We start from the raw sequence: 121,896 nt of genomic DNA, 5'->3' as shown, positions 1-121,896 counted from the left end.
GGTTCTCTCTCTATGGCCATGTAGTTATTTGGATTGCTGTAAATCATTGCTTGTATTCTTTCAAAAGGTTTAGTTCTGACAAAAATAACTCTTAGGCAATGAAGTTTCCAGAATCTGTACAATGAATTTACATACAACAGAAGCAGCACATTCACTGAATAGGCTGAACAGCCAAGTGACCTCCAAGGACTGTGCCGAGGAGCACTAGTAGAGAAACACTGCCTAAAGATGTTACACCTAGCTTTGCTTACATATCCAATCAGGAAGTGAAGGCAGAATTTCATTTTACAGTGATATCTGGGTAGCGTTACCAGACGTCTGGATTTCCTCGGACATGTCCTCACCTTTGAGGACATGTCTGGAGGTCTGGACAGCTTTTCAAAATCCGGCACTTTGTCTGGGTTTTGAAAAGCCTCCTCTCACTTGGGTTGGGCAGTAGGCAATCCACGCATGCACGGATTGCCTCCTGCCCAACCAAAGCAGGGAGCGGGTCTAGGGTGTCCGGATTTTACAATCGTAAAATCTGACAACCCTATATTTGGGGCTCGGGAAAAAAAAGTACACACTATGGTAGAAACCACTAAGGAACTCAGAATAAGAGATTCTACTGAAGTACAGTTTGGTTTCACAGTAATTTAATATGAACAGAAATCAGACATTATACAGATAAGCAGAAGACTGAAAACATTTTGCTGACCTTAAAGTAGTCCCAGTGCTGCCTTCAATTTCTTAGTACTTGGGCAAGATGGTAGAAAAGCAAACAAGAAGAGTTCAAAAGGCAGCACAATACTTGTACTCTTGCCAAACCTTCTGCAGCACCATGCTTTTCATAACTGTGACAAACAAGCTCACAATTTAAGTACTCTGTAACATGGAGGTAACTGGTATCAAGAATCACAAGGACTCTTTAGATCCTTTCATGTAACCTTTGAAAATAGCCTTACACATCTCACACGCTTCTCCACCAAAAATGGAAAAGCTTGGAGCTCACAAAAGTTCTGTTTCTTCCCACAACCCTCCCTGGGGAACAGGCATAGAGATTCTGACATAATGATATCCAGATAAGGCTCGTCTCCAAACATGTATACTGTATATGGACAGTAAGCTTAGCTCACTCATGCTAACACCCTCTTTCCTCCCCCTACAGCATAAAATAATGAACATAATCCTGCTCAGCACCTGTTTTTGGAGTAATTTGGAATAAAATTTTAGCCTGATCCCTCTTCCTTCTGCAGCGGTTTAGGCACACATCTGCTCCAGAAAACACAGTAAGGAACCTTACAATTGTAATGCAGAACATAAGCTAGAAATGGCCTCTCCTGCTGTAGCTATGATTCGTTTTCAGTGGGAACATGTGTTTCCCATCTATACTGCTTGTGAGAACCTGCTGGAAAAAGGCCAAAATGATAACAGCTTCTTCCTCATTCTGTAGCATGCTGGTGCGTTGTGTGTCACGAGCACCAAGAATCAGGGGTTGCTCAAGGGAGAGGAGAATGTGCCATATAGAGCTCAGATTAGAGAGAGCAGCCTGTTCTCTCCAGAGTGCTTCAATTCTATAACAATTTTCTCTGTGCACACATGGTAGTTTCAGTTTCACCATAAACAAATTGCCTTAAGGAAGATGAGAACACCAGTGACTCGCTTCTGTAGCCGCTCCTCCAACCCCCCCCCAGATTTTCCCTTGTCCAATACAGAACATAATTCATTTTAATGCTGATGCTTTCTATAATTCCAAACTCACTGAACTTCCATTGAGTGGAAATGACCAACAAGTCACACAACCCCCACCCCCCCAAAAAAATACAGATACAGACTGCAAAGTTGGAAAAACAAAAGTTGAGTGCTAGTGAAGATTTAGTGTAAAAATAAATGTTATTTATGAAGAAGGGAAGGCAGGCAGGCAGATGGAAGAATTTTCTACTGGCGCACTTTTCCAGGTACATAATTCCTATCGATCATTTCTTCTTGTAAGAACATGTGAAGACAACGTTCATTCTGTGCCAGCGGATGCCCAGCTATCCTACAAGAAAATAGCAGATCATTAGTACCTTAAAAAGCACCTGTCCTGGCATGCTGAAAGAAAAAACCCTGGTGATTGTCTGGGCATTAACAGCAGTTAACGACTAAGCTCTTCTTAAAATGCTCCATGCAGATGTTGTGTCCTAGTAAAAACTGGATACAATTCCCTGTTGCCTTCAAATAGTCATTCACGGTAGAGAATGACACGGTGACAAAATTCATCACTGTTCCCGTACCCGCGGATAACCGCGGGAAACCATCTTCATGTCATTCTTTAAGGAGAGAGGGAAGAATCAGAGTATGAATGGCCACAACCACTGACCCACAAGCTTTGCTTTGAAGAATGCTGGTGTAGAATGACTGAGGTTGAAATAGACACTAGAAAATGACATGGGATTATTTCCCTTGGTTATCCGCGGGGACGGGAACGGTGATGAATTTTGTCACCGTGTCATTCTCTAATTCACAGGACCTGCTCTGACAGGGAGACAATGGTCCTCAAGGGACTGGATCTTTTGGAGGAAACATTACATAAGCTTTTAACATTTATAGTCACAAATTTAGAAATCTCTTCCTTAGCAGAGGTCGTCAGATAGTAAAAAATTCAACACATTTAAGGAGAAATAAACATGCTATATCAATTCACATAAAACCAATCCTATTCTTTATTGATACTATACAAGTAAAACAGTACAATATGCTCAGGAAGAATGTCTATCCACAGTAAATGCCTAGCATAAAAAAAAGAACCCAAACAAGTTTGGTTTCTTATGAAAATACCAACCAAATATCATCCCATTTTCCCCCTCCTAACACCCCAGGATACATGGCCCAATCCCATTCTACCATGACCATCCCTTCCATCTGGGGACAACGATCACCCCTTCTTTTCCCCCATTCATACAATACTCACGACACTTATCGCCAACTCATTCAAATCCCTAACTCCAACTTTCAAAATTTACCCCCAAAACTCGATACAAACATCATCACCTTTGGTTTATTAAATTTGAGATCTATAAGAAATAAACACCATCTAATTGACATAATACGACAACACAACCTCTCCTTCCTCTGTCTCACAGAAACATGTCTTTCTGATGGTGCCGAAGAATATCTTACTCAGTCTTGCCCGCCAGGCTATCTTTTCCTCTCCATTAATCATCAAGACAAGAAAGGTGGGAGGTCTTGCCCTAATCTATAAATCCTCCTTAAATATTCAACTACCGGTAATTCACTCAACAATCAACCAATCCTGCGAAAACCTCCAATTCAATCTTAAAGCAGACCCCTCACTAAACTTTCTTCTAATGTATCTACCCCCTCCAATTACTAGAAATTCTGGAATCTGACATCTTTGAATACTGTACCTCCAATTTAAACCCTATCATCCTAGGGGATTTCAATATCCACTTCAACTATACTACTCATCCCTTTAAGAATGATATCTTTACCTTGATCAACCACCTCAACTTAACTCCTCTGATTCAAGAACCAACTCATTCGGCGGGTTACACTTTAGACATGATTTTCATCCCTAACCTTAATAACAAAGTTCTCACTTTAGACACAAACATCTTCCTTCCTTGGACAGATCATTTGTTAATAATCTCTTCAATTGCACAAAATAAAACACAAAAGACCCCAAAAAAACAAGAGACCTCAATTAAAAAAACAAAAAAAACCTAACAACTTTCACCTTAAACTTAGGAAAATTTAGCTCCTTTAACTTAAATGAACAAATCACACTCTGGAATGCAACTACTACTACTCTGTTAGACGTCTTAGCCCCATTACAACAACTTACAATCCCTGACAATGCAAAAAGAACCTCATGGTATAATACAGAACTAAAACTATACAAAAAATAACTTCAAACTGCAGAAAGACGATGGAGACACAAGAAATCTGCCCGGACATTAAGTATATATAAAGAAAGAGCAAACTACTACAAAAAAGCAATTAACCAAGTAAAAAAGAAATACATTCCAGACTCTTGTTTTCAATTCTCAAATCTCTTAGAACCACCAATAAACGAGAAAATTCCACTATCGAATCCCCATCTGCACAAGATCTAGGCCTTTACTTTACTAAAATATTACAAATTTACGGCAACAACTCTCAAATGGAACGACGAATAACACGAACAATCAAAATACTGAAATGGCAAGCCTTCCCATAAGTAAACTATCAATCATTACGACCCCTACACTACCCAAAATAAAACACATACAGAACATGAACATCAAAGGCAATAACCTTGAAACCATTCCTCCCTTTTTTCTAAAACATCATTTCAACACCTTTGGACAATACATACACAGTATGATTCAAAAAAGCTTAGAGACCGGAACACTACCCAATTATTGGAAAACTGCAATAATATACTCCAAAATTAAAGATCGTAAAGCCTCAACATTAGACTGCTCCAACTATCACCCAATATCGAATCTCCCTTTCATAGCCAAACTCACCGAAAGAATAGTATTCAACCAGTTAAATGACTTCACAGAAAAAACAAAATGTCCTTCATCCAAACCAAACTGGATTCAGGAAACAATTCTCCACTGAACATACACTGATAGGGCTTACTACCTCTATCTCAACCTTCTCAATCAGAGAAAAACCATACTACTTATCTTGAGCTCTCTGCTGCTTTTGACACTATCGACCACCAACTCCTAATCAATCGACTGACATCCATTGGATTAGCAGATACTTCACTGGACTGGTTTATCTCATTCTTCTCTAACCGTTCCTCCAAAGTTCATATTACTCAAACAACCTCAGAACAGCTAAAGTCGGATTTTGGTATACCTCAAGGATCTATTCTTTCTCCTCTTCTCTTCAAACATCTTCACCTCCCCGCTTCTTACCATTGCACAATCAATCGGTTTCACAGTTTTCAGTTACGTGGACGATATTCAACTACTACACTACATAGACCCAAACAACTCTCACGACATTCAGAGTATAAACAATAAATTAGAAATGATCACACAATGGCTAACTTCGAATATGCTGTTCCTAAATCCTGAAAAATCTAATAATGGATTGGTCTTATCGGCCACCAAAAATAAAACTCTTGTCTCCCCATCCTTTTCAAATCTATCCCTCTTAGAATAACAAGTACAAAGATTCTTGGAGTAATCATCAACGACAAGCTTTCCTTCCATCAACAGATAAGTTCAGTCATCAGGAAATGATTTTATAAACTAAGAATGATAAGATCAGTTATGAGCTTACTCGAACCCGCCTCTCTCAATATACTATTACACAACTTGACTATTGCAATTCCCTATACCACAGAATCACTCAAAAAGAAATAAGAAGATTACAAATTATACAAAACACGGCAGTGAAACTAATTCATAATGCAAAAAGGTTCGACCATGTTACCCCTTCCTCATAAAATCCCATTGGTTACCAATCACACATTGAATCGCATACAAGATTTTACTACTGTACTTTCTTTCAAAACAAACCTTACACATACACCCAGGTTTATCGATAGACTATTAATTCCTCATTGTCCAACTAGAACCCTTCAATCAGGCAATCAGCATCTTTTAGTGACCCCTTTCCCCGCGATATATATTCTATGACACCACTAGGAAAAAAATCTTTTCAGTTACAGCACCTACAGCCTGGAATTCCCTGCCCTCACATCTCCGGAAAGATATGCCTTTAGATAAATTTAAATTCAACTTTAAAACTTTCCTTTTTAAAGATGACTATGAGCAGTAACCATTAGACTGTAAGATGAAGAAGAGCCTACCCCTCATGTGCTGACCCTTTTATGGTCTCCTCTCCTTTAATAAATTGTATTTCTCCCCTAATCCTTCTGTCTCCTTCATGTCAATTTAGTCTAATTGTTTAATGTCTTCCCCTTGATTTTAATGACTATGATTCTGTGAACCGCTTAGATGTTGATAATGCTGCTTTGTTTAGCACGTTATTCACTTCTTGTGCTGTAACCACCACCTTTTTACGCTGCCCCTAAATTGTGATCAAGAGGCTAAAAGAAAACAGCCAGCAATACCTGATATTTGTTCGGCATAGGGCCACCAATATCTCTTTAAATTCCTGGCATCTTTTTAAGAGCAGAAAGGTCCTGAAAGATATCTACTTTGTGATTAACATAGAAACATAGAAGATGATGGCAGATAAGGGCCATAGCCCATCAGGTCTGCCCACTCTACTGACCCACCCCCAAGTCTACTATTTTAGGGATCCCACTCCTGGTGACAGGTTCCCTTGGCTTAACCCTCTAAGGGATCCCACATGGGCATCCCATTTGCTCTTAAATTCTTGCACGCTGTTTGCCTCGATCACCTGCACCGGGAGCTCGTTCCAAGGATCAACCACTCTCTCGGTGAAGAAATATTTCCTGGTGTCGCCATGAAATTTCCCACCCATGAGTTTGAGCAGATGCCCTCTTGTGGCTGAGGGTCCTTTGAGAAAGAGAATCTCTTCTTCCATCTCGATACGGCGGTAATATACTTAAACGTCTCGATCATGTCTCCACTCTCCCTACGTTCCTCGAGTGAGTACAGCTGCACATTTTTCAGCCTTTCCTCATACGATAGATCCTTGAGCCCCGAGACCCGAGACCATACTGGTGGCCATCCGCTGCACCGACTCTACTCTCAGCACATCTTTTCAGTAGTGTGGTCTCCAGAATTGCACACAGTATTCCAAATAAGGTCTCACAATGGTTCTGTATAATAGCATTATGACTTCAGGCTTCCAGCTGACGAAACTCCTGCGGATGCAACCTAACAACTGTCTTACCTTAGATGAAGCCTTCTCCACATGATCAGCAGTTTTCATGTCTGCGCTGATGATCACTCCCAAGTCTCGTTCTGTTGAAGTTCTCACCATTCAAGGTGTAAGTTCTGCACGGATTTCTGCTGCCGAGGTGCATGATCTTGCATTTCTTAGCGTTGAAGCCCAGCTGCCAGGTCGAGGACCAAAGCTCCAACCAGTACTCCTTGTTCTTTGGCTTTTCTCCACATTGCTTCCTTGTCTTTGTAGCAGTGCAACAAGCCATAGCGTCTCTCGGGAGATCTTTATTTTTTGGTCCCAGTGCTCTGCGAGTCTTATCCACTTTAATTGGAGTAATTTTCCCTCCATCTGTCATCTCCCCAGGTTCCATCACTCTGTATAAATCTGTTGCACAACCCACTCAACATTTTGGTACAGTTATGTACCAGAGATCTCTCTGATCCTTATATTTTGCTGCTGGGACCTATTTTCTAAGTCTTCCATATACCATTTTGTACATCATTATGGACTGTTTGGGATATGTGCAGTACAGTGTTCTCCCCAGAAATTTTTTCCAGCCGGGTGGCATGAAAAAGTAGCCGGGCAGGGCGGGATGGGGAAATTTGGTGGTGGGGAAAATGAAAAGGTACTTTTACTAAGGCTTGCTAGCCATTTTAACACACGCTAAACGCTAACTTGTCCATTATAGTTTATGGATGCGTTAGCGTTTAGTGTGCGCTAAAATAGCTAGCACGCCTTAGTAAAAAGAACACTAAATGTGCACTATTTTTATTAGTTAATTGTTATTAATTATTTTCCAATGCTCAATATGACTTTCTTTTTTAAGGTTTGACACTTAGGCAGTGTTCCAGTAGCATTTAAGCCACCCTTGAAAAAAAGTAATGCAGATCCTCTTATTCCGAATAACTAATGACCAGTATCAAACCTTCCATTTCTTTCAAAACTACCGTACTTCAAACTCAAGTTGAATCAGTTAATGCTTTGCATCCCCGGCAATCTGTGTTTTAAGACACAGCACAGACACAGTAGTTCCTGCCTTAGGACTCTTTCTACAAAGCTGCGATAGCAATTCTGCCACAGCAAATGCACTGAAGCCCATAGGAATTGAATGGTCTTTGGTACATTTGCCATGGGAGAATTGCTACTGTGGCTTTGTAAAAGGGACCCTTACTTAGTGAACTCCATACTAATCACCTAGAGATCAATGTTTCTCAACTTCTTCAAGCCAAGTACCCCCTAAGTCTAACAAATACCAACTGAGTACCTCAGTCCAAGCTCCTTCCCTGACCCCACTGTACAACCATTAAAATACTCCTCCCCAATGTCAAAATTATAAAAAGCCTATTAATACAAAAATAATAATAATGCAAAATACATTTATAAGTCCAACTTTAAAAGCAAGGATAAGCCTCCCCCAATACACCCCCAAACAATAAGATGTATAATCTAGAAAAGTGTTTCTCTACAGCACTGCAACTGCATCAATAAACCCAGGACTACCATACATTCTTCAAGCATCCAGTCCCTACTCTATTAAATAACACCAGTTACGACCCTCCCACTGCAAAATCATTTTTTTTTTTGGGGGGGGGAGCAAGATCGCAACGGTTCTTAGTCATTCGTGCGCGGGACTTGAGCGCACCGACATTTCAGCACAGACAAATCAGCACAAGACTCCAGCAGGCCGCCTAAAAGTTACTTTTAAAGAGCTCCGACGTGGGGTGTGAGTGGGGAGTGGGGAACCCCCCCCCCCCCAGTTTACTTCATACTGTTCGAGCAAAAAATATGAAGTGGGAAGATTCCCCCCCCCCCACACCCCCATCAGAGCTCTTTAAAAGTAACTTTTTAGGCAGCGCGCTGGGGTCTTGCGCCGATTTGTCTGTGCTGAAATGTGGGCGCGCCGAAGTCTCGCGCGCTTTTGTCCTATCACCGGTCGGAAGTAGCTTTCACTATGTTTTATGTTCCCAAATACCTGTAAACATAAATAAATAAATGTGCTTAGACTTAGAGACTTGTGTGTTTAAAGTCAAGGATTGAATGGAAAGAGTTAATCCTAAATACCAGAATGTCACAGGCAAATAATGAATTAGTTTAGTCACAGTGGCACTCGGTGTCTCACCTCCTGGGGCTCCGGCTGTAAACGGCCTTGGGCTAGTTGTGTCTGGTTAGCGGTTCAGGGCTTGTGGGCGCTGCCAGACCCAAGCTGCAGTGGGCAACAGGAGCCGGGCAGCCAGAGCCATGGCCGTCGTGATTCCAGCCCTGGTGCCGGGCATCTTACACCTCCTCTTCCCCCGGTAGCCACTTGACTTGACTTGACATTGACAAACCAATGCTGAGCAGGAGCTGCCGAAAGCCTTGCACCGTCAGCGAGCTGTTGTCGCCGTAGCGTGTGAAAAGCACGTGCAACTGCCGCCGCTGAGCCAGCAACGCCCGCTCCCGGTCCACGGCCAACTCTAGCTCTACACTGTTTCCGCCACCGGCCGCGCAACGAGAACAAGGGCAGAGAGATGAGCATCGACAAAATCAGCCCTGCCCAGCCGCCCCTTCCCTCCCAACTCACACATCCGTCGGCAAAGTCGCTAGGCAAATCGTAAGCTTCCCTCCATAGGTCAGCGACAGAGGGAAACTTGCAATTTGCTTCGGGCCTTCCTCGTTGCCGGGTCCTGCCTTCGCGGAAACAGAAAGTAGGCATGACCCGGCAGCGAGTTGTAAGCTTCCATCCGTCGTTGACCGATCTCCTGCCTTAGCCCGCAGCGAACTCATGCTTCGGGGCTCTAAGGTGTGTGTGCTGGCTTCCCTTCTCTTCTCCCCCCCCCCCCCGGATGTAACTTCCGGTTTCGAAGGGAAGAGAAGGGAAGCCGGCACACATACCTTAGAGCTCCGAAGCATGAGTTCGCATCTCCAAGCCGGTGAGAGGTGGTTTTTTGGGGGGGGATTTTTTTTTACATTGAGCAGCGGCAGCTGCAGGATTCCCGATAGATGACAGCTGGGCGGTCATCTAAATTAGGCGGGCGGAGCGCCCGGCTAAAAGGCCCTGGGGAGAACACTGCAGTACATAAATATACATTTGTATGGAGCATTTGATTGATAAATTAGAGGTGTTTCCAGCGGCAATTCTTTGGGCTATTTTTGGGCTACTCCGACTACAATTGGGCTACTTTTTGCTATGAGTTTGGTTGGAAAATTTTTTGCCATCCAGCAACCCTGTTTAGGTATCTAATTTTTCATTATTTTAAAAGGCAATACTAATTGAGAAATGGTTTACAAACAGGATAACCGGATGGTTCTAAGTCAGCAAAAAAAAAGAGACAACACAGCCTATGATTTCTCTTCCTGGATTGCAGGAGTAGCTTAACAATAGTGGGCTGAGAACCAGGGGAGGCAGGTTCAAATTCCACTGCAGTTCCTTATAACCTTAGGGAAGCCACTTAAACATATCGCCTCAGACAAACTTAGATGCAAGCCTCTCTGGATAAATGAAAATACCTTTGTTGAAAAAGGTACGAGTCTATTCAGCCCTCTCCCCAAAGTGTGCTTAGTTGACCCTAATGAAAAACACAGCTGTAAATCTCTAATCAAACCCAGGACCAGCTCAGCTGCTATCTGAGATGCTAGAGCCATCTGGTCACGTGCTCCAAATTCATGTGACAGATGCGGCAGGACAACAGGGGCGCAGAAGCCAACGTCACCCCTTGCCAAGAAAGAAAAAAAAAAACTGCAAAAGACTTAGCCAGAACTCACTTCTTTATAAAACATCCGAAATGCAACATACCAGCACAGCCGAAGAGAACCAGCACCACCAGCGTCCAACAGCAACCCGAGCATTGCCAACCCTGAATCTATCCAACCGCCATTAAAATAAAGGAAGAGAGAGCGTAGGGGCTGACGGGAGCTTGTGGGGTGCGGACAAAGACAGCTCAGCTCAGAGCACGCTCCAACTAGAACAAAACAAGGGGGCTGTGGAGGCAATGCGTTCCGTTACTGTAACCTAGCAGTTCATCCTTTCAGTCCCAGCGATACACGGGGAGCACCTCGCCCAGTCTGGAAAGGTAACACTGCCTGGTCTGTTACCGAAGTTGCTAATGTTTGAGGTTCAGACGGAACATAAAGAACAAACCTTGATAGGCAGATCTGCAGCTGTCATCTCGCAATGTCATGCGAAATGACAGCCGGGCACTCACCTAAATTAGCCGGGCAGAGCACTGCAAACAATGAATATAATGTACTTTATTTATCAAGATTTGATTATTTACAACTTTGTGTATGTCATAAATTTGAGACAATCTAAAAAAAACAAACCACTCCTTTTTCATGCAAAAAGTAATGGCCACTCATTATGAAATACAATCCTCTTGTGCAATTTAAAACAGATCTACTACTACGTTTTCTACCACCATCCACTCGCGTTATCTGCAAGAAAAAAAACAAACAAACCCCAACTGTACCGGGCTGTATGGTGAATATACGGTAAATGTTAATTTTTTGGACCCCCTGAAACCCATCCATGGACCCCAGGTTAAGAACCCCTGATCTAGACTGGTTAACAAAGAAAAGATATTCATACCAGACCAAGGAAGGCAAGAACTCTAACCCCTCTGCCACGCTCCCCAGGTTATCAGGCAACCAACTTTCTGCCAATCCCCTGTGCTTACACCAATATAAGATCAATAAAGCCAACCTAATCAAGGACTGGCTCACAGAGGAACAACTTGGCTGTTTATTCCTAACAGAATCATGGCTACCATCAGCAAAAGACCTGATCTTTAAAGACCTCTACCCGCCAGGTTATAAAATCATACCACTATGCAAGAAAAATAAAACAAGGAAGCAGCTTAGCAATCATACTGAAACAATTCATTGAATTCACAATGCCGTATATACTCTAATATAAGTCGATCCGAGTATAACACGAGGTACCCTCCCCCCCAAAAAAAAGGAGGAAAAAAGGTTGACTCAAATATAAGTCAGTGAGGGGGTAATATTCATGTACCCTGCCAGGATCTCACGAGTCCCGCGAGAACTTGGGGCAGCCATTCAGCAAGCGGTTCAACGCCAGGCAGGAGCGAGGAGAGCTTGCTCATGCCAGGTACACCGCTGGGCCGGGCGAACTTGAGGCAGCCATTCAGGGAGGGGCTCAGCATGGGGCAGGAGTGTGGAAAGCTCACGCCTGCCCGATACACTGCTAGGCCACCAGAGATTCAAAAAGGTACATGGGGGGAGGCAAAAAAAAAAAAAAAAATTGGCAGAGTCAGCTAGGACAGGAGGGATCCTTCCTGTCTCAGCCAACCCCAGCAGAGGCCTGCAACAAGTCCAGGAGGGGGTGGTGGGCAATGACCCGAATATAAGCCGAGACTCATTTTTGGGCCATTTTTTGCTCCCAAAATCTCAGTTTATATTATAGCACAGGGGTGCCCACACTTTTTGGGCTTGCGAGCTACTTTTTAAATGACCAAGTCAAAATGATCTACCAACAATAAAATTTAAAAAAAACACAAAGCACACTGTATGCATAGAAAATGTTAATCATCATTCCTATTCCAGGGTTTTTCAAAGAGGTCAAAGCAGATGACTCTATGCACTATCACCTCAGTAACAACCATACAAAAATAGACAAATATACCCCCTCCCTTTTTACTAAACCACGATAGCAGTTTTTAGCGCAGGGAGCTGCGCTGAATGTCCAGCGCTGCTCTCGACGCTCATAGGCTCCCTGCGCTAAAAACCTCTATTGCGGTTTAGTAAAAGGGGACCTTAGTGTAAAAAGCACAGTTACTTACCGTAACAGGTGTTATCCAGGGACAGCAGGCATATATTCTCACATGTGGGTGACGTCATCTACGGAGCCCCGATGCGGAAGCATTTTCAAGCAAACTTGATTGAAGATTTAAGTTTGCTCTGCTGCTCCACGCATGCGTGCCTTCCTGCTCCACTAGGGGGTGCATCCCCTCGTGGTCTCCAGTTCACTTAACTAGCCAAGAAGCCAACCTCGGGGAGGTGGGTGGGTTGTGAGAATATCTGCCTGCTGTCCCTGGATAACACCTGTTACGGTAAGTAACTGTGCTTTATCCCAGGACAAGCAGGCATGATATTCTCACATGTGGGTGACCTCCAAGCTTACTGCAGAGGGATGGAGGGAAGTTGGCAATTTAAGCAAATAGATTTCGCAACACCGATTGGCCGAATCGGCCATCGCTTCTGGACAGGGAGTCCAGGCAGTAGTGGGAGGTGAAGGTATGAACCGAAGACCATGTGGCAGCCTTGCAGATTTCCTCAATAGGTGTTGACCTGAGGAAGGCTACGGAGGCTGCCATCGCTCGGACTTTGTGTCCCGTTACTCGACCATTCAGCGCGAGACCAGCCTGAGCGTAGCAAAAGGAGATGCAATCGGCCAACCAGTTGGACAAGGTGCGTTTGGAAACTGGGTGACCTAACCGGTTTGGGTCGAAGGACAAAAACAGTTGTGGGACTTTCCGGTGTGGCTGAGTGCGTTGGAGGTAAAAGGCCAACGCTCTTTTGCAGTCAAGAGTGTGGAGCGCCACTTCTCCGGGGTGAGAGTGGGGCTTGGGGAAAAACACAGGTAAGACAATGGACTGATTTAGATGGAAATCAGACACTACTTTAGGTAGGAACTTTGGATGGGTGCAGAGTACCACCTTGTCGTGATGGAATACCGTGAAGGGTGGGTCCGCTACCAGGGCTTGTAGCTCACTAACCCGCCGTGCGGACGTGAGTGCAAGTAGGAAAATTACCTTCCAAGTGAGGAATTTTGGATGGCATTTGTCTAGGGGCTCAAATGGAGGTTTCATTAGTTGAGCCAGAACCACGTTAAGGTCCCAAACCACCGGGGGAGGTTTGAGAGGGGGGTGGACGTTCAGCAGGCCCTTCATGAAGCGAGTGACTAAGGGATGGAGCGAGAGGGCTTTCCCTTCCAGGGGCTGATGAAAGGCCGCAATCGCACTGAGGTGTACTCGAATGGAGTTGGTCTTTAGGCCGGAATGAGATAGTTGAAGTAGATAGTCAAGGACCAGGGGGACGGGGACCGACACCGGGTCCTGGCTGTGGGAGGAGCACCAGGTTGAGAATCTGGTCCACTTTTGGGAGTAGCAGGTTCTCGTCGAGGTTTTTCTAGAGGCCTCCAATATCTCCTTGACTGATTGAGACACGGGGAGAGCAGTCAGGGGGAGAGAAACCAAGCATTCAGATGAAGAGATTGAAGATTGGGATGTAACAGTGAACCCTGACCCTGTGACAGTAGAGAGGGAAACAGAGGCAGAGGCAGTGGATCTCTGACACTGAGTCGAAGTAGAAGGGAAAACCACGGCTGGCGTGGCCAGCGAGGGGCAATCAGGATCAGGGTGGCTTGTACCGTTTTCAGGTGGATAAGCGTCCGCAGTATCAGAGGGAACGGCGGGAACGCGTACAGGAACCTTCCCTCCCAATCGAGGAGGAAGGCGTCGGCCTCGAGCCGGTCCGGGGAGTATATCCGGGAGCAGAAGAGAGGCAGCTTGTGGTTGTGAGGGGACGCGAACAGGTCTATTTGAGGCGTCCCCCACCGTTCGAACACTCCTCGTAGGGCCTGAGAGTGTAGTGACCACTCGTGTGGCTGGAGGAGGCGGCTGAGTCTGTCCGCCAGGCAGTTTTGTTCTCCTTGTATGTACACCGCCCGAAGGAAGGTGTTGTTGGAGATTGCCCATTTCCAGAGGCGCAGAGCTTCCCGGCAAAGGGGCCAAGATCCTGTGCCCCCTTGTTTGTTTACGTAGTACATCGCTACTTGATTGTCGGTTCGGATGAGAACCACTCGGTCGCGGAGCAGATGTTGGAAGGCTACTGCTGCGAGGTAGATGGCCCGAAGTTCTAGCACGTTGATGTGGCAGCGTCGGTCTTGTGCTGACCACATTCCTTGGGTGCGCAGGCCGTCCAGATGGGCTCCCCAAGCGTACTCCGACGAGTCCGTGGTGAGTACCTTGCTGTGGGGTGGGGTGAGGAAGAGCAAACCTTTGGAAAGATTTGAAGAGTCGGCCCACCAGCGGAGCGATCGTTGCAATGAAGTAGTCACTGTCACTGAGTGGTCGATCGGGTCCCGGTCTTGACGCCATTGAGACGCCAGGGTCCATTGAGGGATTCTCAGATGGAGGCGGGCGAAGGGTGTGACATGGACGGTGGAGGCCATGTGGCCCAGGAGGATCATCATCTGTCGGGCTGATACTGAGGTCAGCCGAGAGATCCTTCGGCTCAGACTTACTAACGCCTCCAGGCGCGGAGGGGGGAGGAAGGAACGGAGGCGAACCGTGTCCAGCGTGGCCCCGATGAACTGTAGGGATTGTGAGGGGCGTAGTTGAGATTTTGGGAAGTTTATTTCGAACCCCAGACTTTGTAGATAGGTAATAGTCTGTTGGGTCGCTGAGATAGCCCCTTCTTTGGACGGGGCTTTGATTAGCCAGTCGTCCAGGTACGGGAATACCTGGAGGCCCTGGGAGCGTAAGGTTGCTGCTACCACCACGAGGCACTTGGTGAAGACCCGAGGTGATGATGCTAGTCCGAAGGGGAGGACTCGGTATTGTAGGTGCCAGTCCCCTACTTGGAAACGCAAAAACTTGCGGTGAGCGGGGTGCACTGGGACATGTGTGTACGCCTCCTTGAGATCGAGGGAGCAGAGCCAGTCGCCCTCGTCGATCAGGGGGTAGAGTGTTGGTAGTGAGAGCATCCGAAACTTTTCCCGTACCAGGAATTTGTTGAGGCGTCTCAAGTCTAGTATTGGGCGTAGGTCTCCCGTTTTTTTCGGTACCAGAAAGTAACGGGAGTAGAAGCCCTTCCCCCGTTGGTCGGGGGGGACCTTCTCCACTGCTCTCAGGCGAAGCAGAGCTCGAGCTTCGGAGAGGAGTAGAGGTAGCTGAGTCCTGTTGGGAGGGCAATTCCTTGGGGGGTTGTCCGGGGGAATGGCCCGAAAGTTGAGAGAGTACCCTGATGAGATCACGCCAAGGACCCATGCGTCCGTCGTGAGTTGTTCCCAGCGAGGGTAAAAGGCTTTGAGTCGACCTCCGATGGGAAGGTGGTCTGGGACTATGGCGGAGGGGGCCCGCCCCCTTCCGCGTGTCCCGTCAAAAGGACGGGGATGGTTTGGTGGTCGCGGGCGGTTGGGACTTGGGCATGGCCCTGTGATGGGCTTGCGGACGTCTGGGTGGGGGCCGCGAGAAAGCAGGGGTGGACTTTTGTGGGTAGCGGCGCGGAGGGGCCCTGTATGGCCTGGGCGCTGGCGGTTTGGGCTTTTGCCGGACAAGGGAGGCAAATGAGCGTTCATGTTCGGAGAGGCGTTTTGTCGCCGCCTCGATAGTGTCATCGAACAATTCCTTTCCCACGCAGGGGAGGTTTGCTAACCGGTCCTGTAAGTTGGGGTCCATGTCGACCAGGCGCAGCCAAGCTAGTCGGCGCATGGCGATAGCGAAGGCAGCTTCTCTGGAGGAGAGTTCGAAGCCATCGTAGGCCGCGTGGAATAGATGAAGGCGCAGGTTGGAGAGGGACTCTAAAAGCAGGCCGAACGTTTCCTGTCGGGAGGCCGGTAGGTCAGTCTCAAAGGCTCTCAATAGTCCAATGAGGTGTTTGAGGTATGATGTGAAGGTGAAAGTGTAGCTTTGCACCCTAGAGGCCATCATTGCGTTTTGGTATAGTCTCCTGCCGAACTTGTCCAGGGTTCGGCCTTCCCGGCCTGGGGGTACCGCTGCTGAGACACGGGACGGGTGAGCCTTTTTCAAGGAGGATTCCACCAGCAGCGATTGGTGGGAGAGCTGTGGTTGCTCGAATCCCGGATAAGGTACTGTGCGGTACTTGGCCTCCATTTTGGAGGGTACGGCTGTGACCATGTAGGGGGTCTCCAGGTTCCTGAAGAAGGCCTGTTGGAGTACCGGGTTAGGTGGTAAGCGGAGGGACTCTCTGGGCAGTGATGGCATATCCAGCTCCGCCAGGTACTCTTTAGAGTATCTGGAGTCGGACTGGAGATCTAAGTCCAATGCTTGGCCCATGTCTTGGACAAAGCGAGTGAAGGATGGGCGAGATGTCCCCGGAGCCCCGTGCGGGGTCAGGGAACGAGACCTTCGCCGGGTGGAGAAGGATAAGGAGGCTTCCCTCGAGTATCGAGGTTCATGCTCTGATCCATGCTCCGAGGTTGGGGAAGCACTGTGAGAGTGTTCCGGGGTTGTCGATCTTCGGCGTCTCGAGGAGCCCCTCGGAGACGATGCCGGGGTTAGGGGTACCGATCGATGTCGGGTTGGTGACCTCGATCCGGACTCCCTCGGAGAATGCGTCCGAGGGGGAGTTCGGAGGATACGCGGGTTGGAGAGTGATAACTCAGCCACCCTTAGTGGTCCTGTACGAGGTGTGGGGGGAACGGCCTCGTAGGGTTGGTGAACCTCGGGCCTTCTTGGAGGTACGGCGGTTCGAGGTTTCTGTCGTTCTAGCCCGACGTTTTGCCCCTCGGCGGTCCGCAGAGGGGGAATGTCTCGGGCGTCTCGGCGAGGAGTCCGAGGAGGATGGGATGCGGCGAGGATTGCGCACCTTTCCTCGAGGTTGTTCGGTGCGAGGCTCAGGTTGGTCTGGCGCATTCGAGGTCGAGGCCGATTGAAACTGGGCTATTGCAGCGGACAGCTCCGACGTGATCATCGCTCGGAGTAGGTCCTGGAAGACGGGCACGGACAGCATCGAAGGCATGTCCCCTGCCTCTGTGCGCTCCACCGGGGGCGACCTCGTATCAGAGTATTCCCGTGTGGTGGAGGCACGGCCCGAAGGCTTGGAGGGCTTAGACGGGGCTGTAAGCATGGGGCTTCCGCCATGCGTCGCCGTTGTCCCCGAGGCTGGCTTCTTCGCTGTTACAGAACCTGAAGAGGGAAGAGGGGACTTACCCGGAGCCGAGGCTTTCTGTTGTCCCGAGGACTTCGGGGTCGAGTCTCGAGGCGATGCCGAGGTTTCCGGGGCCGAGGTCAAGGCCGGGGCCGAGGCCAGGGCCGACCTCGAGGCCGAAGTGGGGGGTTGGTCCGGGGTGAAGAGATCCGCCATGCGGGCTTTTCTTCGGCGGAGGGCCCGGTTTTGGAAAATAGCGCACTGGGGGCAGGAGTCGGTTGGATGAGTCTCCCCCAGACAAAGGATGCACCGGCGATGCGGGTCTGTGAGAGAAAGAAGCCGCTCGCACCGGGTGCACTTTTTAAAGCCGGTCAAAGGCCGGGACATTAAATCGAAAGTAGCCGCGGCTCGATTAGCCACGCGGCCACGGGGACCCGGAAGCCTCCGGGTCGTTGAAAACGAAGCAGGAATCAAGTAAAAAGGTAAGGAATTCGCGCACAGCGACTTAATCGTGAAAAAACAAGAAAAAATCGCGGTGCTAGAAGGCAGTTGGGGCAGAGCCTGAAAAACACGTCTTCTAGGCTCGCGGAAAATTTTGAACTGGAGACCACGAGGGGATGCACCCCCTAGTGGAGCAGGAAGGCACGCATGCGTGGAGCAGCAGAGCAAACTTAAATCTTCAATCAAGTTTGCTTGAAAATGCTTCCGCATCGGGGCTCCGTAGATGACGTCACCCACATGTGAGAATATCATGCCTGCTTGTCCTGGGATAATATAGACAGCAGATATAAATTCAGACACATTTTGATCACTAAATTTAAAATAAAATCATTTTTCCTACCTTGTCTGGTGATTTCATGAGTCTCTGGTTGCACTTTCTTCTTCTGACTGTGCATACAATCTTTCTTCCCTTCTTTTAGCCTGTATGCTTCCTCTCCTCCAGACCTCATTCCTTCCCCCAACTTTTCCTTCCTCTTCCCTGCCCTCTTTTTCTCTCTGCCTCCCTTTCTTTTTTTTCTGTTTCTCTTCTTTCCTTCTGTCTCCCTGCCTGCCCTTTTTCTTTCTTTCTCCCTGCCCTCCCCCAAGCCACTGCCACTGCCATTGCCATCGGGGACCAGGACCCAAATGTCACCAATAACAGGCCCCAAGCTCTCCCTGCTTTGGCCAACCAGCATTCCTCTCCTCGACATCAATTCTGCCATCGGGAAGAGGAAGGCTGATCAGCCCAAGATCGTGATCAACCTATTGGGGGAAATGCTGCCGGGTCCTGCCTTCGCGGAAACAGAAAGTAGGCAGGACCCCGCAGGAAGAAGAACAAATGCTTCACTAACCTGTCTCCCGCATTAGCCTTTAGTGAACGCTTGCTTCAGGGCTCTCAACATGTGCGTGCCGGCTTCCCTTTCCCCCCCCCCCCCCGGACATAACTTCCGGTTTCGGAGGGAAGAGAAGAGAAGCCGGCATGCACAAGTTAGAGCCCGGAGCATAAGTTCGCTACGGGCTGAAATCTCCAAGCTGTTTTTTTTAGGGTTTTTTTTAATGTTCAGCAGCGGCAGATGACAGCTGGGCGGACCGCCCAGCTAAAAGGCCCTAGGGAGAACACTGGAGAGGAAGGCTGATCGGCCCGTAGATCAGGACGGCAACACGAGTCTATCACGGAGCCCGGGATGGGCTCCGCGATCGACTCACGTTGCCTTCCTGAGCTACTGGTCGATCGCGATCGACGTATTGGGCACCCCTGTTATAGCATATATGGTACTAGAATTTGAACAAAATGAGAACTTCGAAATACTGGCATGCCAGCTGTTAAACTCATCTTTAAAAGACCCCCTCACTTGCATCCTTTTCTATGTATCGCAAAAATACTGGACCAATGTAAGGGACACATTCTATGACTTTGTATTTAAAAACTCTTTCCACAGCCAACTGTTTACTGCTAGGGGACTTAAATCTCCACCTAGGAAAAAAAAAAAAAAGGAGACATCAAATTGGTCACACAGCTACCATCCTCCTATGTGAACTAGACTATACATGATCCCCATTCACTGCCACGAATGTAAAAGGTAACCACTTAAGACATAGTAGCCACTTCAATTAAAGATCTAGTGTTCCCGCCAGTCTCCTTATCAAATGGAAAGTTTGCCACAGAGGACTTCTACCCCGTCTGGGAATCTTTCAGCCAAATCACAATAAATCGTCTTGCACTAAAACAATTAAAAGCCAAACACCAGAGAAAAATCTGACAAATGGTTCAATATGGAACTACAAACACTGAAGCAACAAGTAAGATGCCTAGAACGTGCATGGAACAAGAATAAAGGGGAGGAAACTAGACAGAGATGTTGAGTAGAGAATGACACGGTGGCGGTTTACCTGCGGCCACCGTGTTTAGCCGCGGGTAACCCGCCAAAATGGGGAACGAAAACTAGCAGTCGCTGCGGGGACGGGGACAAGGCCATTCACCGCCCCGTGGAGTGGTGAATGGTCTTGTCCCCGCAGTGAGGCATGAAGGATCGCGCGGTTCCCGCAGCCCACACCCACCTGGCCACACCCGCCTGCCCAATCGATCCTAGTGTTTAGCCAGCTCTCTCCCTTCTCCTCACCTTAGTTTGTAGGTTTTCTTTTTTGGCGACCCGCACGCTATCAAAGAGCCGCGCACCCGCTGCTGCTCAGTTTCGATCTTCTGCTCTGACGCAACCGGAAACAGGAAGTTGCAGCAGAGCAGAAAATTGAACACTGAGCAGCCGCGCGTGCGCGGCTCTTTGGGGAAGCGTGCAGGTCGCCGAAAAAGAAAGCCTGCAAACTAAGGTGAGGAGAAGGGAGAGAGCTGGCTAAACACTAGGATCGATTGGGCAGGCGGGTGGGGGCTGCGGGGACCGTGCGATCGCTCGTGTTCCCGGCTCAAACTGGAAGGAGGAAGTGAAAGGGAAAAGGATTCTGGGCCAGGGGGATGAAGACGGAAAGAAAAACCCACAGCAGGAAAGAAAGGGAAGGACAGGCAGGTGAGCCAGATGCTAGAAGCAGGGGGGGGGAAGAAAGAGGGAAAAAAGCTAGATGGGGTTGAAAAGAAGAGACACACTGGTATGGAAGAGGAAGATAGGGGAAATCTGGACACAGGAAGGTAACAGAAAGAGGGGAAATTATGTGCATGGGACATAGGGACAGAGACATAAAGGGGACATGCCATGGGGATGGTATATGGACACAGGGGGGGGGGGGGGTAATGGCAGATACATAGGGGAGATATTAGAAATGGGGAAAATAGGAGCACAGAAGCGAGATGGTTTGTGGGGATGGGACAGGGACCAAGCTCGCAGGCTCCAGTGGCTTGCACAAATTACATTGTAACGTGCCACAAAATAAGAGGGAGGAAGGTAGATAGATAGAAAGGCCACGCGAGAGGAGCTGTAGGGTGGTAGAAAGGAACAGATGGTAAAGGAGGGAGGGAAGGGTGGTGGTGGAAAGGAATAGGACAGACATTGAAGGAGGGTGGAGAGGAACAGACCCTGAAGGGAAATGTGGAAGACAGAATGGGAAGAAGACAGATGCCAGACTATGGGGGAGCGGAGGAAAGAAGATGGGTGCTAGACCAATTGGGGGTGGTGGTGAAGGGAGAGGTGCAGTAACAGCAAATGGAAGACACAGAGAGAAGACACACAGTGGATGGAAGGAATTGAATGAGAAGATGTGGAAAGCAGAAACCAGACAACAAAGGTAGAAAAAAAAATTATATTTATTTATTTATTTTTTGCTTTAGGATAAAATAGTATATTAGTTGTGTTGATAAAAATTTATAAACAAAGCCCTGCCAGCTGAACATATCTTTCTCTAGTTCAGCAGCAGGAACTTTGATTTATAAGAAAGGAATAAGCTAAATATTACAGTACTAAGGCTTATATGGATGCAGCGGGGACGGTGACGGGGCGGTGAATGGGATGGCAGTGGCGGCGATGGGGCGGTGAAAGGGATGACGGTGACGGGGCGGTGCAGGGAACGGCGGTGACGGGGCGGTGCAGAGGATGGTGGGCCGGGGACAGATTTTTTTCCCCGTGTCATTCTCTAATGTTGAGAGAAAGCACGTAAATATAAACTCAAACTGAAAGAGAAATGTAAGGACTACTACTCCAATCTGATAAGCCAGAACGGACTTGACACCAAAGAGTTATTTAGACTAGTCACTAACCTGACAGATATTGCTCTTCTTACATACTCTACCCATCAGTTTGCTCACGCCCATTACTTTCAGCAAAAAAATCATGGTTACATCAAGCCAGAAAATATAACGGAAAACACAGTGTGCCAACATGACATGGAGTTCATTCAATGAACCAAATTGGACACAATTTCTACAACTACACCTAATCATCCATTGACACCAGCCCCCCCCCCCCTGTACTGATGTCTAAGGCCTCATCCAAGTTTCTAGCTTATCTCTACACAAGGCTAGTAGAGACACTAAATAAAGGGGAGTTTCCCCAAAGAAATAGGCCACATCATCAGACCTATCCTGAAAGACATGAAGAAACCATCCATTCACATTGATAACTACAGACCCATTGCCCTAACTCCCCTCTTCATAAAACTAATGGAAGGACTAGTTCAATCCCAACTAATGAACCACTAGAACAGTTTCACCTACTCCATGACTTCCAATCAGGCTTTAGACCATCATTCAGCACAGAAATTGTAATCGCCTCCCTCTTGAATGACATGTATGACATACTGAGTAAAGGTCTAAATAGACCTCAGCAGTACATTGAGGAGCAAGTTAGGGAGCTCGAGAGATTCATCGAGGAGGCCTGCAGGATGGTGGAGGTACAGGAATCGGCAGATAGGGGACAGAATCCACCAGACACTGGGGGAGAAGGACCTTACAACAGATCCGAGCAAACAGACCAGAATCCTGAGGGAGAAGTCCGGAACCCTGAGGGAGAAGTATCAAACCACACCAAGAATACAGTCTTGGGACCAAAGAGGAAGCTAAAAAAGGGGAAAGCCGTGCAAACAGAGGAGGCAAAGACACACCAGAACCTTGAGGACAAAGGATCGAACCACACCAAAGATACAGACTTGAGGCCGGAGAGGAGGCTTAAAAAGAAGAAAGCCGAGCGAACAGTGGAGGCAAAGACTCACCGGAACCCTGAGGGAGAAGTATCAAACCACAACAAAGATACAGATTGAGACCGAAGATGAAGCTGAAATAGAGGAAATCTGCAATCGTGGTAGGAGACTCAATCATGAGAGAAGTGGACAGTCACATAGCAGGAGGGAGAGAGGACCGGCTAGTGACATGTCTCCCAGGGGCAAGAACGAAGGACATCGCCGACAGAATCGAGAGGTTCCTGGAAGGAGCTGAGACAGCAGAGACAGCAGTGATAATCCACATTGGAACAAACGATGTCAACAGGTGAAATTACAGTAGACCTACACTAACTAAGCATTTCAAGATCCTGGGAAGAAAACTGAAGCTGAGGACGCGGAAGATAGCTTTCTCAGAGATCTTGCCAGTACCGAGGGCAGATGTAAAGAGGCAGACCGAGCTACAAGCAATAAACACATGGCTGAGGAGATGGTGCGAAGAAGAAGGTTTCCACTTTGTGAGGAACTGGACTACTTTTTGGGGAAAAAACAAGCTCTACAGGAGGGACGGACTGCACCTGGGCACGGCAGGAACGAGACTGCTGGCAAATAACATCAAGAAAGAAATAGACAATGCTTTAAACTAAGAAGAAGGGGAAAGCCGACAGTCGACCTGGCGACGACGCATCAGAAAAGAGTATCAAATGAAGATACTCAGTGGGAAAAATGCGGGAAAAAATTAAAAAACGAACTACAGGAGTCCAAGAAACAAGTGAAACTAGAGAACAATAAGAGAAAACAGCAGGAGCTAGAGGGACATGTGGAAATGAGGAAGCAGGCTGAGGATGAAGAAGACGCACCTCAGGAAGAGAAAAGACAGAACGGAACTCAGGGGCTGGCAGCCAGTGAAGGGAAAGGCAAGAGAAACAAACCACAAAGAAAAAACAGCAGGGAAAGGGAAAAAAACCAGGGACTTAAATTGCTTATACGCCAACGCAAGGAGGACCAAAATGGGAGAACTGGAAGTCATGGCCAAAAAAAGAGGACCTAGACACAATTGGAATCACGGAAACATGGTGGACTGAGGACAATAAATGGGACGTAGTACTACCAGGGTACAAAGTATATAGGAGAGACAGGATTTACAAGAAGGATGGAGGAATAGCACTATATATAAAGGACTCCATTCACTCGGCCAGGATGGATATGGCAGCAAGGGCGGAAGGATTAGAATCACTATGGGTTAAATTGCCAGGAAGAAATGGAGCTGACATAAAATTGGGACTGTACTACCGCCCACCTGGACAACCAGAAGCAAACGACCACGACCTGGAAGCAGAATTGAGGCGGGAATGCAAAAGCGGGAGTGTGATGGTGATGGGGGACTTCAACTACCCTGGGATAGACTGGAGTATTGGAAACTCCAACTGCACAAGGGAAACAGAATTTCTAGAGACTGTGAGGGACTGCTTCATGGAACAGCTGGTCAAGGAACCAACACGAGGAGATACCACTCTCGACCTAATCCTCAACGGACTAGGGGACCCGCAAAGAAAGTGGAAGTAGTAGGGCCACTAGGAAATAGCGATCACAACATGATCCAGTACAAATTAGAGGTAGGAACATCAAAAGTGAAGAGAACCTCAGCAACAACGCTCAACTTTAGAAAAGGAACTACGGTGCTATAAGAAAAATGGTGAGAAAGAAACTCAGAAACAGCTCAAGGAAGATGGAGACCGTAGAGAAAGCCTGGTCCCTACTTATGGACACGATGCAAAAAGCACAAAACCTGTACATCACCAGGTTTAGGAAAGGATGCAAAAAAAAAAAAAAAACCCGGTGTGGATGACCAATGAAGTGAAGAAAGCGATAGGTGTCAAGAAAATATCATTCCGAAAATGGAAAAAGGACCAAACTGAGGATAACCGGAAGGAACACAAAAAACACCAAAAAGAATGTCACATAGTGGTTAGGAAAGCAAAAAGAGAATACGAAGAGAGGCTGGCTGGGGAAGCGAGAAACTTCAAAACATTCTTCAGATACGTGAAAGGGAAGCAACCGGCGAGGGAGAAGTGGGACCGTTGGATGATGGAGACAGAAAGGGAGTGATAAAGGAGGAAAAAGAGGTAGCTGATAGGTTAAACACGTTCTTCTCGTCGGTCTTCACGAGCGAAGACACATCCAATATATCAGAACCCGAGGAGATCATAAGTGGGGATCAAGATGAAAAACTAGAACAAATAGAGGTATGCCGTGAGGATGTCCTCAGACAGATAGATAGATTGAAAAGCGACAAATCACCGGGCCCGGATGGAATCCACCCAAGGGTACTAAAAGAACTAAGAAACGAAATAGCGGAAACACTCCGACAAATTTATAATTTATCCTTGAAAACTGGGGAGATCCCAGAGGACTGAAAAATAGCAAATGTCACACCTATCTTTAAGAAGGGATCGAGGGGTGACCCGGGGAACTACAGGCCGGTAAGCTTAACCTCGGTTCCGGATAAGATAATGGAAGCACTGATAAAGGACAGCATCTGTGAACACATAGAAAAGAATGAACAACTGAAAGCGAGCCAGCATGGCTTCTGCAAGGGAAGGTCGTGCCTAACTAACTTACTGCACTTCTTTGAAAGGATAAACAGCCAGATGGACAAAGGGGAACCTATAGACATCATTTACCTCGACTTCCAAAAAACCTTCGACAAGGTACCCCATGAGCGGCTACTTAGGAAGCTGTGGAACCACGGGGTGAGAGGGGATGTATACCGATGGATTAAACAATGGTTGGCAGAAAGAAAGCAAAGGGTTGGCGTAAAAGGCCAATACTCGGACTAGCAGTGGGTCACAAGTGGTGTTCCGCAGGGGTTGGTGCTGTGACCGTTGCTGTTCAATATATTTATAAACGACCTGGAAACGAGGACGAACTGTGAAGTTATCAAATTTGCAGATGACACCAAACTCTGCATCAGGGTTAGAACCACGGAAGAATGTGAAGACCTGCAAAGGGACCTAAAGAAACTGGAAGAGTGGGCAAAAAAGTGGCAAATGCGCTTCAATATAGAGAAATGCAAGGTCATGCATATAGGGAAAAAGAACCCGATGTTCAGCTACACAATGGGGGGATCATTGCTAGGGGAAAGCAACCTTGAGAAAGACTTGGGTGTGCTGGTGGATACAACAATGAAATCAACACAGTGTGCGGCAGCCTCAAAGAAAGCAAACAAAATGTTGGGTATCATTAAGAAGGGTATCACGACCAGGACAAAGGAAGTCATCATGCCACTGTATCGTGCAATGGTGCAACCGCATCTGGAGTACTGTGTCCAGTATTGGTCGCCGTACCTCAAGAAGGACATGGCGATGCTTGAGAGGGTCCAGAGAAGAGCGGCGAAAATGGTAAGAGGCATGGAAAACTTTTCATACGCTGACAGGTTAGAAAAGCTAGGGCTTTTCTCCCTGGAAAAGCGGAGACTTAGAGGAGACATGATAGAAACTTTCAAAATTATGAAAGGCATAGAGAAGGTAGACAGGGACTGATTCTTCAGACTGTGGGGAACCACAAGTACAAGGGGGCATTCGGAGAAACTGAAAGGGGACAAGTTTAGAACCAATGCCAGGAAGTTCTTCACTGAGAGGGTGGTGTACACATGGAACACGCTCCCGGAGGTTGTGATGGGGCAGAGTATGCTACAGGGATTCAAAGAAGGATTGGATAAATTCTTAAAGGATAGGGGAATTGAGGGGTACAGATACAAGTAGAAATAGGTTAGGAAGAGTACAGATAGAAGAAAAAGGGGATTATAGGGCTAAGTCAAGGAACAGGTCATAGACCTGAAGGGCCGCCGCGGGTGCGGGCTGCTGGACGCGATGGACCTCTGGTCTGACCCAGTGGAGGCAACTTCTTATGTTCTTAACTTACTGCTGCTTTGCTTAGACTCTTTGCATTATCAGGAAATGTCCCCCGTTTGTTCCAATGCTTCTTAAAATGTTGCAGCTACCAAGTACAGTCTAGAGAGACCCTATCTGACAAATGGACCAGCAAATGTGGTGTTCCTCAAGGCTCCCATCTAACACCCCTTTTCTTCAATGTCTGTCTAACTATATATCCTGGGAGCTCATCTAAAAAGCTTAAATGTTACCCACTATAGCTATGCTGACAACATTACAGTACTATTGTCCTTCCTGCAGATGCTTATCACTCGCAGAGATTCAAAGAATAGACTCGGTCATATCCACCAAAGAAGGGTGGATGTCATGCTTCAAGTTAAAACTAAGCACAAAGAATTCTTTCAAGCACTTCTATCAACTGCACCTTGGACGCCCTGAGAGGAAGTACTTTTCCTATCACCCCTGGGAGTTCACCTTGACAGCTCAAGTGGAGGAGAGTAAACAGTGGAGTGCTGCAGGGACCAGTGCTTTTTAACTTATTTATAAATGATCTGGAACTTGGAACGATAAGTGAGGTGATTAAATTTGCAGATGACACTAAACTGTTCAAAGTTGTTAAAACACTTGCCGATTGTGAAAAATTGCAGGCAGACCTTAGGAAATTGGAAGACTGGGCGTCCAAGTGGCAGATGAAATTTAATGTGGACAAATGCAAAATGATGCATATTGGGAAGAATAACCTGAATCACAGTTACCGGATGCTAGGGTCCACCTTGGGGGTTAGTGCCCAAGAAAAGGATCTGGATATCATTGTAGACAATACAATGAAACTTTCCGCCCAACGTGCAGCAGAGGCCAAAAAAGCAAACAGAATGCTGGGAATTATTATAAAAGGGATGGTCAGCAAGACTAAGAATGTCATAATGCTCCACGGTGCAACCTCATATGGAGTATTGTCTCCTTATCTCAGGAAAGATATAGTGGCACTAGAAAAGGTTCAAAGAAGAACACCAAGATGATAAATGGGATGGAACTCCTCTCGTATAAGGAAAGACTAAAATGGTTAGGGCTCTTAAGCTTGGAAAAGAAACAGCTGAGGGGAGATAGGATTGAAGTCTACAAAATCCTGAGTGGAGTAGAACGGGTATAAGTGGATCGATTTTTCACTCCGTCAAAAATTACAAAGACTAGGGGGACACATGATGAAGTTACATGGAAATACTTTTAAAACCAATAGGAGGAAATTTATTTTCACTCAGATAATAGTTAAGCCATGGAACACATTGCCAGAGGATGTGGTAAGAGTGGATAGCGTCGCTGGTTTTAAGAAAGATTTGGACAAGTTCCTGGAGGAAAAGTTCATAGTCTGTTATTGAGAAAGACATGGGGGAAGCCACTGCTTGCCCTGGATCGGTACACCTGGATTGGCCACTGTGAGAACGGGCTACTGGGCTTGATGGACCATTGGTCTGACCCAGTAAGGCTAGTCTTATGTTCTTAAGTCGTACACAAAGGCTTCAGCATGCTTTGGAAACTAAGATCCATAAGAAAATTCTTTGAACTTATACCTTTCCAATTACTAGTGTTAATCTTCATACATTTTTAGCTCATCTTCTATTATCATTATTTTTTTGATTTTGCATTTTCTGCAGTTGACGTATGATGTCGTCACGTATTTTCTTTATACACTGGTAGTTCCCATGGCGTCTTTTCAATTCTGCAGTCTGTGTTTCTCTGAGCAGTATTTTTGGCAGGAGAATTTTTATTGCCTTTGTTTCACGGTAAGCATTCTTTCCTTTTAACTTCTAATTTTTAATTCTCTGGATTTTTCTGCTGTTGATCTGGTATATTTTACTATGGTCAAATTGCGCTATTTTAGATTTCTACCAGTGTTTTTTTGTTAATTTTCACAGCAAGTTGTTTAACTGTTCAACATTATAGATTAGACCATCAAGTTTCCCTCCACTAATCCAAAGGGCATTTTAATGTTTTAAAGCCCTAGCCTCCCTTCCCTCATCGGGTAGCCAAGCAGCTTCTAAGTTTTATGTTTACCCGCTTGTATTTTAATGTGTTAGTTATTCCTTTTCGCCCTGCTGGGTATGCAGCGGCTTCTGAATTTTCTACTTTCCATTTTTGATCATCAACATTTTTATATTCATCAGTTTTTATGAGCACTTTTTACGTTAACCCGATGGCCGGTATAATGTTTTGTTTTTTGTCTTTACCCCGCCGAGCAGGCAAGCAGCTTCCGAACTTCTACTTCTCCATGCACACTGTTTCTTCATTTTTTAGTACTTTGATTCTTTTTATTGTATAATTTGGCCCTCTTTTACTAAGGTGCACTAACCGATTAGCGCGTGCTAATAGTCTATGGACTTGTTAGCGTGCGCTAATTCGATTAGTGCACCTTAGTAAAAGAGGGGGTTTGTGTCCTCATACCCAATCTTGTTTAAAGTTCTTTTGCTCTTTTTGTCTCATTTTGCACTTTAACCTTTGCAGCGCCGAATGGCTCGGGTAATGCCGAGAGAGTGGGGAGAAGACGCTGAAGGGAAATGGGGAAGAGAGCGTGGGGAGAAGATGCTGATTTATAAAATGACAATTGTACAGAATATTGCTTCTTTTTATACTTTAATATAAAGTTCAGTATAAAACTATTTGAGGCTTGTGTGGATGGGATCAGATGGTTTGCAGGGACGGGGACCAAGCTCGCGGGGACGGGGCAGAGACAGAGACAAATTTTTTCCCTGTGTCATTCTCTATCATGGATTTCCTTTGCAGTTTTCTTCTGCAGGAATAGGAACTTCATGACGGCTTGGAGTTCCACACTTGAAAATTTCACACTTTTCATTGACATAGTTCAATCAATGATCTGAAACAATGTCAAAACAAAGTACTACAATTCTGCAAACTGGCTCTTTGCAAAATAAAATAACATTCTTTAGCTATAGTGGCAAAATAACGCTCAGAACTTAGGAAGTTGGTTGGGCTGAAAACTTTAGAATTTGCTTGTAAGCTGAAAACAAACTTTCAAAGAGAATGACTCAAGATCACAGTAAGGGATCACTACTCACTGTGCATGTCTTAAATACTGCATCATTTGTGGATAGCAAGCCTCTCCTAAAACAGTCAAAGCTAAAAAAAATAGAACCATAAGAGTAATAGTACAACATACTTGTTAATAAATTGCTCTAGGCCCTGCCGTCGTTCTTCTATGAATGTATCCTCAAATATCCCCTCATCCCCTCGGAATGGGAGCTGTCGCTTCAGGGCCTTTCCAGGCAGGGGTGGCACTACAATCTGCAGAGAGCACAATACAGATCATCTCCAAGAAGCACCAGCCTGTCCTTGAGAAGGGTCACTAAGAGATACAGGCAGGATTCCTCTCCAGGCAGAGTATCTACTAGTGCTGTCCGATTTAGGAAAAAATATTTAGATTTGATTCAGCCTATTGAATCGATTTTCCTGCCCAACTGGGTGGGGTTTTTTTCCTTCCAAACATCCTGGTGGGTTTATTTTATAGCCTCTTCACCCACTCCACCCCATTTGCTCACTTCTACCCACACTGATGCTGTGGTGTAAAAAAGAAAAAAAAAAGACTTCCTCTCTCTGTTAAATCCTAGCTCACATTCGCGGTCTAATACCAGCTCTGGCAGGATACACATTTCAAATCTGACACATTGTAATAACAAAACAGAAAATAAAATTATTTTTTCTACCTTTTGTCGTCTGGTCATTATTCAAATCATGTTTGTCCCAGGCTCTGCGACAAAAGTCTTCTGATAACTCGCTTGCCAGGGTCTCTTGCCCATTTTGTCATTTTCTTCTTTCTCCTTGGTAACCTTCCATCTTCCTTCCCTGTCCTCCCCTTCCATTTCCCTTCCCTCCCCGGAGGTCTGGCATCTTTCCTTTTATTCGTCTCTATTCCTGTAGCTGCTGCGATGGACCCCACCATCCCCAGATCCACCATCTCGCCTTTTCTCAACTACCCTTTCATCCAGCATCTCTCCCTCCTTCCCCACCACCCCAGGGTCCACCAGTTCTCCCTCTTTTCAACTTTCCTCCTATTCAGTATCTCTATCCCCCCTCTCTACACCATCCCTTGGGTCCAACTTCTCTCCCTTTCTGTTCCTTCCCTCCCTAAATCCCATTGTTCACCATCTCTCTCCCTCTCCTCTGTTTTTAGATCCATTATTTCTTCCATCCATCCCCCATCTTCCCTCTCCCTCCATGATCTCCCCAAGTCAATCTCTCCCCCTCCACCATGATCTCCCCCAAGTTCATCTCTCCTCTTCGTGATCTCACCCAAGTCCATATCTTCCCCCTCCACCATGATCTCCCCCAAGTCCATCTCTTCCCCCTCCACCATCCATCTTCTCCCCTCCAGTCCACCAACTCCCCCACGTCCATCTTCCCCCTCCACCAAGTTCATCTCTCCCATCCATCTTCTCCCTATCTCTCCTTCTCCAGTCTACCAACTCCTCCATCTACCTTTATTTTGATGTTACAACATGTTGCCGGGGGCAGTAGTAATTTAGCGATCCACAGAATTCTCCTGCAGCCATTCCTTGTGTCTTCTCTCCATTGCGGCTAGCCCTCATTGAAAACTTCCTGTTTATGCTTGGGCAGCTGAATGAAGACGCCTGGAGTAGCGGCAGAGTAGTGAATCGCAATAGCTACCACTGCTTTGGCCCGGGAGAGGAGAAATACTTCCAGCTGGGAAGGAGCCAGCCAACCAATTAAAAACACCTTTCTGCCACCGATCTGCATGCAGAGGTCCGCTTGGTGTTCCCTTTGCCAAAGTACTTGCTTCTGATTTAACTCCGGATTCCAGCTGCAGAGGGAAAGCCCGAACGGGTCTCTAGCAAGTGGGGCAACGAAACGGTGAGTTCGGTTTAAAAATAAGTTGATTCAAATCGATTCACCCAAAGTGAATCTGTGAATCGATTTGAATCGCAAATCGGGCAGCACTAGTATCTACCCACCCATCCTGCAAACTCTTTTTCCATGCAAGTGTTCTACCAAGATAAAGCATGCACCCTGGCTCCAAGCAAGAAACATTTGTCCCATGAAGGGAAAAACGAGTCCATGGGCTGAAAAGAGTTCTGCTATAGAAAAGGCATCCGCAGACTCAACACTGAGCACAGAGATCCTCACATTCTCATAGCACCAAGACAGAAGGAGAAAGCCAGGAGGTATAAAGCACTTACTCACCTTACTATCTCGCTCCAGTTCATTCTTCAACCACTCAAAATCACTATATCGCCTCCGTACACACGAGTCTTTCAACTTGAAAATGGGAAGGTTTGTCTGCAGAAAAGACAATTGTGTTTATTAGTACAGTACTTTGTCCTGCTATAGTTGAACTACATCACTCTCCCCACTCACCAACTGAGGTTTTCAGACTTTATTATTCCCAACCACATCCGTCTCTTCTGATGGCCAACATGCAAATCCATCTCATACATATTAATTCTGGATATCCTGAAAACCTGACCTGCCTGTGGCTCTCGAGGACCGGAATTGACTACCCCTGCTTTAACCTGTAAAATATTAAAATAAAAAATGAATTAAACTTATGTTCATATGACTTGTTCTAATTAGAAGATTATGGTCAGAGACATGGAGGAAAAAGGGGAATGAGTTCCCCCAAAAACCTCACCACCCAATCATTGCTTTACCTTCAGGTGAACATTAAATTACTATTGTGCAAAGCATAAAAAAAATAGACATGAACTTATCTTGTTAAATAATGTTTTTTGGCCTCAAACATTATTTAACAAAGAACATTATTTAACAAGATAATTTCATGTCTATTTTTTTTTATACTTTACACAATAGTAATTTAATGTTCACCTGAAGGTAAAGCAATGATTGGGTGGTGAGGTTTTTGGGGGAACTCATTCCCCTTTTTCCTCCATGTCTGAGCAAAACCTTCTAATTAGAACATGTCTACCTTCTCACATGTTGATAACGACCCCAGACTACAGAACATTTAGAAAAGAAATAAAAACCATACTATTTCAAAAAACCCCGATACCCAACAATTGAAACCAACCTAATGCCATCTCTACTCTCTAAAACAACCTAACGCCACAAGAGCCACCTCATCTCTTCGAACCAACCTATCTATTCTATAATTCCTCTGGAAATGGCCAGAAAGATCCTTTATGTAATCCGCCTTGAACCACAAGGTAACGGCGGAATAGAAATTACTAATGTAATGTAATATTAAATGTGGCTCTTTTCCATTCTTCACAAAATCTCCTATAGCACGTTCATTAATAGAAACATAGAAACATGATGGCAGTAAAGGTCAAATGGCCCATCCAGTCTGCTCATCCACAGTAACCATTATCTCTTCCTCTCTAAGAGATCCCACATGCCTGTCCCAGGTTTTCTTGAATTCAGACACAGTCTCTGTCTCTACCACCTCTACCGGGAGACTGTTCCACATATCTACCACCCTTTCTGTAAAAAAACGGGAGACTGTTCCACATATCTACCACCCTTTCTGTAAAAAAGTATTTCCTTAGATTACTCCGGAGCCTATCACCCCTTAACTTAATCCTATGCTCTCTCATTCCAGAGTTTTCCTTCATTTGAAAAAGACTCGCTTCCTGTACATTAACGCCATGGAGATATTTAGACATCATATCCCCACTCTCCCATCTTTCCTCCAGAGTATACATATTAAGGTCTCTAAGTCTGTCACTATATGATTTATGACAAAGGCCACTAACCAATTTTGTAGCAGACCCATGGACTGACTCCATCCTCTTTATATCTTTTTGAAAGTGTGGCCTCAAGAATTATACACAATATTCTAAATGAGGTCTCGCCAGAGTCTTACACCTCCTTTATCCTTCTGGCCATACCTGTCCCTATGCACTCTAGCATCCTTCTAGCTTTTGCCGTCACCTTCTCAACCTGTTTGGACACCTTAGGATCATCACATACAATCACACCCAAGTCCCGTTCTTGCATTTCAGCTGCCAAATTTTAGACTATTTTTCAAGCTTCGACAGGTCATTAGAATATAAGAATAGCCTTACTGGGTCAGACCAATAGTTCATCAAGCCCAGTAGCCTGTTCTCATTGTGGCCAATCCAGGTCTTTAGTACCTGGCCAAAACTGAAGGAGTAGCAATATTCCACGCTACCGATACAGGGCAAGCAATTGCTTACCCCATGTCTTTCTCTAAAACAGACTATGGACTTTTTCTCCAGGAACTTGTCCAAACCAGCTATGCTATCTGCTCTTACCACAACCTCTGGCAATGCGTTCCAGAGCTTAACTATTCTCAGAATGAAAAAATTTCCTCCAATTGGTTTTAAAAGTATTTCCCTGTAACTTCATTGAGTGTCCCCTAGTCTTTGTAATTTTTGACGGAGTGAAAAATCAATCCACTTGTACCCATTCTACTTCAATCATATCTCCCCTCAGCCATCTCTTTTCCAAGCTGAAGAGCTCTAACCATTTTAGTCTTTCCTCATATGAGAGGAGTTCCATCCCGGTCACTCTTCTTTGAACCTTTTCTAGTGCCACTATGTCTTTCTTCAGATAAGGAGACCAGGATTGAACGCAATACTCTACTTTATTGCAGATTTTGGCATCAGCAGTATTGATTATAAAAATGGTAAAAAGATTAGATCCAAGAGCAGAACCTTCAGGTACACCACAGAGTGATCTCCATTGAGCACTACCCTCTTGTCGCCTTCCACTCAACTAGTTCTTGACCCAGCCTTGTCTTTCCTGCACCTGCTTACAGTTCTCAGTCTGTTTAAATTGCTCCAAGCTGATTCTTGGATGCATGTCAGCCCTTGAGGGCTTCTTGCTCTCGCGAATCTTTGGCTTTTCACAAAAATGTAATGCTCTCCTCCCCCCTATACTCAACCACCAATCCCAATGTGTTATCCCTTCCTTTATTAAGCTCTTGTAAACCGTGCCGAGCTCTATAATCATGGAGAGGATGCGGTATATAAACTTAAGGTTTAGTTTCGTTTTTATTTTATTTGTTTAGTTCTTTTTAGGAAAAAGAAAATAAACAAACCCTCCCTCCAAAAACCCCCCCACATATTTGTTATTGTCCCCCTTTCATGGATTCGGCCCGGCAGGGCCTGTTCGACCACCTTGGCCTCGGATTTTGATTTAGGCATATAGCCTGTTCCAAAAAAGAGCGCACACTAGGACAAGTCCAAAAAAACATGGATCAAAGAAGCAGTCTTCAGACAGCATTTTAGACACAAAGCAATGGGCAAGAAATCCATATGGTGAAGTTGAGACACTCTATAAAGTCATGTACACTCTATAAAGAAATCAATACTTACAACCCAATGTTCTAAGGAGATACCCAAATCCTGTTCCCAGCTATGTTTCATCAAAGAAAAATCTCTTGGCAGCCTTCGGGAAACCAAAGCCTTTTGAAGTCCTGCGATCGATAAATGATCAGGGGATAAAGCGTCAAGTGAAAGGCTATGGCAGCTGAATCCAAAGAGGAACAATAATGCTCAAGTTGGTGAAAGGCAAAACATTATATGAGACTTAAAGAACATTATTACCTCTTTTCCTCTTATGCTACCCAAGCATCCATTTTGGCCTCCTTAAGATCAGATATCATTCAAGTCCTACTGTTCTTTCAAGTACAAGTATTTCATCCTATATACTGTACACGACAATTCACAACCAAAAGGACATACTCAAATTACAGTAGACTCTCGGGTAGTCGCCCTCCCCCACGGGCAGAAAAGGGCCATCGGCCCAACAAGTCTGCCCACTCGAATACCGTATTTTCACGCATATAACGCGCACCCGTGTAAAACGCGCACACGGGTATAGCGCACGGGAAAATGAAATTTATGTAAATAATTTAACATATAATGCGCACACACGTATACCACGCATGCTGCTCATTGAATTAAAACCTCCTCCTGCCTTGCCGTCTCGACTCTCCTCTTGCCGCTCTGCCCCGAATCGCCGCCCTGCTCCTGCCTTGCCGTCCCGATTCTCCTCTTGCCGCTCTGCCCCAAATCGCCGCCCTGCTCCTGCCTTGCCGTCCCGACTCTCCTCTCGCCGCTCTGCCCCGAATCGCTGCCCTGCTCCCAGCTCTGTAAGCATGCGCAGACCATCTACAGACAAAGATGGTCTGAGCATGCTTGCGCTCAGTTTTCTGCGCCGGGTTGTCAGCGCGCCTTTGTTGCGGCACGCTTTTGATCACCGTGGCCCCCCTCATCTCATTCTATTGTCTAGCTGGCCTTGTAATTTGCCCAGTGACCCATTGAATAGTATTTTGCCTATACAACAGCATCTCAGCCATTGGGTAAGCCTATAAAAGATCATTAATGCTGCATGTAGAGCCCACATTTTAATTTGATCTCTTCAGATTGGTATTCTGCATTTATCTAGTAGAGTTTATCAATTAAATTTACCGCCATAATGCCAGGAATGAGACAAAAGTCATATACAGCAGACTTTAAGCTTAAAGTCGTTGCGAAAGCTGATGAAATAGGTAATCGGGCCGCAGCGAGAGAGTTCGATGTTGGAGAAACATCGGTGCGTGAATGGAGAAAAGATAAGAAGGAACTGGAGAAATGCAATCCGCGAAAACGGGCACATCGTGGGGCCAAACCAAAATGGCCTCAGCTGGAGGATGACTTGAAGCAGTAGATTCTAGGGAGAAGGGAGCAAAATCAATCAGTCTCTACCGTTGCAATTCAGATGAAGGCAAAACTACTTGCCAATGGAAGAGGAATATCCGACTTCAAAGCTGGCTTCACATGGATCTCGAAATTTATGAAAAGGAACGGACTATCGGTTCGAATGAGAACAACTGTTGGCCAGCGACTTCCGGATGACTGGCAGCAAAAATTGATCGATTTCCGTGACTTTGTCGCCAAAGAAATATCTAAACTTGTCATCACTGCAAAGGACGTCATCAACATGGATGAAATTCCAATGGCATTCGACATTCCAGCGACAAGAACCGTAGCCCCCACAGGTACTAAATCTGTTGCCATCACCATAAATGGGCATGAAAGAACGTGTTTTACAGTAGTTCTTGGTTGATCAGCTAGCGGGGTTAAGTTAAAGCCCATGCTCATTTTCAAAAGGGTCACTATGCCCCGTGAAAAACTGCCCACCAGTGTGGTTGTGCACTGCAACAAGAAGGGATGGATGGACTGCAAGGTAATGAGATTGTGGGTAGATAAATGCTTTAGGGCAAGACAGGGTGGATTTTTTTCAAAAAAATCCTTGTTAATTTTTGATGCCATGGCTGCCCACAAAGAAAAAAATGTTCAGGCCTATATTAATTCTACTGGTGCCCACATCGCTGTGATACCTGGAAGCCTGACGTGTAAGGCTGCAGCCACTTGACATTGCAGTGAATCATCCATTCAAGACTTTTGTTAGAGAGGAGTGGGAGGAGTGGATGCAGAGCGGCACGCACGAGTACACACCCACGGGGTGGCTGAAGCGGGCAACTTTCACAGAAGTCTGCAAGTGGGTGGCTTCAGCATGGGATAAAATAACACCAGATACTATTCGAAACGGATTTAGAAAAGCGGGCATTGTTTATGAAACCAATGACACTACTACCGGTAACCATGCAGCGGAAGGAGGCAACAACACGGATATCAGTGATGATGATGATGACGATATCACTTCGGAAATAAACGAGGATCATCTTCAGGCCGTGCTAACTTTATTTAATGACAATTCGGATTTTGATGGATTCAACGATTCAGATGACTGTGGTGATGATGATGACTGAATAAACCAGTAAACTTTGTTTATTTACAACTTTACCGTAATTATGGTAACTGTATTTAGATTATTTTGTCCTCGATACTTCGTTTGATCTAGATTACCGGTAAATGTTATAGTTTATAAGAATGAACATGTGATTTCTGTTCTTGTTGCTGAATTCATACTCACTAACTCTAGATTAAAAGTTATACGGTAGTTTATAAGAATGAACAGTTTTTTTCTTTTGACGTTTTTGGTTGGAGGGTGTGTGAATGGTGTGTGAGTTCTCCTATGTCTGGTTGAGGTGGATTGAATTATTTAGCTGAAGAAATTACGGTAGTTACCCCCCCCCCCCCCATATTATGGTAATTCTCTTCCATTTTTGTTCCCATTATAAAAAACACTGATAAGTTCCCAGAAAAAAATACATTAAAATAAGAAGTGAAAACAAAGGCCCCTACAGATGAAAACATAAGAATAGCCTAACTGGGTCAGTCCAATGGTCCATCATGCCCAGTAGCCCATTCTCATGGTAGTCTATCCAGGTCACTAGTACCTGGTCAAAACCCAAAGAATAGCAACATTCCATGCTACCCATCCAGGGCAAGCAGACGCTTCCCCCATGTCTTAATAACAGACTATGGACTTTTCCTCCAGGAATTTGTCCAAACCTTTTTAAAACCAGCAACGCTATCTGCTTTTACCATAACTTAGATCTTTCCTTCCAAACAGAGACCTTGCTAGATGTCAAATACAGAAAGAACACGGTAACTTCACAAGGACTTAGCTGTGCAGGAAATGTGAATCTCCTCATACACCCACCATATAGTGCAAAAATGTGCAAAGGTCTGGTTTTTTCTTTCGATCACTACGTAGCCTAATGCCACACAAGCAGCGCTGTTACAAACATATTTTGAAGGTCAATGATAAGGTTAACAAAGTTTGCTTCCTTGGACAATAAGGAGATACTGACAAACCACTAGAAGAGATCCCAAAACAACTACCCAGGCACAACACTCAAAGACCCACTCAGTGTGTGAACCAGTTGAGTGGAGTGGACTAACTGGGGGGTGGGAATGGGCCCGGAGTTTGCTCAGCAGAATTTCCCAGACCACCTCTTCCTCTCAACACATTGACACGCTGGTGGGTTTATTTTATAGCTTTTTCACCCCCTTTGGCTTCTCCTAACCACACTGGCCCCCCCCACTCCCTGAAGTCCTGTCCCCCCTTAAAGGTCTGCCTGTCCCCCCCCTGAAGTCCTGTCCCCCCTTAAAGGTCTGCATGTCCCCTCTTGAAGTCCTGTCCCCCCTTAAAGGTCTGCCTGTCCCCCCTTGAAGTCCTGTCCCCCCTTAAAGATCTGCCTGTCCCCCCCCTGAAGTCCTGTCCCCCCCTTAAAGGTCTGCCTGTCCCCCCTTGAAGGCCCGCCCCACCCTGAAGGACCGGTGGCCCCCCCCACCCTGAAGGATCGCTCGCACCCCCACCCCGATGTCTGATTCATCCCCCAGCCCCCCCGCACCGTTTGCGGTGGAGAAGCAGCGCAGCGGGACCGCGGCAGAGGAAGCAGTGCAGGGCTCAGAGAAGGGGCGGGACCGCGGCAGAGGAAGCAGCGCAGGGCTCACTGGCATCACGAACCCACGGTAGGCTGCTTCTCCACCGCAAACGGTGCGGAGGGGGGCTGGGGGATGAATCGGACGTCTGGTGGGGGGGGTGCGAGCGGTCCTTCAGGGTGGGGCATCAGGCTTTCAGGGCTGGGGGATGAATCGGACGTCGGGGGGGGGGAACCAGCAATGTAAAAAACAAATTGTAAAACGCGCTCACTCATATAACGCGCATGGTTATGCTCGGTTTGTAAAATCGTGTATAGCGCGCGCGTTATATGCGGGAAAATACAGTAAGCCTCCCCCTAAACACTCCCTCAAACTGACCCCACATGTTTGTCCCATTTTTTCTTAAAATCGAGCACGTTGTTGACCTCAACTACCTGAAGTGGTAGATCACTCCAATGATCAACCACCCTTTCGGTGAAGAAATACTTCCTGATGTCACCATGAAATCTCCCACCCTTGATTTTTAATGGATGCCCTCTTGTAGTCGTAGGTCCTGTGAGGAAAAAGATGTCTTCTTCTACCTCAATACGGCCAGTAACATATTTGAACGTCTCTATCATGTCACCCCTCTCTCTGCGTTCCTCGAGAGTGTATAGCTGCAACTTACCTAGGCGTTCTTCATATGGGAGATCCTCAAGTCCTGAAATAGTGTTGAATTAATCTACATCATTTTGGCAGTCTTTCACAGCAATGCACAGGAAACAGTATAACCAGGAAAAAAGAGACAATGTTCCTGTCCAGGTCTGAGACGCATATAACTGCTGAACAGACTTGGAAACAGCCAAGGTTATTTAATAATCTTTATTCCCTAGCTTCCCTATTGTTTACCCTTTATGTTTTCTTTACTTTAAAATTGTAGTTCTCCACACTTTCCTATCGTTTCACGTTTGTGATGTATTGTTTAGTCCAGGGCTGCCCAAGTCCGGTCCTCGAGATCTACTGGCAGGCCAGGTTTTCAGGATATCCACAATGAATATGCATGAGAGATTTGCCTGCAATGCCTTCTTGGTATGCAAAACTCTCTCTCATGCATATTCATTGTGGATATCCTGAAAACCTGGCCTGCCAGTAGATTTCGAGGACCGGACTTGGGCAGCCCTGGTTTAGTCTGTACTTATTTGTTCATTGTTTTCTCCTTTTTTAAATAGAAATTGTAAAACGCTTAGAAATCTTGATTTACATTTTATCAAAATTTTAATAAACTTTAATCTTGGTTAAGTTTTGTCCAAAGAAAAGCAAGTAATTGGTAAGGGGTCAGCTCCAAAATCTGTATGAGAGGAAACCTAGTTTAGTCTCTTTATATTTGATATACCATCTTCATTGATACAGATCACAGTGGTTTATATCTACAGGATTTGTAGAAGCTGTAAGGGACTGCTTCATGGAGCAACTGGTCAGGGAACCGACGCGAGGGAGGGCTACTCTTGACTTCATCCTGAACGGATTAGGGGGGCCTGCAAGAGGGGTAGAAGTGGGAGGACCACTAGGCAACAGTGACCACAACACGATCAGATTCACATTAGAAAGGGGGACACCCATAGTAAGGAGGACCGCAACAACTGCGCTCAACTTCAAGAAAGGGAACTATGTTGCTATGAGGGAAATGGTGGGGAGGAAGCTCAGAAACATCTTTAGGATGGAGACTGTGGAAAGCACCTGGACCCTATTCAGGGACACCCTGCAGGAAGCACAAAGAATGTACGTCCCCAGTTTCAGGAAAGGCTGCAAGAATAAGCGGTCAAAGGACCCGGTTTGGATCTCAACAGAAGTAAAGAGGGCAATAAATGATAAAAAAGTATCCTTCCGGAGATGGAAAAAGGACCCAACGGAGGAAAATCACCAGGCGCACAGGAAATGCCAAAAAGAATGCCACCGAGAGGTTAGAAAAGCAAAAGGGAAATACGAAGAGGGGCTGGCCAGGGAGGCGAAAAACTTCAAGGCATTCTTCAGTTACGTAAAGGGGAAACGACCAGCGAGAGAGGAGGTGGGGCCGTTGGACGATGGGGATAGGAAGGGAGTGATTAAGGAGGATAAAGAGGTAGCTGAGAGGTTGAACACATTCTTCTCGTCGGTTTTCACGAGAGAAGACACATCTAATATACCGGACTCAGAGGAGCTCATGAGTGGGGAACAGGCTGAAAAATTGGAGCACATAGAGGTAAGTAAGGAGGATGTCCTCAAACAGATAGACGGGTTAAAATGCGGCAAATCACCAGGTCCGGACGGGATCCACCCAAGGGTTCTAAAGGAGCTAAGACAAGAAATAGCGGGCACAATCCAGCATGTTTGTAACCTATCCTTGAAAACTGGAGAGGTACCAGAGGACTGGAAATTGGCGAATGTCACACCTATCTTCAAGAAGGGATCGAGGGGTGACCCCGGGAACTACAGGCCGGTGAGCCTGACTTCAATTATAGGGAAGATGGTAGAAGCTATGATAAAGGACGGCATTTGCGAGCACATTGAGAGAAATGGCCTACTGAGAACAAGCCAGCACGGATTCTGTAAGGGAAGGTCGTGCTTAACGAACCTTCTGTACTTCTTTGAGGGAATAAGCAGTCGGGTGGACAATGGGGAACCCATAGACATCATTTACCTCGATTTTCAAAAGGCTTTCGACAAGGTGCCACATGAAAGGCTGCTTAGGAAACTGTGGAACCACGGGGTGGGAGGGGATGTGCACAGATGGATCGAGCACTGGTTGTCGGGTAGACTGCAGAGGGTCGGAGTAAAGGGCCAATATTCTGACTGGCGGGGAGTCACGAGCGGTGTGCCACAGGGATCGGTGCTGGGGCCGTTACTCTTCAACATATTTATCAATGACCTGGAAAAGGAAGCAAAGTGCGAGGTTATAAAATTTGCAGACGATACCAAACTGTGCGGCAGAGTTAGCTCCAGGGAGGAGTGTGAGGACCTGCAAAGGGACCTAGACAAGCTGGAAGACTGGGCAAACAAATGGCAAATGCGCTTTAACGTGGAAAAATGCAAGGTCATGCATATAGGGAAAAAGAACCCGTTGTTCAACTACAAATTGGGAGGGGCATTGTTGGGAGAAAGCAATCTTGAGAGAGACTTGGGTGTGCTGGTGGATCCATCACTGAAGCCATCTGCACAGTGCGCAGCGGCCTCAAAAAAAGCCAACAGGATGCTGGGCATCATAAAGAGGGGCATAACAACTAGGACGCGGGAAGTCATCATGCCACTGTATCGAGCGTCCGCATCTGGAATACTGCGTTCAATATTGGTCGCCGTACCTCAAGAAAGACATGGCGGTACTTGAGAGAGTCCAAAGGAGAGCAACGAAACTGGTAAGAGGGCTGGAACACTGCCGATATGCTGAGAGGTTGGATAGGCTGGGGCTCTTCTCTCTGGAAAAAAGGAGGCTCAGGGGTGATATGATAGAGACCTTCAAGATCATGAGGGGCATAGAGAGGGTGGATAGGGACAGATTCTTCAGGCTGAAGGGGACAACAGGTACGAGGGGGCATTCGGAGAAACTGAAGGGAGATAGGTTCAAAACGAATGCAAGAAAGTTTTTTTTCACCCAGAGGGTCGTGGACACTTGGAATGCGCTACCGGAGGAAGTGATTAGGCAGAGTACGGTACAGGGATTCAAACAGAGACTGGACGGATTCCTGAAGGATAAAAGGATCGTGGGATACTGAGAAAGCTAACCAGAAAATAAATATAGAATCCCAACCAGGTCGTGCATGTGCAAGACCGGAGGGCTAGGACTTTGATGGGAAGATAGGACTCAATAGGAAACCAAGGTGGCATGGGGGCCCCTTCTGGTGATTTAGACAGGTCATGACCTGTTTGGGCCGCCGCGGGAGCGGACTGCTGGGCAGGATGGACCTGTGGTCTGACCCGGCGGAGGCACTGCTTATGTTCTTATGTTCTTATATAAAATATGGACTAAGAGGTAAAATAAAAAAGGACTACATTATTACTGATAGCAAAATTAACATCCATTCAGAAGAGAGAATGTGGGAAAGGGAAAAAAGGGAGATGGAAAGCAGGTAATCAACTTGCTCTACACCCCCTATTCAAACCTTCAAAGGCCAAAGAGAACAGGTAAGTCCTGAGGGATACCTTAAAGTGCAGAACAGAACTGTCCTCAGTGATCTATAAGGGACTAGTATTCCAAAGGAACAGTGCCAAAAATACAAACAGATTGTTTCATGGATTCAATTGGACAATAACTGGCAGAGGAAGAAAGTAGCGATTGCCAAGAAATCTTAGGAGATGAGGAGGAACATAAGGAATAATCAGAGAAACCAGGAAGCTTGGCACACCTTTGTGAAAACTTCCGGATGCCAACAGTAAAACCTTAAACAACATCCTGAAGGAAACCAGTGTAAATGGATTAACAATAGGCAAACAAGATCAAATTGCAGGTATTTTGCAATGTTTAAAGATGTTTCAGCTGTGACAGCAAAGAATACTACCAGAAGATAAACTATGAGTGATGATCTGACAGGCTAAAGGAAGTACATAAGAAAAGCCTTAATGAGTCAGACCAATGATCGCCGTACCTCAAAAAGGACATGGCGATACTTGAGGGAGTCCAGATAAGAGCAACTAAATTAGTAAGAGGTATGGAAAACTTTTCGTACGCTGACAGGTTGGAAAAGCTGGGTCTATTCTCCCTGGAAAAGCGGAGACTTAGAGGAGACATGATAGAAACTTTCAAAATCCTGAAAGGCATAGAGAAGGTAGACAGGGACAGATTCTTTAGACTGTGGGGAACCACAAGTACAAGGGGGCATTCGGAGAAATTGAAAGGGGACAGGTTTAGAACAAATGCTAGGAAGTTCTTCTTTACTCAGAGGGTGGTGGACACATGGAATGCGCTCCCGGAGGTTGTGATAGGGTAGAGCACGCTACCGGGGTTCAAGGAAGATTTAGATAAATTCCTGAAGGATAAGGGGATTGAGGGGTACAGATAGAAGTAGAGATAGGTTATAGTAAAAGTCAGGGACCACCTAACAGGTCATGGACCTGATGGGCCGCCGCGGGTGTGAACTGCTGCGCATGATGGACCTCTGGTCTGACCCAGCGGAGGCAACTTCTTATGTTCTTATCAAGCTCAGTAGCCCATTCTCACGGTGGCCAATCCAGGTCACTAGTACCTGGCCAAAACCCAAGGTGTAGCAATATTCTATACTACCGATACAGGGCAACCAGTGGCTTCCCCTGTGTCTTTCTCAATAACAGACTATGGACTTTTCCTCCAGGAACTTGTCCAAACCTTTCTTAAAACCATAAGAACATAAGAATTGCCGCTGCTGGATCAGATCAGTGGTCCATCGTGCCCAGCAGTCTGCTTACATGGCGGCCCTTAGGTCAAAGACCAGTACCTTGAGTCTAGCCTTACCTGCATACGTTCTGGTTAAGCAGGAACTTGTCCAACTTTGTCTTGAATCCCTGGAGGGTGTTTTCCCCTTTAACCACCTCTGGAAGAGCGTTCCAGTTTTCCACCACTCTCTGGGTGAACTTCCTTACATTTGTAGGGTATCTATCCCCTTTTAACTTTAGAGAATACCCTCTCGTTTCCCCTACCTTGGAGAGGGTGAACAACCTGTCTTTATCTACTAAGTCTATTTCCTTCATTATCGAACGTTTCGATCATATCCCCTCTCAGTCTCCTCTTTTCAAGGGAGAAGAGGCCCAATTTCTCTAATTTCTCACTATACGGCAACTCCTCCAGACCCTTAACCATTTTAGTCGCTCTTCTCTGGACCTTTTTGAGTAGTACTGTGTCCTTCTTCATGTACAGCGACCAGTGCTAGACGCAGTATTCCAGGTGAGGGCGTACCATGGCCCAGTACAGCTGCATGATAATCTTCTCCAATCTGTTTGTGATCCCCTTCCTAATCATTCCTAGCATTCTGTTCGCCCAGCTACACTATCCACTCTTACCACATCCTCTAGCAACGCGTTCCAGAGCTTAACTATTCTCCGAGTGAAAAAAAATGTATTCCAATTGGTTTTAAAAGTATTTCCCTGTAACTTTATCGCATGTCCCCTAGTCTTTGTAATTTTTGACAGAGTGAAAAATCGATCCACTTGTACCCGTTCTACTCCACTCAGGATTTTGTAGACTTCAATCATATCTCCCCTCTGCCGTCTCTTTTCCAAACTGAAGAGCCCATAACCATTTTAGTCTTTCCTCATACAAGGAGTTCCTTTTCCTTTACCATCTTGGTCGCTCTATTTTGAACCTTTTCTAGTGCCACTATATCTTTCTTGAGATAAGGAGACCAGAACTGAACGCAATACTCCAGATGAGGTTGCAAGATACAGGGCATTATAATATTTTTAGTCTTGTTAACCATCACTTTTTTAATAATTCCTAGCTCCCTATTTGCTTTTTTGGCCGCCGCCACACATTAGACGGACGATTTCATCGTATTGTCTATGATGACACCCAGATCCTTTTCTTGGGCACTAACCCCCAAGGTGGACCCTAGCATCCGGTAATTGTGATTCAGGTTATTCTTCCCAATGTGCATCACTTTGCATTTGTCCACATTAAATTCCATCTGCCATTTGGACGCCCAGTCTTCCAATTTCCTAAGGTCCACCTGCAATTTTTCACAATCCGCATGCGTTTTAACAACTTTGAACAGTTTAGTGTCATCTGCAAATTTAATCACCTCACTCGTCCTTCCAATTTCCAGATCCTTTATAAATAAGTTAAATAGCACCGATACCAGTACAGACCCCTGCGGCACTCCACTGTTTACTCTCCTCCATTGAGAAAAATGACCATTTAACCCTACCCTCCATTTTCTATCCGATAACCAATTCCTAATCCAGAATTGAACTTTGCCCCCTATTCCCTGAGTCTTTAATTTTCTCAGGAGCCTCTCATGAGGAGCTTTATCAAAAGCTTTCTGAAAATCTAGATATACTATGCCAACCAGCTCACCTTTATCCACAAGTTTATTCACACGTTCAAAGAAGTCAAGCAAATTTGTGAGGCAAGATCTCCCTTGGCTGAACCCATTTCATTAAATCATGTTTGTCTATGAGTTCACAATTTTATTTTTTATAATCGTTTCTACCATTTTGCCCGGCCCTGAAGTGAGGCTTACAGGTCTGTCATTTCCTGGATCTTCCCTAGAGCCCTTTTTAAAAATCAGCATAACATCGGCCACCCTCCAGGATTACACAAGATCCAATGTGTATGTTTATTTCGAGTTTTACTGTGTTGCCACTTTAAATAGTTAAGATTCATGATGGCAAAGATTTTAGAAAGAGATTCCAGAGAGGATAAGCTAAAAAATTACCACAACCATTTCACACCAGTGGTCAAGACGAATCTTGAACAGTTACTCCTTTCAGAGATCATAAAGAAAAACTGAAGACAATCACTGAAAACTACTACTTATAAAATCCCATCTCTCCAGGAAAGACCTATATATGTAAATCTTTTGGGGGAGGGGAAGAGTGGAAAATAGAGACTGGCTCCTTCTCTACAGCTCCAAGTAAAAAGGGCTTAATGAACTAAATTGTCCCAGGCCCATATATTCAAGTTAAGATCTTGAATCAAACCAACTTTTCTTACTTCTTTTTTTTTTTTATATCAACTGGATATAACATGTCCTTTTTGTTTGTTTGTTTGTTTTTTGTTAAATTGACTTATCTTTCATTCTGGATTTGATGCAATGGCCATATCTCCCGATATGAATTCATGTTTTCAACATCTTCATCAGGGTCGAGGTACCACTTTTTCAATAATATATGTGGAAAAAACCCCAAAAACATACACACACTCCTGTGAGGACACCACTTAACATACATTCTAAAGCTCATTACACACAGGCATCATACTTGAGAAAAACCAACCATGTCATACTTCAGTGGCCCTTCAGTTTTCATAGCAACTAAGATGGCTGTGGCATTCTCAGAAACACATATAAATATATACAGACACTATAATTGCATCAACGTCTTACTCAACCAATAGGTCATCTTCCAAAATCAGCATACCTATGGGTTAGGTATGCCCAATGGGAAGAATTATTACAATATAGTCAAAAGAGGATGACTCCTGTATATTTGTCCAGAGATAGTCTCTTCTCCATACGAAGTTGAATCTCATTATTTTACAAAACTGTCATGTGATACAATTGATTCAATTTTTTCATTAAAGACCCATTTTTGCTTTTCAACAGGCTGCCAACATAGGAGAATTGGTCAATTCTATGGTTCATCTGCCACAGAAGGGGCAAACCATGGGTAGCCATGAGATCTGTGAATACTGCCAATGATGTGAGCTTGGACACATCCTACTACTGGACTTTTCTCAGGCTTACACAACATGCAATATCACATGTAATATACTTAATACATTGACCTTGTAACAATATATATGTGGGACAGACAATTCATTCCATCAAAACACGCCTGACCGAACATAAATCTTGAGTAAGTACTAAGATGGATACTGCTCCTTCAGTCATTCTTTAAAGGATACTGGATAGTGCATCATAGATACTGTGCAGACTGGGTGGGTGGGAGGAAATACAGAACAACTATTAAACTGCAAAGAACAATGCTGGATATTTCAATCAAATGCCTTGGCTCCAGAGGGTCTAAGTGAAGAGTTGGACTGGTTATTTTCCAAAGTTCTTTACATCAATGATAATGTTAACGTCTTACTCATCCAATATATCATCACGTCAGCATATTTACATGGGCGGCTGAGAACACCACAGCCATCTTAATTGCTAGGAAAACTGAAGGACCACTAAAGTATGAAATGGTTGGTTTTTCTCAAGTATGAGGCCTGTGCCTAATAATAAGCTTTAGAATGTATGTTAAGTGGGGTTTTTTTTGCAGATATTATTGAAAATGGTGCCTCAGCCCTGATGAAGGTAAGTTGAAAATGTGAATTCATGTTGGGAGAGGTAACACCGCAACAAATCCAGAATGAAAGATAAAGTTAACTAAAAAGGGACAATGTTATATGCAGTTGATAAAAAAGAAATTAAGAAAAGCTGGATAGAGTTGTTAGCTTGAATATGGGCCTATGAAAATTTAGCTCATTAAGCCATCGGTACACACACACACAAAAATCTACTTAGGGCTCCTTTTACAAAGGTGCGCTAGGGTTTTTAGCGCACGCACAAAATTACTTTAGTGGTTAGCGTGCTCAGAATTGTTAAGGCCCTAGCACAACTTTGTAAAAGGAGCCCTTAGTGACTAGTTTTAATGTATGTGATATTAAAGTAATTAGCAGCATTTGCATCACTTGATGAATTTGTGAGTGCCAAGGGAGAAGGGAACACATGCTGCAACCATTTACTCCTTTTGAGAGGTCATCTGCCATTGCCAAGGCTCTCCTGACGTAGCTGGTGATCTCTTGTGCTCACAGATAAAGGGTTTGTCTGAAGCATCTGAAATCTATCAGTGATGCACACAAATTGAAACGTTGTTTTCCAATGGAAAGAACTATTATCAGAGTTCCAAGGAAATTAACTCAGAAAAAATTCCTTCAGGTAAAGGGTGCTAGATCTCTTGAATACCCTTCTAGAATGAGCTTTGAAAGCTAAAAATTGTATCACTTTCAAAAAGTTAGGATAAATGGAAAAGATCCTTTTTTGTGAAAAGTGACCAACAAAAGAAACATGAAGGAGCGGCACCATGGGTTGTATAGATAGCTCCAGGAGTAAGCTGCAAGAGAGGCAGTTTACTTCTAAGAACATAACAGCCATACTGTGGGTCAGACCAATGGTCCATCTAGCCCAGTCTCCAACAATGGCCAATCTAGGTCAAAAGTACCAGGCAGAAACCCAAATAGTAGCAACATTCCATACTTCCGATCCCAGGACAAGCACTGGCTTCCTCCATGACTGTCTCAATAGCAGACAATGGATTTTTTCCTCAAGGAACTTGTCAAACCCTTTTTTTTAAACCTCGCTACGCTGCTTTAACCACCTCCTCTGGCAATGAGTTCCAGAGCAAAAATGTGTTTTAAAAGTATTCCCATGTAATTTCAAGTGTCCCTTGATATTTGTACTTTTTGAAAGTTTCAAGAGGTAAAATTGCCAGCATTCCAGACCACAGATTCTGAGAAAGATGGATGTGAGGAGAGTCATCTTACGTTACCTGGAAATCGCCAATGAGTTCTGTCAGCCCATCTGTGCTCATCTGCAGAACACAGAATGATAGCTTCCAACACCTAAGTTTTTTATCGGAAGGGGAACAAACAATGGCTCAAGTGGACAAGGTCTTGCAGAGCCTAGGCTGGATAGTGAATTTTTGAAAGAGCCATCTGGTTCCATCCCAATCTGTGGAATACCTGAGAGTACTACTCAACAAGACAAAAGGCTGAATCTATCTTCCAGAGGCTTTGCATTCAGATAACGGACATGATGGCCAACTCAGTTCCACCAATGTGGCCTAGCAAGACGAGGAGGCCGATTTTCGGGGTGCCCAGATGAGGGTAAGAAGCGGTGGGAGGGTGCCCAATCGCGTCGGGGGGGTGCCGGATCGTGGCGGAGTAGCCCAATCGTGGTGGGGGGTGCCAGATCGTGGCGGGGGGGTGCCGGATTGTGGAGGGGGGGTGCCAGATCGTGTCGGGGGGGTGCCAGATCGCAGGGGGGGGCCTTCGAGGGGAGCAATGCTGGTTCTCGGGGGGCAGGGGAGAAACGCATCAAAGCGAGTTTCCATTATTTCCTATGGGGAAACTCGCTTTGATAAACAAGCATTTTGGATTACGAGCATGCTCCTGCCACGGATTATGCTCGTAATCCAAAGTACCACTGTATGTGGATTCAGCCTTTACGTCCCACTTTAGTAGTTAGTTAAATATGTTTATTATAGTTTTCTGTGGCATTTGGTTGGATTTGTGAGAATGGGTCAATTTCTTTTACATATTTGTATTTTTGTTTTAGTTGTTACTTCTCCTGAAGAAGCCTTTGTGGCGAAACTCAGGTCTGGGTAGAGAAGAGTTGATGAAATTGTGGATCTTCAATGGTTGAAGCACAGTAATTTTCACTAGAGGATAAATGATGGGAGACATCCTGCTGAGCCACGTTTGAATTCTGATTTGGATGTTAGTCCAGGTCTCATCTGGTCTTCCAACAACAGATAAGTGCCACTTTTCTACATATTCATGGTTCAGTTGCTTTTCAAAAGTTGTGGCCATATTCTAGGTGGCTGGTTAGGAACAGCAAAAGTGCAGCGATGGTCTCTGGCTGAACTCTGTGCAGCTCTTATGCAGGACATGTGGGTAAAACATAAAAACATAGAATATGACGGCAGAAAAGGACCACGGCCCAACAAGTCTGCCCACTCTAATGACCCTCCCCCCTAAGTTCTTCCTTGAAGTGATCCCATTTTTCTTAAAATTAAGTACGCTGCTGGCCTCAATTACCTGCAGTGGAAGATCATTCCAACGATCAACCACCCTTTCGGTGAAGAAATACTTCCTAGTGTCGCTATGAAATCTCCCACCCCTGATTTTCAATGGATGCCCTCTTGTTGCCATAGGTCCTTTAAAGAAAAAAATATCTTCTTCTACCTCAATATGGCCCGTAACATATGGCACTTTTTACACAAACATTAAAAATATATAATTCATAGTTGTTGTTTTTTGTTAAATTATTTCCTATATATTACTGGTGATTAGTTTAATCTTTGTGGAATAATACAGGAATGTCATTATTATATACTCTTTACTTTATTTGGTTCAGTTAAAATGTTTAACTTGTTTGTTATATTTTCAGAACAGATTTGTATTTCGGGGAGTTTCTCCATACCCTCCTTATTATGACTTTCTATATGGGAACATCGCCTGCCTTGGTACAAATTGAAGGAGGCAACAGGGCCCTCTGGAGAAGGAGGCGGCATTGAAAACCTGGAATGGATTTCTTCTGCACAGCTCACAAGCATAGGGAGAATACCTATCTACTAAAAAAGATATTAGCAAGGTAAAAAACTAATCTTTTTTCCCCTTCTCCAAATTTGTATTTTCTCCTCTTTAAATATTTACAGGGTATTTTTTTTTTAATTTGAAGATAAAGAGTATTCCATCCTACATTCATTAACACAAAAACAAACAAACAGATGTTACATCCTTTGTGAGAGGGAGTGTGGTGCAGTGGTTAGAGCACCCTGAGGTTCAGGATTCAAACCCCCATATAGCTCCTTGTGACCCAGGGCAAGTCACTTAATCCCCCCCCCTGCTGCCCCAGGTACATTAGATAGATTGTGAGCCTACTGGGAGATGGGGAAAATGCTTGAAATATCTGTATGTAAACTGCTTTGAATGTGGTTGTGCAACGACAAAAAAAAAAGGCAGTATCCAAGTCCCTATACCTCATCCTTAATTTAACCATTTATTTCCCCCTCCACCCTCAAATCCTTCCACTGGCTAAAGCCACAAGGTTGCTGTGTTAGTTCACTTCAAAGTACAGATAAAGGTCCTTTCTGTTTTGTTTAATTGAGTGTGGACTGTGTTAATTTCTGTCTTATTGAACCCCATACTATATGTTTTACTTTAAAAATTACTCGCAACCATCCAACAATTCAGAAGAAGTTACAGTTCAACATACAGTAAAACCTTGGATTGCGAGTAACTTGGTGTGCGAGTGTTTTGCAAGACGAGCAAAATGTTTTCTAAAATTTTAACTTGATCAACGAGTGATGTCTTGCAATACGAGCATGTCATTGCGCGCCAAGCACACACATACACGCATTGCATCGCTCAGATGAGCGCAATATAAGCGTGACAAATGCACGCATACACGCGTCGCATCGCTCAGCGCAACAAGCACTGCAACTGAGCGAAATAAAAGCAAGATACAAGCACGTACATACACGCATCGCTCAGATGAGTGCAACACAAGCACCGCAACTGAGCGCAATATAAGTGCGACACAAGCACGCACATACACGCGTCGCATCGCTCAGCTGAGCGCAACACAAGCACCGCAATTGAGCGAAATAAAAGCACGATACCAGCACGCACATACACGTGTCGCATCGCTCAGCGCAACAGAAGCACCGCAACTGAGCACAATAAAAGCACGACACAAGCACGCACATACACGCGTCGCTCAGCTGAGCGGAACACAAGCACCGCAACTGAGCAATATAAGCGCGACACATGCACGCAAATACACGCGTCGCTCAGCTGAGCGCAACACAAGCATCGCAACTGAGCAATATAAGCGCGACACATGCACGCACATACACGCATCGCTCAGCTGAGCGCAACACAAGCATCGTAACTGAGCGCAATATAAGCGCGACACAAGCACGCACATACACGTGTCGCATCGCTCAGCGCAACAGAAGCACCGCAACTGAGCACAATAAAAGCACGACACAAGCACGCACATACACGCGTCGCTCAGCTGAGCAGAACACAAGCACCGCAACTGAGCGCAATATAAGCACGACACGCACGCAAATACACGCGTCGCTCAGCTGAGCGCAACACAGGCATCGCAACTGAGCAATATAAGCGCGACACATGCACGCACATACACGCATCGCTCAGCTGAGCGCAACACAAGCATTGCAACTGAGCGCAATATAAGCGCGACACAAGCACGCACATACACGCGTCGCATCGTTCAGCTGAGCGCAACACAAGCACCGCAACTGAGTGCAATAAAAGCGCGACACAAGCACGCAGATACACACGTCACATAGCTCAGCTGAGAGCAACACAAGCACCGCAACTGAGCGCAATATAAACGCAACACAAGCACGCCTATACACGCTTCGCATCGCTCAGCTGAGCGCAACACAAGCACCGCAACTGAGCGCAATATAAGCGCGACAGAAGCACGCACATACACAGGTCGCATCGCTCAGCGCAACAGAAGCACCGCAACTGAGCGCAATAAAAGCATGACACAAGCACGCACATACACGCGTCGCTCAGCTGAGCGCAACACAAGCACTGCAACTGAGCGCAATATAAGCACGACACATGCACGCACATACACGCATCACTCAGCTGAGCGCAACACAAGCATCGTAACTGAGCGCAATATAAGCGCGACACAAGCACGTACATACATTCAGCTGCCAATCAAGCTGAGAAGGCTTCATCCAAAGCAAGACAAATGCTGGGTTGAATCCGCAGAAGTTTCGTCAGCCGGAAGCCCGAGGTCATAATGCCATTGTACAGAACCATGGTGAGACCACATCTGGAATACTGCGTGCAATTCTGGAGGCCACATTACTGTAAAGATGTGCTAAGAGCAGAGTCGGTTCAGCAGATGGCCACCAAGATGGTCTCAGGGCTCAAGGATCTCTCGTACGAAGAAAGACTGAACAAATTGCGGCTCTACTCTCTTGAAGAACGTAGGGAGAGGGGAGACATGATTGAGACGTTCAAGTATATCACCAGACGTATCGAGGTGGAAGAAGATATTTTCCTTCTCCAAGAACCCTCAGCCACAAGAGGGCATCCGCTTAAACTCAGGGGAGGGAAATTTCATGGCGACACCAGAAAGTATTTTTTCACCGAAAGAGTGGTTGAGCATTGGAACAAGCTTCCGATACAGGTGATCGAGGCCAACAGCGTGCCAGATTTTAAGGGTAGATGGGATGCCCATGTGGGACCCCTGAGAGGGTGGAGTTAAGAATGTGTCATTTGGAGTAGGGTCTCTAGAGCAGACTTAGGGGGTGGGTCTGTGGAATGGGCAGACTTGATGGGCTATGGCCCTTATCTGCCGTCATTTTTCTATGTTTCTAATTAAAACAATGTCACAAACTACAAAAAGACAAAATCAAATCATTTCATAAACTATAACAAATAATATTCTTCATAACTCAGTCATTTACCAAAACAAACATACACAACACAATAAAAAAGATGCACTTAAATGATTCCTACTCAATCGTTTACCAAAACATCTCTGGAAAAGAAAAGTTTGAACCAATTTCCTGAACTGAAGTAAACTGGTAGCATCGCACATTACACCCTGCACAGTTAATAACACATGCCGAATGCCAACCCACTTTATCTGTTTAATAGATACAACCTCAAGACTGATCTTATCTTCAGATCGTAAAGCGCAACAAAGATGATATATCTGCAGAAGAGAGCTAAGTATAGCTGGACATTTGTCCTTCAACAGCTTCAATATTTGCAATAAGCAATGGGCAGCCAATGAAGATCACACAAGATAGGTGGAATGTGATCAAATTTAGATGCTCCCACACTCACTGCCACATTTTGAGCCAACTGTAATGCTTGAATCATGTACTTTGGAAGGCCCAAATAAAGAAAGTTACAACCATCATGTTGTAAGTCTTGGAACAAACAAGACAAAACTGCAGATCTGTACAAGACGCAGGCAAAATTTATTTGTGACAAAAAAATATATATAAAAAAAAATTTTTTAAACCCTTTACCAATCAGGGGACCCGACACGGTCCGTGTTTCGGACAAACCTTCGTCAGGGGTCCATGGATAAATTACAGTGGCTAATTACAGTGACAGATCTTGACGCCGTCCATACTTTGCTATCACTATACAGTTTGTTTTGTGACTTTTTGTTTTTCCCTCTATTTTATCCATGGACCCCTGATGAAGGTTTGTCCGAAACACAGACCGTGTTGGGTCCCCTGATTGGTAAAGGGTTTTAAAAAAAATTTTTTTTTTTTTTTTATATATATTTTTTTGTCACAAATAAATTTTGCCTGCGTCTTGTACAGATCTGCAGTTTTGTCTTGTTTGCTCTTGGTTGTTTCTTCACTGCAGTTTAGGTTGGAACTCTTCTTTTTGTAAATCTTGGAACTAAATTCAATTCACTATACTTTTTTTGTGGATAGCACTGTCATCCTCCTCGTCACCTTAGTTAGTAAGCTTGGAGTCATCTGACATTTCAATCTGCACATATCCAACATACTACTAAAACCAGATTCTCTCGCTAGAAAACTTTGTCCCTTTTTTTCTGAACACAATATCAAAACTTACCCACACAATAGAAAAAAAACATAAAAATCTGAACTCGGGCCCATCTAGCCCAGTATCCTGTTTCCAACAGTGGGGAGTCCAGGTCACGAGTATCTTGACACTGTCCCAAAACTCTACTAAGGATAAGTAGTGGCTTTTCCTCCATCAATTTGTCCAAACCTTTTCATGCCCAGCTAAATTAGCTGCTTTTACCACTTAAGATTGTGAGCTCGCTAGAGACAGTGAAAGTATCTGCATGTAAATATGTAAACCGTCCTGGTTGCACCATAGAAAAGTGGTACATCAAATCCAATGCTCAACCTTAACCCTTTCAGGACCAAGGGACATATTTGTCCCATAACTTTAAAATCCTATAAATTTTGATTGGGATAGTCTACAGTTCTAAATTTGATATGTATGGATTCCATATGATACTGCCTTTATGTAAACAAACTGGTTCCGACATTCATTCATTAGCGTCGTTGCTAGATTGACGAGAAGATTCACTTGCCACACTGTCCATAAGCCAGAAGTGTGATTTTTTAAAATAAAAATAATGATATTTCACAAAAAAAATCAATTTTTTGGCATCTGCAAGCCCTTTTTACCATAAAAATGTCGTCAAAACCACAAAAATTGGCCTACGATCCTTATGGTCCTGAAAGGGTTAACAGCATGCAAATTATCTGCACCCTGTTAGTACTGAACAGTAGTCAGTGAAGGGATTAGAATGTTCTAGAGCAGTGGTCTCAAACGCAAACCCTTTGCAGGGCCACATTTTGGATTGGTAGGTACCTGGAGGGCCTCAGAAAAAAATAATTAATGTCTTATTAAAGAAATGACAATTTTGCTTGAGGTAAAACTCTATAGTTTATAAATCTTTCCTTTTGGCTAAGTCTTAAGAATAATATTGTAATTTATAGCTAGACACACATATGATCAAGAAACTGTTTTATTTTACTTTTGTTTTTATGATAAACATACCGAGGGCCTCAAAATAGTACCTGGCGGGCTGCATGTGGCCCCTGGGCCGCGAGTTTGAGACCACTGTTCTAGAGTAAGCAAAGCTCTAGTGCAATGTCCAGATGAAACACGCCTTCCCTCCATCCCGGTGGTCCATTTAGCACATCAAACTGAACCCCGAACACCTTCCACATACTCTACGAAATAAGAAAGAGAAATGCCTACTCTCTCCTGTCTCTGGGCCCGCCACTGTCCAGTACATCCTGGCAGCAGGGAGTAGGACTGGATCATGCATTTGATATACCACCTTTCTGTGGTACAACCAAAGCAGTTTCCAAATTATATACCTGTACTTTCTCTGTCCCTAGTGGGCTCACAATCTAATATTCCTCCTGTCTGCTTCAGAAGGTAAATGGAGGAGTTGGGGGGGAGGGGACTGGGCCAGGCTGGGCCCGGCCTGGCCCCCAAGGCTCAGGTCCATAAGCCCACTGGACCATCAGGCAATTTAGTTTGGCAGGGTTGTGGAGAAGGCTGAGGCTCAGGAAGGGTTCCGAGGCCTGCTTCCATTCCTGTCAGTGTCTGAGCCAGTTAGCAGTAAAGTATGGGATCTGAAAACCTGTCAGTTGTTCTGGGCATTGAATGGAATCTGCTAGTGAGCTTGTTTTAATATTACTGAGCTCATTAGCTTGGGACTTTGATCACTTCTTCTGTGAATGATAAAGCAGGTGCCAAAATCCTCTGTGCATTGACTGCAAAATAACTTCTCATTTAGACTGGCTAAAACCAGCCTAAATGAAACATTGCAAGAACAGTAAGTGTTGTGCATCTCCCCTAAAGAGAGGAGAAGGGAGGAAAATGTAGGGTGAAGAAAAGGACACAGAGAGAGGGGGGAGGAGAAATTAAGCCTGGGATACTACTTATTTCCACAATATTACTAGATACACAAAGCGCTGTACATTAAAAACACGTTAAGAGAGACAGTCCCTGCTCAACAGAGCTTACAAACTTTTCAAGACACAAAAACATGACAAATAATAATAACTTTATTTTTGTATTCTGCAATACCACAAGCAGTTCAGAGCGGTTTACAGAGGAAGATACTGTATACAGACTGCAATGTTACAGAAAAAGACTTTCAAATTACATTAGCAAGTCAAGATTAGTCAAGATTTATCCGGAAGCATTTCAAAGATACAACAAGACAGGAAAGGAGTCAGAGGAATAAGAGATTTGGGAATAACATTGTAGGAATGATTAAAAAACAAGACATTGGTAATAAACAAGTGAATAAGTCATTAGGAGTTAAAAGCAGCTTCAAAAAGGTGATGTTTTAGCCTATAGCTGAATAGGCCAGAGATTGAGCTTGACATACTAACTTAGGAAGACTATTCCAGGCATATGGTGCAGCAAGATAAAAGGAATGGAGTCTGGAGTTGGCAGTGAAGAAGAAAAACAAAACAGCAGCCTTAATGGTCGAAATAGCCTAGTATTCCATCTTCATGGTGGCCAATCCTGGCCAAAACCCAAAGAGTAGCAACATTCCATGCTACCGATCCAAGGTGGTTCTCCCAGGAATATCTTAATAGCAGACTATGGACTTTTCCTCCAGAAAATTGTCCAAACCTTTTAAAACCAGCTACGTTAACCGCTCTTACCACAATCTCCAGTAATATGTTCCAGAGCTTAATTATTAGAGTGAAAAATTATTTGTCCTAACGGTTTTCAAAGTATTTCCCTATAACTTCATCAAGTGGCCCCTTGTCTTCGTAATTTTTGATGTACTGTGTTTCCCCGAAAATAAGACCTAGCATGATTTTCGGGGTACGTCTTAATATAAGCCCTACCCCAAAAGTAAGCCCTAGTTGAAGCGCTGGATTCGCCAGTAGCAGCACTCCTCCCCCTCACACTGACCCTTCCATTTCTCCCTCCCATCCGCTGAGCGTGGCGTGGCTCAACATTCAATTCGTTTTATTTATTTATTAAATTATAATATGTCATGATGGAAAAACAGATTCCTACTTTATGTAAGCGCGTTGGTTTTAATTATTTTCTAAGTTCTTGTAGCTGAGAAAAGTCAGGCTTGAAATGCATTTTTGTCCCTTACAGTAGGATAACAGAAGTAGAGAGAGAGTAGACAATTGGTAGGGACTGTGGGCTGGCTGGTGCACAGAAAAGTCGTAACAAGGTGCTCTGTTCCTGCGACGTGGTTGTGGCGCAGGCAGGCACTATCGGTAGCTGCGTTTTTCTAGTGGTGTTTATGCTCCGCTATGCTCGATTGCTCCACTATCTTCAGTAAGGGTGGAATGGTGCTATGGTACTTCCAAGGAGTGCCTAGCTCTTTCACTGGTCCGTCAACACGCTTATTCGTTCGGTTCATAGACAACTCCGCAAAAGACAAAGGCGCGCGCCGACAACTGAGCGCAAGACGGAGGCGCGTGCCAAAGAAAATTACAGTTTTTAGGGGCTCCGACGGGGGGGTTTTGTTGAGGAGCCCCCCAGTTTACTTAATAGAGATCGTGCCGGCGTTGTGGGGGGTTTGGGGGTTGTAACCCTGCACATTTTACTGTAAACTTAACTTTTTCCCTAAAAACAGGGAAAAAATGAAGTTTCAGTAAAATGTGGGGGGTTACAAACCCCCACACCTCCCACAACGCAGCGTGATCTCTCTTAAGTAAAGTGGGGGGGTTTCCCCCCCCCCCGTCGTAGCCGTAAAAACTGTAATTTTCTGCAGCGCGCACCTCCACACTGTGCTCAATTATCTGCGCGCGCCTTTGTCCCGGCGCGCTTTTGACCTGACACCATTCGTTCAGTCACATTGCAGGTAAGTAGGGGGAGCCCTTTTTAGGGAGAGGGCCTTAAGGCATGCTGGAGTCGGGGAAGACATGTGGAGTAATTTGTAGCTAGACGGTATAGTCAAGGTTAGTAACATAACTTGGGTTTAAAGAAATTTGGAACTTGGGTCCATTAGCAGCTATTACTGTGTTTCCCTGAAAATAAGACCTAGTGCGTTTTTTGGACCCAAAATTAATATAACAGTGTCTTATTTTCAGGGAAAAATCAATCCACTTGTACCCGTTCTACACCACTGAGGATTTTGTAGACTTCAACCATAGCTCTATTAAGCTGTCTCTTTTCCAAGCTGAAGAGCCCTAACCTTTTTAGTCTTTCCTCATATGAGGAGATCCTTCCCCTTTATCATCTTGGTTGCTCTTCTTTGAACCTTTTCTAGTTTCACTATATCTTTCTTGATATAAGGTGACCAGAAATAAATGCACTACTCAGAGAGGTCGTTCCATGGAGCGATACAGACGCATTAAAACATTCTTACTAGGGGATGCACGAAATTTACTGAGCATCTAACAATAATTACTAAACCAGTTTGACTGGTTTTGTGATCAATCAGATGAACTGAGCCGATGCACAAAACTGCTGCCTGTATGTTTCTCTGAGTGATCACTCATTCTCCGATCCAGCCATGCAAATTACTCCATTAATATTAAAATCTTATGCAAACTAAACCACCGATCGATGTCCTAAAATCTCACACTAAACCACTATCTCTCCTACCGATCCGAAATAGCTGACTTGTGCAGACCTATCAGTAGACAGGTCTATCTCGTTCTTTTTTTTAATGGTATAGATTGTGCATGTGTAACACACGTACAATCTGCCCCATTAAACAAAAAAGCGTCCTCCACAACGAGGGCCATTAGTGTGAAGTGCTGCAGGGGTCTGTTCTGGGACTGGTGCTATTTAACTTATTTGTAAATGATCTGGAAATTGGAACAATAAGTGAGGTGATTAAATTTGCAGATGTCACTAAACTGTTCAAAGCTGTTAAAAAGCATGCGGACTGTGAAAAACTGCACATAGACCTTAGGAAATTGGAAGGCTGGGCATCCAAATGGCAGATGAAATTTAATGTGGACAAATGCAAAGTGATGCACATTGGGAAGAATAACCCAAATCACAGTTACTGATGTTAGGTCCACCTTGGCAGTTAGCACCCAAGAAAAGGATCTGGGTGTCATTGTAGACAATATGATGAAACCGTCTGACTAATGTGCAGTGGCGGCGAAAAAAGCAAACAGGATGCTAGGCATTAGTAAAAAAAAGGGATGGTTAACAAGACTAAGAATGTCATAATGCCCCTGTATCGCTCCATGGTGCGTCCTCATCTGGAGTATTGCGTTCAATTCTGGTCTCCTTATGTAAAGGAAGATATAGTGGCGCTAGAAAAGGTTCAAAGAAGAGCGACCAAGATGAAAAAAGCGGATGGAACTCCTCTCCTATGAGGAAAGACTATAAAGGTTAGGGCTTTTCAGCTTGGAAAAGAGACGGTTGAGGGAGATAGGATTGAAGTCTACAAAATCCTGAGTGGAGTAGAACAGGTACAAGTGGCTCGATTTTTCACTCCGTCAAAAATGACAAAGACTAGGGGACACTCGATGAAGTTACAGGGAAATACTTTTAAAACCAATAGGAGGAAAAAAAATTTCACTCAGAGAATAGTTAAGCTCTTGGTTTTAAGAAAGGTTTGGACAAGTTCCTGGAGGAAAAGTCCATAGTCTGTTATTGAGAAAGACACGGGGGAAGCCACTGCTTGGCCTGGATCAATAGCATGGAATGTTGCTCCTCCTTGGGTTTGGGCCCGGTACTAGGGACCTGGATTGGCCACCGTGAGAACGGGCTACTGGCCCGGAAGGCTATTCTGACGTTCAGATGGGATGGGGGGAGGGCGGGACCCGTCACTCACCCTCATGCGAACCTCGTAGGTGGTGAAGCGGTTGCGGCCGACGCCCACTGTCTGCGGGTTAAAGATGTCGATCTCCAGGAAGTTGCTAGGCGGCCCGTAGGCGTCTGTCAGGTCCTGCGGCTTCGAGTTCAACCTCCGCGTATCGGCCACCGCCGCGTCCGCCATCCTTCTGCCCGGAGCGCAGACCCAAGAGCGCATGCGCGCTTCCCCCTGTCGAGCTATACGTGCGGCCTTCACAGAGCGCGCCCAACTGGCAACACTCATTGGCTGCTGAGATTGCCTGTCACGGAACGTCAGAGCTTCCCAAGTCTTCTCTGCCTTAGGACTACAACACCCATCGTTCCTGGCGGTTATCACGCTTTCAGGCTCTGTCCCACAGTTACTTCCTTATTTATTAGGATTTCTTTACCATCTATATCCATTTAAGAAGATAAAATAGAACATATATCAGTGTTTTGCGAATGTAATAAGGATATTTTGGGTTAAACAAACTCAATTCATTGGATAAATCTTTCCAAAAGGTTAAGATCTTTTTTTTTTTTCAGTGAGATTTAGAAATAGTAACAAGCAAAGTGAAACAATCCGTATGAAACATTCAAGAAGATGTCAAAGTAAAAATATCTTGAACAATCAGGATAAAATTGGGATTCTTCCAGCTTACCTAATCTCCCATGTACTGACTAAATGTATCTTTATTGTAAACCGCTTCGAACTTCACGGTATAGCGGTATATAAGAAATAAATTATTATTATTATTATATATAATACAGCAAAAAATAAAATGATATATAATGATGATCGCTTTCTAACTATTGCTCAAACTCAATGGTCCCCCATATACAGCCCTTTGTATTGAAAGAAAGGGGATATAATTTTTCCATAGCATGTAGTTCATATCTCTTATATAAACATATTGAATTCCACCATTTTTAAATGAATGTAACAATTGGCATTGCTGATAAGTTAGGATCTTGGGAAACATATAGATTGCATGATAATATATCTGCATGTTCTGTGTCAAATTCAGTATTGAGCAAATAGTATTCCATTTTTCTTTCCAGTATGACCTGAATGCTTTGGAATTGCACCTTTTTACAAGCGAAGTTTATTTAGTTCTTTCACCTATGCAGGATTTTGTGTTTGAGTATTTATTTTTGCTAGAAGGGGTTCGCTTCCAGAACGGAACTCCTTCACTAAGAGACTGTATTTTCCATGATATTGGAGTGTATGAATAACAGATTTGTTGTATCACACGACGTGGGGGGTTACCAATGAAACAAGAATTGAGGCTCTTCCCCACTTTTTCACCTGTTGTGTGTGTATAATTAAGGTCTGGTGTGTAGGTAGGGGTTGTGTGAGTAGGGGGGGGGCTCCTCTGTTTTCGCTTATTGTGGTATGAGGAGTTTAGGTGGTGAGTGAATGTACTCTCTTCCTTTTTGTATCGTAATTGAAATCACCCATTATTATACTGTTACCCAATTCTCCAGCTCTCCTAATCTCTGAAATCATTTCTTTATCTGTCTGCTCATTTTGTCCTGGGGGAAGGTAGTATAACCCTACATTTATAGTCCTTCCCTTCACACAAGGAATTTCTATCCATATGAACATAAGAATTGCCACTGCTGAGTCAGACCAGTGGTCCATCATGCCCAGCAGTCCGCTCACGGGGCGGCCTTCTGGTCTAAGACCAGCACCCTAACTGAGACAAGCCCTACCATCGCACATTCTTGTTCAGCAGAAACTTGTCTAACTTTGTCTTGAATCCTTGGAGGGTGTTTTCCCCTATAACAGCCTCTGGAAGAGCGTTCCAACTTTCTACCACTCTCTGGGTGAAGAAGAACTTCATTACGTTTGTACGGAATCTATCCCCTTTCAACTTTAGAGAGTGCCCTCTTGTTCTCCCTACCTTGGAAAGGGTGAACAACCTGTCCTTATCTACTATCCCCTTCAGTACCTTGAATGTTTCGATCATGTCCCCTCTCAATCTCCTCTGTTCGAGAGAGAAGAGGCCCAGTTTCTCTAATCTTTCGCTGTACAGCAGCTCCTCCAGCCCCTTAACCATCTTAGTCGCTCTTCTCTGGATCCTTTCGAGTAGTACCGTGTCCTTCTTCATGTACGGCGACCAGTGCTGGACATAGTACTCCAGGTGAGGGCGTACCATGGCCAGTTACAGCGACATGATAACCTTCTCTGATCTGTTCGTGATCCTCTTCTTTATCATTCCTAGTTCGCTACGGGCTGAAATCTCCAAGCCGTTTTTTTTTTTTGTTTTTTTTTAAATGTTTAGCAGCGGCAGATGACAGCTGGACGAACCGCCCAGCTAAAAGGCCCTAGGGAGAACACTGGAGAGGAAGGCTGATCGGCCCGTAGATCAGGACGGCAACACGAGTCTATCACGGAGCCCGGGATGGGCTCCGCGATCGACTCACGTTGCCTTCCTGAGCTACTGGTCGATCGCGATCGACGTATTGGGCACCCCTGACGTAAACTATCTGGCTCAACTCTCTTTAAATTACTCACTGCCTGTAACAAATCCACTGCACGCAGGATCAAACACTAGTTCCTTCGAGCTTGACAAAATTATATGTCTAAAATCACAGTCCTTATTCTCGTTCATCAGTGCGAAACTCACATTCTTAATTCTGGCTAGATCCACATGCATTTTACCCTGTTTAGCAACTTACACTATCCTGTCTGCAACTTTCGGCAACAATCATGCTGGCTTGCTTTACCAACCTTTCCCAGGTTTCCAACCTAAATGCTTTTTCCATCTCCCCGGGAAATTTCTCAACATCACCAATTTCTCGTTCTCTGTATCTTGTCTGGTGTCCCCAGATATTTTTTCTTTTATCAGTTTGGCAAAAAGTTGATTAAATTCCAAATACTAAGCCTCTGACAACAATAAAACTAAGGGTGAAGAAAACAATAAAGAATTACAAAATGACAAAAAACCTCTACAAACCCAGAATTAAACATAGTAAAAGCCACACACCCACAGCTGTATAAACGAGTTATAATGTCTCCTAAAGCCATAAGATATCCTAAAACTAGTAAGTCAGAAATAGTTTATGTAGATCAGAAAACTAGTTCTGGGCTAGTTTTGTATGCAAACTCAGTTAACATTGATTCTCCATAATTACCCAAATAAAGATTGCATTGTATTGTATCATCTTCTGCAAGCCTGCCATAACTGGCTGGGTTGAGATGTTACATCTCATGATTAAAAGCAGGACTATGTACGCTATGTATTCCCCCCTCTTGTAAGAAGAAAAAAAGGGACAGCCAAAAAAAATAATAATAATAAAAGAAAAGAAAGGAAGAAAGAAATGCTGGCCATAGGGGAAACAGAAATAATCTGTAATTTGTTTGAAAAACACTTTCCTTATTATCTCTAGACCCATTCAGTTTAAAATAATGTATACCACTATTTTCAATTCTTTTTCCAACGTAATTCAACAATTGTCCCCTGTGAGGGGTTAGCTTGTTTGTTTTTCCCCTCTTACTGAAAGCAAGATAAAGGCACCGATTTACAGTGTAACTAAATCCATAAAAAACAGAATTTAAAATACTATGTCATTTATAGACGTGGGATATTCTATCGTAGTTATAGTTACCTACTTAAAACTATCCAGTGCAATCCCTCTGCCTCTACAATGTGCTTGGCACCTCGGTTCAAGCATAAATTAAATACTAGGGCATAAGTAAACTTTTTCCTCTTTTCCCCACTCTTGCTCGCAGGCTCTAGCGGAAAGCGGGAAGCAAGAGAAGATTCCTATGGATTTATGACATTTCACATATGGTCAGACATACAAAAACATTTAGCCCTGTTGCACTCAGTAAAGCATCGTATTACAAAGATCTCCATGTCCTTAGTTCAAATGGGCTATTTCCACAGTAACACATCTGGAATTGTGGCGCAGATAAACTCTCTAAAACCCATAAATCAAGTTTCAAGTTAAGTAAAAGACTTTTTAAACCGCTTAATCAGGTTTCTAAGCAGTGTACAATATAAGGGTAACGGGCAGCTTAACAATTTTTCCCTAACTCCTATTGCTCCACAATTTTCCAAGGTATACAAACTACGTTTGCTTTTCGGTACAGGAAGCCTCTAATGATCTGTGAAGTCAACCGGCACACAGGGAGTGAGCCTTCTAAGCTCTAAACCGGGAAAAGTAATCCGTCTCTTTGCTAAAATCTAATCTTTGTTTGTTTGTTTTTTTAATTATATATTAACATACATATACACAACAGAACGTTACCTAATGCTGTAGCGTCATAACGCTGGCTAACCAAATATAGAGATATACAGGCAGCAAACAAAAACAGATCAGAGAATGTACATTTGCTGCATAAAATGTACCTTCACTGTACGGGACAATCTTTACTGTACAAGACACTCCTGAGCTACAATTTTAGCCTCCATGCTGCCTCCCATCTCTGTTTAAGACATCATCTTCAATTATTTTTTTTCCTAACTTAAATACTTTAAGGGGTCTCATGGGCAGCACCTCTTTGCAATGCCCTTTGTTTTTCAACAGGAAAACATTTCTAGCTTCCGGAGTTCTGCATGCAATTCTCCCACTAATTGCAAAATTTGACATAGCCAATTGTTTTTGTTTTCTTCCACACTAAACTTTTCTCTTAGTACTGAACACACTGTCATTATCACTGCAGGATCTTCTGTAAGGGCTTTTCCAGAGGAGAGCTGTCTAGGGAGGTCTCTCACTTCTGCTTTACCCATTATTCTATCCCTTTGAGCCACCCGCATTCAACAGAAATTTTTTGCTTTGTCCGTCTCTGGCCATGCCCTTCACAGGACAATGGAAACGCAAATAAGGACTCTCGCTCACTTCGTGCCCCTGGCATGTCTCATACACACACAATTGCAGGGTGCACAGAAAAAAACTCAATCCAGATCTTGACTCAACCCTATCCTTTCCCCTAATATATATATATATATATATATATATACACAGTATATATACAAATGTACAATGTCAACTGTCTTTCCCTATCACTAGCCTGACGTCTAATATATAAAAATTAAAATAAAAGGTTGTATTTACAGTTTGTACAGTATTAATTCCGTACAGTCTCTGGGTGACTAGAAATATATTTTGTGGAGTTTTGGAGTCCAAATACGGCACAAAAGGTAGAACACGATGTGGCCCCCAGTCCCTGCCATAACTGCCCCCCCCAAAAAAAAAAAAAAACTCCGTCTCACCCAGGAGCACCATCCGTCCAGGGCCAAACGGCCCCTGAAAGTGTTTCTCTGTGGAGTTCACTTGAACACCTTAAAAAATAAAATCCGTTAATCACGCAAGCGCATGAAACCCAAGCATGATCACGTCGGGGTCACCACTGAAGTAAATGCTGCTTTGTTTACCTCATTGGAATAACTACAAGATGGCATTGTATCTTCCAAAACAGACAATATTCGTTTATTGTTAGTATAAAAACTTACAGTATTACAGCAGCAGAGACATATCAGAAAAATGTATTGTCAGTTCAGAATATGCAATGGAGAGAAGAACTTGCACCCATATGCTTAGCAGGGGGCTAGCAGATCTCCGTAGCATAAGTAAGTGAATCTCTCTGGCTTTACCTAAAATGCACGTGTTTTTTATACAGAGCAATTCTTCCTTTGTTCCAAAAAGTCCATCCCCGAATTCTGGTTATGTAATTCCCTATTAGTACATAAAATAATGTATACCTAACTCCTCCTCTCAGTCCACGCCTCTCTCACTCCCTCCCATGAGAGGGGCCCGGGCAGTCCAGAAACAGAGGGCACTTCATGAACTTCTTCCTTATCTTGCTGAGGCTGATTTGTGGTTCAGGATGCTGAAAGTAGAAACAAAGATGCAAGGGTGACCTTCCAGCAGCCCAGCTGCACCTGGTTCCTATAGGCAAATGTCCAGCATGTTCTTTTAAAAGTTCTGTCTTGGTATCAGTCGCCTACATCTACTGCAGAGGATGTTGCTCATTATAAATGGTTTATGGCTTTCCAGGGTGCCTTGCATCTGTGAAGTCATACAGCACTGATAACAGCTCAGCAGAGCCTTAGAGAAGTATCCTCTCAGCAGGGAATGGAGACAAAAACTTTGTAGCAGAGGTCAGCTGGGTTAGCATTTTAAAGTATACATATGTTCACAGATAGCAGAGTACAGGCTGTTCCATCTGATTAGCTTGTAAGAAAGGCTGTTTTAGACTGTGAGAAAAGATGAGTTAAAATGTCTGTAGTTTCCAGCATACACAAGGTAGTCGTCCACAAGGTAAATGGCTGTAGTGTCCAGGTTACACATCTCACAAAGTAAGGAAAGCATATTTGGAGTCAGTGTATATGTTGCAAGACTGAGAGGCAGAGTGGCACAGGGCAGAAGGGAGGGCATACAGCTCAGCTTCTTGGGCAAAAATCCAGAGGGCAGGGGGCCCATGAGTAAAGGGGAAGTGGCAGAAACCACTGCGTAGCCAACGATACGGGCATCAGAAGGGGTGACAGACGAACTGCCATCTGTAAAAAGAGTGAGATCAGGGTCCCGGAGTAGGATGTCAGTGAGACCAGGACAGGAAGAATAAACTAAGTCAACGGTGTCAAGGCAGTTGTGCACGACCGGCTGGGAGGAGACGGGAAGGAGAGTGGAGTGGTCAAGGAGGGAAGAGACAACAAGAGAGACCTGAGGGTTTTTGCAAAGAAGGGCTTGGTATTTAAGAAGGCATTCGTTCGTGAGCCATAGGGAGCCTTTATGTTCTAGAAGAGAGGTCACACAGTGCGGGACAAAGAGGTCAATAAGCTGGCCGAAAGTGAGTTGGTTAGTGTGCTGTAAGAGATCTGAGATGGTGGCAATGGCCCGAAGGCAGGGAGGTCACCCGGCAGCAACAGGATCCAGTTGTCGAGAGAAATAGGCAATGGACCTACGCCAGGAGCCAAGGAACTGGGCAAAGACCCCGTATGCGATACCGGACCCTTCATGAAAAATAGAGCTGGAAAGGTTTGGAGGGGTCAGGAAGGCCAAAGGCAGGAGGAGCCTGAGTCAGAAGTTTTGCAGGCAGGGGATAGCCAGATCGTGGAGTTGGGCCCCTAGTGGAATTGCATAGGGGACAAGCGATGGCAGAGAAATCAGGAATCCAGATAGTAGTAGATGACGGCAGATAAAGACCCGAATTGTCCATCCAGTCTGCCCAACCTGATTCAATTTAAATTTTTTAATTTTTTCTTCTTAGCTTTACCCAGTACTGTGCTTGGGTTCCAACTGCCAAAATCTCTGTTAAGACTTACTCCAGCCCATCTACACCCTCCCAGCCATTGAAGCCCTCCCCAGCCCATCCTCCACCAAACGGCCATATACAGACACAGACCGTGCAAGTCTGCCCAGTATTGGCCTTAGTTCAATATTTAATCTTATTTTCTGATTCTAAATCCTCTGTGTTCATCCCACGCTTCTTTGAACTCAGTCACAGTTTTACTCTCCACCACCTCTCTCGGGAGCGCATTCCAGGCATCCACCACCCTCTCCGTAAAGTAGAATTTCCTAACATTGTCCCTGAATCTACCACCCCTCAAATTATGTCCTCTGGTTTTACCATTTTCTTTCTCTGGAAAAGATTTTGTTCTACGTTAATACCCTTTAAGTATTTGAACGTCTGAATCATATCTCCCCTGTCTCTCCTTTCCTCTAGGGTATACATATTCAGGGTTTCCAGTCTCTCCTCATACGTCTTCTGGCGCAAGCCTCCTATCATTTTCGTCGCCCTCCTCTGGACCGCCTCAAGTCTTCTTACGTCTTTCGCCAGATACGGTCTCCAAAACTGAACACAATACTCCAAGTGGGGCCTCACCAATGACCTGTACAGGGGCATCAACACCTTCTTCCTTCTACTGACTACGCCTCTCTTTATACAGCCCAGCATCCATCTGGCAGCAGCCACTGCCTTGTCATACTGTTTTCTCACCTTTAGATCTTCGGACACTATCACCCCAAGGTCCCTCTCCCCGTCCGTGCATATCAGCTTCTCTCCTCCCAGCATATACGGTTCTTTCCGATTATTAATCCCCAAATGCATTACTCTGCATTTCTTTGCATTGAATTTTAGTTGCCAGGCATTAGACTATTCCTCTAACTTTTGCAGATCCTTTTTCATATTTTCCACTCCCTCTTCAGTGTCTACTCTGTTACAAATCTTGGTATCATCTGCAAAAAGGCACACTTTTCCTTCTAACCCTTCAGCAATGTCACTCACAAACATATTGAACAGGATTGGCCCCAGCACTGATCCCTGATCACTACTCACATTTCCTTCCTTCGAGCGACTTCCATTAACCACCACCCTCTGGCGTTTGTCCGACAGCCAGTTTCTGACCCAGTTCACCACTTTGGGTCCTAACTTCAGCCCTTCAAGTTTGTTCAATAGCTTCCTATGAGGAACTGTATCAAAGGCTTTGCTGAAATCCAAGTAAATTACATCTAGCAATTTACTTGGATTGACAGTATCATGCAATACTGAGGAAGGTGCGCAGAGCCTTGCGGTTAGCAGGGACAGGGAGACTACAGACGGCCTGGACCTGGGTGTGAGGAAGGGACCGAGTACCCTGGGAGATTTGAAAGCCAAGGTAGGTGACATGAGGAAGGCATACTTGGAATCAGTGTAAATATGGCCACAGGAAAATTTAAAAGGCAGACCCACTATCTAAAAGACTCAAGTAAACTGTCTACTAGCAAATAAGAATTGTTCTCAATCCCTATTCTGTATCAGGTTCCTATCCCATAGAGATGACTTGTACATTAGATAGATTGTGAGCCCACCGGGACAGAGAGGGAAGATGCTTGAGTACCTGATTGTAAAAACCGCTTAGATAACCTTGATAGGCGGTATATAAAATCCTAATAAACTTGAAACTTGACTTGTAAAAATTAAGTAAAATTCAGCTCTGGGTCTACCCACTAAGCAGGGTAGTCTGACACAAGCGCTCTCTAAAGCGGCAGTCCCTTCACTATCATCTGACTGGCAAAAATATTTACTTCCATATAAGGCTTGCTTCTATTCCTTCATATGGGCGTGTCACAAAAGCATTCCTAAAAATTACATTCTTATACCTAAAAGTTACATTGTTATACTAAGCTTACATGATTTATAAAAAGAAATACAAAACAAAGATTGGAATATACAGTAAAACTTTGGATTGCAAATAACTTGGTTTGCAAGTGTTCTGCAAGACAAGCAAAACATTTTATTAAATTTTAACTTGATATACCAGCAACATCTTACAATACAAGTAAATACAGTATACAAGCATCACATTATCACAACTGAGCCAATGGTTCCTCTCTATGACGCTGCAGGAGTGCAGTGACTGTTCCAAACGAGCGAGGTCTTGCAATATAAGTATGTATATTTTTGTATTAAAGTTTTGAGTTGTGGAACAAATCGTCTGAGTTTCCATTATTTCCTATGGGGAAACTCACCTTGATACACGAGTGCCCTGGACTACAAGCATGCTTCTGGAACAAATTATGCTCGCAAACCAAGGTTTTACTGTACTCACAAAAGAAAATCCATACACACAACTTTAAACCTTTTTTGTTACAATCAACATGCGTCTCAGTGCTATTAAATTCGTATCCCTGTGGTAAAAGTGAAGCAGGAGAGACCTACTCCCCCTCCCTTCAGAATTTCACAGAGGAGAGAGAGTTGCTTAAAGATCAAAGAGATCAAATTACAGATGTAGTACTTTTCAGAATTTCCTTATGTTTAAAAGATACATTCACACACATTGTCACTCATGGGATCCCATCACACCACTTACATAAAGCACTAACAAAATCAGCTATTACCCTGAACCAGGTCTGCAAACCCTGATTTACCATGTATTTCAATGTACAGAAAAGATGGACATTTAACCTCCACCTTTGTTAGGTCAAGTGTAATTAAAAGTGGATTAATCACCTAATCAGACATTCAGGGCATTACACAATTCTAAATATACTTTATAAAACAAACATGGAGAACAAAAATTCATACTGGACAGACAGAACTCATAAGGAACCCGGGATAGAAATACAAAGGAAGGGGATTTTGAATGTCATGCACACAAAAAAAACACACATACATGCAGATAAACGGTTCGTGCAAAAAGCAATCTCTGTACTTTTGTACAATTTTAGTCTCATATATCTTTCTTATAAGCATGATATCTCGGTTGGAATAAAATTTTTCCTACACAAAAGATTTGTTCTTCCCTATTGGGCTGCTCAACTGCATTGCCCCTTATAATCCTACCTACATCTGCTCACTAATCTCAGCTACATGAGCCCTTTTAGTCAGGTCAGAATTCATGCACATACTTTCTCTAAAATATTTTCAACAAATACGTACATTCTTGATTCCACTGTCTGCTCTGAGCAGCTAGAAACACATAAACCGTCCAGCTGTTCAGACGTCCTTTAACTCATTCACTTCCACCTCATTTCAAACTCTGGTTCCTTACATACTTAAAGCACCACTCTCGTCTCCTTCTTAAAGCACTTCCTGTCTTTCTCTTCAAATTACATCGCTCTTTATCTTTCCTGAAACCTAGCAGCGCCAGTCATTAACGAACCTAGAAGGCAAAAATCCAACAGATATTTATTACCCCTCCTCCATCTTCCTTTACAAATACAGCACAATAGAAATATACTAAACTAAACTAAACTAAACTAAGCCTTAAGTTTATATACCGCATCATCTCAATGGAAGTGGAGCTCGGCACGGTTTACAAAGCTTAAAAATATAAGAAGAGAGAGGAGACCCAGTTCTAACCAATTCCCTGACTCCTGAAATGTTCAACCTACACCATTTTGTTTGTTTGTTTTTTTAAGGATGCATCCGAATCATGCTGAGCCCTGTAAATACAAACAGCTTAAGTCTATTGTCTGATCTACAGATTAGTTCAGTTTCGTTTCCCAAACAGACAGACAAGTTCCTAGAATCCCTCCCCGCTGTTTCAATGATGGATCAAGTCATTTACTAAAGCAACGGAAAAGAAACAGGAGAGGAATGATCAATTTCTCCACTTACCAGTTTGGTGGCCAACCCCAGACAGATACCTGCACTTTAACCCAGGACTCGATTAATCAGTTGAGCCGGCCAGAGCCATGAGGCCTACAAATTCCAAGAGGAATCCAGCTGGCTTAGCAGACAGATCGGTTCTCAGACCAGGCACAAGTGACCAATCGAGTAGCCGGTGGTCAAAAGACCTTCAAGTCCCTGTTCGGAAGTGCCAAATGAAAGGTCACTTGGGCAGCCACAAAACTTAGAGACTTGAAGAAAGCACAGATGTTTATTCAGCATATGCGGACCCCTGAGCCCAAGCTGGCTTCAGAAGTCCCGAAACCAGGAAGTTACAGAAATATTTATACATTCTTCTGGCTATACAACTGAATTCTAGAAAAAATCTTTTCACGTGTTACTTTTCTTAACAATCATTGGTCCTAAGCTCACACTAGCAGGTCACTTATCTAAGCCCTGCAGTCTTTCTGTTACATGTCCAGGAGGGCGGAATACAATATCGTGTATGCTGAGATAGCTAGAATGCCCAAGCTAAAACCCCCAGTGCAGGCAGGCTAGAACATGAGATAAGTTAGATCTGCAGCTAAACATAATTCAGCATTTGATTAAAGAGAAAACTTAGTTCAACACTTAGGAAAACCAGTCCCAGACTCTTTCAATACCTTATGTGCCAGTGGTTCCAAAGAATAAGTAAGATTTGTGGGTTTTCAGGATTTCCCCAATGAATATGCCTGAGATCTATTTGCATGCACTGCTTTCATTGTATGCTAATAGATCTCATGCATATTCATTGGGGAAATCCTAAAAACCCAATTCAAGGAGGGACTTTGACACCCCTGCGGCCTAGGTGTGAGAACAAGGCTAAGATGCAGCCATCGGTTTATAACTTGGTGCCCTGCTTTCTAGAACAGTTTGGAGGAGATCGAGCACTGCGTCGGGTCAATCTCTTGATAGCGTGGATTTGGGAGCAAAGCCATAGAGCGGCCGTGACGTCAGCGCGCCCATCTCCCCGGCGCAGGCGTCACTGCCTTACGGGAAACGTAGTCCTTCGGGAGAAAGGGTTCGGCTTGCACGTGATGAAGCCGTCCCCCCCGAGAACTGCATTTCCCGTGGAGCGAAGCGGCCGCCCTGGCGCCTGCGCAGGAGCAAGTCCGCGCGTCTGGTAAACAGAGACGTCAGCGAGTAGTCGGTGTGAGGGAAAAGCAAAGAGACGGCGTGCAGATGGCGGAGGCGGCGGACGTCGACCCCGACTTCGAGCCGCAGAGCCGGCCCCGCTCGTGCACTTGGCCTTTGCCCGAGGAGCGCGAGGCGGAGGGCACAGCCCCGCTCAGCGCCGCCGCCGCCGCCGCCCCCAAGAAAGGCGGCTCTCGGCGCAACGCTTGGGGCAACCAGTCGTACGCGGAGCTCATCAGCCAGGCCATCGAGAGCTCCCCGGAGAAGCGGCTCACCCTGGCCCAGATCTACGACTGGATGGTCAAGTCGGTGGCCTACTTCAAGGACAAAGGCGACAGCAACAGCTCGGCCGGCTGGAAGGTAGAGTCGGAGACAGGTTGACATTCAAGTCCATCTGTAGGGCCGAGTCGGTCCGATTCCGAAGATAATAATTGCATTCATAAATGTTGATAGAATGTAATGGATTGGATGACGTTTATATTAGTGAGAATGACACAGCAACAAAGTTTGGCCCCGTGATTTGATATTGAAATAATTTGATGAAAAGAATAACAAGCTCCCCTCCCCTATCCCTTGCAAATGCTTTCTCCACTAGCCAAATGACTACAAAAATAGCAGAATAACTTAGTCATAGAGAAAGAAAACAAATGCCAAATCCATATTAGCTGATCAAAAATGATCGACATAAACCAAAATCCCAAGAAGCCACACCTGTATAGACACACTGTATATAAATAAAGGAGTTTTATGTACTGACTAGTCTTTAAGCCCGTTACATTAACGGGTGCTAGAATAGATGTGTCTGTCTTTCTGTCTCTCTCTCCTCAGCTGTCCACCACCACCTCTTGTCTTCTCCCTCTGTCCAGCAGTAGCGTTTTCTTTCTGTCTCTCTCCTTGGCCTCTGTGTCTGTCTTTTTTTCTCTCTCTCTTCTTGGCCACTGTCTCTGTCTTTCGTTCTTTCTTTCTCTCTCTCTCCTTGGTCGCTGTCTGTCTGTCTTTCTCTTTTTCTCTCTCTCCTTGGCCGCTGTCTCTGTCTGTCTCCCACCCCTCCCCCTCCACTTCCCTGTGCAGCAGCATTTTCCTGCTCCTTCACTTCCCTGTATTTACATTCTGTAATTCTACCAGCGTGGGAGGACTCATTAATTCAACGAAACACCTCTTCTGACAGCCTGATGCCTTGCAGCACCCGCACCCTGTCCGTCTCATCCAGGCCAAAGGACACCCTTCTGCTGTTGCTCTTGCCGCCACCTATCACCGCCACCACACCGCAGAAGACAAACTGCTGCGTTAAGCGCTGCATGTGCCGCAAATTGAACACGGCTATGGAGGCAGGGATCACACCATTGTAAGTGCGCATGCGCACTTAAGGTTTTATTATAGAGGATGCACAGCCCTGGATCAAGTATGCATACGTTAAACTCCTCCCACAAATTCAGTAGGAAATGACACAAATCATTTTAATTGATGAATTTTTGACTGTTTTAATGTACTCTCTATATATATTGATTGTATGTGTTTTTTACTTTGTTGTGAACCGTTTTGAATTTTTGGTATAGTGGTATACAAAAAAATAAATTATCATTATTATTCATTCCTCTTTCTCCTCTTCAAAAATCCAACAGACCACCAACTCCTGTTGTTCCTTCTCTACAATATTGTTAAAATCCAACCTTTCTGAGCACACTGCTAAGACCCACATCCATACCCTTATCACCTCTTACCTAGACTACTGAAATTTGCTAATGATACTGCCAGGTACCCCTTCAAATGTATCAAAAGCGACTTTGTGGTTCTGGGAGAGGTAAAACAGACAGGTGTGAAGGTGATATTCTTGTTCATCCTCCCTGTCAAGGGTAAAGGCCAGGGCAGAGAAGCTCTCTGCAGATGAATGCGTGGCTATGTGGATGGTGTTGTCAAGAGTGTTTTGTCTTCCTGGACCATGGGATGATTTTCCAAGAGCTGCTGAGCAGGGATACTATCTATCAAAGAAGGGAAAATGTGTCTTTGGTGGCAGGCTGGCTAATCTAGAGAAGATGGTTTTAAATTAGAAGTGATGTGGCAGGGTGATCAAAGCCCCCAGGTGATTATAAGCGCTCAGGTAAGTAAATCACTGAATACATGGATGGGAAAAGGGAATACATGCATGGGAAAAGGGGGCAATGTCTGGAAAGCAGTATATACTAAGGAAGTATGGAAAACAAGATTCTGGATCTAGATGCAGTGATGGAAGATGAGTTGGTTATAGTGGCAATCACAGAGACATGGTTCACAGAGAACCATGACTGCGATGTAGTTATACTGGGCTATAATCTGTTCAGGAAAGACAGAGTAGGAAGAAAAGGAGGGGGGAGTAGCATTATATGATATAAGATCATATTAAAGATCATATCATATATATTATATAAGATCATATTAAACATCATATATATCATATAAGATCATATTAAAGCCACACAATTGCAGGATCTGCAGGGCAAGAAAGAGACAATGTGGATCAATTTGGAAAGGGAATGGTGAATATATTTACATTGGTGTGATATACAGGCCTCCTTCATAGACCGAAGAAGTGGACAGAGATTTAATAGTAGACATTCAGAATATAACTTAAAAAGGGGAAGTTTTACTAATAGGTAATTTTAACATGCCGGATGTTGATTGGGGTATCCCTATTGCAGGGTCTTCTAGAAGTAGGGAGATCCTGGATTCTTTACAAGGAGAACTGTTCCAGCAGTTGGTAATGGAACTCACGTGGGATGGGTGATACTGGACTTAGTGCTTACAAACGGGGAAAGTGTTTCTGATGTTTTAGTGGGTGATATGACATCCAGTGATCATTGCATTGTATGGTTTAATATTAAGACGGGTATATAGAGGGCTCATTCAAAAGTAAAGGTTCTAGATTTAATAAAAATGAACTTTGTTCAGATGGGGGATTACGTCAAGTAATTGTTGTCTGGATGGTAACGTCTGGAAGGAGCAGAAATGCAGTGGGCAAAACTGAAAGGGCGACAAATCTTTTTGTGAGGCAAGTAAGTAAAAGTAAGAGGAAAAGAAGGCTGCTTTGGTTCTCAAATGTAGTAGCTGAGAAGGTAAGGAATAAGAGGTTAGCTTTCATAAACTACAAAAGATTGCAGAAAGAGAAAGACAGGCAAAAATATCTTGAAAAGTTAAGAGGCTGGTCGTGTAGTCAGGAAAACAAAGATGCAAATTGAAGAAAAAATAGCTGAAACGGGGAGACAAGACATTTTTTAGATATATTAGTGATAGGAAAAAGTGCACAAGTGGCATTGCGAGACTCAAAGGTGAAGGGGAGGAATATGTAGAAGTTAATAAAGAAAAGGCCGAATTCCTTAACAAATATTTCTGTTCTGTGTTCACAGCTGAAGCGCCGGGAATGGGACCAAAGAAGACAAGCACAAATAGGGATGGGGGAGTGTTAGATCCTGATTGATTTTCAGAGGGTTGTGTTTGTGAGGAGCTAGCTAAATTAAAAGTAGACAAAGCAATGGGGCCAGATGGTGTATATCCGAGGGTAACTGAAGGAACTTAGGGAAGTTCTGGTAGCTCCACTGACTTACCTTTTCAACGAGTCTCTAGAGTCCAGTACTGGAGGACTGCAGAAGCATGGATGTGGTCCCTCTACACAAAAGTGGAAGTAGGTAATTTTAGGCCAGTAAGTCTAACTTCTGTGGTAAGCAAATTAATGGAAACGCTTTTAAAACATAGAATGGTGAAATTTCTAGAATCCGGTGGATTACAGGATTAGAGGCAACATGGATTCACTAGAGGTAGGTCTTGTCAGACAAATCTTATCAATTTCTTTGACTGGGTGACCAGAGAATTGGAAAGAGGATGTGCGCTAGATGTGGTGTATTTAGATTTTAGCAAATCTTTTGACAGTGTTTCACACAGATGTCTGATAAATAAACTGAGTGCCCTTGGGATGGGCCCCAAAACGACCGGCAGTGTCAACAACTGGTTGGGTGGAAGACGACAGAGAGTAAGTGCTTAATGGAGATTGCTCTGAGGAAAGGGATGTTACCAGTGTTGTGCCTCAAGGTTCTGCTCTTGAGCCTGTTCTTTTTAACATTTTTATAAGTGATATTGCTGAAGGGTTGACTTGTAAGATTTGCCTCTTTGCAGATGATACCAAAATCTGCAAAAGAGTAGACAATCCGGATGGTGTGAATAACATGAAGAAAGACCTACCAAAGCTTGAAGAATGGTCTGAAATTTGGCAGCTAAAATTTAAAGCTAAGAAATGCAAGGTCATGCATTTGGGTTGCAAAAGGCAAAAAACAAAAAGAATTGACCCCAAGATATCCACAGAGAAGAAAATCCAGAGAAAACAAAAAAAACTCTTGTGGAGTGACGATGTTCCTAAATGGACTTTATTTGAAAGAGTCAAAGTTCCAAAGGTACACCAAAATCATCCACATAAAAATAAATTCATCCACATACAACCAATATACTGGAACCTGAGCAATTCTTCAATGAAAACCTAGCAGAAAAATTAACATCCATGGAAGTGAGCCTTGAAGATGTGCGCAGGCAGATAGAAAAACTGACAAATCCCCGGGTCCTGATGGAATCCATCCAAGGGTTCTGAAAGAATTAAAGAAGGAGATAGCGGAACTACTGCAGCAAATTTGCAACCTATCCCTGAAAACAGGCGTGATCCCGGAGGATTGGAAGATAGCCAAATCACGCCTATCTTTAGAAAGGGATCAAGAGGTGACCCGGGAAACTACAGACCGGTGAGTCTGACCTCGGTTCTGGGGAAAATGGCGGAAGCACTGATAAAAGAAAACATCGATGAACATTTGGAAAGAAACGAACTTCTGAAAACAAGCCAACATGGTTTCTGCAGGGGGAGATCGTGCCTAACTAACTTATTGCACTTCTTCGAAGGAATTAACAAACGGATGAACAAAGGGGACCCCATAGACATCGTATACTTAGACTTCCAAAAAGCCTTTGACAAGGTGCCTCACGAGCGTCTACTCCGGAAACTGAAGAATCATGGGGTGGACAGAGACGTACATAGATGGATCAGAAACTGGTTGGCGGGTAGGAAACAGAGGGTAGGGGTGAAGGGCCACAACTCGGACTGGAGAAGGGTCACGAGTGGTGTTCCGCAGCTATTTAATATATTTATAAATGATCTAGAAACAGGGACAAACTGTAAGATAATAAAATTTGCGGACGACACCAAACTATTTAGTGGAGCTCGGACTAAAGAGGACTGCGAAGAACTGCAAAAGGACTTGAACAAACTAGGGGAATGGGCGACGAGATGGCAGATGAAGTTCAACGTTGAGAAATGTAAAATATTGCATGTGGGAAGCAGAAACCCGAGGTACACCTATACGATGGGAGGGATGTTATTGAATGAGAGTACCCAAGAAAGGGACTTGGGGGTAATGGTGGATCAAGCTTCAAGTTTATTAGGATTTAATATACCGCTTATCAAGGTTATCTAAGCGGTTTTTACAATCAGGTACTCAAGCATTTTCCCTATCTGTCCCGGTGGGCTCACAATCTATCTAACGTACCTGGGGCTATAGAGGACTGAGTGACTTGCCCAGGGTCACAAGGAGCAGTGCAGGGTTTGAACCCACAACTCCAGGGTGCTGAGGCTGTAGATCCAACCACTGCGCCACACACTCCTCCGACATGACAATGAAGCCGATGGCACAGTGCGCAGCGGCCGCTAAGAGAGCGAATAGAATGCTAGGTATAATCAAGAAGGGTATTACTACCAGAACAAAAGAAGTTAGCCTACCGTTGTATCGGGCGATGGTGTGCCTGCATCTGGAATACTGCATTCAATATTGGTCACCGTACCTTAAGAAGGACATGGCGTTACTCAAGAGGGTTCAGAGAAGAGCGACACGTCTGATAAAAGGGATGGAAAACCTTTCATACGCTGAGAGATTGGAGAAACTGGGTCTCTTTTCCCTGGAGAAGAGGAGACTTAGAGGGGATATGATAGAGACGTACAAGATCATGAAGGCCATAGAGAGAGTAGAGTGGGACAGATTCTTCAAACTTTCAAAAAATAAAAGAACAAGAGGGCATTCGGAAAAGTTGAAAGGGGACAAGTTCAAAACAAATGCTAGGAAGTTCTTCTTTATCCAACATGTGGTGGACACCTAGAATACGCTTCTAGAGGCCGTAATAGGGCAGAGTACGGTACTGGAGTTTGACAATTTCCTACTGAAAAAGGGGATAGAAGGATATAAATAGAGGATTACTGCACAGGTCCTGGACCTGTTGGGCCGCCGCGTGAGCGGACTGCTGGACACGATGGACCTCAGGTCTGACCCAGCAGAGGCATTGCTTATGTTCTTATGGAACTTTGTCTCTTTCAAAGAAAGTCCATTTAGAAACATCGTCACTTCACAGAGTTTTTTTTTTGTTTTCTTTGGGTTGCAAAAACCTGAAGGAATGGTACAGTTTAGGGGATGAAGAACTTATGTGCAAGACGGAAGAGTGGGACTTGGGTGTGATTGTATGTGATGATGTTAAGGTGGCCAAACAGGTTGAAAAGGTGACAGCGAAAGCTAGAAGGATGCTAGGTTGCATAGGGAGAGGTATGGCCATTAGAAAAAAGGAGGTATTGATGCCCCTGTATAAGACTTTGGTGAGACCTCATTTAGAATGTGTTAAATTCTGGAGGCCGCACCTTTGAAAAGATATAAAAAAGATAGAGTTGGTCTAGAGCAGTGTTGTCCAACCTGTGGCCCAAGGGCCGCATGCAGCCCCGTGAAGTATTTTGTGCGGCCCCGGTCGAGGGCAATGCAGTGTTTTCCTCTGCTGCCCCCGAGTGTTTACCGTCTTGCCATCTCCCTCCTCTGTCTTGCTGCAGTGTTTGCACGTTTGTGTGGCCCCAGAAACATTTTTTTCGGCCAATGTGGCCCAGGGAAGCCAAAAGGTTGGACACCCCTGGTCTAAAATGGTGCAAGGTCTTCGTCATAAGGCATATGGGAGAGACTTAAAGATCTCTATATGTATACTTTGGAGGAAAGGCGGGAGAGGGGAGATATGATAGAGATGGTTAAATACCTACATGGCGTAAATGCGCATGAGTTGAGTCTCTCTCATCTGAAAGGAAGCTCTGGAATGAGGGCATAGGATGAAGTTAAGAGGTGATAGGCTCAGAAATAATCTAAGGGAATACTATGTGGAAGTCTCATAAGAACATAACAAAAGAACATAAGAAGTGCCATCTCCGGAACAGACCCTCCGGAATACTGGATCCTTAACCCTACTCCAGTCCATTTCCAAATACAATTCAAACTCCTCTTACTGCCCTACAAATGCACTCACTCCGCAGCCCCAAAATATCTTTCCTTACTTCTCCCCCCCCCCCCCCCGTGAACTCTGTTCATCAGGCACATCCCTCCTAATTGTACCCTTCTCCTCCACTACCAATCCAGACTCCATCCCTTCTATCTTGCTGCACCATATGCATGGAACAGATTGCCTGAATTATTATGTTAGGCTCCATTTACATAGTAACATAGTAGATGACAGCAGATAAAGACCCAAATGGTCCATCCAGTCTGCCCAACCTGATTCAATTTAAATTTTTTTATTTTTTTTCTTAGCTATTTCTGGACAAGAATCCAAAGCTCTACCTGGTACTGTGCTTGGCTTCCAACTGCCGAAATCTCCATTAAAACCTACTCCAGTCCATCTACACCCTCCCAGCCACTGAAGCCCTCCCCAGCCCATCCCCCACCAAACGGCCATACACAGACACAGACCGTGCAAGTCTACCCAGTACTAGCCTTAGTTCAATATTTAATATTATTTTCTGATTCTAGATCCTCTGTGTTCATCCCACGCTTCTTTGAACTCAGTCACAGTTTTACTCTCCACCACCTCTCTCGGGAGCGCATTCCAGGCATCCACCACCCTCTCCGTAAAGTAGAATTTCCTAACATTGCCTTTGAATCTACCACCCCTCAACCTCAAATTATGACCTCTGGTTTTATCATTTTCCTTTCTCTGGAAAATATTTTGTTCTACGTTAATACCCTTTAAGTATTTGAACGTCTGAATCATATCTCCCCTGTCTCTCCTTTCCTCTAGGGTATACATATTCAGGGCTTCCAGTTTCTCCTCATACGTCTTCTGGCCCTCCTCTGGACCGCTTCAAGTCTTCTTATGTCCTTCGCCAGATACGGTGTCCAAAACTGAACACAATACTCCAAATGGGGGCCTTACCAATGACCTGTACAGGGGCATCAACACCTTCTTCCTTCTACTGACTACGCCTCTCTTTATACAGCCCAGCATCCTACTGGCAGCAGCCATTGCCTTGTCACACTGTTTTTTCGCCTTTAGATCTTCAGACACTATCACCCCAAGGTCCCTCTCCCCATCCGTGCATATCAGCTTCTCACCTCCCAGCATAAACGGTTCCTTCCGATTATTAATCCCCAAATGCATTACTCTGCATTTCTTTGCATTAAACTTTAGTTGCCAGGCATTAGACCATTCCTCTAACTTTTACAGATCCTTTTTCATATTTTCCACTCCCTCTTCGGTGTCTACTCTGTTACAAATCTTGGTATCATCTGCAAAAAGGCACACTTTTCCTTCTAATCCTTCAGCAATGTCACTCACAAACATATTGAACAGGATTGGCCCCAGCACCAAACCCTGAGGGACTCCACTACTCACCTTTCCTTCCTCCGAGCGACTTCCATTAACCACCACTCTCTGGCATCTGTCCGACAGACAGTTTCTAACCCAGTTCACCACTTTGGGTCCTAACTTCATTCCTTCAAGTTTGTTCAACAGTCTCCTATGAGGAACTGTATCAAAGGCTTTGCTGAAATCTAAGTAAATTACATCTAGCATATGTCCTCAATCCAACTCTCTGGTCACCCAATCAAAAAATTCAACCAGGTTCGTTTGGCACGATTTACCTTTTGTAAAGCCATGTTGCCTCGGATCCTTTAACCCATTAGATTCAAGGAAATATACTATCCTTTCTTTCAGCAACACTTCCATTATTTTTCCAACAACTGAAGTGAGGCTCACCGGCCTGTAGTTTCCTGCTTCATCCCTGTGACCACTTTTGTGAATAGGGACCACATCCACTCTCCTCCAATCCCCAGGAACCACTCCCGTCTCCAGAGATTTGTTGAACAAGTCTTTAATAGGACTCGCCAGAACCTCTCTGAGCTCCCATAGTATCCTGGGATGGATCCCGTCTGCTCCCATTGCTTTGTCCTCCTTCAGTTTTTCAAGTTGCTCATAAACACTCTCTTCCATTTTCTCGTGTAACTTTGCCAGACAATCTCAGTCCTTCTCCAGGATTTTCTTCTGTGAACACAGAACAGAAGTATTTGTTTAGCACATTTGCTTTTTCCTCATCACTCTCCACATATCGGTTCCCAGCATCTTTTAGTTTAGCAATTCCATTTTTCATCTTCCTTCTTTCACTAATATATTGAAAAAATTTTTGTCTCCCTTTTTTACATTTTTAGCCATTTGTTCTTCCACCTGTGCTTTCGCCAGACGTATCTCTCTCTTGGCTTCTTTGAGTTTCACCCTGTAGTCCTTTCTGCACTCCTCTTCTTGGTTTTTTTTATATTTCACGAACTCCAACTCTTTCGCCTTTATTTTCTCCGCCACTAGTTTGGAGAACCATATCGGCTTCCTTTTTCTCTTGTTTTTATTGATTTTCTTCACATAAAGGTCCGTAGCCATTTTTATCGCTCCTTTCAGCTTAGACCACTGTCTTTCCACTTCTCTTATGTCCTCCCATCCTAACAGCTCTTTCTTCAGGTACTCTCCCATTGCATTAAAGTCTGTACGTTTGAAATGTAGGACTTTAAGTATTGTGCGGCTGCGCTCCACTTTAGCTGTTATATCAAACCAAACCGTTTGATGATCGCTACTTCCCAGGTGAGCACCCACTCGTACATTAGAGATACTCTCTCCATTTGTGAGGACCAGATCCAATATCGCTTTTTCCCTCGTGGGTTCCGTCACCATTTGTCTGAGCAGAGCCTCTTGAAAGGCATCCACAATCTTCCCACTTCTTTCTGATTCCGCAGATGGAACATTCCAGTCTGCATCCGGCAGGTTGAAATCTCCCAACAGCAGAACCTCCTCTTTCCTTCCAAACTTTTGGATATCCACAATCAGATCCTTATCAATTTGCTGCGATTGAGTTGGCGGTCTGTAGACTACACCCACGTAGATAGAAGTTCCATCTTCTCTTTTCAGAGCGATCCATATCGCTTCTTCCTCTCCCCAGGTCCCTTGCATTTCGGTCGCTTGGATATTGATCTTTACATAGAGAGCTACTCCTCCACCTTTTTGACTATCTCTGTCCTTCCTAAAAAGATTATATCCCAGTATGCTTGCATCCTATCCATGGGATTCATTGAACCATGTCTCTGTGATAGCGACAATATCTAGATCTGCCTCTAACATCAGGACTTGCAGATCATGAACTTTGTTGTTTAGACTGCGAGCATTTGTGGTCATCGCTTTCCAGCTATTTTTCAGCGGTAATCTCCTTTTTCGAGTGCCCGATGCTCCAGTCTATTCTTGGGTGGTTGAAGTCCCCCATCACCACCACACTTCCGCTTTTGCAGGCCGAACTGAGGCAGTTATGCAAAAGCGGAAGTGTGGTGGTGATGGGGGACTTCAACCACCCGGGAATAGACTGGAGCATCGGGCACTCGAACTGTATGAGGGAGACCAAATTCTTGGAGGTCACGAGGGACTGTTTCATGGAACAGCTGGTCACGGAACCAACACGGGGAGATGCCACTCTTGACCTAATCTTCAACGAACTAGGGGGACCCACTAAGGAGGTGGCAGTACTAGCCCCACTAGGAAACAGCGATCACAACACGATCCAGTACAGGTTAGAAATTGGATCATCAAAGGTGAAAAGAACCACAACGACAGAACTCAACTTCAAAAAAGGAAATTATGATGCGACGAGGAAAATGGTGGGAAAGAAACTCAACGACACCGCAAGGAAGATGGAGTCCGTAGAAAAAGCCTGGACCCTACTCAAGGGCACGGTACATGAAGCACAGAACCTGTGCGTCCCCAAGTTCAGGAAAGGGTGCAAAAAAAAATAGAACAAAAAACCCAGTGTGGATAACAAATGCAGTGAAAAAGGCGATAAGTGATAAGAAGGCATCATTCAAAAAATGGAAAAAAGGCCAGACAGAGGACAACCAAAAGGAGCATAAAAAACACCAAAAGGAGTGTCACCGAGTGGTTAGAAAAGCAAAAAGAGAGTATGAAGAGAGACTGGCAGGGGAAGCAACAAACTTCAAATCATTCTTCAGGTACGTCAAGGGGAAGCAACCAGCTAGGGAGGAAGTGGGACCCTTGGATGATGGAGACAGAAAGGGAGTGGTAAAAGAGGAAAAGGAGATAGCGGACAGGTTAAATGAGTTCTTCACATCAGTTTTCACAAGGGAGGACACAACCAACATTCCAGAACCTGAGGAGATCATAAAAGGAGATCAGGATGAAAATCTGGTCCAACTAGAGTTGAGCAAGGTGGATGTCCTCAGGCAGATAGACAGGCTAAAGAGCGACAAATCGCCAGGTCCGGACGGCATTCACCCAAGGGTACTCAAGGAACTAAGGAACGAAATAGCTGAGCCACTTAGACAGATATGCAACCTATCCTTAAAAACTGGAGAGATTCCGGAGGACTGGAAAATAGCAAATGTCACGCCCATCTTCAAGAAAGGCTCAAAGGGAGACCCGGGAAACTACAGACCGGTGAGCTTGACCTCGGTCCCGGGAAAGATGATGGAAGTGCTGATTAAAGACAGCATCTGGGAACACATCGAAAACAATGGGCAGCTAAAGTCGAGTTAGCATGGCTTCTGCAAGGGCAGATCATGCCTCACGAACTTATTATACTTCTTTGAGGGGGTAAACAGCCAGGTGGATAAAGGGGAATCCATAGACATTATTTACCTTGACTTCCAAAAAGCCTTTGACAAGGTACCACACGAAAGATTGCTAAGGAAGCTATGGAACCACGGGATGCAAGGGGTGGATCAAAAACTGGCTGGCGGACAGGAAACAGAGGGTTGGAGTAAAGGGCCATTACTCAGATTGGAAATGGGTCACGAGCGGAGTTCCACAAGGGTCGGTGCTGGGACCGCTTCTGTTAAATATATTTATTAACGACCTGGAGGCGGGAACAAAATGTGAGGTTATTAAATTTGCGGATGACACTAAACTATACAGCAGGGTCAAAACCATGGAGGACTGCGAAGATCTCCAAAAAGATCTGACAACGCTGGAAGAGTGGGCCAAAAAGTGGCAGATGAGCTTCAACATAGGGAAATGCAAGGTCACGCATGTTGGGAAAAAGAACCCGATGTTCACTTACAAGATGGGGGGATCACCGCTAGGGGTGAGCAATCTTGAAAGACCTGGGAGTGATGGTAGACACAACATTGAAGGCGTCAGCGCAGTGCGCCACAGCCTCAAGGAAAGTGAACAGAATGTTGGGTATCATTAAGAAAGGTATCACGACCAGGACGAAGGAAGTCATCCTGCCACTGTATCGTGCATTGATGCGCCCACACCTGGAGTACTGTGTCCAGTACTGGTCGCCGTACCTCAAGAAGGACATGGCGGTACTTGAGAGAGTCCAGAGAAGAGCAGCTAAGCTAATAAAGGGTATGGGGGACCTCTCATACACTGACAGACTGAAAAAGCTGGGGCTTTTCTTGCTGGAAAAGCGATGACTCAGAGGAGACATGATAGAAACCTTCAAGATCATGAAGGGCATAGAAAAAGTGGACAGGGACAGATTTTTCAAATTATGGGGAACCACAAGTACAAGGGGGCACTCAGAGAAATTGAGAGGGGAAAGGTTTAGAATAAATGCAAGGAAGTTCTTTTTCACCCAGAGGGTGGTGGATACATGGAACACGCTACCGGAGGATGTGATAGGCAGAAGCACGCTACAGGGCTTCAAGGAGGGTCTGGACAGGTACCTGGAGGACAAAGAGATTGAGGGATACAGATAAGAGTAGAGGTAAGGTTAGAGGGATAGGATTAGAAGTAATTTGTAAAATTAGTCAGAGACCACTGTTCAGGCAGTGGGCCTGATGGGCTGCCACGAGAGCGGACCGTTGGGCGAGATGGACCTCTGTTCTGCCTCAGCGGAGGCAACTTCTTATATTCGTATGTTTTGTTTCACTTTCCGTTGCAATACTAAGAAATGAGTTGCTGATATTGTTTATGTTGCAATCTTTACTACTATCGCATCTTTTCTTTTGCCGGGGGTAGTCTCTATAATTGTCCTTCATACATACATCACTCCCACCTTCTAGTTTAAATGCCTTGAAACATATTGTCTAAGTTTCTCTGCAAGGTTTCTTTTTCCTGCTGTAGTAATATGTAGCCCATCAGTGCAATATAGCTTCTTGTCCTTCCATGTATTTCCCCATCATCCTATGTACCTGAAGACATCTTGATGACACCAGGCTCTGAGCCATCTATTAAAGTCCTCTGTGTTTTTCACTCTTTGCTCTCCTTTTCCATATGCAGGCAGTATTTCAGGAAAAGCTAAAGTCTTTACAAAAGATTTCATGCCCTCACCAAGCTCCCGAAAAGCTTTCTGTGCTGCAGGTGTGGAGTTGTTAGCCAGGTCATTTGTTCCCAGATGGATAAAAACATCAGTGTTAAAATCCTTAGTTTCGTCCTTAATTATAGTCTGTATTTGCCTGGAACTCCTGGTAGCTGAGGATCCTAGAAGACATTTCACTATTTTGGTCTCCTCGCCTTGTGTTCCAAGGTTAATGCCTCTGATGATGGAATCCCCCAACAGTAATAGTTTTCTGTTTTTGGCTTTTTTATTTGTGCTTAGGGTGCGCTTGTTCTCTTGAGTTACCTTCATTGGTTCCAGTCCCACCTCCCTTCTGTTTTCTTGAGTATCGCAGTGCACTAGTGGAGCGAAGGAATTCTGTAGAGGTAATATTTGTGAAGGTGGATGTTTCTGTGTTACATGGCGCAGTCTTCCTGAGCCTACTGTGACCCATTTATTCCTGGGCTGTTTTATTCTTTGAGGTAAAGGTGGTAAGTTGGTATGATTTTGTGGAGCGATGGAAGCTGCTTTAATTGTATTCAATTCCTGTTTAAGTTTGCAGAGCTCCTCCTTAATACTAGCAAGTTGAAAGATGGGGCAAGCCTTAAGCCTCCAAATAGTGTGTCTTGGAATTAAAGCACCACAGTGATTGCATAGAATAAAGGTCATCTTGATTGGTTGTGAAGTGACTTGATTTGAGTAGTCCTGATTATTTGGGTCTCTATATATATGAAAAGTGGTCCCTGGGGTGGGTGGGACTATAAGTCTTACCCTTATTCCCATGAAGGGAAAGAGGAAATAAGATTTAACAAAAGAAAGAGAAGGGTTTTTTAAAAAGTAAGAAACAGGGAGAAGGAGAAGAGAAATTAAGCAGATATAATGCTGCAAAACAGTGAAAAGAGCAGAATATGAAATGCTGAGTAACTTAGCTTTTAGAAGTTCATAGGGCAGACTTGTTCACAGCACTGTCCCAAAGATCCTGTGTTTTAGGGTGGTATAGAGCCTGTATTTCTGACTTACTAGTTTTCAACCACTGTGTCTGCTGATTAGGAGGAGAAGGGTGGGGCTCTGATTTATTACTAAGGTTAAGTGCATTATTTTAAACAGAAATGCAGGCTCTATACTAAACTAAACTAAACCTTGGGTTTGTATACCGCACCATCTCCATAGTTGTGGAGCTCGGCACGGTTTACAGGATTTGTAATGAGGAAGGAACTCCAAGGGAGGGCTAGAAGAAGATCAGAGGAGAGGAGAATGTTAGAGGGCTAGGATGTCAGAGGAGGAGGGAGTGTTAGGTTTTAGAAAAAAGCCAGGTTTTCAGCTGTTTACCACCCTAAAACACAGGATTTTAAACAGAAATGCAGGCTCTATACCACCCTAAAACATAGGATTTTAAACAGAAATGCAGGCTCTATATCAAATCAGTGGCTACCCTAAAACACAGGATTTATAACAGGATTTTCCCTACTTTAGTCACCCTGTGCCATAGGCACCAGGATTTAATTAGAGTTAATATAAGTCTTAACTTTATTCCTATGAAAAGGAAGAGGAAATAAGATTTAACAGAGGAAAGAGAAGAGTTTATTTTTTGTGTTTTTAAGTAAGAAACAGGGAGGAGGAGAAGAGAAATTAAGCAGATATAATGCTGAAAAACAGTGAAAAGAGCAGAATATGAAATGCTGAGTAACTTAGCTTTTAGAAGTTCACAGAGCAGCCTTGTTCACAGCACTGATTCAAATCTAAGCTAAAAGTCCACTTTTTTGAGGCTACTTTAAAATCCTATGTCCTTCCTATCATTTTCTTCAAGGAATTCCCCTACCCTATATGTCCTGTCTGTCCAAACTAGATTGTAAGCTCTTCAGAGCAGGGACCATCTATTACATGTCAAATGTACAGCGCTGTGTATGCTTTTCAGCACTTTAGAAATGTGAAATAGTAGTAGTAGTAGTAGTAGTGTGTCTGTGCAGGGTTAGGGTACCCTTGGGGTGAGAATGAACAGGTCTAGTGTTTCAGTCAAGGAGGGGCAAGAGTCTTTGGTGGGTTGGGACCATGGGGGGTGAGAATTGGCATCAGGTCTAACACTTCAGTTGGGGAGAGCTGGTGAAAGTCTGTTGCGTATGCCCTTGATTTGCTCTTCTTTTCTTTCTTCCAGAATTCAATTCGTCATAATCTTTCGCTGCACAGCAAATTTATTAAAGTCCACAATGAAGCAACAGGGAAAAGTTCCTGGTGGATGTTGAACCCAGAAGGTGGTAAGAGTGGGAAAGCCCCCAGGAGGAGAGCTGCTTCCATGGACAATACCAGCAAAGTAAGCAAAATACGAGGGAAAGCATCCAAGAAAAAAGCAACACTGCAAGCTGCCCCTGACAGCCCAGATGCTCAGGTCCCCAAGTGGCCTGGAAGTCCTTCAGCCAGGAGCCCTGAGGATTCTGATGTGTGGCTGAGTTTTCGCCCCCGAACCAGCTCCAATGCAAGTACCATAAGTGTAAGGCCTGACGAGGAAGATGAGCAGGATGAGGATATTCATTCATCACTGGTCTACTCAAACTCTTCCAACAGCGTCCCCCCAACTGTAACAGAGGAGCTAGAACTCATTGATGGCTTAAACATTCTCTCTCCTGTTTCCTCCATGCAGTCGGTGACTAACAGTTTCTCTCGGCAGCCCCAGAGTGCGTCCACTCGGACTTCATCATTTGGCAACTCTCTGTTCAGCTCCGTAGATGTCCCTTTGCAGAGCTCAGCAAATCATTTCCCAGGGCCTCAGACTCTGGGAACACTCTTGACTTCAGATTCTTCCCCTCCTAGTGATGTCATGATGACCCAAGTAGATCCCATCCTAACTCAGACGGGCAGTCGGATAAATAACTCCAATATGCTGCTTCTTGCTGGACAGGCTGCTCAAAGCAAGCTCAGCCTGTTAGGCTGTAGTTCTAGTGGTTTCCCCATCTCCATTGGTACTGGCACACTGCCATCCACTCTCGCCCTTTTGGCATCTTCTCAAAGTACAGCTGCCTTGACCACTGTGAAAGCTCCAGCTTCTGCTAATTCATTGAGTCAGCCAAGTCCTCCGCCTCTCTTGCCTTCTGCTTCCATGGCATCATTGGTAGGCATGAGCCATGACAGGCTACCTATAGATCTGGATGTAGATATGTACATGGAGAACCTGGAATGTGATGTTGACTACATCATCAACAGTGATCTTGTGGATGAGGATTTGATGGATCTCATGGATTTGAACGTTGATCCCATTATTCCCAGTCCAAGCTATCCTGGAACCACACAGGCTTCCACCCAGAGCTGGGTTCCCAGCTAACTAAAGGTAGGTGCACTTTACAGTTTGCTTGATCCTTGTGGTCCAAAGAGGCAATTTTAAAATGTGAACAGACATCATAATACAACCCCTGACCTCCCCATCCACTCGGGATCTTTTCTCACTCCTATCCAATCCCTGCATGGTTGTGCATTCCTCTACCAGCTTGCTTATTTCTCCTCTCACTGCCCCGTTGCAGCAGAGTGGCTCCCCTGGTGGCCAACTTCATTCTGAGATTTGAGTGTACAGTGCTAGCAAGAACCCATGTGTTTGAACTATAGTATGAAGCCATTTGGCAAGAAACTGCTCTCGCCCTATCTGACAGTAGGAGGGGATCATCTGGCACACTGATTACACAGCACTGACTTCCAGTGACCCTGCTGCACCTTATGGGTTAGTTTTCAAATTGCATGGATCACACTGAGTTCTAAGGAGAAGTTGCTTGCCTAGGGCAAAGTCCATGTGCTGAAAGCATCCATGTGTTATACTTACTGTCTGCAGAGAGCATATAAAGTATGTATGCTGTTTTTCTTCCCTAACCTAAGCACATTTGCCTAGGTGTGTTTTTATGTGTTTGGAAGGCACAAAGGCCGGAACCCAAAAGTAAGATGAGAGAGCTAGAACATATCAAGTGGACCGATTTTGAAAATTGTCCATTCTCAACCTCCTCCAGATTGAATAAAATGTTGTGAGGATATTTACTTGGGTCTCAAACTAAATCTTGCAAAACTTTTTGGACAGATCTCTATTGGTTTGAGACTTACACCTTCAGAGTGCCATGCTCTGCATAACAGGCGCTGCAGCCCAACAAAACCTGCCAGGGGACTGAACTGTTTTGGATTAGTACATCCCCTGGTACTAAGGTTCCAACCTTTGCACAGGAACTAACATGAGCTTGCCTCCCTTTTCATGGGCCAGCAAACTGTGTGAAAAATGTTACAATAAGAAATTTAAGGCCTACTTTTGACTCCTCATTGCTCCTGACCAGTAATCTTGGCCCATGACGAACTTCTAGGATTTGAACTAGGAGGCTTTGCAACCAACTGGAAGCAAAGATATAATGACAAAGATGTGATGTCACTTTTTATGTAAATTTTTGGGGTGCGATTATCTATCTTTTTAGCTGCAAAAGTCACCTTGTTTTATCTTGGTCCTGGCCTTTCTTTGGTCTGATTTAGGATAAAGACATGCATCATTTGCATGTGCAGGTACACTGTTATACAGAGCTGTCTTCGGTGCCCTGTGGTGAAACACAAATGAATGTGATTGTTGAGTAGACAGTTGCTCAAAAGAGCTTATTCGGAGTCATGCTGTCTTTAAAAGATATCGCCAAAACAAGGAAATTAGGGCATTCGAATAATGAGAGTGCAATAGAGACCTTAGTAGACCAGGTGTCCTTAAATACAGAGCCAAATACAGATGTTAGATTACAAATTATCCATGCCAACTGCTGTCAAGGTGTAAATAGGCATGACAAATATTGTCTGAAATGTCTGTGTGCAAATGCCAGAAGCCTAAGAGACAAGATGGGAGAGTTAAAATATATTGCACTAAATGAAAAGGTAGATATAATAGGCATCTCTCAGACCTGGTGAAAGGAAGATAACCAATGGGACATTATCATACTGGGGTTGATGGGATGGATCGAATTGGTGGAGGAATTGAATGGCCTGCGTTGCATTTGCTGTGTGGGAATCACTAATGTGGCTTTGTAAAAGGGGCCTTAAGTGAGAAATGGTATTTAGCTCTATTTAAAGTGCATCTATTTCTAATAGAGATTGGATTCGGACCATGAAGAATTTTAAACACATACAGTGGTACCTCGGTTTACGAGTGCACCGGTTTGCGAGTGTTTTGCAAGACGAGCAAAACATTTGCAAACTTGGTGCAAACTTCACGTCCAATGTGAACTCTCAGGCCTTGAGCATGCGCACATGCTCAAGGCCCAGCACCGGAGGCAGATTTTCGGGCACCGGCACAGCACAGGACATGATGGTGCCGGTGCGGAGGCTACATCAAAGTAAGAAGAGGGTTCGGGTGGGTTGGGGGGACCTCAGGTCGCGGCAGGGGGTGCCCGATGGCTGCGGGGGTGCCGGATCGTGGGGGGGGAGGGTGCCGGTTCACGGGGGGGTCTTTGGGGGGAGCAATGCCGATTCTCGTGGGGGGGGGGGAGCAGCGCTGCTGGCCTCGGGGGGGGGGGGGAGGGGGGAACCTATCAAAATGAGTTTCCATTATTTCCTATGGGGAAACTCGCTTTGATAAACAAGCATTTTGGATTACGAGCATGCTCCTGGAACGGATTATGCTCGTAATCCAAGGTACCACTGTATATTGGTAACCAATGAAGAGACAGCAACATAGGAGTCATTGCCAAAGAATAATTCTGGCTGAGATGTTCTGCAGTATTTGTAGTCTCTTGTGGTTCCTGTTTGCTAAACCTGCTTGTCCACACAGAATTATTTGTACATATGTACAGAGCAGAGCTTTGATACATAGATTCCAACTCTCACTATCAGGACACAGTGCAAGAAGTGTGCGTCTGAAAAGAGAGTACTGCAAGTACAGAATACTGCCAAATAAGTCACGCTCTGTAGATCCTTTACTCAGAGTCTCTCGCCTTGGTCACATATGCAGAACATGGACCATCCCTCCACCAATTATAGAATAAGGAACAAAAAAAAAATTAGAAATATACATTGTGAGAAGCCAGAGTCTGTGAACAGTACAACACAAAAGAAATAAACACGAATTTGCTCCTGTACTCAGCTAAAGACAAACTGATATTTTATGTTCAAATGATTTTTATTGTGCCCCAAAGGAAATCGCAGGTACAGAGTATACAGCCAAGAAAAACAGGACCCAAAAGAAACAAGTTTTTACAGAAATGCAAAAGCCCCCACTCCCCTTCCGTAGTCCCCACCAAAGAAGGAAAACTAAACTGGAAAGCAAAAACACAGGAAAATGGATACTACACAATCAATAATTCAAAATATGGCTCCTGGCCACGAGAGACAAAGATATTTTTGCAATCACTAAAAGCTGGGGGGGGGGGAAATATATATATATATATATATAAAATTTAATTTTTTTTTTTTTTTTTAACCGGTGGGCTATTTATTTTTCTAAATGGAGTGGACCTGGTCATTTTCCAAATTTTCATTTTTTTCTTCTGTCTTCCTTCTTTCCTTTCTTACATTTGTCTCTGATTCTAATCTTTTTTTCATATCTTTCTATCTACACATAGCTAGATTTCATCTCTTTTTACTCCTTTACCTCCACTCTCCCCTTTTTCTACTTCTTTCATAACTACTGTATAACTTTCGATTTTCCATTCTCACTACTCCGCAGTCACTGGTCTCTCTTCTTTCTTACTTATTCACCAGCCTGACTATCTGAGCTAATTCTTCTCCTGAACCCTTATATGCTAACTTCTGCCTTGTGTCTCCTTACCATACCAGCTCTTTAGTCAGTCTCATGACCTACTTAACTTCCCATAACCCCTTTCACCTAGCCCTTTATAGATCCATCCCTTTTCCTTCCCTCTTAAAATGCCTCCACAACGTTCACAATTTGAAATGACAGACTGGGTCAGGAACTGGTTGAGTGGAAGGCGACAGAGGGTAGAGGTCAGTGGAGATAGCCCTAAGGAAAGGGATGTTACCAGTGGTGTACCTCAAGGTTTGGTTCTTGGGCCCATTCTTTTTAACGTATTTGTATACGGTATAGCTGAAGGGCTGTCGGGTAAGATACCAAAATCTGCAATAGACCTAGACACCCCTGATGGTGTGAATAGCATGAGGAAGGACCTAGCGAAGCTTGAAGAATGGCCTGAAATTTGGCAGCTAAGATTTAATGTAAGAAATGCAAGGTCATGCATTTGGGCTGCAAAAACCCAAGGGAACGGTACAGTTTAGGGGGTGAAGAACTTATGTGCACGACAGAAGAGCGGGGCTTAGGTGTGATTATATGTGATGTTAAGGCGGCCAAACAAGTTGAAAAGGTGACGGCGAAAGCTAGAAGGATGCATAGGAAGTGGTATGGCCAGTAGGAAAAAGGAGGTATTGATGCCCCTGTATAAGACTCTGGTGAGACCTCATTTAGAATATTGTGTACACTTCTGGAGGCCGCACCTTCAAAAAGATATAAAAAGGATGGAGTCAGTCCAGAAGAAGGCTACTAAAATGGTTGATTGTCTGTCATAAAGTGTAAAAAAGTTTCAGGTGTATTAAAAATTTGATATACCACCTTATCAAATATCAAGGCGGTTTTACATTACAATATGTATATGTTGGAGATATGAAAGAGATGTTTTGATACCTACGTGGCATAAATACACATGAGGTTAGTCGCTTTCAATTGAAAGGAAACACCAGAGTGAGAGGGTATGGGATGAAGTTAAGAGGTGATAGACTCAGGAGTAATTTAAGGAAATACTTTTTTACAGAAAGGGTGGTAGATGCATGGAATAGGCTCCTGGAAAAGTTGGTGGAGGCAAAGACTGGGTCTGAATTTAAGAAAGCGTGGGACAGGCACTTGGGATCTCTTAGGGGGAGGAGGAGAATAGTGGATGCTGCGGATGGGCGATTTGGCCTTTCTCTGCCATTATGTTTCTATAATTTCACACCATCTCTCTACCTCATGCATCTTTCTGTGCTTTGTCTCTAATACTACAGTCCAAGTAACACATAGTACCTTGATCTTAACTGCCACACAATCCTTGGATCATTACTCAGGTCTCTGTCCCCTCTGGAACTTGTTGCCAGAGGCTGTGATAGAAGTTAGTGTAGCTGGGCCACTTTTCCGTAAACTGTTAAGGGAGACGAGTGGAAACTTTATCTCTGGGGTAAGTAATATACTGTTTAAGCAAACTACTTTTTGGGATATTGGCAAGGTTCTTGTGACCTTGATTGACTATTGTTGGAAACAGGATGCTGGACTGGATGGACCTTAGATCCAATCCAGTAATGCTCCTAAGTCTCCATTAGGTCAGAAGATCCCTATATTTTTCCAAACTTCCAAGTTGAGTCTCTGCTTTCCCAAATTGCCACCTAATCATAATCGTGAAAGTCACTTTTCTTGGAGGGGGAGAAATTGCCATTCCTCGGTTTGCGAGTATTTTGCAAGACGAGCAAATTTTAACTCGCAAAACGAGCGTTGTTTCTATAAACACGCGCATATGCACGTGTTACGTATAAGCACGCACAACATTGCATTGACGTTGTGCGTGTTTAGGAAGCAGAGGCTTCTCTGTCTATCCCCCCCCCCCCCGCCTGCTACTCTTAGCAGGGACTGGGAACATGAATCTAACTTCTGGTAAGGTTTAACCCAGAAAGCTAGGCCCTTACTTGGACAGGTAACACTGGGCCTGAGTGCCACTTGCTTGAAATCCTATTCTTCACAAGCCCGTCCCAACCCCAGGAATTATGCAGGTATAGTGAAACAACTACATGTTCATTTTTAAATCCCTGGGTTTTCTGTAACTACAGTCCAATTCATAAGAGAGAGCAAAAGGAAAAACTACATTCAGGCATGTCCCAAACAAAATAAAGCTTTATTCTGGCTTTCCTAATGTCCAACTGAGCACTTTCAAATGGCTCCACTTCAGTGCCACAGTACAAAGAAAAAGAAACATTGCATCAAACGTTTCATTCAGGAGAGAGAACTTCTGACCTGCTTACAAGCTTTGCTGCCATCCATTGACTCAGGAGCAATATGTGAAACAGAAACGTTTTCCCAAATCATCTACTCTGCGTCCAGTATGCTGGAATCTCCCTCTAGCCCAGCTGTGCTGGGGGATAAGGGCTCCAGATGTTTCATTCCCCTCCGCCCTGATTAGCTAAGGGGAGCACACCAGAGGTTTGTTGCCTTGGTTTGAAAGGTGCAGCACAAGTCTGCTTAACGTTTTCTAGGCTGCACTGCTCTAAGCTTGAGAACTGACACAGGGATAGGACTATAATGCTTCAGTTCTTGATCTGCAGCCTGCATTTCCATGTCGGGGGAGTGCAGTGTCCCTGTCGCATAATATGTAACGTACACGTATGTGATCATTTAGCAAGATGGCGCTCGGCTAAGTGGGCTTGGTAAGGGAGGCTGGCGGACAGCAGAGGCATTGCCCTGAAGCGCATCCATTGGGCGGGCAGTGACATGCAGCGCTGCCTGCAGCTGTACGGGGACCCCGAGAGTTGCCAGCGCCTGGCCACCTACAAACTGCTGAAGGGGCTGCGGCACCCAGGCATCATCCAGGCAGGTACCCACCCCTCGCCACTTCCTCCCAGTTCCTTATAGTATCCCTTTTGGGTTGTGGAACAAATTGTTTGAGTGCTTTGGATTACAAGCATGCTTCTGGAACAAATTATGCTCATAAACCAAGGTCTGTATTGAGGTAGAAGAAGATATCTTTTTCCTTAAAGGACCTACGGCAACAAGAGGGCATCTGTTGAAAATCAGGGGTGGGAGATTTCATAGCGACACTAGGAAGTATTTCTTCACCGAAAGGGTGGTTGATCGTTGGAATGATCTTCCACTGCAGGTAATTGAGGCCAGCAATACTTAATTTTAAGAAAAATGGGATCACTTCAAGGAAGAACTTAGGGGGGAGGGTCATTAGAGTGGGCAGACTTGTTGGGCCGTGGTCCTTTTCTGCTGTCATATTCTATGTTTCTATGTAAGGTACCACTGTACTTTCTTTTATACCCCTCAGCTTCACCATCTCTCTTAACCCTTCCCCCACCAGTCCCTCTCACTTTTTTTTTTTTGTTTATAATTTTTTATTATTGGTGAAACTAAACAACTCAACAGTATTGAATACTTTCCTCTTTGTAGAAATCCATAAACAGATAACAAATGACAATCATCACTAACATTTTATCATTGACTGATCTTGCCTCCTATCCAAAGACCCTTCTTCCCACAACCCCTCCCCCCCCCAAAAAAAAAAGCACTGACTCTTCAGTGATACACTCTTTGTATGTGATGTAGTCAAGGAGCAACCCTGATTCCTCTTCCCCCCAGTCTACCCTACCATCCTAGGACTACTGTGTTTCCCCAAAAATAAGATCTGTCTTATATTAATTTTGGACCCAAAAAAGGCACTAGGTCTTATTTTCGGGGTAGGTCTTATTTTTTTTTTCATGTACAATGATCATTTCCCTTCCTCTCCTTCACCCCATTTCTTCCTCTTTCCTTTCTCTCTCCCCGCTATGCAGCATCCATCCTCCTCTCTCACCCATCCCCTTGTGCAGTATCTTTCTATCCCTACCTCCCATCCAAACCCCGACCTTGAGACTGAAATACCTGGTAACAAATGGCAGTGTCGGCAGTACAGGCTGCATTGTGGCCTTCTCACGCCTGGGCATTCCTCTGCCGCATCACTGATGATGCCATCAGCAACGTGGCACACAGAATGCCCAGGCGTGAGAAGGCCGCGATGCAGCCTGTGTTGCTGTTTGTTACCAGGTATTTTGGTCTCATGGTCGGGGTTTGGATGGAAGGGTCAGGGGGGGAGAGAGGAAGTGTTGCTGCTGGTGACTAGGGCTTATTTTCAGGGGTAGGGCTTATATTAAGACCTACCCCAAAAATCATGCTAGGGCTTATTTTCAGGGAAACATGATACATGATTGATTGATTAATAGACCTCTGAGGGGATTTCTTCTGTCTTTCTCTTTGGCTGTCTCCACTCCCTCTTGTACCTTAGAACCAGGAAAGTCGGGTTCAAATCCCACAGCTGCCTCTTATGATCTTGGGTAAGTTGCTTAATTTTCTGTTGTCTTAAGTACAAATTTAGGGAAATGTAGCTCACCTTGAGCTGCAAATGAAAAGGTGTGAGCAAAATCCAGATAACTAAGCGCTGCAACAGGTTACTTGGGGAAGTACTGACATCTGTCATTAAATGGGTTTTAAAAGCAAATTAGGCAAGCCTCTGTCTGAGGTAGTCTTCAGGCTGGTAATCTGCAAGAGCCAATATGGCACAGACAAAGAACGTTGCCACAGCATGTAATTATTATTTATGTAGATTTTGGAACCTGCCGTTTCTTGAAAGAGATTCACAAAAGCAGTTTAACAACAATTAGGTCTCTTAAGTGGTTTCCCTGTCTGTCCCAGCAGGCTCACAATCTAATGGTGGTAGCTGAGGCAGTGGAGGGTTTAATAACGAGTCGCCAGGAGCAGGCTAGGGATTGAACGCACCACCTCAGGTTGCTCCAATGGGTGCGCCTAAAAGGACGCATAGCGGTGCTTAGATGGCAAACTGTTTCATGCGTCACGAGTTGGGGCCAATTTTCTAGGCACCATTTATAGAATTTGGACACCCCCCCCTTACTAAGCTTGCAGAGTGCTAAATGCTCCAACGCTCATAGGAATTCTAGGAGCGTTGCTCCAGACTGCAGTAGAAACCTCAGCTGGGGGCTAAATGTCTGACACAGCCATGTTTCGCTAACATAAGGGTGAATAAATAATTTCTCAAAAAAAGAATAAAACGTAAATATAGGCAATTGAAGAAATACAGGTGAAAAACATTCATAGAGAGGAAATAAAGGCAAAACATATCCAAGAGGTGTCTCAGCAGCAGCACTTGGTGAGAACTGTAAATCATGCTTGTCAATATTTGGGTGTGAAAAGGAACGTAATAAAGACCATCTTACCAGCTCGCTCAAAAATAGCAGTGTTTTAACAGGCCATGCATTCCGTTTCCTAGATTTGGGTTTTAATCACGTTCAGGGTGGTTTTTTTTATTGAGACATTATTCGTAGAAGTTTCTTACAATTTTTTAACACGTTTTTAATATATTTCTTAACAGTTCTTTTATGCCCCTGATACAGCCATTATGCTGTGCAGTTTTTTTAGTTCCAAGTGGTGGTGAATAAATTTGATTCTTGTACAATCTCTCTGGATGCTGAACTGGCGGGATCTTGCATCTCTGATAGCTTCAGCTGCAGGGCAACTAATAGATGATCCTTCCCCTTTGGGCTACCTGCCCAGGAGCTTCCTGACATGCCCAGTTTGTTCCTGCAGCTTCACTGCATTGTTGAATTTAATTTTGCTCATGATTTGTTTTCAATTCCTAGTCTTTTTTGATTTATTTCGCGGGTTTGGCCACGTGATGCGAGTGATCCTTCGGCGGGAGATCACAGACATTTTAAATTTTCTCTGCTTCTGGAGGGTGCTGTGTAAGCCTGAAACTGAAGTAAGCCCTCTGGACAGCCTGCAGATTGGATCGGGTCTCCAGGATCGGGAGCCATCTCTCCCCTGGTTCGTCCACAAAGGGGTAGAGCGCAGGCTGCTGTGGTTCCGAGGAGGTACGCCAGGATTTCCCTGAGGGGTCCTGGTGGTCGTAATCTGAGGTGACAGGGAAGTTGAGACAGCCAAAAGATCTGAAAAATCCAGTTTAATCAGTTCCTGAGGTAATGATCTCCCTATGCTTGCACTATGTATTGCTAGCTGCCATTGAAATGCATTGCAACACATGTCTCTGTGGTGTCTGTGAGTCACAGAGTTTGCCGATTTTGGGGAGGGGTGCTCAAATTAGGGTTTTAGGGGGTTTCCCTGCATGCCCTGGTTCTCCTACCTGTAAAATCCTAAAATTGCCATTTTTAGTCTTTTCCTGCGTTTTTAACGGCCGTTTTTCTGTCAAAATCGGCACCAGCGGCAGCCATCTTGGATTATCTTTAAAGTTTTAATAACTATATTTTTTGGACTTAGATTTGTTTTTGCTCCAGACTTCACAGATGGCCACCTCAGGACAGGATGGCATGGATTTGTGCCGTAAATGCGGCAGATGGCTTGCGGTTTCGCAGCCACATATTCTATGCGCTGTGGCTCATAAGGGGGGGTAAACCGTGAGTGGATTCCACACTACCCTTCTCCAGAGAGGCCTTGCTTTCCTCCGTTTCCGCCAGAGATGCAATTCCAGCATCCGGGACGCCGAAATTGGGCAAGGAGAGTGTTTTTGCAAAACGCAAGTTCAGTTCTGGGAGAAAGTCTCATCAGTCTTCAAACCATTTCAAATCTGAGTCCCGCTGATCGGCTCTGGCCGCCGAGGACTAACTTCCACCAGAATTTGTTTATATGATGTATCAGGCTTTCATGAGAAAGTAGGCTATGCCTGTGTCTCCCTATCAGTACTCTGTGCAGTCTGTGCAGCGGTAGTCTGTGCAGCCTTTGGATTCCAGCATGTCAATCTGATCCCTTGCTGGTACGCCTGAAAGTCAGCGGCAACTTCCTGCTATTCTCAGTGCCTGCGTCACTTTATATGCCATTGCTGTCGTACGGCACTTCGGGCCCCGCTGACGTGGCTAGCCTAGCGGATATCGGAGATTCCCAGAACGCTGATTCTCACAATGTGGGAGAGGATCAGATGGTGCACAGGCTAAATCCAGTTGCCTTCCTGATCTTATCGCTAAATCCCTGCGGACATTGGAATGTGACACAGACTCTGTAGTTCAGGCGGAGTGTTCTATCTTGTTCTACGCATCCACTCTCCGCTGCATTTCCAGCTCACACGGACTCAGTGGAAATGCTTTTGGAGGTTGGGGGGGCTCCGGAGGGTTCCCTGAAGGGCGCTAGGGCCAGGGCTACATTGTATCCCATGGTTTCGGAATTTTCCAAGTGCCTAGTCCTGTCGAGGTGGATTTGGCAGTGGCTCAGGTCACTAAACGTACCTCCTTGCCCTCGGCTGGAGGGGTTGTCCGGAAGGTTGTTCAGGACCGAAGACTAGATTTTGTTAAGAAGCGTCTTTTGATTCTGCTGCGACAGGAGTGCGAGCTGCAGTGGCCACTTCCTTTGTGGCCCTGGCATGTCATACTAAACTTTGTCAGGTTCCTCAGGGGGTGTTCTTCGGTTTCTGGTTCTTCCTGGTTTCTGGAGTGAATTATTTGGTAGCCGCACTCTGTGATATTTTGACAGTGTTTCTAAGCTGGGTGTTAATTCAGGAGAATGTTATGGATTCACCAGTGGTCGGGTGACTTCATCCAAGTCTGTGCTGAGCGACTTACCCTTCAAAGGTTTGCCCTTATTTGGCCAGGGTTTGGATGACCTGATGGCAAGTGTGTTGGACCGTAATCCTCAGGTGCTTCCTGGCTCTAGACCTCAGCCAGACAGGGGAGGCATTTCGGAGCGTCCTATAGACCTCGCTTTGGAGGTGCAGCACGCCAACAGCCTTCCACCTTTCGATCTTCTGTCCCTTCTAAGAGATGCATATGACGTCGGGGCTCTGGCAAGGCCCCCCCCCAAATTGGGGGACGGCTTTCGGCCTTTCAGAAAGGCTCCAGCTAACCTAAGACCTGTGGTCCTATAGGTTTTAAAGGATGGTCTTCCACTGCAGTTCTTCCAGTCCTCTTCCGAGGGGAATCTGGACAGGGCCACAAGCTGTGCGCTACGGTGCGCCGGTTACTGGATTTGGCAGCCATGGAGTCTGTCCCACGGGATGCCTTGGGATTCGGGAGATACTCGATTTTCTTCATTGTGCCAAAGAAGTACTTCGATTGCAAACCGATTCTGGACCTATCAGCAGCACGCATTCTGGCAAGTTCCGCATTACGGATGGACCTGCACCCTGCGGCGTGCTGTCATAGCAGCAGTGGCACCCAGGGAGTTTTTGGTTTCCTTGGATCTCACAGAAGCCAGGTTCCACTTCCCGATATTCCCAGATCGGAGGCTCCTGAGGTTTCATGTTCTCGGGAGGCATTTCCAGTTTGTGGTGCTCCCTTTCGGTTTGGCATCGGTGACCAGAACCCGTACCAAGATCATGGTGGCTGCCCATCTGTGATCTCTGGGTGTTTTAGTGCATCCATACCTCGACAACTGGCTGATCAGAGCTCCTTCATGGAAGCAGGGTCGCTTGGTGGTTTGCCAAGTGGTGTCGTTGATGGAATGTCTCAGATGGGTGATCGCTCTGAAGGAGAGTTGCCTCATGCTTACCCAGGTCTTGGAGTACTTGGGGATCCAGGTCAACACAGGGGGGTGCCCCTTCTGATCTTTGAACTGGGTGTTCATTCCAGTATCCAGAAGTCTGAAACTCAGGAGTGCGATTCGGGACATGTTAGTGGTCCCAGCACTGACGGCCTGGCAGTGCTGCAGGTGTTGGGTCTCATGGTGGTGACCATAGATATACTCCCTTGGGCAAGAGCTCACCTGCGTCCTCTTCAGTTTTAACTTCTGGTGCAGTGGAATCCCCAGAGAGATTCACTGGGGGTGAAGCTGCCTTGGTTGGCAGCGGTGCTCAGCAGTATGATGAGGTGGTTGAACCCAGTAACTCTGTACACAGGGCTCCCTCTGCAGGTCTTGGATTGGGTGACCCTGTCTACGGACACGAGTCTCTCCTGTTGGGGAGCGGGTTGCATGTCCGTCCCGGTCCAGTTCTGCTGGACACCGAGAGAGAGCCGATGGCCGATCAGTTGGCTGGAGCTACAAGTGATCCGGTGAACTCTGCTACAATTCCAAGGGAGTCTCCACCGGAAGGCTGTTCATGTGTTCTCAGACAATGCAACAGTTGTTGCCTATGTCAACCGTCAAGGGGGCACGAGGAGTCCCCGGATGGGATTGGAGGCTCAGATGCTCTTTCCTTGAGCGGAGCGTCATCTCTTGGCTTTATCTGTGGCTCATGTGGCTGGTGTCGGCAACGTTAAGGCAGATTTTCTCAGTCATCAGACTCTGGACCAGGGAGAATGGTCTCTGTCAGGGCTGGTGCTCTGATGCCATAGTGCACCGCTGTGGTCATCCCACCTTTGATTTGATGGCGTCATCGGTGACCAGGAAGGCAGCCAGATACTTCAGCCTCCGAAGATAGGTTGGTGGTGTAAGACTTGATGCTCTGGTTCCATCTTGGCCCACAGGGGAATTTCTGTTCATCTTTCCTCCATGGCCCATGATAGGGCACGTTTTTGCGCCGGGTGTCCTTGCACAGGGGTACGGTGATCCTTGTGACTACAGACTGGCCCTGAAGACCTTGGTACGCAGACCTGGTGAGGTTGAGTTCTGGGTGCAGTCTGTGTCTTCCTTGTCATCGGCGGTTGCTCATGCAGGGACCATTTGCACTTCAAGATCCGGATCGCTTTGGTCTTACGGCCTGGCGCTTGAGTGGGCAGCCTTGATGGCCAGGGGTTGTTCCTCTGTGGTTATCGCCACGCTCCTACAGAGCAAGCAGAAATCGGCGGTATCGGCCTACACTACAGCCTGGAGGTGTTTTCAGGCTTGGTGTATGGGGCTTGAGGTGGACCCTTTGGTGCCAACGGTGGCTCATGTTCTGAACTTCCTGCAGGATGGCCTCAGGAAGAGTCTGGTGGTCTCTTCTCTGCATGTTCAGCTTGTGGGATTCTCCTGTTTGGGTCCCTCTTCGTTCAGGGGTTCTCTGGCTTCTCTCCCAGATGTTGTCCGGTTCTTGCAGGGGGCAGGGAACCTGCGGCCTTCCTTGCAACTGCCTTGGCCATCGTGGAATCTGAATTTGGCCCTATGCTCCTTGACTCGTTTGCTCTCTGAACCCCTGGATGAGATTGCGCTGAAAGATCTTACTATTAAGACCGTCTTCCTGGTGGTGGTCACATCGGCACGGCGAGTATCAGAGCTTCAGGCTTTATCGTGCAGAGATCCTTTTCTTCGCATCACGGAGTCTGACGTGATTTTTGAGGATTGTGCTTTCTTTTCTTCCAAAAGTGTTTTCTTCTTCCCACATCACCCAGGAAGTACGTTTGCAAGCCTTTGTTCCTTCGGGTTCCATGTCTCCGGACCGTGTTTTGCGGTCTCTGGATATAAGGCGACTTCTTTTGAGATACCTAGAGGCCACTAATGACTTCCATCGGTCGGCCTATCTATTTGTCCTGCTGGGCCCCACGCATCGGGTTGGCCTGCTTACTGGACTTTGTTTTAATGTTGGATACGTGCGGCTGTTTCCATGGCCTATGTGGCTGCGGGGAAGAAGCTAATCTTCCTTCTTGTAGATCTTCTCTAGAGGCTGAATTCCCGCCCATCTGTTTTGTCCGATTTGCAGGTTGCCTCTTCTGTAACTGGTAAGCTGGATTTCTGTCTTTGACCAGCCTCACTAAAAATATCATGCGTATTCCCCTTTGTAAGGTTAAAAGGTTGGTGTGGGTTCCCGGGGGGGGGGGGGGTGCCCCTTCTGATCTTCAGGCTGTGTCCAAGTTCCAGGATTTTCCTGGGTTTTGCAGTTTATAATGTTTGATTAAGTGTTTGATTCCAGTTGGCCATTTTTGGCCGTAGTATTTAGTATAATACGATATTGAGCAGAATTGACTGGTAGCGAGAGTTCCCACGCCTTCTCTTTCTTTTCTTGTTTCCTGTTGTCCTAGGTCTCCATGGCTTTTCTGCTAACTGAGCATGTCAGGAAGCTCCCAGGCAGGTAGCCCAAAGGGGAGGGATCATCTTTTAGTTGCCCTGCAGCTGAAGCTATCAGAGATGCAAGATCCCACCAGTTCAGCCTCCAGAGAAGATCTACAAGAAGGAAGATTAGCAGAGGTAAGAAACCTAATCTTTCATTCTGGATGCTCTTTGTCTGATGTAGATCCTGCCTGAGCCCTCTTCCAGCTATATCTTTCTTTGATCTTCTGTTTTTGGAACTACAGAGGCTGGAAGTCTTTCTTTTCAGTAAGCTGTGCTATCTCATCGATGTGCAAATAAATGTATGTGCTTGTAAAGTGTATAATTGAGACCAGCCCTGTTTTTCAGTTGAACCAGTGGCCAGTCGGTGCCTGTAGAGGTGTGTGGTGCACTCGTTACCTGTGGCAGATCTGTCCATGCTCTCGCAGGCTTGTTTTCAATCTAGGAGACTTGGAACTTGTCCAAAGTGAAGCTGAAAGCTTACAAAGGGGAGAATAGTTGTAATCTGCTTTGAAATTTTGGTGGTGTCGGGTGGGTTCCTCTACTGCATTCATTTGATGATTTCCTTTTTTATTTTATTTTAGGCAGGAAGCCCTTGAGGTGCAGGTTTGAAGTCGATTTCAAATTCCCCCTGATGAAGACACCAGAGAGGCTGAGAGAGCTTCAGTGCCGGGCTCTCTTCTCAGCACAGTGAAGCCTCCACGTGAGGTAGGAAACAATGCTGTCAGGTGTGTTCATGTCCCACAAGAAGCACTACACTGTAGTGAGGCACAGCTGAGAACACTTAAATTACAGAATCGAGTTTTGGTGTTAATATCTCTTCGAGAGGAATGGAAGAACAGCACCTTAAATTAGCCTTCATCTAAAGAGCGTCTCCTCAGCATTTAAGGGAGACATTGATGATGTCCACCTAAAAAACCCCCAACCTAACATTTCAAAGGGAATATGCAAATGGCCAGGAGGAATGGGAAATGTGGTGAGTGCGGTGAAGGACAGTAGAAAGACTTGGGGAAATTCCATCCCTTGGCCCCTCAGACGCTTGCCTCTTCCCATAGCTTCTGTAATGGCCAGAAAAAGAACCATTTCAAAGTAACCACAAGCTGCCTTGATTCAATGCATCTGATATGCACAAAGGAACCAGACCTAGACACTGATTGTTTTTTCTCTACTAATCTCGGATGTTTGATTTTCAGTTGCTGTGAGAACCCATTTCCTTCTGTAGATGGAGCCTTGCTGCTGTGGGCCTCCCTAGCCCATCGGAAATCTGGACGTGTGCTGCAGGAAAAAAGCTTAGGCTGAAAGGTGGGGGGTCTAAGGTCAGGGGGCAGCATAGGATTTATATTTCAGCAGCAAAAAGTAGTTTATTTGTAATGGACTTTGTTTAAAGATGTAATTCATATGTAAAACCAGCTTCAAATAATACGGAGCTTTTTATAAGCATTTAAAAAAAAGAATAGCATTAGTAGGGCAGGATATTAGCCATCATTTAATTTTTGTAAGTAAACTTTGTAATTGTGTCTAGATCTGTATGTGTATGCTGGCAGATAAACACTACAGAGAAGCAGGTGAAGGGTCCATGAGCAGGAGTTGAGTGTGAGGATGAGAGACGATTCACTCTGCTGTCTTTGCACTGTTATCCATGCAGGGTAAAGCCCACCAATGTAGCTGCAACAGGTGCTTTCTCATGCTGCCGAGGCTGGTGCTTTCCCTTGTTTACAGACCTGGAGCGCTGTGATGGACACTCATGCCTGGGTTAGAAGTAAGATGAAGAAGGGATCCAGTGCTAGTGATTGGTGGGGAGGGAATACGCGTGCCGGTTGAGGAACAATGTGGCTTCATCCCAGGGGCATAAGTTCAGAGAGAGAGACGATGGCTTTCAGGACTCCAGTTGACCTCACGCTTTATGTAGGTTTTCATTGCTCTCTTTTTCTGCACATGTACTGTTGATGCAATGATGTGTTGTGGATTGGTGCATGGACTTTACCCTCTCAGCCCATTTGTACATGGAAATGCCGTTTGGCATTTCCCTGTTAAAATACTTTGACCTTTTTTGGTCACTAAACTATGCAATCTTCAAACAAAAACAAGAGGAGGGGTGTCTGATCTGAAAATTGGATACATCTCATAAAGCAACTTATTGAAATGACCAGCTTTATAAGAGGGAAATACTTAGGCTAGGATCTAGGCACTCTCTCATACAAATACCCCAAGCAAATTTTAGAAGGACCATGGCCATTCCCAGGTGCATTTATAAAGCATGGTCACAGGTCAAGCCCCAGTAGCTCAAATGCTGAAGTACAAATTTATGCCTGCTCTGAAAAGGTCTGCACATGATAACTGCACCCTTGAAAGCGCCTAGGCAGAGATTGTATAAAGTGGTTAACTGGCTCAGAAATGAGTGCCCCCCCCCCCCCAGATAACTAGTTTTATAACTACAGGGTAATTATTGCACTGCAAGCCTTACCCCAAGAGACTGGATGTAAGAAACAAGAAAGAAAAGCGAGATGACGTAGGCGTCAGTAAAGTACCAAAGGAAATTTCAAGAAGAATGGGTCATGTGTGAAATACAAAAGAAATGTAAGAGAGGGTGATGGACCTCTGGAACAGAGATTATAAGATCTGAAATGGTGTTGGAGTTTAAGCAAAGCAAGAGACTAACTATGAAATAAGACCTATGATGAACCACCAGGAAGGTACTTCTTCCTTGCTCTCCCTTTTACCAGAAAGGGATTCCTTTACTCGCCTCTTACAGCTAATGGACTGTTTACCATGTCTAAGGAGCTATTCGATGCTGTTTAAAATAGAATTAGAGACCTATAATTTTTTTTTTTTAATCTCTAAATGTTATCTAGACATGATTTTAAGACTTAATGCATTATGTAAAGAAATTGACATAAAGCCTTTGTGTGTATACTCGTGTTCTATACAAGCCATGCATGCAAACATCCTCTTCTCTGTATTTTTTAAACTTATTCATGCTTTGCTAATGTTTGGGGGCGAGTGAGAAACTCAGTGTCTGGTGGTATCAGTTTGGGCTAAAGCACCCATTGAAAGGATGCCCAGACCCTGCTACCTGAAATGCCCCCTCAGCTGTGAGGAAGTCTGTCATGCTTTCCAGTGCTCCCTATCAACTGAGCTTGTGTGGGAACATGGGCCTTGGCGGCTGGAAAGCATACCTTTTGATTTTATCACTGTTAAGTTAGCGCAGGGGTCAATCAAGTAGCCAGTCTGTTTGGCTGAGCTTGGGTATCCCTGCCAGAAAAGATATGGCTTTTAAGGGGGAGGGAGGGAGAGGTGAAGAATAAAAAAAATGGACTGCTGGCCCCACTCCTGTGTAACACTTAGGGTAAGTGAGAGATTTTGGGCATTTCATCTGCTGCTGCTTGTTCTGCCAATGTTTGGTGGCATATGGAGCAAATGAGAGGTGTGCGGTGTGGTGGTAGTCAAGGGCAAGTGGGAGAGTTGGATGTTCCATCTGCTGATTATTACTCTGCTGGTCTTCACAGTTGTATCAAGGCTCAGACTGCTGTAAGAAACACACTAGCCTGGCTCTTTATAACAAGAACATTATAGGCTTTTTAGAATTGTGATTATCCTGAGACAAGGAGGCAGCATATTCTCACATGTGGGTGATGACATCCATGGAGCCCGGCACGGACAGCAAAAAGTGCACCGGCTTAAAAGCTTTCAGTCTGCCCACACCACGAATGCGTGAGTGCCTTCCTGCCCGACGAGGGTTCGTGGAGTGCAGAAGTTGTGTTTTTCTAATCCTGCATTGCCTTCCCTCAGCACGTTTGACTATGAGATTTAATTTCACAAATACTTCTTTCCGTTTTTCCTCTTTCTTCAATCTTCGTGAGAAAAAAAAAAGAGACTTTTCATATTATTTCAGATTTACCTCATTTTTCTTTTGAGGCCTGGGGGGTTTCACTTTTGTGTTTAGCGGTTTTTTCTTTCCTGTATAAAATTGAGTTTGACTTTGCTGCTCAAATTTTCCCATTCATGTCTAAGACACCAAACGGGTTAAAAAGTGCTGTCGATGTCAGCGGCATATTTCCATCACTGACCCGCACAGCTGGTGTATCCAGTGTTTGGGGCCTGAACATTGAGTGGACTCCTGCATTCGTTGTTCTACTCTTCAAAAACATTCGTTAAAGGCCAGGTGGCTTCAGCAGGAAAAAAATTTCGGTCCCATTATGGAAGAGAAGTCTCAACCCTTGGTACATAATCAAGCTTGAGAAATGGGCATCAACATGGCAAATGAGGTTCAACGTGGATAAGTGTAAAGTGATGCATATCGGTAACAAAAACCTCATGCACGAATACAGGATGTCTGGGGCGGTACTTGGAGAGACCTCCCAGGAAAGAGACTTGGGAGTTCTGATCGACAAGTTGATAAAGCCGTCTGCGCAATGCACCTTAGTGGCAAAAAGGGCGAACAGAATGCTAGGAATGATTAAGAAGGGGATCACGAACAGATTGGAGAGGGTCATCATGCCGCTGTACCGGGCCATGGTACGCCCTCACCTGGAATACTGTGTCCAGCACTGGTCGCCATACATGAGGAAGGACAGGGTACTTCTCAAAAGGGTCCAAAGAAGAGCGACTAAAATGGTTAAGGGGCTGGAGGAGTTGTCATACAGTGAGAGATTGGAGAAACTGGGCCTCTTCTCCCTTGAAAAGAGGAGACTGAGAGGGGACTTGATCGAAGCGTTCAAAATACTGAAGGGAATAGACTTAGTAGAGACAGACAGACTGTTCACCCTCTCCAAGGTAGGGGAACGAGAGGGCACTCTCTAAAGTTGAAAGGGGTTAGATTCCATACAAACGTAAGGAAATTTTTCTTCACCCAGAAAGTAGTGGAAAACTGAAACGTTCTTCCGGAGTCTGTTATAGGGGAAAACACCCTGCAGGGTTTCAAGACAAAGTTGGACAAGTTCCTGCTAAACTGGAACGTACACAGGTGAGGCTGGACTCATTTAGAGCACTGGTCTTTGACATAAGGGCTGCCGCGTGAGCGGACTGCTGGGCACAATGGACCACTGGTTTGACCCAGCAGCGGCATTTCTTATGTTCTTACTGCTGGTGCCTATATCGGCATCATATATTCCTGCATTTGGAAAGCCTGCTAAGAAGTCGACTACTTCCCAGCAAGTGTGACAGGCCTCGTCAGCATCGAGTCCCTCGATGCAGGCCAAATCTCAACGCTAACATTCTCCTTCTGTGCAGGCTGTGCTTCCTACTGGGTGTGCATCCTCTTCGAGGTCTCCCACCCCTCAACACCCTGCTGCACCATTGATACCCGCTCAGTCTCAGGTATTGGTGCAGGAACTTCGATCCCGGGTCAGTGACTTCCTGCACAAAGAGATTAGAGACGTGTTCAAACTAATCTCCATGCCAGTGTTCACACCGGCCTGGGCGTAGCTTTCATAGGCTCCAGGGTACTGCTTCAGAATCTGCTTCTAAGCGTTGCTCTGCTTCGCATCGACATTAATCAAGTTGACACTCGTCATCAGAGCGGCCTTCTGCTTCCACGAGACACCAATGCTCTTGTTCCCGGCACCAGCGATCCTCTTCATCGGAGCATCGATCACCATCGAAGCACCAACGTCGTCCTTCACATAGAGGCTCTACATTGAGACATCAGAGGTCTTCATCGGGGTACAAAAAATCTTCCTCAAAACATCAGCGTCCCGCACCTAAACATCGACATTCTCCTAAGTATTCCACATCGAAGCATACATCTCGTTCATCTTGGTACCAACGGTCTCCATTCTCAGCTTCATCAGGTTGGTACCGTCTTTGCAGAGACTCTCCAAACCTGATCATAATGACTCAGAATAGGATGCTAATTTATCAGCTCCTGAGTAATATGGAATCCCCTCGGAGCCATCTTCTCAACCGCCTAGAAAAAGATCCCCTCCTGAAGGGCTCTGTTTCACCAAATACATTAGGCAATTGGATAAAGAGTTCCTGTAAAATTAGAAGTAGACACTGAACCCAGGGCTGAACTGCTGGAGGCGTTAGATTTTGATGAACCTCCCAAGGAGCTTTTAAAATTACCACTTCATAAGAACATAAGAATTGCCGCTGTTGGGTCGGTCCAATGGTCCATCGTGCCCAGCATTCCGCTCATGCAGCAGCCCTTAGGTCATAGACCATAGTAACATAGTAGATGATGGCAGATAAAGACCCAAATGGTCCATCCAGTCTGCCCAACCTAATTCAATTTAAATTTTTGTAAATTTTTTCTTCTTAGGTATTTCTGGGCAAGAATTCAAAGCTCTACCTGGTACTGTGCTTGGGTTCCAACTGCTGAAATCTCCGTAAAACCTACTCCAGCCCATCTACACCCTCCCAGCCATTGAAGCCCTCTCCAGCCCATCCTCCCCCAAACGGCCATATACAGACACAGACCATGCAAGTCTGCCAAGTACTGGCCTTAGTTCAATATTTAATATTATTTTCTGATTCTAGATCCTGTGTGTTCATCCCACGCTTCTTTGAACTCAGTCACCGTTTTCTTCTCCTCCACCTCTCTCAGGAGTGCATTCCAGGTATCTACCACCCTCTCCGTAAAGTAAAATTTCCTAACATTGCTCTTGAATCTACCACCCCTCAACCTCAAATTATGTCCTCTAGTTTTACCATTTTCCTTTCTCTGGAGAAGATTTTGTTCTACGTTAACACCCTTCAAGTATTTGAACGTCTGAATCATATCTCCCCTGTCCTTCCTTTCCTCTAGGGCAGTGGTTCCCAAACCTGTCCTGGGGGACCCCCAGCCAGTCAGGTTTTCAAGATATCCCTAATGAATATGCATGAGAGAGATTTACATATAATGGAAGTGACAGGTATGCAAATCTCTCTCATGCATATTCATTAGGGATATCTTGAAAACCTGACTGGCTGGGGGTCCCCCACTGCTCTAGGGTATACATATTCAGGGCTTCCAGTTTCTCCTCATACATCTTCTGGCGCAAGCCTCCTATCATTTTCGTCGCCCTCCTCTGGACCGCTTCAAGTCATCTTATGTCCTTTGCCAGATACGGTCTCCAAAACTGAACACAATACTCCAAGAGGGGCCTCACCAATGACCTGTACAGGGGCATCAACACCTTCTTCCTTCTACTGGCTACGCCTCTCTTTATACAGTCCAGCATCCTTCTGGCAGCAGCCACCGCCTTGTCACACTGTTTTTTCACCTTTAGATCTTCGGACACTATCACCCCAAGGTCCCTCTCTTCATCCGTGCATATCAGCTTCTCACCTCCTAGCATATATAGTTCCTTCCAGGTGGACTCCATAATCAGAAAGGGTTTCTTCACTCTCTGGAAGCTTCGGTCCATTAGAGCATATTTTGATGTGTCATTATTCAGAATTCTGGTACAATCCCTCATACTGAGTCAACTTGATTACTGTAACTTCGCTTACTTGGCAGTTTCCCTGAAGAATATATGGCGACTACAACTAGTGCAAAATACAGCGATCAGACTGATCTTCGGGTTGAAGAAGTTTGACCATGTTACACCTTCCTACCGACTTCTGCATTGGCTGCTGATGGAGGCACGTGTGAAATTCAAGTTTGGTTGTTTCTGTTTTAAGGTACTATTCGGTTTAGCCCCTAAATACATAACTGACCTTTTCTCTTTTTCAGCCAACAGACATAAGAGAAGCTCACATTTGAATTTTGTTTCCCCTCCGGTTAGAGGATGTAAATTTAAAAGACATTATCAACATCTCCTCTCACATTAGGCAGCATTATGGGGTAAAGATCTAGAACAATTGCTTACATCAACTACTTAGAAACATAGAAGATGACGGCAGATAAGGGCCATAGCCCATCAGGTCTGCCCACTCTACTGACCCACCCCCAAGTCTACTATCCTAGGGATCCCACTCCTGGTGATAGGTTCCCTTGGCTTAACCCTCTAAGGGATCCCACATGAGCATCCCATTTGCTCTTACGGGGAATTTAGAAAACACCTAAAAATATATCTGTTCCTAAAGTACTTAGGCAACTAACCTGCACAGTCTCATTCCACAATAATTGATCCCTAGAACTGTTAATCACTAGTTTTTAACTTTGTTAAATCCACTCAATTTGTAGCATCTTTCAATCAATGTTAACCAGCAGAACATTCAATCTGTAACATCTTTTAATTATTGTAAACCGCATAGAACTTCACGGTCTTGCGGTATATAAACTGTTATATTATTATTATTAATCCCTAAATGCATTACTCTGTATTTCTTTGCATTGAATTTTAGTTGCCAGGCATTAGACCATTCCTCTAACTTTTGCAGATCCTTTTTCATATTTTCCACTCCCTCTTCAGTATCTACTCTGTTACAAATCTTGGTGGTATCTGTAAAAAGGCACACTTTTCCTTCTAACCCTTCAGCAATGTCACTCACAAACATATTGAACAGGATTGGCCCCAGCACTGAACCCTGAGGGACTCCACTACTCACCTTTCCTTCCTCCAAGTGACTTCCATTAACCACCACCCTCTGGCGTCTGTCCAGCAGCCAATTTCTAACCCAGTTCACCACTTTGGGTCCTAACTTCAGCCCTTCAAGTTTGTTCAACAGTCTCCTATGAGGAACTGTATCAAAGGCTTTGCTGAAATCCAAGTAAATTACATCTAGCATATGTCATTGATCCAGCTCTCTGGTCACCCAATCAAAAAATTCAATCAGGTTCGTTTGGCACGATTTACCTTTTGTAAAGCCATGTTGCCTCGGATCCTGTAACCCATTAGATTCAAAGAAGTATACTATCCTTTCTTTCAGCAACACTTCCATTATTTTTCCAACAACCGAAGTGAGGCTCACCGGCCTGTAGTTTCCTGCTTCACCACTTTTGTGAATAGGGACCACATCCACTCTCCTCCAATCCCCAGGAACCACTCCCGTCTCCAGAGATTTGTTGAACAAGTCTTTAATAGGACCCACCAGAACCTCTCTGAGCTCCCTCAGTATCCTGGGATGGATCCCCTCTGGTCCCATTGCTTTGTCCACCTTCAGTTTTTCAAGTTGCTCAAACACTCTCCTCCGTGAATGGCACAGAATCTACTCCATTTTCTCGTGTAACTTTGCTGGACAATCTCGGTCCTTCTCCACGATTTTCTTCTGTGAACACAGAACAGAAGTATTTGTTTAGCACATTTGCTTTTTCCTCATAATAATAATATAATAATAATAACTTTATTTTTCTATACCGCCATAGTCAAACTGACTTCTAGGCGGTTCACATAGAAAGAAGGCTGGACAATCAGCGAATTACACAATGTAAGAAGAAGGAAGTTACATAATAATTAGGGAAGCATAGGGAAGGAATACATGAGAGAAAGAAATTACATAATACATTGGGGTTATAAGGGGAAAGTATATCTGAGAAAGGTCATCTGATTAGGCAAGGAATTTGTCAAATAAAGCGGTTTTAATTGATTTTCGGAATGTGTTATATGTGTGTCTGGCTTTATTTATGTGGTTTCCCAGCCAGGATTGCTGTCTGTTTGCTTGGAACATCATCACTCTCCACATATCGGTTCCCAGCATCTTTTAGTTTTGCAATTCCATTTTTCATCTTCCTCCTTTCACTAATATATCAGAAAAAATTTTTGCCTCCCTTTTTTACATTTTTAGCCATTTGTTCTTCCGCCTGTGCCAGACTTATCTCTCTCCTGGCTTCTTTCAGTTTCACCCTGTAGTCCTTTCTGCACTCCTTTTCTTGGGGGTTTTTTATATTTCACGAACGCCAACTCTTTCGCCTTTATTTTCTCCGCCACTAGTTTGGAGAACCATATCGGCTTCCTTTTTCTATTGTTTTTATTTATTTTCTTCATATAAAGGTCCGTAGCCATTTTTATCGCTCCTTTCAGCTTAGACCACTGTCTTTCCACTTCTCTTATGCCCTCCCATCCTAACAGCTCTAACTGTGCCCTAACTGTGCTTGTGCCAGTGACCAGTGCTCTAACTGAGACTAGCCTTACCTGCGTACATTCTGGTTCAGAAGGAACTTGTTTAACTTTGTCTTGAATCCCTGGAGGGTGTTTTCCCCTATAAACAGCCTCTGGAAGAGCGTTCCAGTTTTCTGGGTGAAGAAGAACTTCCTTACATTTGTATGGAATCTATCCCCTTTTAACTTTAGAGAGTGTCCTCTCGTTCTCTCCACCTTGGAGAGGGTGAACAAACTGTCTTTATCTACTAAGTCTATTCCCTTCATTATCTTGAATGTTTCGATCATGTCCCCTCTCAGTCTCCTCTTTTTAAGGGAAAAGAGGCCCAGTTTCTCTAACCTCTCACTGTACGGCAACTCCTCCAGCCCCTTAACCGTTTTAGTCACAATTCTCTGGACCCTTTCGAGTAGCACTGTGTCATTCTTCATGTACGGTGACCAGTACTGGACGCAGAACTCCAGGTGAGGGTGTACCATGGCCTGGTACAGCGGCATGATAACTCTCTCTGATTTGTTCATGATTCCCTTCTTAATCATTCCTAGCATTCTGTTCGCCCTTTTCGCCGCCACCGAACATTGTGCAGACGGCTTCATCGACTTGTTGACCAGTACTCCCCAAGTCTCTTCTGGGGAGGTCTCTCTAAATACCACACGGGGCATCCTGTATTCGTGTATAAGATTTTTGTTACCGACATGCATCACCTTACATTTATCCACGTTAAACCTCATTTGCCATGTTGCAGCCCATTTCTCGAGCCCAGGTTTTCGCAATCCTCCCGCATCTTTACTACTCTGAATAACTTTGTATCGTCTGCAAATTTAATCACCTCACTCGTACCAATTTCCAGGTCGTTTATAAATATGTTGAAGAGCACGGGTCCAAGCACCAAACCCTGTGGCACTCCACTCGTGATACTTGTCCACTCTGAGCTTTGTCCATTTACCCCCACTCTCTGTTTCCTATCTGCCAGCAAGTTTTTAATCCACGTGAGTACTTCACGCTCGATTCCATGGCTCGCAATTTTTCGAAGTAGTCAATCATGCGGAACCTTGTTGAACACCTGAAAATCCAATATACAATGTCGACTGAGAAATGCAAAGTCATGCATGTAGGGAAAAAGAACCCGATGTTCAACTATAAAATGGGGGGATCGTTGCTGGGGGTGAGCAAACTTGAAAGAGACCTGGGGGGTGATGGTGGACACAACATTGAAAGCATCAGCACAGTGTGTGACAGCCTCAAAGAAAGCGAACAGAATGTTGGGTATCATCAAAAAGGGTATCACGACCAGGACGAAGGAAGTCATTTTGCCGCTATATCGGGCGATGGTGCACCCACATCTGGAGTACTGTGTCCAGTACTGGTCGCCGTACCTCAAAAAGGACATGGCGGTACTTGAGGGAGTCCAGAGAAGAGCGACAAAGTTGATAAAGGGTATGGAAAACTTCTCATGCTGACAGATTGGAAATGCTGGGGCTATTCTCCCTGGAAAAGCAGAGACTTCTATCATGTCTACATGATAGAAACCTTCAAAATCATGAAGGGTATAGAGAAGGTAGACAGGGACAAATTCTTCAGGCTGTGGGGAGCCACAAGCACAAGGGGGACTCGTAGAAATTGAAAAAGGACAGGTTTAGAACAAATGCTAGGAGGTTCTTTTTCACTCAGAGGGTGGTGGACACATGGAACACGCTCCCGGAGGCTGTAATAGGCCAGAGCACGCTACAGGGGTTCAAGGAGGGTCTAGATAGGTTCCTAAAAGAAAAGGGGATTGAGGGGTACTGATAGAAGTAGAGGTAGGTTATAAGATTAGACAGAAACCACTTCACAAGTCATGGACCTGATGGGCCGCCGTGGGAGCAGACCGCTGGGCGCGATGGACCTCTGGTCTGACCCAGTGGAGGCAACTTCTTATGTTCTTATGATTGGGTCACCCTTGTCTATCTGTCTGTTTACTCCCTCAAAGAAGTGCAGCAAGTTCGTCAAGCAAGATCTTCCTTTGCTGAAGTCGTGCTGGCTGGTCCTCGTCAGATTGTGTCTGTCAAGGTGATCAATGATGCGGTCCTTTATCAGTGGCTCTACTATCTTTCCTGATACCAAGGTGAGACCCGGATCTCTCCCCGAACCTTTCTTTTAGATTGGCGTAACATTCGCCACCTTCCAGTCTTCCGGAATACTTCCCGATTTGATCGACAGATTGGCTATTAGTTGAAGCAGTTCAGCTATAGCCCCTTTCAGTTCCTTGATTACCCTCAGATGGATGCCATCTGGTCCCCGGGGATTTATTGTTTTTAAGCCTATCAATCTGCCTGCATACCTCTTCTAGACTGAACGTCAACCCTGTCAGTTTCCTGCCTTTGTTTCCTACGTATAGCCTGTCTGCTTCCGGTATGTTGTGTATATCCTCCGGTATATATAGACATAAAAAATGTGTTCAGTTTGTCGGCGATGGCTTTGTCCTCCTTTAGCATTCCCTTTATTCCATGGCCTCACCACTTCTTTTGCAGGTTGTTTCCCCTTAATATATCGATTGAACGGCTTGATGTTTTTCACCTCTTTGGCTAATTTCTCCTCGTAGTCTCTTTTGGCTCCTCTTACCACCATATGGCACCTGCTTTGATGTTGTGTGTGCTTTTTCAGTTTTTCGTCTGTTTTTGACCTTTTCCATTCCTGAAACGAAGTCTTCTTGTCTCTGATCGCTTCCTTCACGCTACAGTGAGCCACGCCAGTTCCTTGTTCTTTTTCTTCTTGGATCCCTTGTTGATACACGGTATCAACAAGGGATCCAAGATAGATAGATAGATAGATAGATAGATAGATTTTGCGCCTCGTTGACTGTGCCTTTAAAAAGGGACCATGCTTGCTCTAGTGTTTTTACAGTGCTTATCCTCTTCTTAATCCTCTTCCACACCATCAGTCTCATCCCTTTTCAGAAGTTTAGTGCCGTGGCCGTCGTTCTAGATCGATGTTTCACCCCCGTGTTCAGGTTGAAGTGGATCATATTGTGATCACTGCTTCCCAGCGTCCCTTCTACTTCTACATCTTGTGTCAGTCCTCACGGTCCATTTAGAATTAAGTCCAGAATCACATTTTCTCTTGCATTTTCCTTGACAAGTTGTTCCAGGAAGCAATCACCTACAGCATCCAGGAACTTGGTCTGCATACCACAGCCGGAGGTGCCTAGGTTCCAGTCTATCCCTCAGATAATTGAAGTCATCCACGATAACTGCCTTGCAGTTGCGTTTAATCTCGTCCGACATTTCTCCATCAATTTCTTCGGACTGCCCTGGGGGTTGGTAGTAGATGCCAATCTTCGTTTCCGTTCCATTTGTTCCCAGAATTTTGACCCATAGAGACTCTAACTTATTTTTCATTTCTAACAACTTTCTGACCCACTCTGTCTCTGCGGTATAGCTTGTATCCCGGTAGCACAATGTCCCAGACATTTTCCTCGTTCCACCATGTTTCCGTGATGCCGATGATGTCAAGGTTATCTGTTTGTGCAATAGCTTCCAATTCCCCCATCTTATTCCGTAGGCTTCTTGCGTTCATGTACATACACTTGAATTTGCGGCCTGTTACTTTCTTGCATTTCTTTCCCTCTTGTGTCCCTTTCAGTCCATCAGGATTTCTGTCTTGCCTTTGATCCGGTGAGTCTTCTGGTGAGTCAATTTAATATCCAATTTGCAAGTGGGCAGACTGGATGGGCCGTGACCCTTTTCTGCCGTCATTTCTATGTCTCTATGTTTCTATGTTTTGTAATCCGCCTTGAACTGCAAGATATAGGCGGAATAGAAGTCCCTAATGTAATGTAATGTATCTTCCTGCACGGTATCATTTGGTCGACTGTCGGCTTTCCCCTTCTTCCTAGTTTAAAAACTTCTCAATTTCTCGCTTGATGTTGCTTGCAAGTAGCCTCGTTATGTCTCCGCTGAGGTGGAGTCCATCCTTCCTGAATAGCTTGCTCTTCTCCCAGAACGTCGTCCAGTTGCGCACAAAGTGGAATCCTTCTTCCTCACACCAGCGCCTCATCCATGCGTTGACTGCTTGCAGCTCCATCTGCCTCTTTTCATTGGCCCTAGGTACCGGCAGGATCTCCGAGAATGCTACCTGGTCTTCAGCGTCCTTCCTAGCATCCGGAATTGGTCCTTCAGTACTTCCCTGCTGTAGTTCCTGTTGCTCACGTTGTTAGTCCCCATATGGATCACCACTGTAATATCTTCCTCTTCCACCCTGTTGATGATCCTGTCGATGCAGTTTGCTATATCTTCTATATTGGCTCCCGGTAGGCAGGTCACCAGCCGATCCTGTCTTCCTCCCTGAAAAATTGTGAGACTCCACTGTCTGTGACTATAGTTACTCCCTCTATAGTAGGGGTATCAAACTCAGTCACATTAAGGGGCTGAAATCCTAAATACAGGCTAAGTTGTGGGCCAGACCCGACCAATCTCCGCCCCAGACCCCACCCCCAAATAGTACTAATTGTAACACTATATTTTCCATTCATTTTTCATATATATACACACAATATAATCTTATTAACACATAATAGTTAACCACAAAATTAAACTACACAAAGCACACTGTATGCTTCTCAACATTTATTCCTACCAGTACCTGGCCTTGGTCACACATGCAGAACACAGATAACTCCTATGTAAATACAGGAACACAAACTAAAAGTACTAATATATACAAATGAAACCCTCCAGAGATTCAAGACAAGGTTAGACAAGTTCCTGCTGAACCATAATGAACGCAGGTAGGGCTGGTCTTGGTTAGGGCACTGGTCTTTGACCTGGGAGCCGCCGCGTAGCAGACTGCTGGGCGCGATGGACCACTAGTCTGACCCAGCAGTGGCAATTCTTATGTTCATATGTTCTAAGATGTAAGACTCTGCATACAGTACAACTACAAATGCATTTCTTCCTGAACAGTGCAAAATATAGACAGATGTAAATTCTCAAAATTGACACAATTCAATCACTAAATTGAAAAAATCATTCCCCCTACCTTTGTTGTTTCCCTTCCTCCATGCTGTGCCTCCCTCTGCCGGGTGTCTTACCTTCTGGCTGGCTCCCGCCTGGCCGTTTTATGCGGTGTGATGCGGCACTTTCATTGCCGCCCCCGGTGTTATCTTTTGGCTGGCTCCCTCCTCCTCACTGCCGCAATGTGCACAAAGCTGACGTCAGAGAGAAGGCTTCCAGTTCAGGTGCAGGACGCGCGTAGGAGCTGCTGTCCGTGGCTTTGTGCACACTGCGGCAGTGAGGAGGAGGGGGGTGACAATGAATACGCCGTGTTGCACTGGGGGCCACAAAACAGCCAGGTGGGCCAGATTTGCCCTGCAGTCCTAGAGTTTGACATCTGTGCTCTATAGGATTATTTCATATCCAGGGTTTGATAAACCACAATTCCAACATCAGTCATTGCTGGTAGAATCCACCCTAAAGAATTTGTCTAGTTCCAGAGTCTATGCCACAGCCCCTCCAAGTCATGAATGCAGAACTATGGACAAGTGTGGTCGTCGTTTATATCAAAATTCAATGTTACCTAACATGAGCAGAGTTGGAACACCTTTAAGACCAAGAAATTGCAATCCACGTATGAGACAGTACTCTGCCTCTTTTTCTTCGGCCAAACCACTACCTCAAAAGAGACAGAGACAGCAAAAATCTCAGAAGTCAGCAACAATCCACTACTCAGAAGCTAGCTCAGTCTTTTTTCTTTTTTTTTTTATGTGTGTTTTTATTCAGAGGTCAAGCCATGAAAAATACAGTATTTCGCACTGAATATAAATGTCAAATCAACAAACTCTAAACATCTGAAGTTATTAACTGAAACTCTGTACAGTTTCAAATTCTTGAAAGCCCCCCAAACCATCCCCTTCTCCTCTTTGTTCCAGGAAAAGAGAGAAACATTTGAATCCGAAACATTATACTCTGTATGCCAGCTCAGTCTTTTTGACCTGCTTCTAGAGAGCATAGTTCATATCACACCTTTACAGCCTCTTTCTCTTCCTATTGGAGGTTGTCTTCAGTCATTTTACCCACAATGGACTCTCATTACCAATGATTGGGTCTTAAAAGTCATAAAGAAGAGTTGTTCTCTTCATTTCAAATCCATTCCTCTGAACTACCCTCCAAGAGAGTCCTCTCTTACATCTCAACAGACGTCTCTTCTTCTTCAGGAAATAGATGCTTTACTCCAACTCAATGCCATAGAGGAAGTTCCTCTTAACTCAAAAAAATCAGGGGTCCTACCCCAGGTATTTTCTAATTCCAAAGAAGATGAGAGGTCTACGTCCAATCCTCGACCTCCGAAATCTCAACAATATCTAGTCAGAGAAAAGTTTTGCATGTTATACCTTCCAACATTATATCCCCTTCTAGATCAAAACGAATGGCTATGCTCTCAAGACTAGAGAGTTGCACAGGGACAGAAATCCTGCCCGTCCCCACCAGTATCCTGCCTGTCCCCGCCCATTCCTGTGAGGAGTCACCTCCATCCCGATGAGGAATCTCCTCTGTCCCCGCCGTCTCCCCATAAAAGTTACCTTTCCCTATAAAAATCAGCAATTATTTCTGACAGTTTTGACTTTTTTTTAAAGTCGTAGTTTATTTAAACCAACATAAATCACCAGAAAAAATTAGAATAGACATTAGGTCATGTGACTGTAGGGCCGACCATTTCTTGTTAAAGAAATGAGTTGGATTTTTTTGGCAATATAAAGCTCATATCTGTAGAGCAAACGAATCTGGTTCCACCATCTGGCATAGGTAACTTGTGAGAGATCCTTCCAAGATCCACAAATGGTTTTTAATGCAGAAATGAGTAAAGAATCAAACAATATAGCATCAAAATCATTTAAAGCAGAATTAAGAGAGGCACTTTTCAGGACAATGGTTGCATAAGAAAAATGTGCCAAAACTGAGCTGGAAACCCCAAATCAAACTCAGCAAGTACTTCATTTTGTACTAAACACAATTGGTGGCATAACCATGAGAGGGGGCTGGGCCTACCACTTTGAGCTTACTCCCCCCTCCCCCAAACCCTCAAAATGAACATCTCCCTTGCTGTAGCTGATGGGACATTTTGTTTTTCCATCATCTTGGTCCCAGTTTCTGCTTTTGTCTATCTTCTAATTCTCTTTCCAGGTCTCGGGAACCCTAGTTCCATCCCCGTGGCAATCCCTTGAGCCTGGGGGGATCCCCGTGGGAGTCCCATAGACCTGGGGGGATTCCTGCAGGATCCTTGCGGGATCCCTGCAATCACCGTTCCCACGCAGACCTCTACTCTAGACCTCAAAGAGTCTTATATGCACATTTCCATTCATCCAGACCACATAAAATTTCTCTTTCCAAATAGCTCATCCGCATTACCAATACTGATTTCCCTTTTGTTCTAGCGTCCTCTCTGAGAGTTTTCGCTAAATAATTAGTGGTTGTAGCTAAACATTCCAGACTCATGGTCTCCAAGTGTTTCCCTATAAGCCACATCTCCTCAGGCAGTTTGCTTGGCAACCAAACTGATCATAGATTTTCTTCAGCAGTTTGAATTCAAAGTCAACTTTCCAAAGTCTCAATGGCAACCCGCACAACGTCTCCAATTTATAGGAGCCATACTAGATACCAATTGATAAGAACATAAACATTGCCTCTGCCGGGTCAGATCAGGGGTCCATCGTGCCCAGCAGTCCGCTCCCGTGGCGGTCCCCCAGGTCCATGACCTGTAAGTTCTCCACTACCTAAATTGTTTATACCCTAATCATTAAATAACCTGTATAGTAACCCTCTATCTATACCCTGCAATCCCCTTCTCCTTCAGGAAGTCATCCAATCCCTTTTTGAAACCCAATATTGTACTCT

The 121,896-nt window shown here is 44.8% G+C and overlaps 2 protein-coding genes across 4 annotated transcripts; one reads left to right on the top strand and one right to left on the bottom strand.

Moving 5' to 3' along the window:
* Nucleotides 1-613: 613 nt before the first annotated feature.
* SNX12 (sorting nexin 12) lies at nt 614-60,839 on the bottom strand. 2 transcript variants are annotated; one of them, XM_033946146.1, is made up of 4 exons: nt 60,622-60,839; nt 31,818-31,913; nt 29,779-29,903; nt 614-2,020 (listed from the first exon to the last, which is right to left on the bottom strand). In XM_033946146.1, exons 1-4 carry the CDS (start codon nt 60,805-60,807, stop codon nt 1,918-1,920), a joined length of 510 nt encoding a protein of 169 aa, XP_033802037.1. In that variant the 5' UTR covers nt 60,808-60,839; the 3' UTR covers nt 614-1,917. The 2 variants fall into 2 exon arrangements, with proteins under 2 accessions (XP_033802037.1, XP_033802036.1); XM_033946145.1 differs by having other exon boundaries at nt 60,610-60,824.
* An 11,931-nt stretch (nt 60,840-72,770) lies between these two features.
* Nucleotides 72,771-107,014, top strand: FOXO4 (forkhead box O4). Of its 2 annotated transcripts, XR_004539621.1 has the most exons (4): nt 72,771-73,185; nt 88,587-89,753; nt 104,042-104,207; nt 104,654-107,014. XR_004539621.1 is itself a non-coding variant. In XM_033946471.1 (3 exons), exons 1-2 carry the CDS (start codon nt 72,874-72,876, stop codon nt 89,745-89,747), a joined length of 1,473 nt encoding a protein of 490 aa, XP_033802362.1. In that variant the 5' UTR covers nt 72,772-72,873; the 3' UTR covers nt 89,748-89,753; nt 104,654-107,014. The 2 variants fall into 2 exon arrangements, 1 of the variants encoding a protein (XP_033802362.1); XM_033946471.1 differs by lacking the exon at nt 104,042-104,207 and having other exon boundaries at nt 72,772-73,185.
* The last annotated feature ends 14,882 nt before the right edge of the window (nt 107,015-121,896 follow it).

Source organism: Geotrypetes seraphini, chromosome 5 (assembly GCF_902459505.1).
Source record: "Geotrypetes seraphini chromosome 5, aGeoSer1.1, whole genome shotgun sequence".
Taxonomy (NCBI): domain Eukaryota; kingdom Metazoa; phylum Chordata; class Amphibia; order Gymnophiona; family Dermophiidae; genus Geotrypetes; species Geotrypetes seraphini.
This window is presented reverse-complemented; position numbering and strand designations above follow the sequence as displayed.

Coding starts and splice junctions, on each gene's coding strand:
- FOXO4 (XM_033946471.1), top strand. CDS start 72,874: ATGGCGGAGGCGGCGGACGTCGACCCCGACTTCGAGCCGCAGAGCCGG. Junction 73,186..88,586: donor ACAGCTCGGCCGGCTGGAAG/GTAGAGTCGGAG, acceptor TCTTTCTTCCAG/AATTCAATTCGTCATAATCT.
- SNX12 (XM_033946145.1), bottom strand. CDS start 60,807: ATGCGCTCTTGGGTCTGCGCTCCGGGCAGAAGGATGGCGGACGCGGCG. Junction 31,914..60,609: donor CCTACGAGGTTCGCATGAGG/GTGAGTGACGGG, acceptor TCTTTTCTGCAG/ACAAACCTTCCCATTTTCAA. Junction 29,904..31,817: donor AACTGGAGCGAGATAGTAAG/GTGAGTAAGTGC, acceptor TGCTCTCTGCAG/ATTGTAGTGCCACCCCTGCC.